The 144,179-nt window shown below is 34.5% G+C and overlaps 2 protein-coding genes across 2 annotated transcripts; one reads left to right on the top strand and one right to left on the bottom strand.

The window, feature by feature from the left end:
* Window positions 1–47,221: 47,221 nt before the first annotated feature.
* On the bottom strand, window positions 47,222–47,638 carry LOC139850320 (10 kDa chaperonin, mitochondrial-like). The gene is made up of 2 exons (XM_071839905.1): window positions 47,467–47,638; window positions 47,222–47,371 (listed from the first exon to the last, which is right to left on the bottom strand). The coding sequence occupies exons 1-2, from the start codon at window positions 47,569–47,571 to the stop codon at window positions 47,222–47,224; spliced, it is 255 nt and encodes an 84-aa protein (XP_071696006.1). The 5' UTR covers window positions 47,572–47,638.
* A 1,238-nt stretch (window positions 47,639–48,876) lies between these two features.
* Window positions 48,877–50,498, top strand: LOC139849694 (putative F-box protein At5g55150). Its single transcript, XM_071839326.1, has 3 exons — window positions 48,877–48,942; window positions 49,240–49,487; window positions 50,105–50,498. The coding sequence occupies exons 1-3, from the start codon at window positions 48,877–48,879 to the stop codon at window positions 50,496–50,498; spliced, it is 708 nt and encodes a 235-aa protein (XP_071695427.1).
* Window positions 50,499–144,179: the final 93,681 nt, after the last annotated feature.

Raw genomic sequence — 144,179 nt, 5'->3', positions numbered from 1 at the left:
TGGTTCGTTTTGCCAAGTTTCTAGGGATATATGATGTTCCCCTAATACGAGCCGTCATTTTCCACATTGGTTTAGAAAAACCTGGTGGTTTAGAGGTTCCCGGGTCATTGTTACAACTTAAGGACTTCGGGGGTTGACGATACATATAAAGTTCATCGGGGTTGGAATTAGATTTCTCTATTTTTATGCCCTTTCCCTTATTATTTTCTTTTGCCTTTTTAAATTCAGTTGGGGTAATTTCTATAACATCATCGGAATTATCGTCGGAATCCGATTCATCGGAGAATTGGTAATCCTCCCAATATTTGCTTCCTTGGCGGAAACACCATTGACCATAATTAACCTTGGTCGGTTGGTTGATGATTTTCTTTTACTTAACCGTTTTATTATTTCCCCCACCGGTTCTATTTCTTCATCCGGTTCCGATTCTTCTTCCGGTTCCGACTCTTCTTCCGGTTCCTCTTCGGGAACTTGTGAATCAGTCCACGAATCATTCCAATTTACATTTGACTCTTCATTATTATTAGGTGAGTCAATGGGACTTGTTCTAGAGGTAGACATCTATCATATAATATCAAACGCGTTAAGAGATTAATATATCACATAATATTCACATGTTAAAAATATATAGTTTCCAACAAAATTTGTTAAGCAATCATTTTTCAAGTAAACACGGTCGAAGTCCAGAATCACTAATGCATCCTAACAAACTCGATAAGACACACTAATGCAAAATTCTGGTTCTCTAAGACCAACGCTCGGATACCAACTGAAATGTCCCGTTCTTATTGATTAAAAACGTTCCATATTAATTGATTTCGTTGCGAGGTTTTGACCTCTATATGAGACGTTTTTCAAAGACTGCATTCATTTTAAAACAAACCATAACCTTTATTTCATAAATAAAGGTTTAAAAAGCTTTATGTAGATTATCAAATAATGATAATCTAAAATATCCTGTTTACACACGACCATTACATAATGGTTTACAATACAAATATGTTACATCGAAATCAGTTTCTTGAATGCAGTTTTTACACAATATCATACAAACATGGACTCCAAATCTTGTCCTTATTTTAGTATGCAACAGCGGAAGCTCTTAGTATTCACCTGAGAATAAACATGCTTTAAACGTTAACAAAAATGTTGGTGAGTTATAGGTTTAACCTATATATATCAAATCGTAACAATAGACCACAAGATTTCATATTTCAATACACATCCCATACATAGAGATAAAAATCATTCATATGGTGAACACCTGGTAACCGACATTAACAAGATGCATATATAAGAATATCCCCATCATTCCGGGACACCCTTCGGATATGATATAAATTTCGAAGTACTAAAGCATCCGGTACTTTGGATGGGGTTTGTTAGGCCCAATAGATCTATCTTTAGGATTCGCGTCAATTAGGGTGTCTGTTCCCTAATTCTTAGATTACCAGACTTAATAAAAAGGGGCATATTCGATTTCGATAATTCAACCATAGAATGTAGTTTCACATACTTGTGTCTATTTTGTAAATCATTTATAAAACCTGCATGTATTCTCATCCCAAAAATATTAAATTTTAAAAGTGGGACTATAACTCACTTTCACAGATTTTTACTTCGTCGGGAAGTAAGACTTGGCCACTGGTTGATTCACGAACCTATAACAATATATACATATATATCAAAGTATGTTCAAAATATATTTACAACACTTTTAATATATTTTGATGTTTTAAGTTTATTAAGTCAGCTGTCCTCGTTAGTAACCTACAACTAGTTGTCCACAGTTAGATGTACAGAAATAAATCGATAAATATTATCTTGAATCAATCCACGACCCAGTGTATACGTATCTCAGTATTGATCACAACTCAAACTATATATATTTTGGAATCAACCTCAACCCTGTATAGCTAACTCCAACATTCACATATAGAGTGTCTATGGTTGTTCCGAAATATATATAGATGTGTCGACATGATAGGTCGAAACACTGTATACGTGTCTATGGTATCTCAAGATTACATAATATACAATACAAGTTGATTAAGTTATGGTTGGAATAGATTTGTTACCAATTTTCACGTAACTAAAATGAGAAAAATTATCCAATCTTGTTTTACCCATAACTTCTTCATTTTAAATCCGTTTTGAGTGAATCAAATTGCTATGGTTTCATATTGAACTCTATTTTATGAATCTAAAAAGAAAAAGTATAGGTTTATAGTCGGAAAAATAAGTTACAAGTCGTTTTTGTAAAGGTAGTCATTTCAGTTGAAAGAACGATGTCTAGATGACCATTTTAGAAAACATACTTCCACTTTGAGTTTAACCATAATTTTTGGATATAGTTTCATGTTCATAATAAAAATCATTTTCTCAGAATAACAACTTTTAAATCAAAGTTTATCATAGTTTTTAATTAACTAACCCAAAACAGCCCGCGGTGTTACTACGACGGCGTAAATCCAGTTTTACGGTGTTTTTCGTATTTCCGGGTTTTAAATCATTAAGTTAGCATATAATATAGATATAGAACATGTGTTTAGTTGATTTTAAAAGTCAAGTTAGAAGGATTAACTTTTGTTTGCGAACAAGTTTAGAATTAACTAAACTATGTTCTAGTGATTACAAGTTTAAACCTTCGAATAAGATAGCTTTATATGTATGAATCGAATGATGTTATGAACATCATTACTACCTTAAGTTCCTTGGATAAATCTACTGGAAAAGAGAAAAATGGATCTAGCTTCAACGGATCCTTGGATGGCTCGAAGTTCTTGAAGCAGAATCATGACACGAAAACAAGTTCAAGTAAGATCATCACTTGAAATAAGATTGTTATAGTTATAGAAATTGAACCAAAGTTTGAATATGATTATTACCTTGTATTAGAATGATAACCTACTGTAAGAAACAAAGATTTCTTGAGGTTGGATGATCACCTTACAAGATTGGAAGTGAGCTAGCAAACTTGAAAGTATTCTTGATTTTATGTAACTAGAACTTGTAGAATTTATGAAGAACACTTAGAACTTGAAGATAGAACTTGAGAGAGATCAATTAGATGAATAAAATTGAAGAATGAAAGTGTTTGTAGGTGTTTTTGGTCGTTGGTGTATGGATTAGATATAAAGGATATGTAATTTTGTTTTCATGTAAATAAGTCATGAATGATTACTCATATTTTTGTAATTTTATGAGATATTTCATGCTAGTTGCCAAATGATGGTTCCCACATGTGTTAGGTGACTCACATGGGCTGCTAAGAGCTGATCATTGGAGTGTATATACCAATAGTACATACATCTAAAAGCTGTATATTGTACGAGTACGAATACGGGTGCATACGAGTAGAATTGTTGATGAAACTGAAAGAGGATGTAATTGTAAGCATTTTTGTTAAGTAGAAGTATTTTGATAAGTGTATTGAAGTCTTTAAAAAGTGTATAAATACATATTAAAACACTACATGTATATACATTTTAACTGAGTCGTTAAGTCATCGTTAGTCGTTACATGTAAGTGTTGTTTTGAAACCTTTAGGTAAACGATCTTGTTAAATGTTGTTAACCCAATATTTATAATATCAAATGAGATTTTAAATTATTATATTATCATGATATTATCATGTATGAATATCTCTTAATATGATATATATACATTAAATGTCTTTACAACGATAATCGTTACATATATGTCTCGTTTAAAAATCATTAAGTTAGTAGTCTTGTTTTTACATATGTAGTTCATTGTTAATATACTTAATGATATGTTTACTTATCATAGTATCATGTTAACTATATATATATCCATATATATGTCATCATATAGTTTTTACAAGTTTTAATGTTCGTGAATCACCGGTCAACTTGGGTGGTCAATTGTCTATATGAAACATATTTCAATTAATCAAGTCTTAACAAGTTTGATTGCTTAACATGTTGGAAACATTTAATCATGTAAATATCAATCTCAATTAATATATATAAACATGGAAAAGTTCGAGTCACTACATCATGAGCCCACGCTGTAACTTAAGGCCTAACTATAAAAGAATTCGACTCAAGGTGTGACAGCCCAACGATAGAAACCCCTCGGCTTCATTTAATAAACGTTTATGGTTTCAGTTTGTAACAGAGATACTGAGTATAGCAGCAACTCAACAGAAAACAAAAGGTATCACGGCCCAATCATGGAAAACGGCCCAATAACCATTACTAGAGGGTTACGGCCCAAGTGGTTTTGCAGTTAAAAAAAATATAGCACTATCATCTAACACCTCATCATTTTTTCATCATCCATTACTTCAATCATCATCATCATCATTTGATCATCATCCACTTTCACCAATTAATCATCATCCACTTTTCATCCTAATCGTCCCTCATGTTTTCATCGATTAACATCACTGAATTATTAACACCATCATTATCATAATAATTATCATTGTTATCGTATTTCGTACCCATAAGACTCAACTGACCCGGCCTGAACAATTTGGTTAATCACGATACTTTCTTAAAACAAACAAAAAGGTACATCACTAGTGGTGTATACTAGAACCCACGTGTATATCATCCATCAACTAAAGCTTCTCATCAAATTTGTTAACTAGTGCTATAGTGTGTACCACACTTGTGATATGGGTCCAAGTAAATAACAAGTATATCGGCAAAATGTAAACATGTGGTCCAAGAATTATCCAAATCGATCTCCTTTATTATTTTAAAACTTCACTTTTTGAACTACTAGCCTAAAGTGAGAATATATGTCTGCATCTATTTATACTTTGTCCCACTTGACTATAATAATACTCATGCCTTACAATCCTAATCATATTGATAAAAATGGTTCGATCATGGTGATAGGCTACAGCAACTAGCGACGGTTTGGTGTAGTTTATGACTGTTAAGCAGTAATATACAAAGGTGTTGAGGTGGTGGTGGGTTTCGAATAGTGGTGGAAGATGATCATGGTTCGGTGATGGTTGTAAAGATGGTGTTGTTTGTTCACGATGAAGTTTTAAACCGAACAAGAAAGTGGTCGTGAGGTGACCTGTGGTATTGGGTTTGAGTTGTGGTAGTTTAGGGTGGTGCTAGTGATGATGATCGTGTTCCGATTGAAGAAGAAACAAGAGAGAAACAACAGCAGTAAACAGGTTGATGGAAGCATGGTTGTAGTGATTCTCGTTTAACTGTAGCGGCGAACAAGGAAGGTTTAGAAGTTCAAATTGCAGCTGCAATTATGCATGCTTTTCTTGTGTTAATTCGAACAGAACAGAAGTATACAGAAACAGTAATAGTCGAGCAGTAAATAATGAATAAATGGGGTTGTAGTGAATGGTTTTAGGTGTTATAGTGTTCGACGATGGTCGTGATTATTCAGGAAGGTAAAAGCGTACCGTACATTAGTAGCAGTCCGAAGATAGTAGTGGCGGTCGTTAAGGTGGTTGGAAGGTTGATACATGAAAACAAAAACAGAAATTGATGTCGGGGGGGTTGTGAGGTGGTTTAATGGCGAAGAAAGGAAAGATGATGATGGGTTTTGGTGGTCCTTGATGGTGATCGAAAATAGAAATCAGTGGGGGTGATTCGATGGATATTGAAACAGAAGACTTAAGTTGTGAATTTTGTGATCTTAATAATTGAAATCGACTGATTTAAATTACCTGGGTGTCGACAGTTTTTGCTAATCAAACAAGGAAGAAAGAACAAAAAAATATATCACAGAATCAAAGATGATTTGTACTGCTAACAGAATTTGTCATTGTGCTGTGATGGGATTCAATTTAATAAACAAATTAAAGTCAGAAGTACAACTCCTTTACAGATCGATTAGAATATAAAGCTGAATATGAGTTATCTTTATTTATTTAGATATAATCGTATTTATATATATTTTTATTGTTTATATATATAATCTATATATATACTAAATATATATGTCCTGTATATGTATGTATCTGATTCTGAATAGGGCTTGTATTAATAAATAATATTAATACTAATAATAAGTTTATAATAATAAAATTAATAATAATGATAATAATATCATTACTTCTAATAACTAATAATTAAATAATTTACTAATAATACTAACACTACTACTAATAATAATAATAATAATAATAAAAATGATGAAACTAATATTAATATATAAATTATATTCAAACCTGTAATTTAATGTCATACCATTTATTAATTATGTAATATTATATTATGTGATGCCATTTACTGAATAGTTAATGTTTATATTTTTTATATGTTTATTTAATAAAAATCTTATATAGATTCATAATAATATATATATATATATATATATATATATATATATATATATATATATATATATATATATATATATATATATATATATATATTAACAGTAGCTTAATTATCCTAATCATTACATTCCAATTAATTAAAGTATTCTTTATTAAATCATAATATTATATATTCTTTTGTTTATATTTATATAATATATATATATATATATACATATTTATTTATAAATAGTTGTTCGTGAATCGTCGGGAATAGTTAAAGGGTAATTGATTACATGAATATAAATTTCAAAACTTTCGAGACTCAACATTACAGATTTTACTTATCGTGTCGGAACCATATAAAGATTAAAGTTTAAATTTGATTGGAAATTTCCGTGTCATCACATTTAAAACCTGGAAACAAGAAAAACACCGTAAAACCGGATATACGCCGTCGTAGTAACACCGCGGGCTGTTTTGGGTTAGTTAATTAAAAACTATGATAAACTTTGATTTAAAAATTGTTCTTCTGGGAAAATGATTTTTCTTATGAACATGAAACTATATCCAAAAATCATGGTTAAACTCAAAGTGAAAGTATGTTTTTCAAAATGGTCATCAAGACGTCGTTCGTTCGACTGAAATGACTACCTCTTACAAAAATGACTTGTAACTTATATTTCCGACTATAAAACTATACTTTTTCGGTTTAGAGTCATAAAATAGAGTTCAATATGAAACCATAGCAATTTGATTCACTCAAAACGGATTTAAAACGAAGAAGTTATGGGTAAAACAAGATTGGATATTTTTTTGATTGTTGTAGCTACGGGAAATATTGTAACAATTCTATACAAATCATATCCTAGCTAACTTATATTGTATTATATATGTATTCTAATATATTATGTAATCTTGGGATACCATAGACACGTATGCAAATGTTTTGACATATCATATCGACCCATGTATATATATTATTTGGAACAACCATAGACACTCTATATGCAGTAATGTTGGAGTTAGCTATACAGGGTTGAGGTTGATTCCAAAAATATATATACTTTGAGTTGTGTTCTAGCCTGAAACGTGTATACACTGGGTCGTGGATTGATTCAAGATAATATATATCAATTTATTTTCTGTACATCTAATTGTGGACAACTAGTTGTAGGTTACTAACGAGGACAGCTGACTTAATAAACTTAAAACATTAAAACGTATTAAAAATGTTGTAAATATATTTTGAACATACTTTGATATATATGTACATATTTGTTATAGGTTCGTGAATCGACCAGTGGCCAAGTCTTACTTCTCGACGAAGTAAAAATCTGTGAAAGTGAGTTATAGTCCCACTTTTAAAATCTAATATTTTGAGATGAGAATACATGCAGTTTTATAAATGTTTTACGAAATAGACAAAAGTAATTGAAACTACATTATATGGGTGAATGAACGAAGACGAATATGCCCCTTTTGCTTGGTAACCTAAGAATTAGTAAACCGATCTACTAATTGACGCGAATCCTAAAGATAGATCTATTGGGCCTAACGAACCCCATCCAAAGTACCGGATGCTTTAGTACTTCGAATTCGTTTTTATCATGTCCGAAGGATTTCCCAGAATGATAGGGGATATTCTTATATGCATCTTGTTAATGTCGGTTACCAGGTGTTCACCATATGAATGAATTTTATCTCTATGTATGGGATGTATATTGAAATATGAAATCATGTGGTCTATTATTATTATGATTTGATAATATATAGGTTAAACCTATAACTCACCAACATTTTTGTTGACGTTTTAAGCATGTTTATTCTCAGGTGATTATTAAGAGCTTCCGCTATTGCATACTAAAATAAGGACAAGATTTGGAGTCCATGCTTATATGATATTATGTAAAAACTGCATTCAAGAAACTTATTTTTGATGTAATATATTCTTATTGTAAACCATTATGTAATGGTCGTGTGTAAATGGTATATTTTAGATTATCATTATTTGATAATCTACGTAATGCTTTTTAAACCTTTATCGATAAAATAAAGGTTATGGTTGTTTTAAAAATTAATGCAGTCTTTGAAAAGAGTCTCATATAGAGGTCAAAACTTCGCGACGAAATCAATTAATATGGAACGTTTATAATCAATATGAAAGGGACATTTCAGTTGGTATCCGAGCGTTGGTCTTAGAGAACCAGAAAATTGCATTAGTGTGTCTTACCGAGTTTGTTAGGATGCATTAGTGAGTCTGGACTTCGACCGTGTTTTTCTTCAAAAACGATTGCTTAACATTTTTTTTGTTGGAAACTATATATTATTAACATGTAAATATTATGTGATATATTAATCTCTTAACGTGTTTGATATTGTGTGATAGATGTCTACCTCTAGTACAAATCCCATTGATTCACCTAATAATAATGAAGAGTCGAATATATTTTGGGAAGATTCACAAATTCCCGAAGAGGAACCGGAAGAGGAGGAACCGGAAGAAGAGGAACCAGAAGAGGAGGAACCAGAAGAGGAGGAACCAGAAGAAGAAGAGGTTCCGGAGGAAGAAATATTGATACCTATAGTAAATCTATTAAATAAAAGAAAATCCTCAACCAACGGACCAAAGTTAATAATGGTCAATGGTGTTTCCGCCGAGGAGGCAAAATATTGGAAAGATTACCAATTTTTCGATGAATCGGATCCCGATGAGGATTCCGATGATGTTATAGAAATTACCTCGACCCAATTTAATAAAGCGAAAGAAAATAATAAGGGAAAAGGTATAAAAATAGAGAAACCCGATTCCAACCCCGATGAACTTTATATGTATCGACAACATCCGTATTTTCTAAAATGTAATAATGACCCAGGAACCTCTAAACCACCAGGTTTTTCTAAACCATTATGGAAAACGACGGCTCGTATTAGAGGAACACCATATATTCCTAGAAAATTAGGAAAACGAACCAAGTCCGAAGAAGAAGAAACCAGTGATTCAGATTAAAGGGTGGTAATCATGTTGTATATTATATGTATTTTAGTGTGCTTGTACTTTTATGTTCTATGTAAAAATTGCTTGTATTGTTTGTTAATTATCTTTTATGAATCTAATCCTTGTCTATTTTATAGTATAAAAACAAAATGGATGTTAAGGGTAGATAACCGAATATTTTAGAAGACCTACTAGAGGATATGATTGAGGAAATCTTGTCTAGAGTCGGTCAGAATTCATCAGCACATTTAGTTATGGCGAAATTAACTTGTCAAACATTTGAAAGACTTTCCAGAAATGGCTTAGTTTATAAAAGGCTTTCCTTTGATAGGTGGGGTATATCACATTGGGGAGACCGTAAGTTACGCCGTGTTTTCTTTAAAGCATTAAATGCGGGGAACCCATGTGACGACCCGGGAATTTCCGACCAAATTTAAACTTAATCTTTATATGATTTCGATACGATAAGCAAAGTATGTAATGTTGAGTCTAGAAAAATTTTGAAACAATGTTCATATATTCAATTGACCTTCGACTGCTCCCTATGATTCACGAACCATTGCTGGTAAACGTGTGAATATATATAAATATGTGTATATATAAATATATTTATAATATATATATTAACATGAACATTAATAAACTATAATATACATTTATTGTTATAAATAAATATGTACAATAAAATACCTTGTAATAAAAACTATTATTTTATATGTATATTTCTTGTATATATATATTGTAATATTTAATTTAATTATTTAATATATATATATGTGCGTAGTAAATTTTGTTATTTAAAACTGTTTATATATATACATAGCGTATATTGAATATAATTATTTATGAGTTTAAATGGTAAATGTCTGTAGTTCTTCGGTTGACGTTTAATTATTTTTAAAATAGGTCTAATATATATATATAGGAAGTTTTAAAATAAAAGTTGTTCTAAAATCTGAATAAAAAGATAATAGTTTTGATAAATATTTTTTTTTACCTTTTCGAACTAAGTTTTTGTACTCCGTACATATAACTTGGAACAGAAAATAAATAATTTTCGAACCTTTTTGGTCGGGTTTCAAACAGGTAATGAGTGAAATAATTAAATATGTTTAATCTAAAAATTTGGGATATTTAGGAACACTTTTATACATTAACTGTTTAGCAATGGACACACCCCGTGAAAACTGTCGGTACAAAACTCCAACACACACGGCTGCTGTACTGTGTAATTTGAATTATGTAATTTGAGTGTTATATTATTGTTTTTGTTGTTGACTAAAATGATACATGCATTTGAATATCTATCTGATTATCTTTATATATATACAATCATACAATTTATGATTTACCACCTTCCATCTCATCATCATTCTTTAAACTCCACCCTCACACCCACTTCACCCGATCACCACCTCTACGACTATCTTCACCATTTTCCTTAAACCGTTATGATCACCACCACAAGAACCGTCACTAATCACCTTCTTTCTTTCTTCATATTTATGTCGAACCAATCTTCACCATCCTCAACCCTCTTCTTCGTCAAATACCACCTTCACTTGAACCATCACAAAACACTCCCTTAAACAAATTTTCGATTTCCTCTCAGTTTACAACTCCAACAATCACCACTCTCTTCATTAACCAAAAATCAATCATCACCTTCACACCACTACAAAACCCGTTTATATTTTTCCTGCAACTTTCTTCTCATTCGATTGTAACTCACAAACCAAAACTCACTTGTATATATTATTATCTTTTTCTGGCCGACTCCTACTGTTGTGGTTACAAACGAAACCCAAAACTGCCACCTCTACATCACCCATTTCACCACCTATTATCACTATTAAAAACCACGATCAACCATTCTGTTGTATACTTCTCTGTTCGAACCTCAATCACCAACCAACACTGTCGCTATTGTTTTACAGCCATGAATTATCTATCGATCAATCTATATATTTTTTTTCTTTCTTCTCGCATTATAAGCCGATTTATTTATATTAGGTTCTTCTCATAAATAAAAGCATAAACCCATTAAGACCACCTTTGTATATTTTGTCCATGCTAAACCGTCACCTTTGCAACTTGATTCACCATCACGACTTTCGTTTCTGTTTTCTGCGAAGTTCACGCATTGGAATGAGTTAGTATGCTCCCAGTTTAAAGGTATTGTCAACTTGTATATATTGTACTACTTTAGAGAATATTATCAAATGGTTGCATGTGGAAAAGTAGGTTTCATGGCCTACCAAAAAAAATGGGTCACCTAAAGTGACGTTTGGTATATATTTTTTGTTATTTAAATAATTATGATGATGAAGGATAGTGGGGTTAGATAATATAAATGATAACGATTGATAACCGATGGTATGTAGATGATGAAATAATAAATATTGGTGAGGCTAGAAGATCACGATGATGATATAATTGATGATGATGTTTAAAGAAGGTGATTAGTGATTAGATGAGAGTTGTTGGCCTACTAGACGAATTCTGTAAAACGCAGACATTCCACCATTGTGATTTGGGCCGAATATTGTATTTATTGTTGGGCTTGGGAAACTAGATTGGGCCGTTTGTTTTGGTTGGCCCAAGACCCACTTGTGAGACTTGCTAAACGAGATGAATAATGATGATGAATTGGTGTTTTGATGGTTGATGACTAAGATGAAACATTAGATAAACGAGTTATATAGTTGTAAGTTCGGGTTTAAATCACAAAAGCATAGCAGATCAGATGGTTTAGAGGTGATGTTAGGGAACGAGAGGTCTCGGGTTCAAACCTAGGCAAGGACATTTTTATATTTTTGGAGCTTTTTCTTGAAGAGGTAGTTATTATTATTATCATTAAAAAGTAATTACTTTTGGTAAACTATTATTTTTACTTTATCATTATTAGTAAAAATATTATTTTTATTAAAATTACTATTATTACTATCATTATTATTATTATCCTTAATCTAGTAATACTACAATTATTTATTTCACAAAACAACATATGTATATGTATAAAAAATATATTTTTTTTTTACATAAGGTATACAAATATTACATAAATTTTGTTTTAACTAATATTATTAATATAACAATAACTAAATATCACGTAAGTATTATAATGTATTGTAAGTATTAATAAAATTAAATATAAGAACATTAATCTTGATACATAAAAAAATATATAAACTTAATTGATTTATATTATAATGTGTTAATATATATATACATGATATAGGTTCGTGAATCCGAGACCAATCCTATACTTATTCATTGACGTCATATGTATTTTTACTACAAAATACAGTATGGTGAGTTTCATTTACCTTTTTACCCTTTATATTTTTGGGCTGAGAATACATGCGCAACTTTTATAACTGTTTTACGAAATAGACACAAGTAATCAAAATTACGTTCTATGGTTGAATGATCGAAACTGAATATGCCCCTTTTTATTAAGTCTGGTAATCTAAGAATTAGGGAACAGACACCCTAATTGACGCGAACTCTAAAGATAGATCTATCGGGCCCAACAAGCCCCATCCAAAGTACCGGATGCTTTAGTACTTCGAAATTTATATCATGTCCGAAGGAGGATCCCGGAATGATGGAGATATTCTTATATGCATATTGTGAATGTCGGTTACCAGGTGTTCAATCCATATGAATGATATTTTTGTCTCTATGCATGGGACGTAGGATTATGAGAAATGGAAGTATGAAATCTTGTGGTCTATTAAAATTATGAAATGATTCTTTATGATAAACTAATGAACTCACCAACCTTTTAGTTGACACTTTAAAGCATGTTTATTCTCAGGTACGAAAGAAATCTTCCGCTGTGCATTTGCTCATATTAGAGATATTACTTGAGTCATTCATGACATATTTCAAAAGATGTTGGATTCGAGTCGTTGAGTTCATCAAGATTATTATTAAGTCAATTATATTTGGATATATTATGAAATGCTTTACATGCCTGTCAACTGTCGATGTAACGAAAGTTTGTCTTTTAAAAACGAATGCAATGTTTGTAAAATTTATCATATAGAGGTCAATTACCTCGTGATGTAATCAACTATTGTAAATCGTTTGTAATCGATATGGACTTCGTCCGGATGGATTAGGACGGGTCTCTACAGTTGGTATCAGAGCGCTGGTCTTAGCGAACCAGGTCTTGCATTAGCGTGCCTAACTGATAGTCGTTAGGATGCATTAGTGAGTCTGGACTTCGACCGTGTCTGCATGTCAAAAGTTTTGCTTATCATTTTTATCAGAAAACATCTGCTTATCATCCTTAGGAAATTACCTACTCATTATTCTTAGTCTAGACACATTTTACTGCATTGACTGCATGAATAGTGTATAGAAAAAAATTCATATCTTAGCATATCTGATAATTCATATCTTAGTGTATCTGTTACTGTAGACCTTGCCTGATATCTCGTAAATTTCTCCTTAATTTAAGGGATCCTGGTACTATATATATCTATGCAAATTATGCATTGAGAATACATCCAACTATCAATTGTTGTCACTAAACTCTTCATACCAAAAATCTTTTCTGTGATCGCGTAAGATGGCCTCTACAAATCGACCACGTTCCTCTGACTTTGAAGACAGCGTGATAGGAGCACACCAACCAACTAACTACCGTGATTACTGGATAAAATGGGGGTGGGTTCGTGACATACTCACCCTATGGAGAAGGGAAGAAGGTACTCCATATCATGAACCGAATCTACCACCTAACCTTGGAGTACTTGACCCGCTCACCGGTGAACCCGTTCGCAACACCGTTTATACCCTATTTGCAAGAATTTTTCGTCTTGAAACTACCATTAATGGAACTAGAGAAGATATCCGACCTCTACCTCACATTGATAAATAACTCGGGTTAGTAGAAGAAGTTAGAGAACTCCGAGCTCGAGTATTAACTTTAGAGAGCACGGTATACAATTTGCAATCATCAACAGTATCACCAACACCAGTAACATCACCAGCCTTAGCACCAATGGCACCAGTACCACCAACAACCAAAGTTTCAACAATCCATGCCTCAACATCTCATTCTGTACCTCGAGTATAATTATCGTTCCACAAATCATTCTACATCATTTATATTCGTTCGACATCACGATTATATAAACTCTAATGTTTTAGAGATTATGTATCATAGTTCTAATCGTAAATCTGATGAGTTTAATATCACATTGACTCATTAAATCCATAATTACATCTGAAGAAAATATATATGTAAATATATTTTCATAAAGATTGTGATTAAAAATTCTTTCGTACAAACTGTTAATGGTAAAAATATTTTAACGGGTAGGTAATACCCGAGAAATATTTAAGATTTCACATTAATAAGTTACATTGTACAGTCTTCGAATCTGATTCAACGGTCGATTACCATCCTACCTACATCTATCGATATACGAATCCGTTCACCACAGAATAACCATTTTCATTCAAATTCAATTTCATATTTGGATTTTTACTTACCAGAATCCAACAAGTGGCATAATGAAGAAATAATGGACACAATAAAAATTGATTAGAAACAGACTAATTAACAATATGGAATTTTGTTAAGAAACCATGCTAACTGTTCCAGCTAACTGTTCCTAGCTAACTGATTACATTCTATTTATCGCATTTTATTTATTGCAATTTAATTATCGCAATTTACATTCCCGCAATTTTATTTATTGTCATCTAATTTTTGTTATTTACTTTACGCACTTTAGTTATTGTTATTTAATTCCTGTTATTTATTTTACGCACTTTAAATATCGGGACACGTATACAAGGTTTTGACATATCATATCGATGCATCTATATATATTATTTGGAATCACCATAGACACTCTATATGCAGTAATGATCGAGTTCTCTATACAGGGTTGAGGTTGATTCTATAATAATATATATACTTTGAGTTGTGATCGAGTCTGAGACATGTACACGGGTCCCGATACGTATTAATTAATTCGGATATTATATATTAAGCTATATATGTATTATCGGACTGTTAATTGTGGACTATCAAATATGGACTGTAGACATTGGATAATTAAAATGAATTAAAATATTGATTATAACATATGAAACTAAACATATCTTCAAGTTTGCCACTTGATCTCATCTTAAACCTCATCTGTATCTTGACGATTACAATCTGCGTTCAAACCTTTCATGATTCTTGAAAACACCTCAATCGATAGGATGAATCAACCGCACTTCATCTACGGAAGAAAAGATTGATGCATATAGTTATGCACCTGAAAACACTCAGAAACTGAGTAAACATTTAACACATATCTGTGCTAGCTCCTTTGGCGTTATTATTACCGAAAATAACTTTACAATCCCTCTTCAAAGTAGCCAATTTTGAAACAGCTCCAGCAAGACAACTTCGACTTTTCATTCGAAACAACCTTATTATAACCTTGATTTATATGCGTGTTCATTTATTGTTGCCAGAGAACCTTTTATATTTCACCATACTACCATCAGCGTTTAATCATCTAAAAATACAATTCTCCTAAAACCACCTCGGATTAATAACCGATGATTCAGATATCATAGCATTAAATGCAGAGGAAACAGAAAAATGGTAGATGGTCTAAACGGCCAAAAGTTTGATGATAAAGAAAGGAGTGTTATGAACGCTCGATAGAAAATTTGGTATTGAAAAACAGATTGAACTAATCATGAAGGAGACCAAGGTCGAATACAAGGACCAAACCCTATATTCAAAGAATCCAGGTAATTCTGGATCTGCCAAAATCTTTAGAGAATATCTTGTTCCGAAGTCAAGTTAAAATCTTGCGGAAAAATTTTTCTTCATCAACTTTCGAACTTAGAAATTTCAAAATATCATCATAAATATCTTCGATATTTCTGAGGATATTTTCATAAATATTCTTGTCCGAAATCATCTACCTCTTTGTGTTTTCTGTATTCCATTATATTGGAAACTTCAGTAAAATTTAAGTAAAAATTATGAATGAAGGGTGGAGAAGTGTTGGGAATTGAAGCATGAGTTAGTATAATATAATGGCGCTTGGCCAATGTGATTATATTACAGTAAGTCATGCTGAGTTTCTAATGGAACGTGATAAAGGATCACAGATCATACCTTTATCATGAACCATGTTACATAACTCTTTCATTCTACTTAACTTCTGAACATATCAAGAAAATGTATTCTTGATAGTTCTATTTTCTGAAATTTTGATAAATTTGAAAATCAAATCGTGCTATCACGTTCCACCCTGCTTAGAACATTATAATCATTCGAAACTTCATACCTACGAATTCTGGACCATCATTTGCTTGACTTGAAGTCGGGAAGAGAAAACCAAAGCATGGAACCTCTAAATAGAAGAGAGAATATAAAGCCCGATAACAACACATAAATTACAAACCGCGTATATCAATGTTTATCGCAATATAAAGACACGGGAGAATTAAAAACACTATAACCCCAAGGGCGAAATAGAAGAAAGCAGATTTTTCTGGTGGAAGTTGGAAAAGGAGAATGATTGTTGCAATAGTAAAGATGAGGACAAGGATCAGAACTGGATTAAGCATTTTCACAATCGTTTGGATGTATGAACTAAGAAATAAAGTATAGGAATGATGAGAATAATGAAACGGAAGAACTTAATTTATACTGGAAATATCCGACAGAGCAATCGAGGCAGATGACCACATTTAATTAAAGAGATCTTAATTTCCATAAATCCCGAAGAATCAGATCTGATAGATTTCTAAGATTTTCTTTTAAATCTCTTAAATTCCAGAATTCAATCATGACTAGTCAATTCCGGAATTCAATCATGACTAGTCAAAAGTTATGATGAAATTTGTCTTTCTCATTTCACTCTTTTGTGATGGCTTCCCTCGTACGTTTCACTTAATCGAATCATTTTATCTATATTAATCAATAATGATAAAACTCTATTTATCAACTCATATTCGTCATGAAAACATTTTTAGTGTTAGCTATGACGACCTCACTCAAATTTCGGGACGAAATTTCTTTAACGGGTAGGTACTGTGACGACCCGGGAATTTCCGACCAAATTTAAACTTAATCTTTATATGATTTCGATACGATAAGCAAAGTATGTAATGTTGAGTCTAGAAAAATTTTGAAACAATGTTCATATATTCAATTGACCTTCGACTGCTCCCTATGATTCACGAACCATTGCTGGTAAACGTGTGAATATATATAAATATGTGTATATATAAATATATTTATAATATATATGTTAACATGAACATTAATAAACTATAATATACATTTATTGTTATAAATAAATATGTACAATAAAATACCTTGTAATAAAAACTATTATTTTATATGTATATTTCTTGTATATATATATTGTAATATTTAATTTAATTATTTAATATATATATATATATATATATATGTGCGTAGTAAATTTTGTTATTTAAAACTGTTTATATATATACATAGCGTATATTGAATATAATTATTTATGAGTTTAAATGGTAAATGTCTATAGTTTTTCGGTTGACGTTTAATTATTTTTAAAATAGGTCTAATATATATATATATATATATATATATAGGAAGTTTTAAAATAAAAGTTGTTCTAAAATTTGAATAAAAAGATAATAGTTTTGATAAATATTTTTTTTTACCTTTTCGAACTAAGTTTTTGTACTCCGTACATATAAATTGGAACAGAAAATAAATAATTTTCGAACCTTTTTGGTCGGGTTTCAAACAGGTAATGAGTGAAATAATTAAATATGTTTAATCTAAAAATTTGGGATATTTAGGAACACTTTTATACGTTAACTATTTAGCAATGGACACACCCCGTGAAAACTGTCGGTACAAAACTCCAACACACCCGGCTGCTGTACTGTGTAATTTGAATTATATAATTTGAGTGTTATATTATTGTTTTTGTTGTTGACTAAAATGATACATGCATTTGAATATCTATCTGATTATCTTTATATATATACAATCATACAATTTATGATTTACCACCTTCCATCTCATCATCATTCTTTAAACTCCACCCTCACACCCACTTCACCCGATCACCACCTCTACGACTATCTTCACCATTTTCCTTAAACCGTTATGATCACCACCATAAGAACCGTCACTAATCACCTTCTTTCTTTCTTCATATTTATGTCGAACCAATCTTCACCATCCTCAACCCTCTTCTTCGTCAAATACCACCTTCACTTGAACCATCACAAAACACTCCCTTAAACAAATTTTCGATTTCCTCTCGGTTTACAACTCCAACAATCACCACTCTCTTCATTAACCAAAAATCAATCATCACCTTCACACCGCTACAAAACCCGTTTATATTTTTCCTGCAACTTTCTTCTCATTCGATTGTATCTCACAAACTAAAACTCACTTGTATATATTATTATCTTTTTCTGGCCGACTCCTACTGTTGTGGTTACAAACGAAACCCAAAACTGCCACCTCTACATCACCCATTTCACCACCTATTATCACTATTAAAAACCACGATCAACCATTCTGTTGTATACTTCTCTGTTCGAACCTCAATCACCAACCAACACTGTCACTATTGTTTTACAGCCATGAATTATCTATCGATCAATCTATATATTTTTTTTTCTTTCTTCTCGCATTATAAGCCGATTTATTTATATTAGGTTCTTCTCATAAATAAAAGCATAAACCCATTAAGACCACCTTTGTATATTTTTGTCCATGCTAAACCGTCACCTTTGCAACTTGATTCACCATCACGACTTTCGTTTCTGTTTTCTGCGAAGTTCACGCATTGGAATGAGTTAGTATGCTCACAGTTTAAAGGTATTGTCAACTTGTATATATTGTACTACTTTAGAGAATATTATCAAATGGTTGCATGTGGAAAAGTAGGTTTCATGGCCTACCAAAAAAAAATGGGTCACCTAATGTGACGTTTGGTATATATTTTTTGTTATTTAAATAATTATGATGATGAAGGATAGTGGGGTTAGATAATATAAATGATAACGATTGATAACCGATGGTATGTAGATGATGAAATAATAAATATTGGTGAGGCTAGAAGATCACGATGATGATATAATTGATGATGATGTTTAAAGAAGGTGATTAGTGATTAGATGAGAGTTGTTGGCCTACTAGACGAATTCTGTAAAACGCAGACATTCCACCATTGTGATTTGGGCCGAATATTTTATTTATTGTTGGGCTTGGGAAACTAGATTGGGCCGTTTGTTTTGGTTGGCCCAAGACCCACTTGTGAGACCTGCTAAACGAGATGAATAATGATGATGAATTGGTGTTTTGATGGTTGATGACTAAGATGAAACATTAGATAAATGAGTTATATAGTTGTAAGTTCGGGTTTAAATCACAAAAGCATAGCAGATCAGATGGTTTAGAGGTGATGTTAGGGAACGAGAGGTCGCGGGTTCAAACCTAGGCAAGGGCATTTTTATATTTTTGGAGCTTTTTCTTGAAGAGGTAGTTATTATTATTATCATTAAAAAGTAATTACTTTTGGTAAACTATTATTTTTACTTTATCATTATTAGTAAAAATATTATTTTTATTAAAATTACTATTATTACTATCATTATTATTATTATCCTTAATCTAGTAATACTACAATTATTTATTTTACAAAACAACATATGTATATGTATAAAAAATATTTTTTTTTTTTTTTTTACATAAGGTATACAAATATTACATAAATTTTGTTTTAACTAATATTATTAATATAACAATAACTAAATATCACGTAAGTATTATAATGTATTGTAAGTATTAATAAAATTAAATATAAGAACATTAATCTTGATACATAACAAAATATATAAACTTAATTGATTTATATTATAATATGTTAATATATATACATGATATAGGTTCGTGAATTCGAGACCAATCCTACACTTATTCATTGACGTCATATATATTTTTACTACAAAATACAGTATGGTGAGTTTCATTTACCTTTTTACCCTTTATATTTTTGGGCAAAGTATACATGCGCAACTTTTATAACTGTTTTACGAAATAGACACAAGTAATCGAATTTACGTTCTATGGTTGAATGATCGAAACTGAATATGCCCCATTTTATTAAGTCTGGTAATCTAAGAATTAGGGAACAGACACCCTAATTGACGCGAACTCTAAAGATAGATCTATCGGGCCCAACAAGCCCCATCCAAAGTACGGGATGCTTTAGTACTTCGAAATTTATATCATGTCCGAAGGAGGATCCCGGAATGATGGGGATATTCTTATATGCATATTGTGAATGTCGGTTACCAGGTGTTCAATCCATATGAATGATATTTTTGTCTCTATGCATGGGACGTATGATTATGAGAAATGGAAGTATGAAATCTTGTGGTCTATTAAAATTATGAAATGATTCTTTATGATAAACTAATGAACTCACCAACCTTTTGGTTGACACTTTAAAGCATGTTTATTCTCAAGTACGAAAGAAATCTTCCGCTGTGCATTTGCTCATATTAGAGATATTACTTGGAGTCATTCATGACATATTTCAAAAGATGTTGCATTCGAGTCGTTGAGTTCATCAAGATTATTATTAAGTCAATTATATTTGGATATATTATGAAATGCTTTACATGCCTGTCAACTGTCGATGTAACGAAAGTTTGTCTTTTAAAAACGAATGCAATGTTTGTAAAATTTATCATATAGAGGTCAATTACCTCGCGATGTAATCAACTGTTGTGAATCGTTTGTAATCGATATGAACTTCATCCTTATGGATTAGGACGGGTCTCTACAACCCAAATGCAATTTTACGCTATGGGTTAAGAACCTATTTTGACTCAACATATCCCAACATAGGATTTCGTGAATTAGAAAGAACTTCTAACATACAACATAAAGAAGCATGTTATGCTTACGGGTTAGTGATGTTCGCTTCTTACCAAAGTGAGAAAAAGAACATCGGATTGCAACTTTTAAATAAAACCTTCCCAGAAGTGACGGATTCAGTAGTTGGGGTGAGAAACAAGGTTTTTAGATTATTACGGGGCTGTTGGACATTACGAAACCCTCATCCTTTTGACGACATTACAACATGCTGCCTAGCCAATGGTCATAACGGTTATTTTCCACAAGACCAAGGATGGGAAGTCGTCTTAGTAAAACCAGAATGCATGACTTGTTTCTGGACTTATGAATTACGTGTATTTATTTCCTTTGCTGAACAACTTGCGTATTAACTAGATTCATCTTCAAAACTGTCATGTATCATAGTGTACTATATTTCATGTTATATGTAATATAGCGAAGTTGTAAGTTTGAAGAATATTTGTATGTGATATATTATTATAATCAGTTTTTCATATGGAATTGTAGTAGTTGAATTGTATATTAGCTACTAAGTATGAACTTAACGGGTAGGTAGTACCCGAATTTAAACTTATAAAACGCTAATATGAAGAAAAAGCTTTTATAAATGAGTTCATATTATGCTACGAAATACTATTGACTACTCTTAATATTCTGTATGATTAACTCGATTCAGTTGACTATTTTGAAGGAAATGGCACCGACTACTCAACACACCATGAATATGAGCGAAGAGGAATTTCGTACCTTTCTTGCTGCAAACATAGCCGCAGTACAGGCTGCGCTACATACCAACAATAACGATGAATCTAGCAATGCAGCTAACGGCGCAAGAAATCGTGTAGGATGCTCCTACAAAGAATTCACTGCCAGCAAACCTTTGGAATTTGATGGAACCGAAGGACCAATTTGATTGAAACGGTGGACCGAGAAAGTCAAATCGGTGTTTGCCATAAGTAAGTGTACTGAAGAGGACAAAGTTAAGTATGCTACGCATACCTTCCTATGTACTGCATTAACGTGGTGGAACACCTATCTTGAACAGGTAGGACAAAATGCTGCTTACGCACTACCGTGGTCGGCATTCAAGCAATTGATGAACGAGCAGTACCGTCCTAGAAAGGAAGTCAATAAACTCAAGGCAGAACTTAGAGAGTTACGAACACAAGGGTTCGACGTTACCACATATGAACGACAATTCACAGAGTTGTGCCTATTGTGTCCGGGAGCATTCGAAGATGAAGAAGAGAAGATCGACGCATTTGTAAAAGGGTTACCAGTAAGGATTCAAGAAGATGTGAGTTCACACGAGCCCGCTTCTATACAGAAGGCAAGTCGAATGGCTCATAAACTCATAAATCAGATTAAGGGAAGAATTAAAGAGCAGGCGGCCGAAGAAGCCAACACAAAACAACTCAAGAGGAAGTGGGAGGAAAACGGTGACAAGAGTCACCAGTACAACAACAACAACAATTACAACCACAATCGCAATAACTATCCCAACAACCGCAACAACAATTACAAGAATAACCGCAATCCTAACAATAACTATAACAAACATCCCAACAACAACAACTACAATAACCGTTTCAACAACAATAACAATCCCAACAACAACGGCAACAAAAACCAAAAACAGCCATGTCATAGGTGTGAAGAAAATCATCAGGGGTTTTGCACGATATTTTGCAACAGGTGTAAAAGAAATGGTCATAGCATGACAAAGTGTGAGGTCTACGGACCAAAGTTTAACAGAACTAAAGGAACAAATAATGTCGGAACAAGTAATGCCGAAATGAATAGTGTCAGAGCAAGTAATACCAACCCTGTTTGTTATAAATGTGGAAAACTGGGCCACATTATTAGAAATTGCCCGAATCGGGGGAATACTAATGGGTAGGGCCGTGGAAGAGTTTTCAATATTAATGCGGCAGAAGCACAGGAAGACCCGGAGCTTGTTACGGGTACGTTTCTTATTGACGATAAATCTGCTTATGTTTTATTTGATTCGGGTGCAGATAGAAGCTATATGAGTAGAGAATATTGTGCTAAATTAAGTTGCCCATTGACACCTTTGGATAATAAATTTTTACTCGAATTAGCAAATGGTAAATTAATTTCAGCAGATAATATATGTCGGGATAGAGAAATTAAACTGGGTGATGAAACGTTTAAGATTGATTTAATACCAGTCGAGTTAGGGAGTTTTGATGTAATAATTGGCATGGACTGGTTGAAGAAGGTGAGAGCAGAGGTCGTTTGTTATAAAAATGCGATTCGCATTATGCGTGAAAAAGGAAAACCTTTAATGGTGTACGGAGAAAAGAACAACGCGAAGTTAAATCTTATTAGTAGTTTGAAGGTGCAAAAACTAATAAGAAAAGGTTGTTACGTCATTCTAGCACACATCGAGGAAGTTAAACCTGAAGAAAAGAACATCAGTGATGTTCCCGTCGCAAAAGAATTTCCCGATGTATTTCCGAAAGAATTACCGGGATTACCCCCACATCGATCCGTTGAATTTCAAATAGACCTTGTACCAAGAGCTGCACCAATAGCTCGTGCTCCATACAGACTCGCACCCAGCAAAATGACAGAATTACAAAGTCAGTTACAGGAACTTTTAGAGCGTGGTTTCATTCGACCAAGCACATCACCATGGGGAGCTCCTGTTTTGTTTGTCAAGAAGAAAGATGGTACATTCAGGTTGTGTATCGACTACTGAGAGTTGAACAAACTTACCATCAAGAACCGCTACCCACTACCGAGAATCGACGACTTATTTGATCAATTACAAGGCTCGTCTGTTTATTCGAAGATCGATTTACGTTCTGGATATCATCAAATGCGGGTGAAGGAGGATGATATTCCAAAGACTGCTTTTAGGACGCGTTACGGTCATTACGAGTTTATGGTTATGCCGTTTGGATTAACTAACGCACCAGCTGTGTTCATGGACCTCATGAACCGAGTGTGCGGGCCATATCTTGACAAGTTTGTCATTGTTTTCATCGATGACATACTTATTTACTCGAAGAATGATCAAAAGCACGAAGAACATTTGAGAAAAGTGCTAGAGTTGCTGAGAAAAGAAAAACGGTACGCTAAGTTTTCAAAGTGTGCATTTTGGTTGGAAGAAGTTCAATTCCTCGGTCACATAGTGAACAAAGAAGGTATTCAGGTGGATCCAGCAAAGATTGAAACCGTTGAAAAGTGGGAAACCCCAAAAACTCCGAAACACATACGCCAATTTTTAGGACTAGCTGGTTACTACAGAAGGTTCATCTAAGACTTTTCCAGAATAGCAAAACCCTTGACTGCATTATGTAGTGATCCGAACTTTTCCATGTTTATATATATATTAAATGAAATTGTTATATACATGATTAAGTGTTTCTAACATGTTAAGCAATCAAACTTGTTAAGACTTGATTAATTGAAATAGGTTTCATATAGACAATTGACCATCCAAGTTGACCGGCGATTCACGAACGTTAAAACTTGTAAAAACTATATGATGACATATATATGGATATATATATATAGTTAACATGATATTATGATAAGTAAACATATCATTAAGTATATTAGCAATGAACTACATATGTAAAAACAATACTACTAACTTAATGATTTTGAAACGAGACATATATGTAACGATTATCGTTGTAACGGCATTTAATGTATATATATCATATTAAGATATATTAATAAAACATGATATCATGATAATGTAATAATTTAACATCTCATTTGATTTAATAAACAATGGGTTAACAACATTTAACAAGATCGTTAACCTAAAGGTTTCAAAACAACACTTACATGTAACGACTAACTATGACTTAACGACTCAGTTAAAATGTATATACATGTAGTGTTTTAATATGTATTCATACACTTTTGAAAGACTTCAAGACACTTATCAAAATACTTCTACTTAACAAAAATGCTTACAATTACATCCTCGTTTAGTTTCATCAACAATTCTACTCGTATGCACCCGTATTCGTACTCGTACAATACACAGCTTTTAGATGTATGTACTATTGGTATATACACTCCAATGATCAGCTCTTAGCAGCCCATGTGAGTCACCGAACACATGTGGGAACCATCATTTGGAAACTAGCATGAAATATCTCATAAAATTACAAAAATATGAGTAATCATTCATGACTTATTTACATGAAAACATAATTACATATCCTTTATATCTAATCCATACACCAACGACCAAAAACACCTACAAACACTTTCATTCTTCAATTTTATTCATCTAATTGATCTCTCTCAAGTTCTATCTTCATGTTTTAAGTGTTCTTCATAAATTCTACAAGTTCTAGTTTCATAAAATCAAGAATACTTCCAAGTTTGCTAGCTTACTTCCAATCTTGTAGAGTGATCATCCAACCTCAAGAAATCTTTCTTATTTATAGTAATATATGTTTCTAATACAAGGTAATACTCATATTCAAACTTTGATTCAATTTCTATAACTATAACAATCTTATTTCAAGTGGAAATCTTACTTGAACTTGTTTTCGTGTCATGATTCTGCTTCAAGAACTTTCAAGCTATCCAAGGATCCTTTGAAGCTAGATCCATTTTTCTCATTTCCAGTAGCTTTATCCAGAAAAATTGAGGTAGTAATGATGTTCATAACATCATTCGATTCATACATATAAAGCTATCTTATTCAAAGGTTTAAACTTGTAATCACTAGAACATAATTTAGTTAATTCTAAACTTGTTCGCAAACAAAAGTTAATCCTTCTAACTTAACTTTTAAAATCAACTAAAAACATGTTCTATATCTATATGATATGCTAACTTAATGATTTAAAACCTGAAAACACGAAGAACACTGTAAAACCGGACATACGCCGTCGTAGTAACACCGCGGGCTGTTTTGGGTTAGTTAATTAAAAACTATGATAAACTTTGATTTAAAAGTTGCTCTTCTGGGAAAATGATTTTTCTTATGAACATGAAACTATATCCAAAAATCATGATTAAACTCAAAGTGGAAGTATGTTTTCTAAAATGGTCATCTAGACGTCGTTCTTTCGACTGAAATGACTACCTTTACAAAAATGACTTGTAACTTATATTTCCAACTATAAACCTATACTTTTTCTATTTAGATTCATAAAATAGAGTTCAATATGAAACCATAGCAATTTGATTCACTCAAAACGGATTTAAAATGAAGAAGTTATGGGTAAAACAAGATTGGATAATTTTTCTTGTTGCAGCAACGTGAAAATTGGTAACAAATCTATATTAATCATATCCTAGCTAACTTATATTGTATTATACATATATTATAATATATTATGTAATCTTGGGATACCATAGACACGTATGCAAATGTTTTGACATATCATATCGACCCATGTGTATATATTATTTGGAACAACCATAGACACTCTATATGCAGTAATGTGGGAGTTAGCTATACAGGGTTGAGGTTGATTCCAAAAATATATATACTTTGAGTTGTGATCTAGCCTGAGACGTGTATACATCAAGATAATATATATCAAATTTTTTTTTTGTACATCTAACGTTGGACAACTAGTTGTAGGTTACTAACGAGGACAGCTGACTTAATAAACTTAAAACATCAAAATGTATTAAAAGTGTTGTAAATATATTTTGAATATACTTTGATATATATGTACATATTTGTTATAGGTTCGTGAATCGACCAGTGGCCAAGTCTTACTTCCCGACGAAGTAAAAATCTGTGAAAGTGAGTTATAGTCCCACTTTTAAAATCTAATATTTTTGGGATGAGAATACATGCAGGTTTTATAAATGATTTACAAAATAGACACAAGTACGTGAAACTACATTCTATGGTTGAATTATCGAAATCGAATATGCCCCTTTTTTTAAGTCTGGTAATCTAGGAATTAGGGAATAGACACCCTAATTGACGCGAATCCTAAAGATAGATCTATTGGGCCTAATAAACCCCATCCAAAGTACTGGATGCTTTAGTACTTCAAAATTTATATCATATCCGAAGGGTGTCCCGGAATGATGGGGATATTCTTATATATGCATCTTGTTAATGTCGGTTACCAGGTGTTCACCATATGAATGATTTTTATCTCTATGTATGGGATGTATATTGAAATATGAAATCTTGTGGTCTATTGTTACGATTTGATATATATAGGTTAAACCTATAACTCACTAACATTTTTGTTGACCTTTAAAGCATGTTTATTCTCAGGTGAATATTAAGAGCTTCCGCTATTGCATACTAAAATAAGGACAAGATTTGGAGTCCATGTTTGTATGATATTATGTAAAAACTGCATTCAAGAAACATATGTCGATGTAATATATTTCTATTGTAAACCATTATGTAATGATCGTGTGTAAACAGTATATTTTAGATTATTATTATTTGATAATCTACGTAATGCTTTTGAAACCTTTATTGATAAAATAAAGGTTATGGTTGTTTTAAAAATGAATGCAGTCTTTGAAAAACGTCTCATATAGAGGTCAAAACCTCGCAACGAAATCAATTAATATGGAACGTTTATAATCAATATGAACGGGACATTTCACATTAACGCATAAAGGAAGGAAATTTGAATGGAAGGATGAACAAGAAAAAGCGTTTCAGTTGTTGAAGAAAAAGTTAACTACGGTACCTATATTGTCATTACCTGAAGGGAATGATGATTTTGTGATATATTGTGACGCCTCAAAGCAAGGTCTCGGTTGTGTATTAATGCAATGAACGAAAGTAATTGCTTATGCGGCTAGACAATTGAAGATTCACAAGCAGAATTATACGACGCACGATTTTGAATTAGGCGCGGTTGTTTTTACATTAAAGACTTGGAGGTACTACTTATATGGGGTCAAAAGTATTATATATACCGACCACAAAAGTCTTCAACACATATTTAATCAGAAACAACTGAATATGAGGCAGCGTAGGTGGATTGAATTGTTGAATGATTACGACTTTGAGATTCGTTACCACCCGGGAAAGGCAAATGTGGTAGCCGATGCCTTGAGTAGAAAGGACAGAGAACCCATTCGAGTAAAAGCTATGAATATAATGATTCACACTAACCTTACTACTCAAATAAAGGAGGCGCAACAAGGAGTTTTAAAAGAGGGAAATTTAAAGGATGAAATACCCAAAGGATCAGAGAAGCATCTTAATATTCGGGAAGATGGAACCCGGTATAGGGCTGAAAGAATTTGGGTACCAAAATTTGGAGATATGAGAGAAATGGTACTTAGAGAAGCTCATAAAATCAGATACTCAATACATCCTGGAACGAGGAAGATGTACAACGATCTCAAGAAACATTTTTGGTGGCCAGGTATGAAAGCTGATATTGCTAAATACGTAGAGGAATGTTTGACGTGTTCTAAGGTCAAAGCGGAGCATCAGAAACCATCAGGTCTACTTCAACAACCCGAAATCCTGGAATGGAAATGGGAAAACATTACCATGGATTTCATCACTAAATTGCCAAGGACTGCAAGTGGTTTTGATACTATTTGGGTAATAGTTGATCGTCTCACCAAATCAGCACACTTCCTGCCAATAAGAGAAGATGACAAGATGGAGAAGTTAGCACGACTGTATTTGAAGGAAGTCATCTCCAGACATGAAATACCAATCTCTATTATCTCTGATAGGGATGGCAGATTTATTTCAAGATTCTGGCAGACATTACAGCAAGCATTAGGAACTCGTCTAGACATGAGTACTACCTATCATCTACAAACTGATGGGCAGAGCGAAAGAACGATACAAACGCTTGAAGACATGCTACGAGCATGTGTTATTGATTTCGGAAACAGTTGGGATCGACATCTACCGTTAGCAGAATTTTCCTACAACAACAGCTACCATTCAAGCATTGAGATGGCGCCGTTTGAAGCACTTTATGGTAGAAAGTGCAGGTCTCCGATTTGTTGGAGTGAAGTGGGGGATAGACAGATTACGGGTTCGGAGATAATATAAGAAACTACCGAGAAGATCATCCAAATTCAACAATGGTTGAAAACCGCCCAAAGTCGACAAAAGAGCTACGCCGACATTAAAAGAAAAGATATAGAGTTTGAAATTGGAGAGATGGTCATGCTTAAGGTTGCACCTTGGAAAGGCGTTGTTCGATTTGGTAAACGAGGGAAATTAAATCCAAGGTATATTGGACCATTCAAGATTATTGATCGTGTCGGACCAGTAGCTTACCGACTTGAGTTACCTCAACAACTCGCGGCTGTACATAACACTTTCCACGTCTCGAATTTGAAGAAAAGTTTTGATAAAGAAGATCTCACTATTTCGTTAGACGAAATCCAAATCAACGAAAAACTTCAATTCATCGAAGAACCCGTCAAAATAATGGATCGTGAGGTTAAAAGACTTAAGTAAAACAAGATACCAATTGTTAAGGTTCGATGGAATGCTCGTAGAGTACCCGAGTTCACCTGGGAACGAGAAGATCAGATGAAGAAGAAATACCCGCACTTATTTCCAGAAGATACGTCAACACCTCCAACTGCTTAAAATTTCGGGACGAAATTTATTTAACGGGTAGGTACTGTAGTGACCCGAACTTTTCCATGTTTGTATATATTAAATGAAATTGTTATTTACATGATTAAGTGTTTCCAACATGTTAAGCAATCAAACTTGTTAAGACTTGATTAATTGAAATAGGTTTCATATAGACAATTGACCACCCAAGTTGACCGGTGATTCACGAACGTTAAAACTTGTAAAAACTATATGATGACATATATATGATTATATATATAGTTAACATGATATTATGATAAGTAAGTATCTCATTAGGTATTTTAACAATGATTTATATACATAAAATTGTGTTTATTGAATTAAGAAACTCGAAACGATATATCTAACGATTATCGTTATAACAACGTCTTACTAATTACATATGAATCATATTAAGATATTGTTACACTATTTTTAATCATGATAAATGATAAGTAAACATGTCATTATGTATATTAACATTGAACTACATATGTAAAAACAAGACTACTAACTTAAGGATTTCGAAACGAGACATATGTGTAACGATTATCGTTGTAATGACATTTAAATGTATATATATCATATTAAGATATATTAATATATCATAATATAATGATAATATAATAATTTAACATCTCATTAGATATAATAAACATTGGATTAACAACATTTAACAAGATCATTAACTTAAAGATTTCAAATCAACATTTAAATGTAACGACTAACGGTGACTTAACGACTCAGTTAAAATGTATATACATGTAGTGTTTTAATATGTATTCATACACTTTTTAAAGACTTCAAGACACTTATCAAAATACTTCTACTTAACAAAAATACTTACAATTACATCCTCGTTCAGTTTCATCAACAATTCTACTCGTATGCACCCGCATTTGTACTCGTACAATACACAGCTTTTAGATGTATGTACTATTGGTATATACACTCCAATGATCAGCTCTTAGCAGCCTATGTGAGTCACCAAACACATGTGGGAACCATCATTTGGCAACTAGCATGAAATATCTCATAAAATTATAAAAATATTAGTAATCATTCATGACTTATTTACATGTAAACAAAATTACACATCCTTTATATCTAATCCATATACCAAAGACCAAAAATACCTATAAACACTTTCATTCTTCAATTTTATTCATCTAATTGATCTCTCTCAAGTTCTATCTTCAAGTTCTAAGTGTTCTTCATAAATTCTATAAGTTCTAGTTTCATAAAATCAAGAATACTTCCAAGTTTGCTAGCTTACTTCCAATCTTGTAAATTGATCATCCAACCTTGAGAAATCTTTCTTATTTATAGTAAGATATCTTTCTAATACAAGGTAATACTCATATTCAAACTTTGATTCAATTTCTATAACTATAACAATCTTATTTCGAGTGGAAATCTTACTTGAACTTGTTTTCGTGTCATGATTCTGCTTCAAGAACTTTCAAGCCATCCAAGGATCCTTTAAAGCTAGATCCATTTTTCCCATTTCTAGTAGTTTTATCTACAAAACCTGAGGTAGTAATGATGTTCATAACATCATTCGATTCATATATATAAAACTACCTTATTCGAAGGTTTAAACTTGAAATCACTAAAACATAGTTTAGTTAATTCTAACCTTGTTCGCAAACAAAAGTTAATCCTTCTAACTTGACTTTTAAAATCAACTAAACACATGTTCTATATCTATATGATATGCTAACTTAATGATTTAAAACCTGGAAACACGAAAAACACCGTAAAACCGGATATACGCCGTCGTAGTAACACCGCGGGCTGTTTTGCGTTAGTTAATTAAAAACTATGATAAACTTTGATTTAAAAGTTGTTCTTTTGGGAAAATGATTTTTCTTATGAACATGAAACTATATCCAAAAATCATGGTTAAACTCAAAGTGAAAGTATGTTTTTCAAAATGGTCATCAAGACGTCGTTCTTTCGACTGAAATGACTACCTCTTACAAAAATGACTTGTAACTTATATTTCCGAATATAAACCTATACTTTTTATATTTAGATTCATAAAATAGAGTTCAATATGAAATCATTGCAATTTTATTCACTCAAAACGGATTTAAAACGAAGAAGTTATGGGTAAAACAAGATTGGATATTTTTTTGATTGTTGTAGCTACGGAAAATATTGTAACAATTCTATACAAATCATATAATAGCTAAATTATATTGTATTATACATGTATTCTAATATATTATGTAATCTTGGGATACCATAGACACGTATGCAAATGTTTTGACATATCATATCGACCCATGTATATATATTATTTGGAACAACCATAGACACTCTATATGCAGTAATGTTGGAGTTAGCTATACAGGGTTGAGGTTGATTCCAAAAATATATATACTTTGAGTTGTGATCTAGCCTGAGACGTGTATACACTGGGTCGTGGATTGATTCAAGATAATATATATCAATTTATTTTATGTACATCTAATTGTGGACAACTAGTTGTAGGTTACTAACGAGGACAGCTGACTTAATAAACTTAAAACATTAAAACGTATTAAAAATTTTGTAAATATATTTTAAACATACTTTGATATATATGTACATATTTGTTATAGGTTCGTGAATCGACCAGTGGCCAAGTCTTACTTCCCGACGAAGTAAAAAACTGTGAAAGTGAGTTATAGTCCCACTTTTAAAATCTAATATTTTGGGATGAGAATACATGCAGTTTTATAAATATTTTAAGAAATAGACACAAGTAATTGAAACTACATTATATGGGTGAATGATCGAAGCCGAATATGCCCCTTTTACTTGGTAACCTAAGAATTAGTAAACCGATCTACTAATTGACGCGAATCCTAAAGATAGATCTATTGGGCCTAACGAACCCCATCCAAAGTACCGGATGCTTTAGTACTTCGAATTCATTTTTATCATGTTCGAAGGATTTCCCGGAATGATAGGGGATATTCTTATATGCATCTTATTAATGTCAGTTACCTGGTGTTCACCATATGAATGAATTTTATCTCTATGTATGGGATGTATATTGAAATATGAAATCTTATGGTCTATTATTATTATGATTTGATAATATATAGGTTAAACCTATAACTCACCAACATTTTTGTTGACGTTTTAAGCATGTTTATTCTCAGGTGATTATTAAGAGCTTCCGCTGTTGCATACTAAAATAAGGACAAGATTTGGAGTCCATGCTTGTATGATATTATGTAAAAACTGCATTCAAGAAACTTATTTTTGATGTAATATATTCTTATTGTAAACCATTATGTAATGGTCGTGTGTAAACGGTATATTTTAGATTATCATTATTTGATAATCTACGTAATGCTTTTTAAACCTTTATCGATAAAATAAAGGTTATGGTTGTTTTAAAAATGAATGCAGTCTTTGAAAAACGTCTCATATAGAGGTCAAAACCTCGCGACGAAATCAATTAATATGGAACGTTTATAATCAATATGAACGGGACATTTCAGTTTATGTATGGATTTATGAACTAGATTGAGCTAGATTTTGTTGAAGATAATGAAGAACAGTTAGAACAAAGGAAGAACACTTGAGAGAGAGTAATTTGATTCAAGAAAATTGAAATGAAAATGTGTTTGTGAGTACCTAAGTTCACGTGAATTTGGATGGCATTATAGTCTCCATTAGTTTGTAATTTTGTGAGATATTTCATGCTAGATGTTAAATGATGGTTCCCACATGGTCAGGTGACTCACAAGGGCTACTAAGAGCTGATCATTGGAGTGTATATACCAATAGTAAATACATTTAGAAGCTAGGTATTGTACGAATACGGGTACATATGAGTAGAATTGTTGAAGAAAATGAACGAGGATGTAATTGTAAGCATTTTTGTTAAGTAGAAGTACTTTGATAAGTGTCTTGAAGTCTTTTAAAAGTGTATGAATACATATTAAAACATTACAAGTATATGCATTTTAACTGAGTCGTTAAGTCATCGTTAGTCGTTACATCTAAGTGTTGTTTTGAAACCTTTAAGTTAACGATCTTGTTAAATGTTGTTAACCCAATGTTTATTATATCTAATGAGATGTTAAATTATTACATTATCATGATATTATGATGTATTAATATATCTTAATATGATATATATATATATATATATATATATATATATATATATATATATACAATTAAATGTCGTTACAACGATAATCGTTACATATATGTCTCGTTTCGAAATCCTTAAGTTAGTAGTCTTGTTTTTACATATGTAGTTCATTGTTAATATACTTAATGATATGTTTACTTATCATTTATCATGTTTATATAATGTATCAATATCTTAAAAGGATTCATATGTAATTAGTAAGACGTTGTTATAACGATAATCGTTATATATATCGTTTTCGAGTTTCTTAATTCAATAAACTCATTTTTATTTATATCACTCATTGTTGATATACTTATTGAGATACTTACTTATCATAATATCATGTTAACTATATATATATATATATATATATATATATATATATCATATAGTTTTTACAAGTTTTAACGTTCGTGAATCACCGGTCAACTTGGGTGGTCAATTGTCTATACGAAACCTATTTTAATTAATCAAGTCTTAACAAGTTTGATTGCTTAACATGTTGGAAACACTTAATCATGTAAATATCAATTTCATTTAATATATATATATATATATATATATATATATATATATATATATATATATATATATATATATATATATATATATATATATATACAAATATGGAAAAGTTCGGGTTACTACAGTACCTACCCGTTAAATAAATTTCGTCCTGAAATTTTATGCAGTTGGAGGTGTTGACGTATCTTCTGGAAATAAGTGCGGGTATTTCTTCTTCATCTAATCTTCTCGTTCCCAGGTGAACTCAGGTCCTCTACGAGCATTCCATCGAACCTTAACAATTGGTATCTTGTTTTGCTTAAGTCTTTTAACCTCACGATCCATTATTTCGACGGGTTCTTCGATGAATTGAAGTTTTTCATTGATTTGGATTTCGTCTAACGAAATAGTGAGATCTTCTTTATCAAAACTTTTCTTCAAATTCGAGACGTGGAAAGTGTTATGTACAGCCGCGAGTTGTTGAGGTAACTCAAGTCGGTAAGCTACTGGTCCGACACGATCAATAATCTTGAATGGTCCAATATACCTTGGATTTAATTTCCCTCATTTACCAAATCGAACAACGCCTTTCCAAGGTGTAACTTTAAGCATGACCATTTCTCCAATTTCAAATTCTATATCTTTTCTTTTAATGTCAGCGTAGCTCTTTTGTCGACTTTGGGCGGTTTTCAACCATTGTTGAATTTGGATGATCTTCTCGGTAGTTTCTTGTATTATCTCCGGAACCGTAATCTGTCTATCCCCCACTTCACTCCAACAAATCAGAGACCTGCACTTTCTACCATATAGTGCTTCAAATGGTGTCATCTCAATGCTTGAATGGTAGCTGTTGTTGTAGGAAAATTCTGCTAACGGTAGATGTCGATCCCAACTGTTTACGAAATCAATAACACATGCTCGTAGCATGTCTTCAAGCGTTTGAATCGTCCTTTCGCTCTGCCCATCAGTTTGTGGATGATAGGTAGTACTCATGTGTAGACGAGTTCCTAATGCTTGCTGTAATGTCTGCCAGAATCTTGAAATAAATCTGCCATCTCTATCAGAGATAATAGAGATTGGTATTCCATGTCTGGAGACGATTTCCTTCAAATACAGTCGTGCTAACTTCTCCATCTTGTCATCTTCTCTTATTGGCAGGAAGTGTGATGATTTGGTGAGAATATCAACTATTACCCAAATAGTATCAAAACCACTTGCAGTCCTTGGCAATTTAGTGATGAAATCCATGGTAATGTTTTCCCATTTCCATTACGGGATTTCGGGTTGTTGTAGTAGACCTGATGGTTTCTGATGCTTAGCTTTGACCTTAAAACACGTCAAACATTCTCCTACATATTTAGCAACATCGGCTTTCATACCCGGCCACCAAAAATGTTTCTTGAGATCCTTGTACATCTTCCCCGTTCCAGGATGTATTGAGTATCTGGTTTTATGAGCTTCTCTAAGTACCATTTCTCTCATATCTCCAAATTTTGGTACCCAAATTCTTTCAGCCCTATACCGGGTTCCGTCTTCCCGAATATTAAGATGCTTCTCCGATCCTTTGGGTATTTCATCCTTTAAATTTTCTCCTTTTAAAACTCCTTGTTGCGCCTCCTTTATTTGAGTAGTAAAGTTATTGTGAATCATTATATTCATAGCTTTTACTCGAATGGGTTCTCTGTCCTTTCTGCTTAAGGTGTCGGCTACCACATTTGCCTTCCCCGGGTGGTAACGAATCTCAAAATCGTAATCATTCAATAATTCAATCCACCTGCGCTGCCTCATGTTCAGTTGTTTCTGATTAAATATGTGTTGAAGACTTTTGTGGTCGGTATATATAATACTTTTGACCCCATATAAGTAGTGCCTCCAAGTCTTTAATGCAAAAACAACCGTGCCTAATTCCAAATCATGCGTGGTATAATTCTGCTCGTGAATCTTCAATTGTCTAGACGCATAAGCAATTACTTTCATTCATTGCATTAATACACAACCGAGACCTTGCTTTGAGGCGTCACAATATATCACAAAATCATCATTCCCTTCAGGTAATGAAAATATAGGTGTCGTAGTTAACTTTTTCTTTAAAAATTGAAACACTTTCTCTTGTTCATCTTTCCATTCAAATTTCTTCCCTTTATGCGTTAATGCAGTCAAGGGTTTTGCTATTCTGGAAAAGTCTTGGATGAACCTTCTGTGGTAACCAGCTAGTCCTAAAAATTGGCGTATATGCTTCGGAGTTTTCGGGGTTTCCCACTTTTCAACAGTTTCAATCTTTGCTGGATCCACCTGAATACCTTCTTTGTTCACTATGTGACCAAGGAATTGAACTTCTTCCAACCAAAATGCACACTTTGAAAATTTAGCATACAGTTTTTCTTTCCTTAACAACTCCAGCACTTTTCTCAAATGTTCTTCGTGCTCTTGGTCATTCTTTGAGTAAATAAGTATGTCATCGATGAAAATAATGACAAACTTGTCAAGGTATGGTCCACACACTCGGTTCATGAGGTCCATGAACATAGCTGGTGCGTTAGTCAACCCAAACGGTATAACCATAAACGCATAATGACCGTAACGCGTCCTAAAAGCAGTCTTTGGAATATCATCCTCCTTCACCCGTATTTGAAGATACCCAGAACATAAATCAATCTTCGAATAAACCGATGAGCCTTGTAGTTGATCAAATAAGTCGTCGATTCTCGGTAGTAGGTAGCGGTTCTTGATGGTAAGTTTGTTCAACACTCGATAGTCGATACACAATCTAAATGTACCATCCTTCTTCTTGACAAACAAAACAGGAGCTCCCCATGGTGATGTGCTTGGTCGAATGAAACCAAGCTCTAAAAGTTCTTGTAACTGACTTTGTAATTCTTTCATTTCGCTGGGTACGAGTCTGTATGGAGCACGAGCTATTGGTGCAACTCCTGGTACAAGGTCTATGTGAAATTCAACGGATCGATGTGGGGGTAATCCCGGTAATTCTTTCGGAAATACATCGGAAAATTCTTTTGCGACGGGAACATCACTGATGTTCTTTTCTTCAAGTTTAACTTCCTTGATGTGTGCTAGAATGACGTAACAACCTTTTCTTATTAGTTTTTACGCCATCAAACTACTAATAAGATTTAGCTTCACGTTGCTCTTTTCTCCGTACACCATTAAAGGTTTTCCTTTTTATCGCATTTTTGTAACAAACGACCTCTGCTCTCACCTTTTTCAACCAGTCCATGCCAATTATTACCTCAAAACTCCCTTACTCGACTGGTATTAAATCAATTTTAAACGTTTCATCCCCCAGTTTAATTTCTCTATCCCGACATATATTATCTGCTGAAATTAATTTACCGTTTGCTAATTCGAGTAAAAATTTACTATCCAAAGGCATCAATGGGCAACTTAATTTAGCACAAAAATCTCTACTCATATAGCTTATATCCGCACCCGAATCAAATAAAACATAAGCAGATGCATTGTCAATAAGAAACGTACCTGTAACAAGCTCCGGGTCTTCCTGCGCTTCTGCCGCATTAATATTGAAAACTCTTCCGCAGCCTTGCCCATTAGTATTCCCTTGGTTTGGGCAATTTCTAATAATGTGGCCCGGTTTTCCACATTTATAACAAACTACGTCGGCATTATTTGTTCCGACCTTATTTGTTTCTTTATTTTTGTTGTTCTTTGGTCCGTAAACCTCACATTTTGCCGTACCATGACCACTTCTCTTACACTTGGTGCAAACTATTGTGCAAAACACATTCGGATGGTACTCTGCACACCTGAAGCATGGTTGTTTCTGTTGTTTGTTGTTATTAAGGTTGTTGTTTAGATTGTTATTGTTGTTGAAACGGTTGTTGTAGTTGTTGTTTTTGTTGTTGTTGTTGGGACGTTTGTTGTAGTTATTGTTAGGATTGCGGTTATTGTTGCGATTGTTGTTGCGGTTGTGGTTGTAATTGTTATTGTTGTTGTACTGGTGACTCTTGTCACCGTTTTCCTCCCACTTCCTCTTGAGTTGTTTCGTGTTAGCTTCTTCGGCTGCCTGTTCTTTAATTCTCCCCTCAATCTGATTTATGAGTTTATGAGCCATTTGACTTGCCTTCTGTATGGAAGCGGGCTAGTGTGAACTCGCATCTTCTTGAATCCTTACTGGTAACCCTTTTACAAAAGCGTCGATCTTCTCTTCTTCATCTTCGAACGCTCCCGGACACAATAGGTACAACTCTATGAATCGTCGTTCATACGTGGTAATGTCGAACCCTTGTGTTCGTAACTCTCTAAGCTCTACCTTGAGCTTATTGACTTCGTTTCTAGGACGGTACTATTCGTTCATCAATTGCTTGAATGCCGACCATGGTAGTACGTAAGCAGCATTTTGTCCTACCTGTTCAAGATAGGTGTTCCACAATGTTAACGCAGTACCTGTGAAGGTATGCGTAGCGTACTTAACTTTGTCCTCTTCAGTACACTTACTTATGGAAAACACCGATTTGACTTTCTCGGTCCACCGTTTCAATCCAATTGGTCCTTCGGTTCCATCAAATTCCAAAGGTTTGCAAGCAGTGAATTCTTTGTAGGAGCATCTTACACGATTTCTTATGGAATTAGTTCCACTGCTAGATCCAGAGTTATTGTTATTTTGCATCGCAGCCTGTACTGCGGCTATGTTTGCTGCAAGGAAAACACGGAAGTCTTCCTCGCTCATGTTCAAATTCTGACGAGTCGTCGGTGCCATTTCCTTCAAAAATAGCCCAAAAGAATTAAGTTAATCATATAGAATTTTAAGAGTAGTCAATAGTATTTCGTAGCATAATATGAACTTATTTATAAAAGTTTTTTCTTCATATTAGCATTTTATAGTTTTAATTCAGGTAGTACCTACCCGTTAAGTTCATACTTAGTAGCTATTATACAATTCAACTACTACGATTCTATATGAAAAACCTATTACAATAAAATTTCGCGTTCAAATTTTATACAAAATTTTACAAACTTACAATACCACTATTATACATATAGGATGAAATATAGCACATAATAACTTGCTACACAGTAGCTATAAAGGTAATTCTAATTAATACGCAAGTTGTTCAGCAAAAGGCAATAAAGACACGTAATTTATAAGTCCAGAAACAGGTCATGCATTCTGGTTTTACTAAAACGACTTCCCATCCTTGGTGTTGTGGAAAGTAACCGTTATGACCATTGGCTAGGCAGCATGTTATAATGTCGTCAAAAGGATGAGGGTTTCGTAATGCCCAACAGCCTCGTAGCAATCTAAAAACCTTGTTTCTTACCCCAACTACTGAGTCCGTCACTTGTGGGAATGTTTCATTTAATAGTTGTAATCCGATGTTCTTTTTCTCACTTTGGTGAGAAGCGAACATCACTAACTCGTAAGCATAACATGCTTCTTTATGTTGCATGTTAGAAGCTCTTTCTAATTCACGAAATCCTATGTTAGGATATGTTGAATCAAAATAGGTTATTAACCCGTAGCGAAAAATTGCATTTGGGTTCCCCGCATTTAACGCTTTAAAGAAAACACGGCGTAACTTACAGTCTCCCCAATGTGATATACCCCACCTATCAAAGGAAAACCTTTTATAAATTAAGGCATTTCTGGAAAGTCTTTCAAATGTTTGACAAGTTAATTTCGCCATAACTAAATGTGCTGATGAATTCTGACCAACTCTAGACAAGATTTCCTCAATCATATCCTCTGGTAGGTCTTCTAAAATATTCGGTTGTCTACCCTTAACGTCCATTTTGTTTTTATACTGTAAAATAGACAAGGATTAGATTCGTAAAAGATGATTAACAAACAATACAAGCAATTTTTACATAGAACATAAAAGTACAAGCACACTACAATACATATAATACACAACATGATTACAACCCTCTAATCTGAATCACTGGTTTCTTCTTCTTCGGACTTGGTTCGTTTTCCTAATTTTCTTGGGATATATGGTGTTCCTCTAATATGAGCCGTCGTTTTCCACAATGGTTTAGAAAAACCTGGTGGTTTAGAGGTTCTCGGGTTATTGTTACATTTTAGGAAATACGGACGTTGCCGATACATATAAAGTTCATCGGGGTTGGAATCAGGTTTCTCTATTTTTATACCTTTTCCCTTATTATTTTCTTTTGCTTTATTAAATTGGGTTGAGGTAATTTCTATAACATCATCGGAATCCTCAACGAGATCCGATTCATTCGAAAATTGGTAATCTTCCCAATATTTTGCTTCCTTGGCGGAAACACCATTGACCATTATTGACATTGTCCGTAGGTTGAGGATTTTCTTTTATTAAACCGATTTACTGTAGGTATCAATATTTCTTCCTCCGGAACCTCTTCTTCTTCCGGTTCTTCCTCTTCCGGTTCCTCCTCTTCCGATTCCTCTTCTTCCGGTTCCTCCTCTTCCGGTTCCTCCTCTTCCGGTTCCTCTTCTTCGGGAATTTGTGAATCTTCCCAAAGTATATTCGACTCTTCATTATTATTACGTGAGTCGATGGGATTTGTACTAGAGGTAGACATCTATCACACAATATCAAACACGTTAAGAGATTAATATATCACATAATATTTACATGTTAATAATATATAGTTTCCAACAAAAAATGTTAAGCAATCGTTTTTGAAGAAAAACACGGTCGAAGTCCAGACTCACTAATGTATCCTAACAAACTCGGTAAGACACACTAATGCAAAAATTCTGGTTCTCTAAGACCAATGCTCGGATACCAACTGAAATGTCCCGTTCATATTGATTATAAACGTTCCATATTAATTGATTTCGTCGCGAGGTTTTGACCTCTATATGAGACGTTTTTCAAAGTCTGCATTCGTTTTTTTAAAACAAACCATAACCTTTATTTTATCGACAAGGTTAAAAAGACACCACTTAGACTATCCAGAAATAATAATCTAACAAATATCACACTTACACACTACCAATACATATTGGTTTACAAATATTAATATGTTACAACAAAATAAATCTCGAATGCAGTTTTAAACAATATAATACAAGCATGCTGACACCAAATCTTGTCCATATAATAGCATGCAACAGCGGAAGCTCTTAATAATCACCTGAGAATAAACATGCTTTAAACGTCAACAAAAAATGTTGGTGAGTTATAGGTTTAACCTATATATTTATCAAATCGTAATAATAGACCACAAGATTTCATATTTCAATATACATCCCATACATAGAGATAAAAATCATTCATATGGTGAACACCTGGTAACCGACCTTAACAAGATGCATATAGAATATCCCCTATCATTCTGGGACTCCCTTCGAACATGATGAATTCGAAGTACTAAAGCATCCGGTACTTTGGATGGGGCTCGTTGGGCCCAATAGATCTATCTTTAGGATTCGCGTCAATTAGGGTGTATGTTCCCTAATTCTTATATTACCAGACAAAAAAGGGGCATATTCGGTTAAATAATCCAGCCATAGAATGTAGTTTCATTTACTTGTGTCTATTTTGTAAAATATTTATAAAACTGCATGTATTCTCATCCCAAAATATTAGATTTTAAAAGTGGGACTATAACTCACTTTCACAGATTTTTACTTCGTCGGGAAGTAAGACTTGGCCACTGGTCGATTCACGAACCTAGAACAAATATGTACATATATATCAAAGTATGTTCAAAATATATTTACAACATTTTTAATACGTTTTAATGTTTTAAGTTTATTAAGTCAGTTGTCCTCGTTAGTAACCTACAACTAGTTGTCCATAGTTAGATGTACAGAAATAAATTGATATATATTATCTTGACCCAATACACAACCCAGTGTATACACATCTCAGGCTAGATCACAACTCAAAGTATATATATTTTCACGTAGCTACAACAAGTAAAAATATCCATTCTTGTTTTACCCATAACTTCTTCGTTTTAAATCCGTTTTGAGTGATTCAAGTTGCTATGGTTTCATATTAAACTTGAGTTTATGAATCTAAATAGAAAAAGTATAAGTTTATAATTAGAAATACAGATTATAAGTCGTTTTTGTAAAGGTAGTCATTTCAGTCGAAAGAATGACGTCTAGATGACCATTTTGGAAAACATACTTCCACTTTGAGTTTAACTATGATTTTTGGATATAGTTTCATGTTCATAAGAAAAATCATTTTCCCAGAAGAACAACTTTTAAATCAAAGTTTATCATAGTTTTTAATTAACTAACCCAAAACAGCCCGCGGTGTTACTACGACGGCGTATATCCGGTTTTTCAGTGTTTTTCGTGTTTTCAGGTTTTAAATCATTAAGTTAGCATATCATATAGATATAGAACATGTGTTTAGTTGATTGTAAGAGTCAAGTTAGAAGGATTAACTTTTTTTTACGAACAAGTTTAGAATTAACTAAACTATGTTCTAGTGATGACAAGTTTAAACCTTCGAATAAGGTAGTTTTATATATATGAATCGAATGATGTTATGAACATCATTACTACCTCAGGTTTTGTGGATAAACCTACTGGAAATGAAAAAAATAGATCTAGCTTCAAAGGATCCTTGGATGGCTTGAAAGTTCTTGAAGCAAAATCATGACACGAAAACAAGTTCAAGTAAGATTTCCACTCGAAATAAGATTGTTAAAGTTATAGAAATTGAATCAAAGTTTGAATATGAGTATTACCTTGTATTAGAAAGATATATTACTGTAAATAAGAAAGATTTCTTGAGGTTGGATGATCACTCAAAGTGGATTTGCAAGATTGGAAGTAAGCTAGCAAACTTGGAAGTGTTGTTGGTGTGTTCTTGAGTAGTTGTTTTATAACTTGATTTATGTATGGATTTATGAACTAGATTGAGCTAGATTTTGTTGAAGATGATGAAGAACACTTAGAACAAAGGAAGAACACTTGAGAGAGAGTAATTTGATTCAAGAAAATTGAAATGAAAATGTGTTTGTGAGTACCTAAGTTCACGTGAATTAGGATGGCATTATAGTCTCCATTAGTTTGTAATTTTGTGAGATATTTCATGCTAGATGTTAAATGATGGTTCCCACATGGTTAGTGACTCACATGGGCTGCTAAGAACTGATCATTGAAGTGTATATACCAAGAGTAAATACATTTAGAAGCTAGGTATTGTACGAGTACGAATACGGGTGCATACGAGTAGAATTGTTGAAGAAAATGAACGAGGATGTAATTGTAAGCATTTTTGTTAAGTAGAAGTACTTTAATAAGTGTATTGAAGTCTTTTAAAAGTGTATGAATACATATTAAAACATTACAAGTATATGCATTTTAACTGAGTCGTTAAGTCATCGTTAGTCGTTACATGTAAGTGTTGTTTTGAAACCTTTAAGTTAACGATCTTGTTAAATGTTGTTAACCCAATGTTTATTATATCTAATGAGATGTTAAATTATTACATTATCATGATATTATGATGTATTAATATATCTTAATATGATATATATAAAATTAAATTTCGTTACAACGATAATCGTTACATATATGTCTCGTTTCGAAATCCTTAAGTTAGTAGTCTTGTTTTTACATATGTAGTTCATTGTTAATATACTTAATGATATATTTACTTATCATTTATCATGTTTATATAATGTATCAATATCTTAAAATGATTCATATGTAATTAGTAAGACGTTGTTATAACGATAATCGTTATATATATCGTTTTCGAGTTTCTTATTTCAATAAACTCATTTTTATGTATATCACTCATTGTTGATATACTTATTGAGATATTTACTTATCATAATATCATGTTAACTATATATATATATATATATATATATATATATATATATATATATATATATATATATATATATGTGTGTGTGTGTGTGTGTGTGTGTGTGTGTATATATATATATGTGTATATATATATATATATATATATATATATATATATGTCATCATATAGTTTTTACAAGTTTTAACGTTTGTGAATCACCGGTCAACTTGGGTGGTCAATTGTCTATACGAAACATATTTCAATTAATCAAGTCTTAACAAGTTTGATTGCTTAACATGTTGGAAACACTTAATCATGTAAATATCAATTTCATTTAATATATATAAACATGGAAAAGTTCGGGTCACTACAGTAATCACAATCTCAAAATCTACTAACTTTTCAACTTTCTGCTTTCTCGCTGGTTCACTGACCTCCTCATAGCTATGAATTTCACAAACCCATCTTCTCATCACAAGCACGCTCCCACTGTACGAGTAAGAAATAAAACCGCGGCTACTCGAGAAGAAACTTGGTTCGTACCACCAGTCAGTCACAAATTTCTTTGCCATCGGAGAGTAAAACAAGTAATCGAAGCCCTAGTGTTACCCTGAATCATCACACTAATCTTGAGAACATTGGAGACAACGTCGCATAATCATCTCCACCACTCTACTAGTTGACTAACTCCCACTAGCTCGATAACTTCTATCGGTTACCAAACTCATACCAAGTTCCCGACACCCTCAACGATCCTAGAAAGCCAAGTTCCGGGACTTACAAGATAATCCGCCCCTCTTCCATCACCTAAAGACTCCTAATTGATCACCCTCGAAGAAAACCGCTCCTTTTGTTGAAACATCAACCAAACCCGAGCAACCGTCGAACACGTTCTATCCGACACCCTTCGACAACCAATTTCCTTAGTGACAAGGAACTCTACTCCGCCCGGATATTCCATAGATCATGGAATATTGACCAAACACCATTGGTCATCCCGTTTCCAAACCACATGCATCAAACTTCCCCAATACTCCCACTATCGACTTTCAACTAGATGCATCTTGTTCATTATTCAACCGCTCTAAACCGAGAGAAAAACACCCTCCTGAGCTTCCATAACAAACCCACATCTTCGAAAACATAGATCGTATCGCTCGAAGTTTCCGAGACAAAAGCATCTCAGGCTCGCGCCATCAAACCCGAAAAAACTTCATCCCGAAAACTGCCCAGATTCGAAAAATCATATCTCAATATCCAACGGTCCGATCAGCCTCAAATTTTTACCACTTGTAGATCAGTAAGTCTACTAACTACACACAAAAATCAAGTCGATCCAATGGTTAATGAACCCGCTACGAATTTTCTACTACAGCAGCTCCTGGAACTCCGAATTTGATAGTTCAATCATTCTTTCGCACGGGATCGCGAAGAACGAGAACTCAGATCCGACACCCAGATCTCCTGAAAAATCTCTCCGCAACGAACCCATCGAACCGACCTCTGACTCTGTAACCCTTCGCGAAAAAATCACCATCATGATGCAATTAGCGTCCCGATTACAAAATAACTTCCAAGAAACGATACCCGAATCTTGTGTGATCAACTCTCCCGGATACATAGACATATCCATGAGTTCATCGCGACCAACTGAGTCATCTAGTTTCGATACATGTTGCAAGACAAATCCTTAAGCCCGTCGTTTTAATAACCCTGATGAAAGAATCGATTCATCAACCATATCAAAAACACTTGCTTTCAATTCGCCATCGTGCCCGAACTCGTAACCTTGAAGCTCTTGATACCACTTGTTAGGATTTAGGACCCAAACAAGAACATGTGATTGTGATATCGTCAATCACAAACAACCTACGAACGACAAACGAATAATTAAAGCATAAGAACGATAAATAAAAACATAAAACGACATAAGGATTTAACGTGGTTATATCCCAACTCCAAACACGGAGAAGGGTTTAGTCCACGGGCGCAAACCAGAGATTTTTCACTATTAATTTCGTGCACACATTGTATGGGTTACATAGGGTGTTTATATAGGCAATTCTAAACAAGGAAACTGCTTAACAAGCAAGAAAACTCAATTATAGAATTTTCTCCCGTCAGCACCATTTTCGCTACCGCAATGAATTTCTGGTGGTCGCGAGTTTTGTTTTCTCAGCTTCTTGCGACCATAACTCAAAACTCGTGGTCACCAAATTCACAGATTCAGCAAACCTTGTTTAATTCGAACTTCGCACTCCAACACGTAGCGCTAGGGGTGTGCATGGTACAGAAAAACCAAAAGAACCCGAGGATCGTACCGAACCGAGCATTCCCAAAGAGTTTCCGTACGGTCCATGGTTCTTAATTTATATATGTTTTGGCCTTCGGTACGGGAAGAACTGAAACCTGAAAAAAGTGAAAATGTGCCGAACCATATTTATAGTCTCTATTTTTTTTTTCACTTTATGATTTTATTTTCCGATGTGTACAGTCTCTAATTGAAATAGCGATCCATTTTTTTTTCACTTTATCGTTTTCTTTTTCATTTTATTTACAGTCTCTAATTTTATTCATATAAGACAAAATTTCATTCCACTTCCTGAACTTTACATCAAATTTGACTCCATGTCTTTTTTTTTGTGCATTCCACATCCCTAATGTATCATAATTCTACATCCCTCGTCTTCCCGTCTAGATTTTGTCACTCTCAGCCGTTTGTTCAGTCATGTGCAAAGCATGTTAGGGTAATTTGATCTTTTTATTTTATTTCTTTTCTTTATTATTAAAGTTATCTTTTCACCATTATCCTCATCATCTCATCTTCATCATTCCCAAATTAAAAAGGCTAGTTTATACTTTTATAAAATCAACAAATCAAATTATAAATGTAAATAAAAAAATTCCACCTTCACAAATTCTAGCAAATGGGTACTACCAAGTAAATTAATACTAAATGAAAATGTTCTAATATGTCCTATAAATCAAACAATTCAATTACAAGTAGTATTAATCTTAAATAAATACAGTTTCATATACAGCTAGTAGAAACGAGTAAATTAAACTTTAAGATAATTGTAATTGTAATTATAAGTACTGTTTTTCACCAAGTTTAACTTCAGTACCACCATATTCCGGCAACAAAACGGTATCACCTTCCTTAACACCAACCGGAATCGTATTACCAGATTTATCACGAGTTCCTGGTCCCACAGCAACAACTTTACCAGAATTCAACTGCATATCCATAAAATCAATCAATCAATCGATGGACATGACTAACCAATTACAGATCCACACAAATTGAATTAAATAAAAATTAAAGAAATTGCCTTAGATGATTTCTCAGGTAGAAGAATACCGGCGGTGGTTTTAGACGGAGGAACAATTTTCTCAACCAATACTCTGTTGAGACATGGAATTAAACGTTTCGCCATTAATTTACTTGAAGATATATCAACTGATTGGTTGATGAAATGTGAAGGTGGAACTTTTCTTTTTTTATACATTTATAATTTGATTTGTTGATTTTGTAAAAAAGTATAAAATTAGGGTTTTTAATTTGGTAATGATGAAGATGGAATGACGAGGATGAGGGTGTAAAGATAAATTTTTAATAATAAAGAAAAGAAATAAAATAAAAAGATCAAATTACCCTCACATGCTTTGCACATGACTGAACAAATGGCTGAAATTGACAGAATCTAGACTGGAGGATGAAAGATGTAGAATTGTGATACATTAGGGACGCGGAATGCACAAAAAAAAGTAAAAGGACATGAAGTCAAATTTGATGTAAAGTTCAGAGACGAGGAATGAAATTTTGTCTTCATATAACCACAAAAGTACGTGTACAATAGAGATCCATGGCTTTTGTCACTTTTGTCATGCAACAAAGTGAAATAGCGGGTGTTGCAGTGAGTCCCCTCATATTATGTCTGACAAAATAAACTCAAACTCTTAAAATTAGGTTTAATAGGTTTCTCCAAAACCCATATTGGTCTTAGACAAATAAAACGAAAGAGTCCGTTGGGTTTAAATGCAAAACGTCCAATAAATAGTAAACCAACGAGTCTTGTATATGGGTCCAACGGGTCTTGTGTTTCAGTTTCAATTTAGAGTTTTCGTTTCAGTTTTCTGTTTCACGTTACAGTTTTGGTTTCCAGTATCACGTTTCAGCTTCACTTTCGAGTTCAGTTTTTGTTTTTTAGTTTCGGGTTTCAATTTCAGTTACACGTTTCAGTTTTAGTTTTGCGTTTCAGTTTCCAGTTTCGCGTTTCAGTTTTCACTTTTCACTTTTAAGTTTCAGTTTTAGTTTTTTTTAGTTTCGCGTTTTCGTTTAAGTTTTGCATTTTCGTTTCAATTTTAAGTTTCGCGGTTCAGATTTAGTTTTGCATTTAGGCTCGCGTTACATTTTAGTTTTGCGTTTCAACTTCCAGTTTCGCATTTCAGTTTTAGTTTTGCGTTTCATTTTCCAGCTTCAATTTCGTGTTTCAGCTTCCAACCCGTTTGGACCCGATCTGTTCGACCCGTTTGAAAATTGAGACCCGTTCGACCAATGACCCGTTTTGACCGAAACCCGTTTGAGTCTCGCCCCACCCGACCTGACTTAACCCGACCTGTTTGCCACACATACCTCGTACACACAATATATATTAGATTAGATAGATAATTATATTATACTTATAATTATAATTATATTATATCATAATAATCATACACATAATAATATGCAATATGGAATGGCGCAACAGGTAGCCCAGCAACTGTGCAGAAAGGTTGCAAAGCTACACAACATCAAGTTCCAAGTAATTTTAAAGCAATTACTTTTATTTATTTTGGTGAACTTGTCCAACTAAAAATATAATGGCTCATTTTTCTATTAAAAAAGCCCAATTAGAGAAAAAATAAAATGAACCCAATAAAAAATATAGGGTTTTTTTTTTTTCTTCCCGTAAACTATATTCGGAACCTATATACTATATAGGTACAAGTGGATGATATTTCATGATTTCAGAACATCCAACTCGTAGGGTTTTAAGTCGATAGTAGTTGTAAGAGTTTATCATAAAATTCCTGTATTGTATTAACTTATGAAATTGAAGAAGAAAGCTATGCGTGCCCTTTTCAATTCGATTGATTGGTCTGAGATGCTACCAGAAATACTTGATATGATAGCCAAGAAGCATAAGATATTGTATCATGAAGATTACATGTCTTTCGCTGGAGTATGTAAATCGTGGTGTTCAGCTGCCGTCAGGGCTGCTAACAAGGACCGCTACCCCAATGGTCTTCCTTCCCGTTTTCCGTGTCTATTGCTTTTAGACAAAAAACAGGGCTATGATCGTAAAAGGTACTACTAGACGGTCTCTAAGTCATGATAGAGAGAAAAAAGAGGATGATCATCTACAATTGTTTTGTCCCTTAAACAAGAACATCCGTAAGATAAGGCTACCTGAAGGATGTGGTAGGTTATACATATCTTCGGGTGGGCGGCTCTTAACTATCGGACACGATTATGTTCTAAAACTCATTAATCCTTTTTCACGTGAAATCATTTATCTTCCAAAAATATGCACCTTTCCAGAATTCAGATGGACTTCAAATATGAGTATAGGTTTCAAGAAGGTAGTCCTTGTTGAATCATCATCGTTGGTGGTGGTATTGTTTTCCAGAGGATGTTTGATGAAATTAAAGTTTTGTCGGATTAAAGATGGAAAGTGGAGAGATATCGATGATGATGATGATGATGATGATGATGATGATGATGATGATGATGAAGATGATTATGATGATGATGAGGAGTTACTAGATATCACTTATCACAAGGGTCGTATTTATAGTTTTGGTTCTAACCACAAGATCAAAGCTTGTGATGTTTCTGAAGGGAATAATCCTACAACTATGGAGACTGTTTCGAAGTTGTTCGAAGATCTTTATAGCAAATGTTTGCAAAAATAATATTTGCAGAGCATATATTGTGGGATTGGAAGACAATAATGTGTTGTTGGTGGTTATTAGGGAAGGAGCGCTTGATACGACTGACTATAACTGGCCTTACAAGACATCGAATTTCAAGGTATTCAAGTTTAATTTGGATAGTGAAGAGTGGACCGAAGTAATGGATTTAGGTACGAAAGCTTTGTTTGTTGGATATGGTCAGTCGTTTTTGATGGAGGAGGATAGTAGAGGGGTGATAAAGGAGAATTGCATATATTTTTCTGATGATGTTTCTGATTTATGCGGTGAGGGCGGAGGTAGAGATATGGGGGTGTACCATATGTATAGTGAAAGCGTTGAACAACGCTTTCACGGAAAGTCATATAGTCACTTTACCATACCAATCTGGATTCAACCTGTCTAAATTTTATTTACAGCGTTAAAACAAGCTTCATTAAAATTATCTAAATCTTAATTCGATTATTCAAAATAAAGTTACTCAATGAAGATTTCTTCAGTATAATGGTTGCAATCATAACTGATTCTTAATACTAGTATGCAGTGGTGAAACTTGAACTCAGATACAGACGGGGCGGTCTAAAAATTTAATAAATTTTTCATTGTCAGCAAGGGGTAAACACTAAAAAAAACCTTATTTTTTTGTAAAAAAAACTATTTTAGTGTAAAATTTTTTGTTCCGTAAAATCCAAGTGGGGCGGATACCCCTTTGGGTTCCATTAAGTACCGCACTGCTAGTATGATATGTTCTTCAAGCCATCAGTATCTTCGAATTGTCTTTGACATGAGTACCTCAGCAATTAATCAAGATGGATCTATGTTTCTGTCTATATTATGTGTTCATATTCGTATTCCATCATTCGGAATTTAATTAGTGGTTTTGAATGTACCTTGACATCTCTTGCTCTTGTTCTTATCTATGAGTTCCACCTAAAAGAATATCTTAAAGAACCAATATATTGACCTGCATTTCCCCAACCCTGATAGAAATTTTAGTAATAATTTTTTCCAACATTTACAACAATAAAAATAACATAATTTCTTACGTATTCGAAAATTGAAAACGAGACTCAGATCTGTTAACATCAAAGCAAAATAGATAGATTCGCCATGGTTGCAAATTTCTCTGGAAAATTGCCACGCAAAGCTACTTGCTGACTTACTCATATAACAAAATATTGTCATCGTCATCTATAAATACATGAGGGTAATTGAATCGTTGAATACCGAATTCAACCCTAGTAATCAAAATCGAAGATTTTGAGGAACACTCTGTTATAATTACTCAAATATATGTTGTTAGTGAAATTACAACGAAACTGAATATAAATCTATACATGATACAAATCAGAACAATCGCAACATATAATCATATTAACAAAATAATTATGAACTGAAACGTAAAACAATCAAACCGAATTTAAGGTTGGAACGGGCTTGTGTTTGACACAATTCCCTTAAACAGATTCGTCGTCTGTTCTCAGGGTACAACGTTCGGAGCAGCGTACTGCCGGACTTAACACTTGCCTGAAAAGAAGTTCGGAAGCAGAGAAGCTGAGATGGAAAACGGAATGCTTTGTTAGTTGTGTGTTATTTCTACAGACTGAGCCACTATTTTGTTCACATAAAGTTGCACTTAAATAAATTATTTATGCCATGATCATTCCACAAGTGAGTGGGTATCTAATCAATTACTCCAACAAGTGAGTGGGTCACTAACAGCTCATCACCAAGTTGTACAATCATGATCCAACATATAAATCGTATTGCAAAAACAGGCCTCGCACGGGCCCGAATTTTCGGAGCTGCATTCGTGTCCGCATGTCGTGCGGGCACGCCCATTGGATCACAGGAAATCCCAAGTTTTTGCACCCCCCCCCTGCGCGAGAGTAGGTGCTAGAGTAAAATATGGCATAAGGTCTTGACATAGGTTTGGAGATAAGAACTTATATACCTCTCATAAGTCTATCTCCACTCCTATGTGGGACAAGATGCATTCCACTAGATTTCCATATTCTTGCATCAAACACACAACATTGAGACTCGATATCTCATTCACATTTTATCCGTTTTGGACATACTTTAGCTCGTTTTAAAGTCCTCGTCAAGGACTACAAAATCCACTAAATAGCTACTAATATGTATTACGTTATCATATATTAATATGTGTCCAAAGTTTGGTAAACCCCATTTGTTTTATCCAAAATTTCCAACAATCCCCCACATGAATGGAGATCGCTCTCAGAAACAACAATCTTCCGATTAAATTTCAGCAGTTGAATCTTGCATACGATAGGTAGGTGTTACCCTTTGAACCTTCGCTTATGAAACGCACTTAGTCTACTGGCTCTGAGTAGACGGCGATGTCTTTGAACTCGTCTGCCGTTTGTGTAGGCGACAATACGCTTCACACAAGACTCTCCCTGACAAAGTCAAGTCCTCATAGTTATGTTCGTTATGGTCATGAACATTCGCCTGGTTCTACGAGAGCTTATCAAATATTGTGCCCCAACAATACCCTTCGAATCGACCCCACTTCTCTCTCACATAGGTGATTCACCACAGCGTGGCTACTGATTAACCACACATGGTTATTTCAGTTGAATCATTAAAAGCCATATGCTTATCCTCTTACTTGTCACTTTTAGGAGTGGACTAGGAAGTCTACTCTTAATTAGTAAACTCCCTTTAAAAAGTGTAGGGGTTGCTAGTTTAGTAATTAACTCCCCCACAGTGACTTCGCCAGTTCATACAAGTAGGTTGTCCTATTGAACTCAGATCTTGGGATCTCCAATCAACTGAGTTAGGTTTTCCTTCATATAAACTTAGCCTTTCATGGGCTTTAGTCCCATTCCCACGCACGACTTACACACTAACTCTCTGCTTAAGCCTTTTGTCAGCGGATCCGCAATATTATCCTTTGACTTCACGTAGTCAATAGTGATAATTCCTGTAGAGATTAGTTGTCGTACTGTATTATGTCTACGTCATATATGTCTATTCTTACCATTATACATTGTGCTATGAGCTCTACCAATCGCCGATTGGCTATCACAATGTATACTTATGGCCGACACCGGCTTAGGCCATCTTGGTATATCTTCAACGAATTGACGTAGCCATTCTGCCTCTTCACCAGCTTTGTCTAAAGTGATGAATTTTGATTCCATCGTGGATCTAGCAATAACCGTTTGTTTAGACGATTTCCACGATATAGCAGCACCTCCAAGTGTGAATACATATCCACTTGTCGCTCTTGAATCATTTGTAACAGATATCCAGTTTGCACCACAATGACCTTCGATCACTGCAGGATATCTATTATAATGCAGCCCGTAATCCCGAGTGTATCTTAAGTACCGTAGTAACCTGGTCATACACTTCCAGTGAGACGTACTTGGATTACTCGTGTATCTACTTAGCTTGCTTACAGCATATGCTAAGTCGGGTCGAGTATAACTCATTAGATACATTAAGCTGCCAACAATTCTTGAGTATTCTAATTGGTTAAAAGGTTCTCCTCTGTTCTTAGCTAGATGTTGACTCGTGTCAATGGGAGTTCTAGCTACATTATAGTCATTTGCATTGAACTTCTCAAGAATTTTATCCACATAATGGGTTTGACTTAGAACAAGTCCACTTTGGGTTCGTGTGATTTTCACTCCCAATATCACATCTGCCAAGCCCATGTCTTTCATATCAAACTTCGATTTCAACATGTCTTTTGTAGATTTAATCATCTTCTCATTACTACCAGCAATGAGCATATCATCTACATATAGATAAAGGATAACATATCCATCTGGTGTGTCTTTCACATACACACACTTGTCACATTCATTGATCTTAAATCCTAAATCAAGCATGACATGATCAAACTTCTGGTGCCATTGTTTGGGAGCTTGTTTCAATCCATACAAGGATTTAACGAGTTTACAAACTTTCCTTTCTTGTCCAGGCGCTTTAAACCCTGCGGGTTGTTCCATATAAATCTATTCTTCGAGATTTCCGTTTAGGAAAGCGGTTTTCACATCCATTTGATGTACTTCCAAGTTTCTAATGGCAGCAATGGCAAGTACCAACCTGATTGAGGTTATTCGCGTTACCGGCGAATATGTATCAAAGTAATCTAGACCTTCTCGTTGTCTATAACCTTTGATCACCAACCTTGCCTTATACTTATCAATGGTACCATCTAACTTTAACTTCTTCTTGAATATCCATCGATAACCTAGTGGCTTGCATCCCGGAGGAAGATCCACTAATTCCCAAGTATGGTTTTGTAAAATAGAATCTATTTCACTTTTAATGGCCTCCTTCCATTGAGGTCCTTCAGAGGAAGACACCACTTCACGGTAAGTTGCAGGTTCATTTTCAACCATGTAAGCGTAAAAAATCAGGACCGAACGATTTTTCTGTCCTTGCTCTTTTGCTTCGTCTCAGCTCAAGCTCTTCTTCCTCAGATTCTACTAGTTCCTCATGAACTTGTTTATGAGGAGTCTCAACTTCAACACCTTCATCGTCTATTCTAGACGAACTTCCATGTTCATTTGTAATGCACGAAAATACATTTTCAAAGAATGAAGCATTTCTCGATTCCATGATCGAACCTTTATGTATATCCAAAATCTTGGATTCATGCACAATGAACCGATAAGCCGTATTGTGTTCAGCATATCCAATAAATATATAGTCAACAGTCTTTGACCCTATCTTTTGTGCCTTAGGTAGTGGAACAGCTACCTTTGCTAGGCACCCCCACACTTTGAGGTACTCATATGATGGTTTTCGTTTCCACCATAACTCGTATGGGGTTTCATCCCTTTTCTTTTGGGGTATCTTATTTAAAAGATAGTTTGTCGATAGGATGGCATCCCCCCACATTGACTGGCTTACACCCAAACTCACCAACATGACATTCACCATTTCTTTCAAGGTTCTATTCTTTCTTTCAGCAGTGCCATTTGATTGGGGTGAGTAAGGTGCAGTGAATTCATGTCTAATACCATTTTGCGCACAAAATTCAGAAAAAGGTGCAACATATTCGCCACCTCTATCACTGCGGACAACCTTGATTTTCCGTTCAAGTTGATTCTCAACTTCATTTTTATAAGCAATAAATTTCTCAATTGCTTCATCTTTACTTTTCAATAAGTAAACATAACAATACTTCGTGCTATCATCGATAAATGTAATGAAGTACTTGTTACCATTCCTCGTTGCGATGGATTTTAAATCACACACATCAGTGTGAATCATATCAAGGGGTTCGGTTATTCGTTCAACCGATTTGAAGGATGATCTTGTAAATTTGGCTTCAACACATGTTTTACATTTATAGTTTGAGTCAATGTGTAACGTTGGTATGCAATTCAATTTAATTAAGCGACGAATGGAATTAAAATTAACATGACCTAGTCTACCATGCCACACATTAGAAGACTCAAGCAAATAAACAGAAGTAGTACTTTTTTTATTAGCTTCAGTGTTAATAACCATTGCATTTAGCTTAAACATGCCATTAAGGGCATAACCCTTACCAACATAAACACCACTTTTGGTCAACACGACCTTATCAGACTCAAACACTAGTCTAAAGCCAAACTTATTCAATAACCACCCAGACACAAGATTCTTACGAATCTCAGGAACATACAACACATTAGTCAAAGTAAGTTCCTTTCCAGAGGTCATTTTCAGGATCACATTTCCTTCACCCTTGATATCAGCTGTAGCTGAGTTTCCCATAAACAGCTTATCTTCACTAGTAACCTCTTTGAAAGTGTTAAAGAGGCTCTTATCAGCACACACATGACGGGTAGCCCCAGTATCAACCCACCACTCTCTGGTATTAGAACCAACCAGATTAACCTCAGAAATCATAATACTGAGGTCAGAAATAGCAACCAGGTTATCAGCATCATCAGCCATGTTAGCTTGTTTAGAAGTATATTTCTTTGGCTTAGTGCACTGATCAGCATGATGACCTGGTTGGTCACAATTAAAGCATTTTCCGGAGAATTTTTTCTTCTTGGCAACAACCCCTTTAGGTCCAAACTTGAACCCTTTTCCCTTGTTACTTGTAGTGACCCGAACTTTTCCATGTTTATATATATTAATTGAGATTGATATTTACATGACTAAATGTTTCCAACGTGTTAAGCAATCAAACTTGTTAAGACTTGATTAATTGAAATAGGTTTCATATAGATAATTGACCACCCAAGTTGACCGGTGATTCACGAACATTAAAACTTGTAAAAAAAAAACTATACGATGACATATATATGGTTATATATATAGTTAACATGATTTTATTATAAGTAGGTATCTCATTAGGTATTTTAACAATGTGTTATATACATAAAAATGAGACTATTAAATTAAGAAACTCGAAAACGATATATATAACGATTATCGTTATAACAACGTCTTACTAGGTACATATGAATCATATTAAGATATTGATACACTTGGTTAATTATGTTAAATGATAAGTAAATATATCATTAAGTGTATTAACAATGAACTACATATGTAAAAATAAGACTACTAACTTAATGATTTCGAAACGAGACATATATGTAACGATTATCGTTGTAACGACATTTAACTGTATATATATCATACTAAGATATATTATATATCATAATATCATGATAATGTAACAATTTAACATCTCATTTGATATAATAAACAATGGGTTAACAACATTTAACAAGATCGTTAACCTAAAGGTTTCAAAACAACATTTACATGTAATGACTAACGATGACTTAACGACTCAGTTAAAATGTATATACATGTAGTGTTTTAATATGTATTCATACACTTTTGAAAGACTTCAAGACACTTATCAAAATACTTCTACTTAGCAAAAATGCTTACAATTACATCCTCGTTCAGTTTCATCAACAATTCTACTCGTATGCACCCGTATTCGTACTCGTACAATACACAGCTTTTAGATGTATGTACTATTGGTATATACACTCCAATGATCAGCTCTTAGCAGCCCATGTGAGTCACCTAACACATTTGGGAACCATCATTTAGCAACTAGCATGAAATATCTCATAAAATTATAAAAATATGAGTAATCATTCATGACTTATTTACATGAAAACAAAATTACATATCCTTTATATCTAATCCATATACCAACGACCAAAAACACCTACAAACACTTTCATTCTTCAATTTTCTTCATCTAATAGATCTCTCTCAAGTTCCATCTTCAAGTTCTAAGTGTTCTTCATAAATTCCATAAGTATAGTTTCATAAAATTCAAGAATACTTCCAAGTTTGCAAGTCTACTTCCAAGCTTTCTAATCCATTCCAAGTAATCATCTAAGATCAAGGAACCTTTGTTATTTACAGTAGGTTATCTTTCTAATTCAAGGTAATATTCATATTCAAACTTTGATTCAATTTCTACAACTATAACAATCTTATTTCGAGTGAAAATCTTACTTGAACTATTTTCGTGTCATGATTCTGCTTCAAGAACTTTCAAGCCATCCAAGGATCCTTTGAAGCTATGTAAGACCCGAGTATTCATAGTGTACATATGTGTATATGGGTTACTCAAGTTTGGGGTTTTTGTTGCACATAATTAAAAAGACAAAAGATGCTGAACTGGGAGGGTCGCGCGCCGCGCGGCTAGGTGGCACACCGCGCCATCTATCTGCGACAGATTCCTTTCTTCTTTTTAAAATAGATATCTTGAGGGCAATTGTGTAATTTCACTTTGGGGCCGAATTTAATACCCTAGATCAGTTTTGGGGAGCTCATTTACTACTCCCACAACAACCTCATCTTCTCCAATTAAACTCTAGAGAGAGAGTGCAATCCTTGAGAGAGAAAGCTCCATTAAAGGGTGAAAGAGGTTGAATCAGGTCTCGGTGCAAGTTTTAAAGTCGTTCATCTAGTCGATATCTACGTGGTGATTGTGTTGGTAAGGTATAAAACCCAATTTCTTACTTTAATTGCTTTAAGGGTTAGGGTTTGGGCTAGTGATGAACCAAAGACCCATTTTGTTAGTATTTTGGGTGAATATGGGTTATGATAGCTCATTGATGACTAACCTAGGATTTGAATGTGTTAATTGGACTTTTGAGTCTTAAATTTGGTTAGTTAGTTGCTAGAACACTTTAATAATATGTAAATGGGTGTTATTGGGTATGGATGACCCAAATGGGTGTGTTGACCTTGAAATGGGTTAAATGAGTCCTTTAATGACCTAAGTGGCCTAGCAAGTATGAAAACGAGTTAGCCTTGTGACCTAAATGTGTTTTAAACCCATCTTGATGAATGATTAGGGTTTTGGTGTGTGTTGACCCAAATTAGGGTTAAGGGTGCAAATGGGTTGAAATTGCACCTTGGGTCAAAATGGCTTAGAATGGTGAAAGGGTTTGGTTGACCGACTTGAGTTTGCGTTTAATGAGGTGTATAATATGATAGGTACGTTACTTTGAGGTCTTGCAAGCTCGGGTATCTTTTCACAAGACTTTGAGGTGAGTGGAATAATTATATGGGTATGTATATAATGTATCTATTTGTTGTAGCGTGAAATGTGTAGTGTCGGGGTGCTAAGACACCATGTTTCACGTGAAGAGTGTAGCATCGAGGTGTTAAGATGCCACTCTGGTGTAGCATCGAGGTGTTAAGATGCCACCTACTAGTGTAGTGTCGAGGTGTTAAGACACCACTCCATAAATTAATGAGTGATTCATCGAGGTGTTAAGATGCCACTCGGGGTGATGTGCCGAGGTGTTAAGGTGCCACCCTAGGGGTTAGTGGTGCGAGGTGTTAAGTGCCCTAACGGATGTTGTGAACACCGATGGCGTTTTCGCGAGCGTCGTTCCCTTGTACTATTGGTTAACCATGGTTATTTGTGTTGTAAGCATAGTATATTATTCGAGTTATATTCATATGCGGTTGTTATGCTAGCTTGTGGTATTGGAGATTTATAGCTTGTTATTGTGACGATAAGCTAAATGTGTATGCTAGCGTATTTGCGGTCTGGTGTGTAAGTGTATGCAAGTAGGTATAATTATATATGTATTCGTATAATTATTGCATTCACTAAGCTTTGCTTACCCTCTCGTTGTTTACCATTTTATAGGTTCGGTTTTGGACAAGGGTAAGGGCATCGTTTTGGACTAGAGATCCCGCTTGATGCTAGGGGACGCTTTTGGCTTTAGTAGCTCTTGGAGTTTGACCGATAGTTGGGTAGTTTAATCCCAAACGCCATGCTCATTGTGTAGTTTGGAACTTAAACTTTTTGGTGGTCGAAACTCTTAACTTGTATTAAACTTGTAATTTGGGTCGCGTGGGCCCCGCTTGTAAAACATTGATTTTATGTTTGAAACAGGTTAGTGTTACATATTTGGATGTATGGTAAAAAGCGTTTCGTCTAAAAGTGTCGGGAACTAGTCGATCTTTTTCGCAATTAAAGACTTTTGGGACAGACCACTTCGGCGCGCCGCGCGGCCTTCCTGGCGCGCCGCGCCAGTTGCTGGACAGTTAATTTTTTTTTATTTTGCATTTCACGCGGTTTAGTCGTGGGTTGGTTTGGGTTGTTACAAGTGGTATCAGAGCCTGGTTTAAGGGATTTAGGTGACTTGAGATAGGCGCCTAGACTTAGACTTTTTGTGTGTGCGTTATGCGGGACTTGTAGGACTTTGGGTCGGATCAGGATTGGTTTGTGCATAGGTTTATGTAAACTAATCATGCGCTATTTGTTATGTATGTTTAGCGAGCATCGAGCGAGATGGACGTTGTACTAGCAAGTTAATGTGACGTGCTCGCATAACAATGATTAGCTACCATTATTACGGGCACAAATCGTGTCGAACAAGCAATGTACGACGATTGTTGAGCAAGATGGGGTAGTGTGGTGTATATGTATATACATACGTGTTATGTCCTTTTGTTTCGCCGCTTAACCTACTTCGTTTTATAGAATGAAGACGAGAAACGGACCCGATCATGATAACGGAAGTACAAGTGAGGACGCTGAGTTTTCGGCCAAGGTTGAGGCCGTCTTTAAAAAGTTAAAAGTGGATTTTCTTACGGACGTCCGAAAAGTCTTCCAAGATTCGGTCGATGGGCAAGTGACCGATTTGATAAATGAACGAATGAAGGCCACTATCGAAGAGGCCCTTGATGCTAGAAACATTTATCCTCGCGGTGAAGGAGGTGAGGGAAGGCGGGACTTCCATTATAAGAATTTCAAGGACACTCAACCCCCGATGTTTAATGGGGTGCGAGATCCTTTGAAGAGTACATGTTGGGTCTCCGATATCGAGGGAGCTTTTCGTACCGCGGAATGCCCTCCTGAGAAGAAAACAAGGTTTGGTTCAAGCATGTTGCGGGAGGAAGCTAAGTTGTGGTGGGACGATAAGATCAACTTATATGGGGAAGAACAATGTATGGGCTTGACTTGGGAAGAGTTCAAGAAAGAATTTTTCAAAGAATACCGAACTTCTTCCGACCTCAATAGAATTCGGGACGAGTTGCACCATTTGCAACAAGGTTCCATGGATTTGGTTACCCTCAAGTCCACATTCTTGGCAAAGACCCGTTTTTGCCCGGAATATGTTGGTGATGATCATAAGCTCATGAAGGATTTCTACCGTACTTTGAATGATGAGTACAAGGGGAAGATTAGTCAGGGTATGGCTAAGTCTTTTGATGAATTGTTCGAGTTGGCTCGGGGTTTTGAGCCGGAGGTTCCAAGAAAGAGTGATTTCATGTTTTCCAAAAGAAAGTTTGAAGGTTTTAGTTACTCTAACGCCTCAAGCAAAAAGAGCAAGAGCAAGAGGGGGGCCGAAAGTGTCAATAGTGCAAAGAAGGGCACTACCGGTGGGTTTTCTTATACGTGCTACAATTGTGGGCAACCGGGTCATATGGCTCGTGAGTGTCCGAAACCATCTTCCGGAAACAAAGTCACTTGTTTTAATTGCGGCAAAGAGGGGCATAAGAAGCCGGAGTGTCCCGACTTGCGAAACGATAATGTGAAGCGGTTAGAGAAGGCGGCGGGTACGGCTAGGGGTTGCAACTATTTGATGACCAATGATGAAGCCAAACAATCGCACGAAGTTGTCTCAGGTACTTACATGGTTAATTCTAATCCGGCAAGGATTCTTTTCGATAGCGATGCAAATTTGTCGTTTGTGTCTCCTAAATTTGTGCCTAAACTTAATAGACCGTTAGCTAAGTTAAGTCGTCCGATAGAAGTCGAAATAGCGGACAGCAAGACGGTGCTAGTGGTTGATGTGTGTGAAAATTGTGATGTTGTTTTTGGTGCCGAAACCTTTAAAATTGATCTTATTCCAATGACCTTGGGCGACTTTGATATTGTCGTTGGTATGGACTGGCTCGATCGTTATAGAGCCGATATTGCATGCCATGATAAGTTTATTCGTGTGAAGACCCTAAGTGGGGGAGAGTTAATTATTCATGGTGATAAGCGAAGGAGACCGGTGCCGATATGCACTTTTGCACGGGCACGTCGTTTTGTTGTTAGTGGTGGCATGGCTTTCCTTGCTCATGTTGTTGATACTCATAATGAGCCACCACCTATTTGTGAAATTCCGGTTGTTAGTGAATTCGAAGACGTTTTTCCGGACGAATTACTGGGTGTTCCGGCGGAAAGACAAGTTGAGTTTCGTATTGAGTTGGTTCCGGGAGCTACTCCCATTGCTAAAACTCCTTATCGTTTAGCACCAAAGGAAATGCAAGATTTGTTAAATCAAACCCAAGAGTTGCTCGAGAAGGGTTTTATTCGACCGAGTGCTTCGCCATGGGGTGCTCCGGTGTTATTTGTGAAGAAGAAAGATGGTAGTATGCGTATGTGCATTGATTACCGTGAGTTGAATAAAGTGACGATCAAGAATCGTTATCCATTACCTAGGATTGACGATTTATTTGATCAACTTCAAGGTGCAACGTATTTCTCTAAGATCGACCTACGGCCCGGCTATCACCAAATGCGGGTCCGTGTGGAAGACATTGAGAAAACGGCTTTTAGAACGCGGTATGGGTATTTTGAGTTTGTGGTGATGCCTTTTGGTCTTACGAATGCACCGGTGGCATTCATGGATCTTATGAACCGGGTGTGCCAACCTATGTTGGAAAAGTAGGTGATTGTGTTCATTGATGACATACTAGTCTACTCGAAAAGTATTAACGAACATGAACGTCAATTGCGTGAAGTATTGAAGACTTTACAAAAGGAGAAGTTGTATGCTAAGTTCTCCAAATGTGAATTTTGGCTAAGGGAAGTCCAATTCCTTGGTCATATTGTGAACAGAGATGGTATTCAAGTAGATCTGGGGAAGATCGAGACGGTGAAGAGTTGGGGACGACCGACTACGCCTACGGAAATCCGAAGTTTTCTCGGATTAGCCGGTTATTATCGTCGGTTTATCCAAGACTTTTCTAAGATTGCTTCTCCATTAACGAAGTTGACGAGAAAGAATGCTAATTTTAATTGGGAGAACGAGCAAGAAATTTCTTTTCAATTGTTAAAAGAGAAGTTGTGTCAAGCTCCGGTGCTAGTATTACCGGAAGGTGTGGAAGATATGACGGTTTATTGTGATGCTTTGCTAAATAGGCTCGGGTGTGTTCTGATGCAAAGAGGTAAGGTCATCGCTTATGCCTCTCGACAATTAAAGGAACACGAAACGAGATATCCGACTCATGATCTTGAGTTGGCGGCGGTTGTGCATGCGTTGAAAATTTGGCGCCATTACTTGTATGGTGTCAAGTGTGCGATTTATTCGGATCATAAGAGTTTGAAACATCTCTTTAATCAACGAGATTTGAATCATCGCCAACGTAGGTGGATGGATGTGGTGAAAGACTACGATTGTGAAATACTTTATCATCCGGGTAAGGCGAATGTTGTCGCGGAAGCGTTGAGTCGAAAGAGTCAACATCCGGCGATAAAAGTGGGGTCGTTACGTTTGATTATTTCCAACGATTTTCTTGAGAAGCTTGGCGAGATTTAAATAGAGGCTTACGTTCACAATAAGCATGTGGAATGAATCGTGGGCCAATCGGAGTACATTACTATGGGCCCGCGTGGTTTGCTGTCTTTTCAAGGAAGGGTGTAGGTGAAATGTCCCGTTCTTATTGATTAAAAACGTTCCATATTAATTGATTTCGTTGCGAGGTTTTGACCTCTATATGAGACGTTTTTCAAAGACTGCATTCATTTTTAAACAAACCATAACCTTTATTTCATCAATAAAGGTTTAAAAAGCTTTACGTAGATTATCAAATAATGATAATCTAATATATCCTGTTTACACACGACCATTACATAATGGTTTACAATACAAATATGTTACAACAAAATAAGTTTCTTGAATGCAGTTTTTACACAATATCATACAAGCATGGACTCCAAATCTTGTCCTTATTTAAGTATGCGACAGCGGAAGCTCTTAATAATCACCTGAGAATAAACATGCTTAAAACGTCAACAAAAATGTTGGTGAGTTATAGGTTTAACCTATATATATCAAATCGTAACAATAGACCACAAGATTTCATATTTCAATACACATCCCATACATAGAGATAAAAATCATTCATATGGTGAACACCTGGTAACCGACAATAACAAGATGCATATATAAGAATATCCCCATCATTCCGGGACACCCTTCGGATATGATATAAATTTCGAAGTACTAAAGCATCCGGTACTTTGGATGGGGTTTGTTAGGCCCAATAGATCTATCTTTAGGATTCGCGTCAATTAGGGTGTCTGTTCCCTAATTCTTAGATTACCAGACTTAATAAAAAGGGGCATATTCGATTTCGATAATTCAACCATAGAATGTAGTTTCACGTACTTGTGTCTATTTTGTAAATCATTTATAAAACCTGCATGTATTCTCATCCCAAAAATATTAGATTTTAAAAGTGGGACTATAACTCACTTTCACAGATTTTTACTTCGTCGGGAAGTAAGACTTGGCCACTGGTTGATTCACGAACCTATAACAATATATACATATATATCAAAGTATGTTCAAAATATATTTACAACACTTTTAATATATTTTGATGTTTTAAGTTTATTAAGTCAGCTGTCCTCGTTAGTAACCTACAACTAGTTGTCCACAGTTAGATGTACAGAAATAAATCGATAAATATTATCTTGAATCAATCCACGACCCAGTGTATACGTATCTCAGTATTGATCACAACTCAAACTATATATATTTTGGAATCAACCTCAACCCTGTATAGCTAACTCCAACATTCACATATAGAGTGTCTATGGTTGTTCCGAAATATATATAGATGTGTCGACATGATAGGTCGAAACATTGTATACGTGTCTATGGTATCTCAAGATTACATAATATATAATACAAGTTGATTAAGTTATGGTTGGAATAGATTTGTTACCAATTTTCACGTAGCTAAAATGAGAAAAATTATCCAATCTTGTTTTACCCATAACTTCTTCATTTTAAATCCGTTTTGAGTGAATCAAATTGCTATGGTTTCATATTGAACTCTATTTTATGAATCTAAACAAAAAAAGTATAGGTTTCTAGTCGGAAAAGTAAGTTACAAGTCGTTTTTGTAAAGGTAGTCATTTCAGTCGAAAGAACGACGTCTAGATGACCATTTTAGAAAACATACTTCCACTTTGAGTTTAACCATAATTTTTGGATATAGTTTCATGTTCATAATAAAAATCATTTTCTCAGAATAACAACTTTTAAATCAAAGTTTATCATAGTTTTTAATTAACTAACCCAAAACAGCCCGCGGTGTTACTACGACGGCGTAAATCCGGTTTTACGGTGTTTTTCGTGTTTCCAGGTTTTAAATCATTAAGTTAGCATATCATATAGATATAGAACATGTGTTTAGTTGATTTTAAAAGTCAAGTTAGAAGGATTAACTTTTGTTTGCGAACAAGTTTAGAATTAACTAAACTATGTTCTAGTGATTACAAGTTTAAACCTTCGAATAAGATAGCTTTATATGTATGAATCGAATGATGTTATGAACATCATTACTACCTTAAGTTCCTTGGATGAACCTACTGGAAAAGAGAAAAATGGATCTAGCTTCAATGGATCCTTGGATGGCTCAAAGTTCTTGAAGCAAAATCATGACACGAAAACAAGTTCAAGTAAGATCATCACTTGAAATAAGATTGTTATAGTTATAGAAATTGAACCAAAGTTTGAATATGATTATTACCTTGTATTAGAATGATAACCTACTGTAAGAAACAAAGATTTCTTGAGGTTGGATGATCACCTTACAAGATTGGAAGTGAGCTAGCAAACTTGAAAGTATTCTTGATTTTATGAAACTAGAACTTTTGGAATTTATGAAGAACACTTAGAACTTGAAGATAGAACTTGAGAGAGTTTAATTAGATGAAGAAAATTGAAGAATGAAAGTGTTTGTAGGTGTTTTTGGTCGTTGGTGTATGGATTAGATATAAAGGATATGTAATTTTGTTTTCATGTAAATAAGTCATGAATGATTACTCATATTTTTGTAATCTTATGAGATATTTCATGCTAGTTGCCAAATGATGGTTCCCACATGTGTTAGGTGACTCACATGGGCTGCTAAGAGCTGATCATTGGAGTGTATATACCAATAGTACATACATCTAAAAGCTGTGTATTGTACGAGTACGAATACGGGTGCATACGAGTAGAATTGTTGATGAAACTGAACGAGAATGTAATTGTAAGCATTTTTGTTAAGTAGAAGTATTTTGATAAGTGTATTGAAGTCTTTCAAAAGTGTATAAATACATATTAAAACACTACATGTATATACATTTTAACTGAGTCGTTAAGTCATCGTTAGTCGTTACATGTAAGTGTTGTTTTGAAACCTTTAGGTTAACGATCTTGTTAAATGTTGTTAACCCAATGTTTATAATAACAAAAGAGATTTTAAATTATTATATTATCATGATATTATGATGTACGAATATCTCTTAATATGATATATATACATTAAATGTCGTTACAACGATAAACGTTACATATATGTCTCGTTTCAAAATCATTAAGTTAGTAGTCTTGTTTTTACATATGTAGTTCATTGTTAATATAATTAATGATATGTTTACTTATCATAATATCATGTTAACTATATATATAACCATATATATGTCATCATATAGTTTTTTTACAAGTTTTAACGTTCGTGAATCACCGGTCAACTTGGGTGGTCAATTGTCTATATGAAACCTATTTCAATTAATCAAGTCTTAACAAGTTTGATTGCTTAACATGTTGGAAACATTTAATCATGTAAACATCAATCTCAATTAATGTATATAAACATGGAAAATTTCGGGTCACTACAGTACCTACCCGTTAAATAAATTTCGTCCCGAAATTTTAAGCTGTTGAAGGTGTTGACGAATCTTCTGGAAATAGATGCGGGTATTTCTTCTTCATCTGATCTTCACGCTCCCAGGTGAACTCGGGTCCTCTACGAGCATTCCATCGAACCTTAACAATTGGTATCTTGTTTTGCTTAAGTCTTTTAACCTCACGATCCATTATTTCGACGGGTTCTTCGATGAATTGGAGTTTTTCGTTGATTTGGATTTCATCTAACGGAATAGTGAGATCTTCTTTAGCAAAACATTTCTTCAAATTCGAGACGTGGAAAGTGTTATGTACAGCCGCGAGTTGTTGAGGTAACTCAAGTCGGTAAGCTACTGGTCCGACACGATCAATAATCTTGAATGGTCCAATATACCTTGGATTTAATTTCCCTCGTTTACCAAATCGAACAACGCCTTTCCAAGGTGAAACTTTAAGCATGACCATCTCTCCAATTTCAAATTCTATATCTTTTCTTTTAATGTCAGCGTAGCTCTTTTGTCGACTTTGGGCGGTTTTCAACCGTTGTTGAATTTGGATGATCTTCTCGGTAGTTTCTTGTATAATCTCCGGACCCGTAATCTGTCTATCCCCCACCTCACTCCAACAAATCGGAGACCTGCACTTTCTACCATAAAGTGCTTCAAACGGCGCCATCTCAATGCTTGAATGGTAGCTGTTGTTGTAGGAAAATTCTGCTAACGGTAGATGTCGATCCCAACTGTTTCCGAAATCAATAACACATGCTCGTAGCATGTCTTCAAGCGTTTGTATCGTCCTTTCGCTCTGCCCATCAGTTTGTGGATGATAGGCAGTACTCATGTCTAGACGAGTTCCTAATGCTTGCTGTAATGTCTGCCAGAATCTTGAAATAAATCTGCCATCCCTATCAGAGATAATAGAGATTGGTATTCCATGTCTGGAGACGACTTCCTTCAAATACAGTCGTGCTAACTTCTCCATCTTGTCATCTTCTCTTATTGGTAGGAAGTGTGCTGATTTGGTGAGACGATCAACTATTACCCAAATAGTATCAAAACCACTTGCAGTCCTTGGCAATTTAGTGATGAAATCCATGGTAATGTTTTCCCATTTCCATTCCGGGATTTCGGGTTGTTGAAGTAGACCTGATGGTTTCTGATGCTCAGCTTTGACCTTAGAACACGTCAAACATTCTCCTACGTATTTAGCAACATCGGCTTTCATACCCGGCCACCAAAAATGTTTCTTGAGATCCTTGTACATCTTCCCCGTTCCAGGATGTATTGAGTATCTGGTTTTATGAGCTTCTCTAAGTACCATTTCTCTCATATCTCCAAATTTTGGTACCCAAATCCTTTCAGCCCTATACCGGGTTCCGTCTTCCCGAATATTAAGATGCTTCTCCGATCCTTTGGGTATTTCATCCTTTAAATTTCCCTCTTTTAAAACTCCTTGTTGCGCCTCCTTTATTTGAGTAGTAAGGTTATTATGAATCATTATATTCATAGATTTTACTCGAATGGGTTCTCTGTCCTTCCTGCTCAAGGCATCGGCTACCACATTTGCCTTCCCCGGGTGGTAACGAATCTCAAAGTCGTAATCATTCAATAATTCAATCCACCTACGCTGCCTCATATTCAGTTGTTTCTGATTAAATATGTGTTGAAGACTTTTGTGGTCGGTATATATAATACTTTTGACCCCATATAAGTAGTGCCTCCAAGTCTTTAATGCAAAAACAACCGCGCCTAATTCCAAATCATGCGTCGTATAATTTTGTTCGTGAATCTTCAATTGTCTAGACGCATAAGCAATCACCTTCGTTCGTTGCATTAATACACAACCGAGACCTTGCTTTGATGCATCACAATAAATCACAAAATCATCATTCCCTTCAGGCAATGACAATATAGGTGCCGTAGTTAGCTTTTTCTTCAATAACTGAAACGCTTTCTCTTGTTCATCATTCCATTCAAATTTCTTCCCTTTATGCGTTAATGCAGTCAAGGGTTTTGCTATTCTGGAAAAGTCTTGGATGAACCTTCTGTAGTAACCAGCTAGTCCTAAAAACTGGCGTATGTGTTTCGGAGTTTTCGGGGTTTCCCACTTTTCAACAGTTTCTATCTTTGCCGGATCCACCTTAATACCTTCTTTGTTCACTATGTGACCGAGGAATTGAACTTCTTCTAACCAAAATGCACACTTTGAAAACTTAGCGTACAGTTTTTCCTTCCTCAATACTTCTAACACCTTTCTCAAATGTTCACCGTGTTCTTGGTCATTCTTTGAGTAAATAAGTATGTCATCAATGAAAACAATGACAAACTTGTCAAGGTATGGTCCACACACTCGGTTCATAAGGTCCATGAACACAGCTGGTGCATTAGTTAAACCAAATGGCATGACCATAAACTCGTAATGACCGTAACGTGTTCTGAAAGCAGTCTTTGGAATATCATCTTCTTTCACCCGCATTTGATGATACCCGGAACGTAAGTCAATCTTTGAATAAACAGACGAGCCTTGTAGTTGATCAAATAAGTCGTCGATTCTCGGTAGTGGGTAGCGGTTCTTGATGGTAAGTTTGTTCAACTCTCGGTAGTCGATACACAACCTGAATGTACCATCTTTCTTCTTGACAAACAAAACAGGAGCTCCCCACGGTGATGTGCTTGGTCGAATGAAACCACGCTCTAAAAGTTCTTGTAATTGGCTTTGCAGTTCTTTCATCTCGCTGGGTGCGAGTCTGTAAGGAGCACGAGCTATTGGTGCAGCTCCTGGTACAAGATCTATTTGAAATTCAACGGATCGATGTGGGGGTAATCCCGGTAATTCTTTCGGAAATACATCGGGAAATTCTTTTGCAATGGGAACATCATTGATGCTCTTTTCTTCAGTTTGTACTTTCTCGACGTGTGCTAGAACAGCATAGCAACCTTTTCTTATTAGTTTTTGTGCCTTCAAATTACTAATAAGATGTAGCTTCGTGTTGCCCTTTTCTCCGTACACCATTAAGGGTTTTCCTTTTTCTCGTATGATGCGAATTGCATTTTTGTAACAAACGATCTCCGCTTTCACTTCTTTCAACCAGTCCATACCGATTATCACATCAAAACTCCCTAACTCTACTGGTATCAAATCAATCTTAAATGTTTCGCTAACCAGTTTAATTTCTCGATTCCGACATATATTATCTGCTGAAATTAATTTACCATTTGCTAATTCGAGTAAAAATTTACTATCCAAAGGCGTCAATGGACAACTTAATTTAGCACAAAAATCTCTACTCATATAGCTTCTATCCGCACCCGAATCAAATAAAACGTAAGCAGATTTATTGTCAATAAGAAACGTACCCGTAACAAGCTCCGGGTCTTCCTGTGCCTCTACCGCATTAATATTGAAAACTCTTCCACGGCCTTGTCCATTCGTGTTCTCCTGGTTCGGGCAATTTCTAATAATGTGGCCTGGTTTTCCACATTTATAACAAACTACATTGGCATAACTTGCTCCGACACTACTTGCTCCGCCATTACTCGTTCCGACACCATTTGTTCCTTTCGTTCTATTAACCCCTGGTCCGTAGACCTCACACTTCGCCGCGCTATGACCATTTCTTTTACACTTGTTGCAAAATTTGGTGCAGAACCCCGAGTGATTCTTTTCACACCTTTGGCATAGCTGCTTCTGATTGTTGTTGTTGTTGCGGTTATTATTGTTGTTGGGATGATTGTTGTAGTTGCTGTTGTTGTTGTTGTTGTTGTTGTTGTTGTTGTTGGGCCGTTTGTTGTAGTTGCGATTGATGTTGCGATTGTTGGGATAATTGTTGCGATTATTGTTGTAATTGCTGTTGTTGTTGTATTGGTGATTCTTATCACCGTTTTCCTCCCACTTTCTTTTGACTTGCTTCACATTGGCCTCTTCAGCAGTCTGTTCTTTAATTCTTTCTTCAATCTGGTTCACTAGTTTGTGAGCCATTCTACATGCCTGTTGTATGGAGGCGGGCTCGTGTGAACTTATATCTTCTTGGATTCTTTCCGGTAATCCTTTCACAAACGCGTCGATCTTCTCTTCCTCATCTTCGAATGCTCCCGGACACAATAGGCACAATTCTGTGAATCGTCTTTCGTACGTGGTAATATCAAATCCTTGGGTTCGTAACCCTCTAAGTTCTGTCTTGAGCTTATTGACCTCGGTTCTCGGACGGTACTTCTCGTTCATCAAGTGCTTGAATGCTGACCACGGTAGTGCGTACGCATCATCTTGTCCCACTTGCTCTAGATAGGTATTCCACCATGTTAACGCAGAACCTGTGAAGGTATGCGTAGCGTACTTCACTTTGTCCTCTTCAGTACACTTACTTATGGCAAACACCGATTCAACCTTCTCGGTCCACCGTTTCAATCCGATCGGTCCTTCGGTTCCATCAAATTCCAAAGGTTTGCAGGCAGTGAATTCTTTGTAGGTGCATCCTACACGATTTCCTGTACTGCTAGATCCAAGGTTATTGTTGGTATGTAGCGCAGCCTGTACTGCGGCTATGTTTGAAGCTAGAAAAGTACGGAATTCCTCTTCATTCATATTCACGGTGTGTCGAGTAGTCGGTGCCATTTCCTTCAAAATAGTTAAATGGAACAAGTTAATCATACAGAATATTAAGAGTAGTTAATAGTATTTCGTAGCATAATATGAACTCATTTATAAAAGCTTTTTCTTCATATTAGCGTTTTATAAGTTTAAATTCGGGTAGTACCTACCCGTTAAGTTCATACTTAGTAGCTAATATACAATTCAACTACTACAATTCTATATGAAAAACTGATTGTAATAATATTTCGCGTTCAAACTTTTATACAATATTTTACAAACTTACAATACCGCTTATTTTACATAAAGCATGAAATATAGCACACAATAACTTTGATACAAGATAGTTGTGAAGACAATTCTAGCTAGTACACAAGTCGTTCGGCAAAGGCAATAAATACACGTAATTCATACGTCCAGAAACAAGTCATGCATTCTGGTTTTACTAGGACTACTTCCCATCCTTGGTCTTGTGCAACATAACCGTTATGGCCGTTGATAAGACAGCGTGTTGTAACGTCATCAAAGGGACGAGGGTTACGTAATGTCCAACAGTCCCGTAATAATCTAAAAACCTCATTTCTTACCCCAATTACCGACTCTGTCACTTGTGGAAACGTTTTGTTTAATAGTTGTAGCCCGATGTTCTTGTTCTCACTTTGGTGAGAAGCGAACATTACTAATCCGTAAGCATAACATGCTTCTTTATGTTGCATGTTAGCCGCTTTTTCTAAATCACGAAGTCCAATATTCGGATATATTGAGTCAAAATAATTTCTTAACCCGTTGCGTAAAATAGCATTTGGGTTCCCCGCAATATATGCGTCAAAGTAAACACATCGTAACTTATGGGTTTCCCAATGTGATATCCCCCATCTTTCAAACGAAAGTCTCTTATAAACCAAGACATTCTTGGAACGTTCTTCGAATGTCTTACAAACTGATCTCGCCTTAAATAGTTGTGCCGAAGAATTCTGGCCGACTCTAGACAAGATTTCATCAATCATGTCTCCGGGTAGGTCTCTTAAAATATTGGGTTGTCTATCCATTTTGTGTTTTTAAACTGTAAAATAGACAAGAGTTAGATTCATAAAAAAAAATACTTATTAATACAAGCAATTTTTACATATATCATAAAGCATAAGAACACTATATTCCATATATTACACCACACGAATACAACTATCTTATTCCGACTCGCTCGTTTCTTCTTCTTCGGTTTTGGTTCGTTTTGCCAAGTTTCTAGGGATATATGATGTTCCCCTAATACGAGCCGTCGTTGTCCACATTGGTTTAGAAAAACCTGGTGGTTTAGAGGTTCCCGGGTCATTGTTACAACTTAAGGACTTCGGGGGTTGACGATACATATAAAGTTCATCGGGGTTGGAATTAGATTTCTCTATTTTTATGCCCTTTCCCTTATTATTTTCTTTTGCCTTTTTAAATTCAGTTGGGGTAATTTCTATAACATCATCGGAATTCTCGTCGGAATCTGATTCATCGGAGAATTGGTAATCCTCCCAATATTTTGCTTCCTTGGCGGAAACACCATTGACCATAATTAACCTTGGTCGGTTGGTTAAGGATTTTCTTTTACTTAACCGTTTTATTATTTCCCCCACCGGTTCTATTTCTTCATCCGGTTCCGATTCTTCTTCCGGTTCCGATTCTTCTTCCGGTTCCGACTCTTCTTCCGGTTCCTCTTCGGGAACTTGTGAATCAGTCCACGAATCATTCCAATTTACATTTGACTCTTCATTATTATTAGGTGAGTCAATGGGACTTGTTCTAGAGGTAGACATCTATCACATAATATCAAACGCGTTAAGAGATTAATATATCACATAATATTCATATGTTAAAAATATATAGTTTCCAACAAAAATGTTAAGCAATCATTTTTAAAGAAAACACGGTCGAAGTCCAGACTCACTAATGCATCCTAACAAACTCGATAAGACACACTAATGCAAATTTTCTGGTTCTCTAAGACCAACGCTCGGATACCAACTGAAATGTCCCGTTCTTATTGATTAAAAACGTTCCATATTAATTGATTTCGTTGCGAGGTTTTGACCTCTATATGAGACGTTTTTCAAAGACTGCATTCATTTTTAAACAAACCATAACCTTTATTTCATCAATAAAGGTTTAAAAAGCTTTACGTAGATTATCAAATAATGATAATCTAATATATCCTGTTTACACACGACCATTACATAATGGTTTACAATACAAATATGTTACAACAAAATAAGTTTCTTGAATGCAGTTTTTACACAATATCATACAAGCATGGACTCCAAATCTTGTCCTTATTTAAGTATGCGACAGCGGAAGCTCTTAATAATCACCTGAGAATAAACATGCTTAAAACGTCAACAAAAATGTTGGTGAGTTATAGGTTTAACCTATATATATCAAATCGTAACAATAGACCACAAGATTTCATATTTCAATACACATCCCATACATAGAGATAAAAATCATTCATATGGTGAACACCTGGTAACCGACAATAACAAGATGCATATATAAGAATATCCCCATCATTCCGGGACACCCTTCGGATATGATATAAATTTCGAAGTACTAAAGCATCCGGTACTTTGGATGGGGTTTGTTAGGCCCAATAGATCTATCTTTAGGATTCGCGTCAATTAGGGTGTCTGTTCCCTAATTCTTAGATTACCAGACTTAATAAAAAGGGGCATATTCGATTTCGATAATTCAACCATAGAATGTAGTTTCACGTACTTGTGTCTATTTTGTAAATCATTTATAAAACCTGCATGTATTCTCATCCCAAAAATATTAGATTTTAAAAGTGGGACTATAACTCACTTTCACAGATTTTTACTTCGTCGGGAAGTAAGACTTGGCCACTGGTTGATTCACGAACCTATAACAATATATACATATATATCAAAGTATGTTCAAAATATATTTACAACACTTTTAATATATTTTGATGTTTTAAGTTTATTAAGTCAGCTGTCCTCGTTAGTAACCTACAACTAGTTGTCCACAGTTAGATGTACAGAAATAAATCGATAAATATTATCTTGAATCAATCCACGACCCAGTGTATACGTATCTCAGTATTGATCACAACTCAAACTATATATATTTTGGAATCAACCTCAACCCTGTATAGCTAACTCCAACATTCACATATAGAGTGTCTATGGTTGTTCCGAAATATATATAGATGTGTCGACATGATAGGTCGAAACATTGTATACGTGTCTATGGTATCTCAAGATTACATAATATATAATACAAGTTGATTAAGTTATGGTTGGAATAGATTTGTTACCAATTTTCACGTAGCTAAAATGAGAAAAATTATCCAATCTTGTTTTACCCATAACTTCTTCATTTTAAATCCGTTTTGAGTGAATCAAATTGCTATGGTTTCATATTGAACTCTATTTTATGAATCTAAACAAAAAAAGTATAGGTTTCTAGTCGGAAAAGTAAGTTACAAGTCGTTTTTGTAAAGGTAGTCATTTCAGTCGAAAGAACGACGTCTAGATGACCATTTTAGAAAACATACTTCCACTTTGAGTTTAACCATAATTTTTGGATATAGTTTCATGTTCATAATAAAAATCATTTTCTCAGAATAACAACTTTTAAATCAAAGTTTATCATAGTTTTTAATTAACTAACCCAAAACAGCCCGCGGTGTTACTACGACGGCGTAAATCCGGTTTTACGGTGTTTTTCGTGTTTCCAGGTTTTAAATCATTAAGTTAGCATATCATATAGATATAGAACATGTGTTTAGTTGATTTTAAAAGTCAAGTTAGAAGGATTAACTTTTGTTTGCGAACAAGTTTAGAATTAACTAAACTATGTTCTAGTGATTACAAGTTTAAACCTTCGAATAAGATAGCTTTATATGTATGAATCGAATGATGTTATGAACATCATTACTACCTTAAGTTCCTTGGATGAACCTACTGGAAAAGAGAAAAATGGATCTAGCTTCAATGGATCCTTGGATGGCTCAAAGTTCTTGAAGCAAAATCATGACACGAAAACAAGTTCAAGTAAGATCATCACTTGAAATAAGATTGTTATAGTTATAGAAATTGAACCAAAGTTTGAATATGATTATTACCTTGTATTAGAATGATAACCTACTGTAAGAAACAAAGATTTCTTGAGGTTGGATGATCACCTTACAAGATTGGAAGTGAGCTAGCAAACTTGAAAGTATTCTTGATTTTATGAAACTAGAACTTTTGGAATTTATGAAGAACACTTAGAACTTGAAGATAGAACTTGAGAGAGTTTAATTAGATGAAGAAAATTGAAGAATGAAAGTGTTTGTAGGTGTTTTTGGTCGTTGGTGTATGGATTAGATATAAAGGATATGTAATTTTGTTTTCATGTAAATAAGTCATGAATGATTACTCATATTTTTGTAATCTTATGAGATATTTCATGCTAGTTGCCAAATGATGGTTCCCACATGTGTTAGGTGACTCACATGGGCTGCTAAGAGCTGATCATTGGAGTGTATATACCAATAGTACATACATCTAAAAGCTGTGTATTGTACGAGTACGAATACGGGTGCATACGAGTAGAATTGTTGATGAAACTGAACGAGAATGTAATTGTAAGCATTTTTGTTAAGTAGAAGTATTTTGATAAGTGTATTGAAGTCTTTCAAAAGTGTATAAATACATATTAAAACACTACATGTATATACATTTTAACTGAGTCGTTAAGTCATCGTTAGTCGTTACATGTAAGTGTTGTTTTGAAACCTTTAGGTTAACGATCTTGTTAAATGTTGTTAACCCAATGTTTATAATAACAAAAGAGATTTTAAATTATTATATTATCATGATATTATGATGTACGAATATCTCTTAATATGATATATATACATTAAATGTCGTTACAACGATAAACGTTACATATATGTCTCGTTTCAAAATCATTAAGTTAGTAGTCTTGTTTTTACATATGTAGTTCATTGTTAATATAATTAATGATATGTTTACTTATCATAATATCATGTTAACTATATATATAACCATATATATGTCATCATATAGTTTTTTTACAAGTTTTAACGTTCGTGAATCACCGGTCAACTTGGGTGGTCAATTGTCTATATGAAACCTATTTCAATTAATCAAGTCTTAACAAGTTTGATTGCTTAACATGTTGGAAACATTTAATCATGTAAACATCAATCTCAATTAATGTATATAAACATGGAAAATTTCGGGTCACTACAGTAGGTGCCTAAGATGGGTGATTACCGACGGGTGCTACTTGATGAAGCACATAAGTCAAAATATTCCATTCATCCGGGCGCGACGAAAATGTATCATGACTTGAAGAAAGATTATTGGTGGTCGGGCATGAAACGTGATGTTGTGAAGTATGTTGAGCAATGTGTCACGTGTTTACAAGTAAAAGCCGAACACCAAAAGCCGTATGGTAAGTTGCAACTGTTAGAAATCCCGAAATGGAAATGGGAGAACATTACCATGGATTTCATTACAAAGTTACCTAAAACGGCGAGAACCCAATTAGATTCGATTTGGGTTATAGTCGACCGATTGACAAAAAGCGCTTTGTTTCTTCCCATTAAAGAAGCGATATCGTCGGAGGCCTTAGCTAAGTTGTTTATCAAGGAAGTGGTCTCGCGACATGGGGTTCCTATATCTATTATTTCGGATCGAGATACCCGTTTTACATCTCGGTTTTGGGAAAAGTTTCATGAAGATATGGGTACGCAATTGAAGTTGAGCACGGCATATCATCCTCAAACGGACGGTCAAACCGAACGTACAAATCAAACTTTGGAAGATATGCTACGGGCGTGCATCATTGACTTCGGTGATAGTTGGGATGAGCATTTGCCTTTGGTGGAATTCTCTTACAATAATAGTTATCATACTAGTATCGGGATGCCACCTTACGAAATGCTTTATGGGCGTAGGTGTCGAACTCCCGTTTGTTGGGGAGAAGTGGGTCAAAGAGAGATCGGGAGTACCGATTTGGTTTTAGAGACTAATAGCAAGATCGATTTGATTCGGGAATATTTGAAGAAGGCTCAAGATAGGCAAAAGTCGTATGCCGATAGACGTAGGCGATTGATTGAGTTCCAAGAAGGCGATATGGTAATGCTTAAGGTTTCGCCATGGAAGGGTATTATTCGATTTCGAAAACGGGGAAAGTTAGCTCCTCGGTTTATTGGGCCGTTCAAGGTTTTAGCTCGTGTTGGTGAAGTTGCATATCAATTAGAATTACCCAAAGAGCTTGCGGGGATCCATAATACATTTCATGTTTCCCACCTCCGTAAGTGTCTTGCGGATGATTCTTCATGGATGCCATTAGACGAAATCGAGCTAAACAACAAGTTAGAGTATGTCGAGGAACCGATTGCTATCCTTGACGAGAAGGTGAAAATGTTGAGGAATAGAGAGGTGAGAACTTTCAAGGTTCAATGGTGACGAAGTAAAGGTTCTGAAATGTCCCGTTCTTATTGATTAAAAACGTTCCATATTAATTGATTTCGTTGCGAGGTTTTGACCTCTATATGAGACGTTTTTCAAAGACTGCATTCATTTTTAAACAAACCATAACCTTTTTTTCATCAATAAAGGTTTAAAAAGCTTTACGTAGATTATCAAATAATGATAATCTAAAATATCCTGTTTACACACGACCATTACATAATGGTTTACAATACAAATATGTTACAACAAAATAAGTTTCTTGAATGCAGTTTTTACACAATATCATACAAGCATGGACTCCAAATCTTGTCCTTATTTAAGTATGCGACAGCGGAAGCTCTTAATAATCACCTGAGAATAAACATGCTTAAAACGTCAACAAAAATGTTGGTGAGTTATAGGTTTAACCTATATATATATCAAATCATAATAATAGACCACAAGATTTCATATTTCAATACACATCCCATACATAGAGATAAAAATCATTCATATGGTGAACACCTGGTAACCGACAATGACAAGATGCATATATAAGAATATCCCCATCATTCCGGGACACCCTTCGGATATGATATAAATTTCGAAGTACTAAAGCATCCGGTACTTTGGATGGGGTTTGTTAGGCCCAATAGATCTATCTTTAGGATTCGCGTCAATTAGGGTGTCTGTTCCCTAATTCTTAGATTACCAGACTTAAACAAAAGGGGCATATTCGATTTCGATAATTCAACCATAGAATGTAGTTTCACGTACTTGTGTCTATTTTGTAAATCATTTATAAAACCTGCATGTATTCTCATCCCAAAAATATTAGATTTTAAAAGTGGGACTATAACTCACTTTCACATATTTTTACTTCGTCGGGAAGTAAGACTTGGCCACTGGTTGATTCACGAACCTATAACAATATATACATATATATCAAAGTATGTTCAAAATATTTTTACAACACTTTTAATATATTTTGATGTTTTAAGTTTATTAAGTCAGCTGTCCTCGTTAGTAACCTACAACTAGTTGTCCACAGTTAGATGTACAGAAATAAATTGATAAATATTATCTTGAATCAATCCACGACCCAGTGTATACGTATCTCAGTATTGATCACAACTCAAACTATATATATTTTGGAATCAACCTCAACCCTGTATAGCTAACTCCAACATTCACATATAGAGTGTCTATGGTTGTTCCGAAATATATATAGATGTGTCAACATGATAGGTCGAAACATTGTATACGTGTCTATGGTATCTCAAGATTACATAACATACAATACAAGTTGATTAAGTTATGGTTGGAATAGATTTGTTACCAATTTTCACGTAGCTAAAATGAGAAAAATTATCCAATCTTGTTTTACCCATAACTTCTTCATTTTAAATCCGTTTTGAGTGAATCAAATTGCTATGGTTTCATATTGAACTCTATTTTATGAATCTAAACAGAAAAAGTATAGGTTTATAGTCAGAAAAATAAGTTACAAGTCGTTTTTGTAAAGGTAGTCATTTTAGTCGAAAGAACGACGTCTAGATGACCATTTTAGAAAACATACTTCCACTTTGAGTTTAACCATAATTTTTGGATATAGTTTCATGTTCATAATAAAAATCATTTTCTCAGAATAACAACTTTTAAATCAAAGTTTATCATAGTTTTTAATTAACTAACCCAAAACAGCCCGCGGTGTTACTACGACGGCGTAAATCCGGTTTTACGGTGTTTTTCGTGTTTCCAGGTTTTAAATCATTAAGTTAGCATATCATATAGATATAGAACATGTGTTTAGTTGATTTTAAAAGTCAAGTTAGAAGGATTAACTTTTGTTTGCGAACAAGTTTAGAATTAACTAAACTATGTTCTAGTGATTACAAGTTTAAACCTTCGAATAAGATAGCTTTATATGTATGAATCGAATGATGTTATGAACATCATTACTACCTTAAGTTCCTTGGATAAACCTACTGGAAAAGAGAAAAATGGATCTAGCTTCAATGGATCCTTGGATGGCTCGAAGTTCTTGAAGCAGAATCATGACACGAAAACAAGTTCAAGTAAGATCATCACTTGAAATAAGATTGTTATAGTTATAGAAATTGAACCAAAGTTTGAATATGATTATTACCTTGTATTAGAATGATAACCTACTGTAAGAAACAAAGATTTCTTGAGGTTGGATGATCACCTTACAAGATTGGAAGTGAGCTAGCAAACTTGAAAGTATTCTTGATTTTATGAAACTAGAACTTTTGGAATTTATGAAGAACACTTAGAACTTGAAGATAGAACTTGAGAGAGATCAATTAGATGAAGAAAATTGAAGAATGAAAGTGTTTGTAGGTGTTTTTGGTCGTTGGTGTATGGATTAGATATAAAGGATATGTAATTTTGTTTTCATGTAAATAAGTCATGAATGATTACTCATATTTTTGTAATTTTATGAGATATTTCATGCTAGTTGCCAAATGATGGTTCCCACATGCGTTAGGTGACTCACATGGGCTGCTAAGAGCTGATCATTGGAGTGTATATACCAATAGTACATACATCTAAAAGCTGTGTATTGTACGAGTACGAATACGGGTGCATACGAGTAGAATTGTTGATGAAACTGAACGAGGATGTAATTGTAAGAATTTTTGTTAAGTAGAAGTATTTTGATAAGTGTCTTGAAGTCTTTCAAAAGTGTATGAATACATATTAAAACACTACATGTATATACATTTTAACTGAGTCGTTAAGTCATCGTTAGTCGTTACATGTAAATGTTGTTTTGAAACCTTTAGGTTAACGATCTTGTTAAATGTTGTTAACCCAATGTTTATAATATCAAAAGAGATTTTAAATTATTATATTATCATGATATTATGATGTACGAATATCTCTTAATATGATATATATACATTAAATGTCGTTACAACGATAAACGTTACATATATGTCTCGTTTCAAAATCATTAAGTTAGTAGTCTTGTTTTTACATTTGTAGTTCATTGTTAATATAATTAATGATATGTTTACTTATCATAATATCATGTTAACTATATATATAACCATATATATGTCATCATATAGTTTTTTACAAGTTTTAACGTTCGTGAATCACCGGTCAACTTGGGTGGTCAATTGTCTATATGAAACCTATTTCAATTAATCAAGTCTTAACAAGTTTGATTGCTTAACATGTTGGAAACATTTAATCATGTAAATATCAATCTCAATTAATATATATAAACATGGAAAAGTTCGGGTCACTACAGTACCTACCCGTTAAATAAATTTCGTCCCGAAATTTTAAGATGTTGAAGGTGTTGACGAATCTTCTGGAAATAGATGCGGGTATTTCTTCTTCATCTGATCTTCACGCTCCCAGGTGAACTCGGGTCCTCTACGAGCATTCCATCGAACCTTAACAATTGGTATCTTGTTTTGCTTAAGTCTTTTAACCTCACGATCCATTATTTCGACGGGTTCTTCGATGAATTGGAGTTTTTCGTTGATTTGGATTTCATCTAATGGAATAGTGAGATCTTCTTTAGCAAAACATTTCTTCAAATTCGAGACGTGGAAAGTGTTATGTACAGCCGCGAGTTGTTGAGGTAACTCAAGTCGGTAAGCTACTGGTCCGACACGATCAATAATCTTGAATGGTCCAATATACCTTGGATTTAATTTCCCTCGTTTACCAAATCGAACAACGCCTTTCCAAGGTGCAACTTTAAGCATGACCATCTCTCCAATTTCAAATTCTATATCTTTTCTTTTAATGTCAGCGTAGCTCTTTTGTCGACTTTGGGCGGTTTTCAACCGTTGTTGAATTTGGATGATCTTCTCGGTAGTTTCTTGTATAATCTCCGGACCCGTAATCTGTCTATCCCCCACCTCACTCCAACAAATCGGAGACCTGCACTTTCTACCATAAAGTGCTTCAAACGGCGCCATCTCAATGCTTGAATGTTAGCTGTTGTTGTAGGAAAATTCTGCTAACGGTAGATGTCGATCCCAACTGTTTCCGAAATCAATAACACATGCTCGTAGCATGTCTTCAAGCATTTGTATCGTCCTTTCGCTCTGCCCATCAGTTTGTGGATGATAGGCAGTACTCATGTCTAGACGAGTTCCTAATGCTTGCTGTAATGTCTGCCAGAATCTTGAAATAAATCTGCCATCCCTATCAGAGATAATAGAGATTGGTATTCCATGTCTGGAGACGACTTCCTTCAAATACGGTCGTGCTAACTTCTCCATCTTGTCATCTTCTCTTATTGGCAGGAAGTGTGCTGATTTGGTGAGACGATCAACTATTACCCAAATAGTATCAAAACCACTTGCAGTCCTTGGCAATTTAGTGATGAAATCCATGGTAATGTTTTCCCATTTCCATTCTGGGATTTCGGGTTGTTGAAGTAGACCTGATGGTTTCTGATGCTCAGCTTTGACCTTAGAATACGTCAAACATTCTCCTACGTATTTAGCAACATCGGCTTTCATACCCGGCCACCAAAAATGTTTCTTGAGATCCTTGTACATCTTTCCCGTTCCAGGATGTATTGAGTATCTGGTTTTATGAGCTTCTCTAAGTAGCATTTCTCTCATATCTCCAAATTTTGGTACCCAAATCCTTTCAGCCCTATACCGGGTTCCGTCTTCCCGAATATTAAGATGCTTCTCCGATCCTTTGGGTATTTCATCCTTTAAATTTCCCTTTTTTAAAACTCCTTGTTGCGCCTCCTTTATTTGAGTAGTTGTAACGACCCGCACTTTTTTCGATCGTTCTATACTTATAAGATTGATATTTACATAAATTAAACCTTACCAACATGATAAGCAATCCAAATTGTAGAGATTTATATTTCCGAAAAGAGTTTTACACAACGTTTGACCGTCTAGTTTGACCGATGATATCACGAACTATACAATATATGATAATTATACGTTTGTGTATATAAATGTATATATACATATTTAACATGATTAATAAATGTTTTAATATCTCATTTTGTATTAATAACAACAAGTTATATGTGTATTTTGAAACTACTAACTTAAGTTTTCAAAACGATAACTATACGTAACGTTATTTGACATAAATACTTAAGACATATAATGTTTATACATATATTGTATAAGTAATGTATTTAATCACTTTTAAAGACTTAAATACATAAAACCATATAAGTATATTCACAAAAGATAGCTATATTTGAATCCTCATTCCATTTTTCACAAAATTTCTATACGTATACCTAGAGTATTTGTACTCGTATCATACCAAGCTCCTATACGTATTTACTAATAGTAAATACACATCAAAATCACCACCTAACCAGCCATTATTCATGCCATGAGGGCTAGGTAATTGAATTTGGAAGCAATTAGGACTAGATACATAAAATGATAGCTTGGAATTTTTGTCCATATACCTCATAAAACACGTTTTTAGGGTGTATATATACATGATCATTTTGCTTCATTTACTACTTCAATTTCCTAGCTAAAACACACACTCTTTCTTACTCTCTAAACTCCATAACAACCCAGCAAAATTCCATAAAGATCTAGCTTCAAAAACCATACTAAAACACCATAAGAAAACCATACAAAAACATTTCAAGAAAACCCTCCAAGAACACCAACTTACTTCCAATCTTTCATCCACTTCTATCACCCTTTTGATTCTAGCTTCTTACTCCTCTTTTACAGCAAACTTATCCAAGGAACTTGAGGTAGAATCTATGTTCATAACCTTATTCAATTCATATATATATAACTATCTTATTTTGTGGTACAAAAGTTTAACAACAAGAACATAGTTTGAATGTTTTCAAACTTGTTGCAAACTAAATAGATCCTTCTAACTTAACTTTTAAAATACTTCAAGACATGTAACATAACTTATTTATATGTTAATTTAACAAGGTAAAACTTGGTTTTTCAAAGTATAAGTATTTTTGGAAAAATGGTCATTAAATGATTTTGTTGTAACAAAAATGTTTAACTTCATATGTTTCACTAAACTTTCACTTATGCCGTATGATTTTGAATACAAACCAAGGTATTTACAGTTCATAGTCTTAAAGAAGAACTCGATCCAAGAAGATGGCAATTTGAATCAACGAAAACGGACTTGTAACGAAGAAACTATGACCGAAACAAAATTGGCTATCCTAGACATTTTCAACTTCGGGATTCATTGGAAAAATTTACATAAAATCACATACTTCTAAGATAACATGATATTTTATATATATGTACTCATAATTCAATTTCATATGGTTCAGGATCACCCGTAAGCAACACGAGAAGATTAATCATAAGATCCCATGATTGTACGCAACACGTCATTTGACAACACCGGTACTTTATGTACGCAACACGTCATTTGACAACACCGGTACCATGGGTCAAGATTAATCTCGACCAATACATATACGTTGGGGTTTTATTTATTTCGTTGGGGGTTTTATTTATTGCGGGTATATTAAACATCTAAAAAAAATGAACCATTAAAAATTGAATTGCTAACCTCGGACAGCTAACTTCGGACTAAGGAAATATTCAAAGTATTAAAAGTATAACAAGTATATATATATATAACGTTTGTTTTAAAATGAAAACATATTGATATATTATATATGGATAGGTTCGTGATATCAACCGGAAGACCGAGTCAAATTATATATATCATCAAGACAAGAGTGAGTATATAGTCCCACTTTTAAACTCTAAATATTTCGGGATGAGAATACATGTATTTTATGTTTTACGATATGGACACAAGTAACTGAAAAATATATTCTACGTTGAGTTGTACCACTGGCATACTTCCCTGTAGCTTGGTAACTAATATTTACAGCGGTATTGTAAACGCGAATCCTGTTGATAGATCTATCGGGCCTGACAACCCTAACCGGACTGGACGACCAGTATTCAACGGTTGCACAGTACTTCGTTTTGTGACTACACTTGGTACGGTGTAGTAAGATTTCATATTAAAGGGAATATGCGACGTGAAAATGTTAAGTATGGTTACCAAGTGCTCAACCACTTAGAATACTTTTATTAAACTGTTTATATACGAAATCTTGTGGTCTATATATATATTGCTGCCGGCATTAAACCTATATCTCACCAACTTTATGTTGACCTTTTTAAAACATGTCTATTCTCAGGTGATTTCTAAAGCTTCCGCTGCATCATGTTGGATCTAACCAGGATCTTGCGTACGCATGTTTGTGTCAAAAATAAAACTGCATATCCGAGATGTTGTATTGTAAAATATGCTAAAAACCGTGTTGTTGTCATCATTTGTAAAGTTTGTAAGTCGAAGATTATCGCTAAACGTTAATCTTCTTTTTATTGTCTTAAGCTTGTAACAAAAATAATGGTTGTGGTTTGTAATGTATAATATATGCAGTTTTTCTTTTAAAAATGTCTCATATAGAGGTCAATACCTCGCAATGAAATCATACGTTATCTAACGCGTTCTTATAGTTAAGGACGGGTTATGACATGTGGTATCAGAGCGTTGGTCTTAGCGAACCAGGTTTGCATTAGTGTGTCTAACCAAGAAGTCGTTAGGATACATTAGTAAAGTCTGGACTTTGACCGGGTCTGATTTTAAAAACCATTGCTTATCACTGTTGGTTAAAAATTTATATGTAAATATTATGTAAGTACTAATGGGTTAGTTATTATGTGATAGATGTCGGGCTCGAAACTTATTATCACATTCAGCGACTCCGAATCAGAACCTTCAGATTGTGTTTCAGTCATTAACATATCCGATGACGAAAGTGGTATTTTTGGGGAAGACTCACAATTTCCGGATGAACCAACTATAGAAAAATCGGAAAGTGAACCCGAGGAGGAAAGTGAACCCGAAGAAGAAAGTGAACCCGAGGAAGAAATACTAGAAATTACGAAAGAAAAATTCGATCAAGGAAAGAAACGAAAAGCGAATGAATTAGAAAATTCAAATCCCGAACTTAGTGAGAATGACGTGGCACCAATTCCACTCAACACTACCACCCCTATTCCCGCTATTCCTATTAGTGCTATCCCCGCATCTAGTTCTTCGGCTCCTCAGCCAAAACGTAGGCAGACAGCTAGGATAAGCGTTAGGCCATTCATTGGAACTAAACGCCCTAGAAAATAGACCGAACGATGCACTGCCGTATTAAGCCATGGAATCAAATAATGTTTTGTATAATATTATTAGTGTGGTTTGTTTAATGTTCGATGTAAGATAAGCATATGTAAAATAGCGAAGTATGAAATGCAATAATTCTCCATGGTTAAGTATTATTTAGATTGTAGTAATTGGTTCTGTACTAAGCTATTAAGTATGAACATTAACGGGTAGGTACTACCCTAGATATAATTATAAAACGCTAATAAGAAGAAAAGGCTTTTATAATAATACCTGGTTCATATTATTAACAAGCTATAAATGTACTATAAATACACACTACATCTATAATATTCCATGTGAATAATTATTTTCTTTCATTAGGAAATGGCGCGATTGAATCGAATGACGGAACAAGAACTCGAGGAACTCATCAACCAGCGAGTGAACGACAGAATGTTATGGGTTGAGGCTGCAAGAGCTGCTGCAGTTAACCCAAATCCTCGTGTAGGATGTACTTACAAGACTTTCCAAGCTTGCAAACCTTCATCATTCAGTGGAACGGAAGGACCGATCGGTTTAACCCGATGGATAGAAAAGATGGAGACGGTGTTTAAAATCAGTGGTTGTGATGAAAAAGACATGACCAAGTTTGCATCGTGCACTTTACAAGATAGTGCACTCACATGGTGGAAGAATTATGTGAAGACGGTAGGAGGAGATGTAGCTTATGATACTCCATGGGAAGAATTCAAAGCAATGATAATCACCGAGTATTGTCCAAGGAATGAGGTTATTAAGTTAGAAGATGAGTTACGAAGTTTGAAGGTGGTTGGTACTGAAATCACCAACTACAATCAGCGATTCATGGAATTGGTTTTACTATGTCCTGAATTGGTTCCAACCGAAGCACGGAAGATTGAAATGTACAAAGGTGGTTTGCCCAGAAAGGTCAAGGCAAACGTTACGGCGTCGAAGCCTAAGACAATTCATGAAGCTATAACCATGGCGAACGAGCTAATGGATCAAGTCATCTTGGATAAGAAAGCATTCACTGCTGATGTGAAGGTATCGAGCAACAAAAGAAAGTGGAACGGAAATTATGATCGAGGTTACCAACAACAATCTTTTAAGAAATCAGAAACCCCGAAAGGTGCGGGTAGCGGTTCAGGCTTTGGTTACAAAGGACAAAGTCCTTTATGCAACCGTTGTCACAAACATCACTTTGGTTACTGTAGTGTGTTGTGCACCAAATGCAATCGACAGGGACATCTTGCTGAAGATTGTAAGGCTCTCGTTACAAATGCAAATGGTAACAAGACTCCTGCCACCAACGCAAAATAGAACTGCTTTGGCTAACATTACTTGTTTTGGGTGTGGAAAACAAGGTCACTATAAGAGCCAGTGCCCGAATCAGAATGGCGAACCTGCACGTGGAAGAGCGTTTGTTATTAATGCTAGAGACGCACGTGAAGACCCGGAACTTGTTACGGGTACGTTTACCATTAATAACTTATCAGCATCTATTTTATTTGATACTGGCGCCGATAGAAGTTACGTGTGTAGAAATTTTTACACTAAATTGAATTGTTCATCATTACCTCTAGATGCTAAGTACTTGATTGAGTTAGCTAATGGTAAACTAATTAAAGCCGATAAAATTTGTCGTGATTGTGAAATAAATCTAGCCGGAGAAACGTTTAAAATCGACTTAATACCCGTAGAATTAGGAGGTTTTGATGTAATAGTCGGCATGGACTGGATGTCCAAAATAGGAGCGGAAGTTGTTTGTGCTAAGAAGGCAATTCGTATTCCTGGTAAGGATAAAATACCGGTGATGATTTATGGAGAGAAGGGTAATTCAAAACTAAAACTCATTAGCTGTTTGAAAGCCAAGAAGTGTTTAGAAAAGGGATGTTACGCTATTTTAGCACATGTTAATAAGGTCGAAAAGAAAGAAAAGTGTATCAACGACGTGCCTGTGGCAAGAGATTTTCCTGAAGTTTTTCCGGAAGAATTGCCGGGATTACCTCCATTTAGATCGGTAGAATTTCAAATAGATTTAGTACCAGGAGCTGCACCAGTGGCTCGTGCTCCATATAGACTTGCACCGTCCGAGTTAAAAGAACTTCAAAGTCAGTTAAAAGAATTACTGGATCGTGGATTTATACGACCAAGTACTTCACCGTGGGGAGCTCCAATTTTGTTTGTTAAGAAGAAAGATGGATCTTTTAGGATGTGTATAGATTATCGTGAATTAAATAAGTTAACTATCAAGAATCGGTATCCACTACCGAGAATTGATGACTTATTTGATCAATTGCAAGGATCATGTGTTTATTCGAAAATCGATCTAAGATCGGGTTATCATCAACTTCGCGTCAAAGAAGAGGACATTCCGAAAACTGCTTTTCGGACACGTTATGGTCATTACGAATTTTTGGTTATGCCGTTTGGATTGACGAATGCGCCAGCTGTATTCATGGACCTCATGAATCGAGTTTGTAGTCCGTATTTGGATAAGTTTGTTATCGTTTTCATTGATGATATTCTTATCTATTCCAAGAGTGAGCAAGAGCATGAAGAGCATTTAAGGTTGATATTAGAATTGTTGAGAAAAGAACAACTTTATGCTAAATTTTCTAAGTGTGCTTTCTGGTTGAAAGAAGTGCAATTTCTTGGTCACGTTGTTAATAGCGAAGGAATTCAGGTTGATCCAGCAAAAACTGAAGCTATTGAAAAATGGGAGACTCCTAAGACACCAACGCAGATACGCCAATTTTTGGGTTTAGCCGGTTATTATAGAAGGTTTATTCAAGATTTTTCCCGAATAGCTAAGCCGTTGACAGCATTAACGCAAAAAGGGAAGAAATATGAATGGACCTCGGAGCAGGAGAACGCATTTCAAATACTGAAGAAGAAGTTAACTACGGCGCCTATATTATCGTTACCAGAAGGGAACGATGATTTTGAAATATATTGTGACGCTTCGCGACAAGGTTTTGGTTGTGTTCTTATGCAACGGAAGAAAGTTATTGCATTCGCATCCCGACAATTGAAGATTCACGAGCGAAATTATACGACGCATGATCTAGAATTGGGAGCAGTCGTGTTTGCATTGAAGATGTGGAGACACTACTTGTATGGGGTTAAATTCACTGTGTTTACTGATCATAAAAGCCTTCAACATATTTTTGATCAGAAACAATTGAACATGAGGCAACGTAGGTGGGTCGAGTTAATAAACGACTATGATTGTGAAATTCGTTATCATCCCGGGAAAGCGAATGTGGTGGCTGACGCACTAAGCAGAAAGGAACGAGAACCAATTCGAGTACGAGCGATGAACATAAAAATTCGCATGAATCTCAACTCACAAATCAAAGAAGTTCAACGAGAAGCACTTACTAAAGAAAATATAGGAAATGAAATAATGAAAAAGTATGAGAAGCAACTCGTTATACGGGAAGATGGAATTCGATATTTTGCAAACCGTATTTGGGTACCGAAGTTGGGTGGATTAAGGAAGTTGATATTGAACGAGGCACATAAGACAAGATACTCGATACATCCTGGAGTTGGAAAGATGTATCAAGATCTTAAGACACGTTATTGGTGGCCTAACTTAAAGACCGACGTTGCAACATATGTTGGGGAATGTTTGACTCGTTCCAAAGTCAAAGCAGAACATCAAAAGCCGTCAGGGTTACTTCAACAACCAGAAATCCCAGAATGGAAATGGGATGGTATTACCATGGATTTCATCACGAAGTTACCAAAGACTGCCTGGGGATACGACACCATTTGGGTGATTGTTGATCGTCTCACCAAGTCTGCACATTTCTTGCCTATAAAGGAAACAGATAGAATGGAGAAACTATTACGATTGTATATAAAGGAAGTTGTTTCAAGGCATGGAATACCTATTTCCATTATATCCGATCGTGATAGTAGATTTACCTCAAAGTTTTGGCAATCACTACAGGAGGCACTAGGAACTCGTTTGGATATGAGTACCGCATATCATCCGCAGACCGACGGGCAGAGTGAAAGAACAATTCAGACTCTTGAAGACATGCTCAGGGCATGTGTGATCGATTTTGGAAACGGATGGGATAAATATCTACCGTTAGCAGAATTCTCGTATAATAATAGTTATCATGCGAGCATTGGAGCTGCGCCATTCGAAGCATTGTATGGAAGGAAGTGTAGATCTCCTATCTGTTGGAATGAAGTAGGAGATCGACAATTAACTGGTCCCGAGATCATACATGAAACGACTGAGAAGATAGTGCAAATCAAGGAGAGATTAAAAACAGCCCGCAGTCGCCAAAAGAGCTACGCCGATGTCCGAAGGAAACCATTAGAGTTTCAGGTCGGGGACATGGTTATGCTAAAGGTGTCACCTTGGAAAGGTGTGATACATTTTGGAAAAAGGGGTAAACTGAACCCAAGGTACGTAGGCCCGTTTAAGATCATCGAACGCATTGGACCGGTAGCTTATCGACTCGAGTTACCGCAACAACTCGCCGGAGTACATAATACCTTTCACGTCTCGAACCTTAAGAAGTGTCTTGCAAAGGAAGACCTCACCATTCCTCTTGAAGAAATCCATGTCGACGAGAAACTACAATTCGTCGAAGAACCAATTGAAATCATGGACCGTGAAGTTAAACAGCTCAAACAGAGCAATATACCGATTGTTAAGGTTCGTTGGAATGCTAGAAGAGGTCCCGAGTTTACGTGGGAACGAGAGGATCAAATGAAACAAAAGTATCCACACTTGTTTCTCGATAACGCAAAATAGGTACAATTTTAAAATTTCGGGACGAAATTTATTTAACGGGGAGGTAATGTAACGACCCACACTTTTTTCGATCGTTCTATACTTATAAGATTGATATTTACATAAATTAAACCTTACCAACATGATAAGCAATCCAAATTGTCGAGATTTATATTTCCGAAAAGAGTTTTACACAACGTTTGACCGTCTAGTTTGACCGATGATATCACGAACTATACAATATATGATAATTATACGTTTGTGTATATAAATGTATATATACATATTTAACATGATTAATAAATGTTTTAATATCTCATTTTGTATTAATAACAACAAGTTATATGTGTATTTTGAAACTACTAACTTAAGTTTTCAAAACGATAACTATACGTAACGTTATTTGACATAAATACTTAAGACATATAATGTTTATACATATATTGTATAAGTAATGTATTTAATCACTTTTAAAGACTTAAATACATAAAACCATATAAGTATATTCACAAAAGATAGCTATATTTGAATCCTCATTCCATTTTTCACAAAATTTCTATACGTATACCTAGAGTATTTGTACTCGTATCATACCAAGCTCCTATACGTATTTACTAATAGTAAATACACATCAAAATCACCACCTAACCAGCCATTATTCATGCCATGAGGGCTAGGTAATTGAATTTGGAAGCAATTAGGACTAGATACATAAAATGATAGCTTGGAATTTTTGTCCATATACCTCATAAAACACGTTTTTAGGGTGTATATATACATGATCATTTTGCTTCATTTACTACTTCAATTTCCTAGCTAAAACACACACTCTTTCTTACTCTCTAAACTCCATAACAACCCAGCAAAATTCCATAAAGATCTAGCTTCAAAAACCATACTAAAACACCATAAGAAAACCATACAAAAACATTTCAAGAAAACCCTCCAAGAACACCAACTTACTTCCAATCTTTCATCCACTTCTATCACCCTTTTGATTCTAGCTTCTTACTCCTCTTTTACAGCAAACTTATCCAAGGAACTTGAGGTAGAATCTATGTTCATAACCTTATTCAATTCATATATATATAACTATCTTATTTTGTGGTACAAAAGTTTAACAACAAGAACATAGTTTGAATGTTTTCAAACTTGTTGCAAACTAAATAGATCCTTCTAACTTAACTTTTAAAATACTTCAAGACATGTAACATAACTTATTTATATGTTAATTTAACAAGGTAAAACTTGGTTTTTCAAAGTATAAGTATTTTTGGAAAAATGGTCATTAAATGATTTTGTTGTAACAAAAATGTTTAACTTCATATGTTTCACTAAACTTTCACTTATGCCGTATGATTTTGAATACAAACCAAGGTATTTACAGATCATAGTCTTAAAGAAGAACTCGATCCAAGAAGATGGCAATTTGAATCAACGAAAACGGACTTGTAACGAAGAAACTATGACCGAAACAAAATTGGCTATCCTAGACATTTTCAACTTCGGGATTCATTGGAAAAATTTACATAAAATCACATACTTCTAAGATAACATGATATTTTATATATATGTACTCATAATTCAATTTCATATGGTTCAGGATCACCCGTAAGCAACACGAGAAGATTAATCATAAGATCCCATGATTGTACGCAACACGTCATTTGACAACACCGGTACTTTATGTACGCAACACGTCATTTGACAACACCGGTACCATGGGTCAAGATTAATCTCGACCAATACATATACGTTGGGGTTTTATTTATTTCGTTGGGGGTTTTATTTATTGCGGGTATATTAAACATCTAAAAAAAATGAACCATTAAAAATTGAATTGCTAACCTCGGACAGCTAACTTCGGACTAAGGAAATATTCAAAGTATTAAAAGTATAACAAGTATATATATATATAACGTTTGTTTTAAAATGAAAACATATTGATATATTATATATGGATAGGTTCGTGATATCAACCGGAAGACCGAGTCAAATTATATATATCATCAAGACAAGAGTGAGTATATAGTCCCACTTTTAAACTCTAAATATTTCGGGATGAGAATACATGTATTTTATGTTTTACGATATGGACACAAGTAACTGAAAAATATATTCTACGTTGAGTTGTACCACTGGCATACTTCCCTGTAGCTTGGTAACTAATATTTACAGCGGTATTGTAAACGCGAATCCTGTTGATAGATCTATCGGGCCTGACAACCCTAACCGGACTGGACGACCAGTATTCAACGGTTGCACAGTACTTCGTTTTGTGACTACACTTGGTACGGTGTAGTAAGATTTCATATTAAAGGGAATATGCGACGTGAAAATGTTAAGTATGGTTACCAAGTGCTCAACCACTTAGAATACTTTTATTAAACTGTTTATATACGAAATCTTGTGGTCTATATATATATTGCTGCCGGCATTAAACCTATATCTCACCAACTTTATGTTGACCTTTTTAAAACATGTCTATTCTCAGGTGATTTCTAAAGCTTCCGCTGCATCATGTTGGATCTAACCAGGATCTTGCGTACGCATGTTTGTGTCAAAAATAAAACTGCATATCCGAGATGTTGTATTGTAAAATATGCTAAAAACCGTGTTGTTGTCATCATTTGTAAAGTTTGTAAGTCGAAGATTATCGCTAAACGTTAATCTTCTTTTTATTGTCTTAAGCTTGTAACAAAAATAATGGTTGTGGTTTGTAATGTATAATATATGCAGTTTTTCTTTTAAAAATGTCTCATATAGAGGTCAATACCTCGCAATGAAATCATACGTTATCTAACGCGTTCTTATAGTTAAGGACGGGTTATGACAGTAGTAAGGTTATTATGAATCATTATATTCATAGATTTTACTCGAATGGGTTCTCTGTCCTTCCTGCTCAAGGCATCGGCTACCACATTTGCCTTCCCCGGGTGGTAACGAATCTCAAAGTCATAATCATTCAATAATTCAATCCACCTACGTTGCCTCATATTCAGTTGTTTCTGATTAAATATGTGTTGAAGACTTTTGTGGTCGGTATATATAATACTTTTGACCCCATATAAGTAGTGCCTCCAAGTCTTTAATGCAAAAACAACCGCGCCTAATTCCAAATCATGCGTCGTATAATTTTGTTCGTGAATCTTCAATTGTCTAGACGCATAAGCAATCACCTTCGTTCGTTGCATTAATACACAACCGAGACCTTGCTTTGATGCGTCACAATAAATCACAAAATCATCATTCCCTTCAGGCAATGACAATATAGGTGCCGTAGTTAGCTTTTTCTTCAATAACTGAAACGCTTTCTCTTGTTCATCATTCCATTCAAATTTCTTCCCTTTATGCGTTAATGCAGTCAAGGGTTTTGCTATTCTGGAAAAGTCTTGGATGAACCTTCTGTAGTAACCAGCTAGTCCTAAAAACTGGCGTATGTGTTTCGGAGTTTTCGGGGTTTCCCACTTTTCAACAGTTTCTATCTTTGCCGGATCCACCTTAATACCTTCTTTGTTCACTATGTGACCGAGGAATTGAACTTCTTCCAACCAAAATGCACACTTTGAAAACTTAGCGTACAATTCTTCCTTCCTCAATACTTCTAACACTTTTCTCAAATGTTCACCGTGTTCTTGGTCATTCTTTGAGTAAATAAGTATGTCATCAATGAAAACAATGACAAACTTATCAAGGTATGGTCCACACACTCGGTTCATAAGGTCCATGAACACAGCTGGTGCATTAGTTAAACCAAACGGCATGACCATAAACTCGTAATGACCGTAACGTGTTCTGAAAGCAGTCTTTGGAATATCATCTTCTTTCACCCGCATTAGATGATACCCGGAACGTAAGTCAATCTTTGAATAAACAGACGAGCCTTGTAGTTGATCAAATAAGTCATCGATTCTCGGTAGTGGGTAGCGGTTCTTGATGGTAAGTTTGTTCAACTCTCGGTAGTCGATACACAACCTGAATGTACCATCTTTCTTCTTGACAAACAAAACAGGAGCTCCCCACGGTGATGTGCTTGGTCGAATGAAACCACGCTCTAAAAGTTCTTGTAATTGGCTTTGCAGTTCTTTCATCTCGCTGGGTGCGAATCTGTAAGGAGCACGAGCTATTGGTACAGCTCCTGGTACAAGATCTATTTGAAATTCAACGGATCGATGTGGGGGTAATCCCGGTAATTCTTTCGGAAATACATCGGGAAATTCTTTTGCAATGGGAACATCATTGATGCTCTTTTCTTCAGTTTGTACTTTCTCGACGTGTGCTAGAACAGCATAGCAACCTTTTCTTATTAGTTTTTGTGCCTTCAAATTACTAATAAGATGTAGCTTCGTGTTGCCCTTTTCTCCGTACACCATTAAGGGTTTTCCTTTTTCTCGTATAATGCGAATTGCATTTTTGTAACAAACGATCTCTGCTTTCACTTCTTTCAACCAGTCCATACCGATTATCACATCAAAACTCCCTAACTCTACTGGTATTAAATCAATCTTAAATGTTTCGCTAACCAGTTTAATTTCTCGATTCCGACATATATTATCTGCTGAAATTAATTTACCATTTGCTAATTCGAGTAAAAATTTACTATCCAAAGGCGTCAATGGGCAACTTAATTTAGCACAAAAATCTCTACTCATATAGCTTCTATCCGCACCCGAATCAAATAAAACGTAAGCAGATTTATTGTCAATAAGAAACGTACCCGTAACAAGCTCCGGGTCTTCCTGTGCCTCTGCCGCATTAATATTGAAAACTCTTCCGCGGCCTTGTCCATTCGTGTTCTCCTGGTTCGGGCAATTTCTAATAATGTGGCCCGGTTTTCCACATTTATAACAAACTACATTGGCATAGCTTGCTCCGACACTACTTGCTCCGCCATTACTCGTTCCGACACCATTTGTTCCTTTCGTTCTATTAACCCCTGGTCCGTAGACCTCACACTTCGCCGCGCTATGACCATTTCTTTTACACTTGTTGCAAAATTTGGTGCAGAACCCCGAGTGATTCTTTTCACACCTTTGGCATAGCTGCTTCTGATTGTTGTTGTTGTTGCGGTTATTATTGTTGTTGGGATGATTGTTGTAGTTGCTGTTGTTGTTGTTGTTGTTGTTGTTGTTGTTGTTGTTGGGCCGTTTGTTGTAGTTGCGATTGATGTTGCGATTGTTGGGATAATTGTTGCGATTATTGTTGTAATTGCTGTTGTTGTTGTATTGGTGATTCTTATCACCATTTTCCTCCCACTTTCTTTTGACTTGCTTCACATTGGCCTCTTCACCAGTCTGTTCTTTAATTCTTTCTTCAATCTGGTTCACGAGTTTGTGAGCCATTCTACATGCCTGTTGTATGGAGGCGGGCTCGTGTGAACTTATATCTTCTTGGATTCTTTCCGGTAATCCTTTCACAAACGCGTCGATCTTCTCTTCCTCATCTTCGAATGCTCCCGGACACAATAGGCACAATTCTGTGAATCGTCTTTCGTACGTGGTAATATCAAATCCTTGGGTTTGTAACCCTCTAAGTTCTGTCTTGAGCTTATTGACCTCGGTTCTGGGACGGTACTTCTCGTTCATCAAGTGCTTGAATGCTGACCACGGTAGTGCGTACGCATCATCTTGTCCCACTTGCTCTAGATAGGTATTCCACCATGTTAACGCAGAACCTGTGAAGGTATGCGTAGCGTACTTCACTTTGTCCTCTTCAGTACACTTACTTATGGCAAACACCGATTCAACCTTCTCGGTCCACCGTTTCAATCCGATCGGTCCTTCGGTTCCATCAAATTCCAAAGGTTTGCAGGCAGTGAATTCTTTGTAGGTGCATCCTACACGATTTCCTGTACTGCTAGATCCAAGGTTATTGTTGGTATGTAGCGCAGCCTGTACTGCGGCTATGTTTGAAGCTAGAAAAGTACGGAATTCCACTTCATTCATATTCACGGTGTGTCGAGTAGTCGGTGCCATTTCCTTCAAAATTATCAAATGGAATAAGTTAATCATACAGAATATTAAGAGTAGTTAATAGTATTTCGTAGCATAATATGAACTCATTTATAAAAGCTTTTTCTTCATATTAGCGTTTTATAAGTTTAAATTCGGGTAGTACCTACCCGTTAAGTTCATACTTAGTAGCTAATATACAATTCAACTACTACAATTCTATATGAAAAACTGATTATAATAATATTTCGCGTTCAAACTTTTATACAATATTTTACAAACTTACAATACCGCTTATTTTACATAAAGCATGAAATATAGCACACAATAACTTTGATACAAGATAGTTGTGAAGATAATTCTAGCTAGTACACAAGTCGTTCAGCAAAGGCAATAAAGACACGTAATTCATACGTCCAGAAACAAGTCATGCATTCTGGTTTTACTAGGACTACTTCCCATCCTTGGTCTTGTGCAACATAACCGTTATGGCCATTGATAAGACAGCGTGTTGTAACGTCATCAAAGGGATGAGGGTTACGTAATGTCCAACAGTCCCGTAATAATCTAAAAACCTCATTTCTTACCCCAATTACCGACTCCGTCACTTGTGGAAACGTTTTGTTTAATAGTTGTAGCCCGATGTTCTTGTTCTCACTTTGGTGAGAAGCGAACATTACTAATCCGTAAGCATAACATGCTTCTTTATGTTGCATGTTAGCCGCTTTTTCTAAATCACGAAGTCCAATATTCGGATATATTGAGTCAAAATAATTTCTTAACCCGTTGCGTAAAATAGCATTTGGGTTCCCCGCAATATATGCGTCAAAGTAAACACATCGTAACTTATGGGTTTCCCAATGTGATATCCCCCATCTTTCAAACGAAAGTCTCTTATAAACCAAGACATTTTTGGAACGTTCTTCGAATGTCTTACAAACTGATCTCGCCTTAAATAGTTGTGCCGAAGAATTCTGGCCGACTCTAGACAAGATTTCATCAATCATGTCTCCGGGTAGGTCTCTTAAAATATTGGGTTGTCTATCCATTTTGTGTTTTTAAACTGTAAAATAGACAAGAGTTAGATTCATAAAAAAATACTTATTAATACAAGCAATTTTTACATATATCATAAAGCATAAGCACACTATATTACATATATTACACCACACGAATACAACTATCTTATTCCGACTCGCTTGTTTCTTCTTCTTCGGTTTTGGTTCGTTTTGCCAAGTTTCTAGGGATATATGATGTTCTCCTAATACGAGCCATCGTGATCCACATTGGTTTAGAAAAACCTGGTGGTTTAGAGGTTCCCGGGTCATTGTTACAACTTAAGGACTTCGGGGGTTGACGATACATATAAAGTTCATCGGGGTTGGAATTAGATTTCTCTATTTTTATGCCCTTTCCCTTATTATTTTCTTTTGCCTTTTTAAATTCAGTTGGGGTAATTTCTATAACATCATCGGAATTCTCGTCGGAATCCGATTCTTCGGAGAATTGGTAATCCTCCCAATATTTTGCTTCCTTGGCGGAAACACCATTGACCATAATTAACTTTGGTCGGTTGGTTGAGGATTTTATTTTACTTAACCGTTTTATTATTTCCCCCACCGGTTCTATTTCTTCATCCGGTTCCGATTCTTCTTCCGGTTCCGATTCTTCTTCCGGTTCCGATTCTTCTTCCGGTTCCTCTTCGGGAACTTGTGAATCAGTCCACGAATCATTCCAATTTACATTTGACTCTTCATTATTATTAGGTGAGTCAATGGGACTTGTTCTAGAGATAGACATCTATCACATAATATCAAACGCGTTAAGAGATTAATATATCACATAATATTCACATGTTAAAAATATATAGTTTCCAACAAAATTTGTTAAGAAATCATTTTTCAAGTAAACACGGTCGAAGTCCAGACTCACTAATGCATCCTAACAAACTCGATAAGACACACTAATGCAAAATTCTGGTTCCCTAAGACCAACGCTCGGATACCAACTGAAATGTCCCGTTCTTATTGATTAAAAACGTTCCATATTAATTGATTTCGTTGCGAGGTTTTGACCTCTATATGAGACGTTTTTCAAAGACTGCATTCATTTTTAAACAAACCATAACCTTTTTTTCATCAATAAAGGTTTAAAAAGCTTTACGTAGATTATCAAATAATGATAATCTAAAATATCCTGTTTACACACGACCATTACATAATGGTTTACAATACAAATATGTTACAACAAAATAAGTTTCTTGAATGCAGTTTTTACACAATATCATACAAGCATGGACTCCAAATCTTGTCCTTATTTAAGTATGCGACAGCGGAAGCTCTTAATAATCACCTGAGAATAAACATGCTTAAAACGTCAACAAAAATGTTGGTGAGTTATAGGTTTAACCTATATATATATCAAATCATAATAATAGACCACAAGATTTCATATTTCAATACACATCCCATACATAGAGATAAAAATCATTCATATGGTGAACACCTGGTAACCGACAATGACAAGATGCATATATAAGAATATCCCCATCATTCCGGGACACCCTTCGGATATGATATAAATTTCGAAGTACTAAAGCATCCGGTACTTTGGATGGGGTTTGTTAGGCCCAATAGATCTATCTTTAGGATTCGCGTCAATTAGGGTGTCTGTTCCCTAATTCTTAGATTACCAGACTTAAACAAAAGGGGCATATTCGATTTCGATAATTCAACCATAGAATGTAGTTTCACGTACTTGTGTCTATTTTGTAAATCATTTATAAAACCTGCATGTATTCTCATCCCAAAAATATTAGATTTTAAAAGTGGGACTATAACTCACTTTCACAGATTTTTACTTCGTCGGGAAGTAAGACTTGGCCACTGGTTGATTCACGAACCTATAACAATATATACATATATATCAAAGTATGTTCAAAATATTTTTACAACACTTTTAATATATTTTGATGTTTTAAGTTTATTAAGTCAGCTGTCCTCGTTAGTAACCTACAACTAGTTGTCCACAGTTAGATGTACAGAAATAAATTGATAAATATTATCTTGAATCAATCCACGACCCAGTGTATACGTATCTCAGTATTGATCACAACTCAAACTATATATATTTTGGAATCAACCTCAACCCTGTATAGCTAACTCCAACATTCACATATAGAGTGTCTATGGTTGTTCCGAAATATATATAGATGTGTCGACATGATAGGTCGAAACATTGTATACGTGTCTATGGTATCTCAAGATTACATAACATACAATACAAGTTGATTAAGTTATGGTTGGAATAGATTTGTTACCAATTTTCACGTAGCTAAAATGAGAAAAATTATCCAATCTTGTTTTACCCATAACTTCTTCATTTTAAATCCGTTTTGAGTGAATCAAATTGCTATGGTTTCATATTGAACTCTATTTTATGAATCTAAACAGAAAAAGTATAGGTTTATAGTCAGAAAAATAAGTTACAAGTCGTTTTTGTAAAGGTAGTCATTTTAGTCGAAAGAACGACATCTAGATGACCATTTTAGAAAACATACTTCCACTTTGAGTTTAACCATAATTTTTGGATATAGTTTCATGTTCATAATAAAAATCATTTTCTCAGAATAACAACTTTTAAATCAAAGTTTATCATAGTTTTTAATTAACTAACCCAAAACAGCCCGCGGTGTTACTACGACGGCGTAAATCCGGTTTTACGGTGTTTTTCGTGTTTCCAGGTTTTAAATCATTAAGTTAGCATATCATATAGATATAGAACATGTGTTTAGTTGATTTTAAAAGTCAAGTTAGAAGGATTAACTTTTGTTTGCGAACAAGTTTAGAATTAACTAAACTATGTTCTAGTGATTACAAGTTTAAACCTTCGAATAAGATAGCTTTATATGTATGAATCGAATGATGTTATGAACATCATTACTACCTTAAGTTCCTTGGATAAACCTACTGGAAAAGAGAAAAATGGATCTAGCTTCAATGGATCCTTGGATGGCTCGAAGTTCTTGAAGCAGAATCATGACACGAAAACAAGTTCAAGTAAGATCATCACTTGAAATAAGATTGTTATAGTTATAGAAATTGAACCAAAGTTTTAATATGATTATTACCTTGTATTAGAATGATAACCTACTGTAAGAAACAAAGATTTCTTGAGGTTGGATGATCACCTTACAAGATTGGAAGTGAGCTAGCAAACTTGAAAGTATTCTTGATTTTATGAAACTAGAACTTTTGGAATTTATGAAGAACACTTAGAACTTGAAGATAGAACTTGAGAGAGATCAATTAGATGAAGAAAATTGAAGAATGAAAGTGTTTGTAGGTGTTTTTGGTCGTTGGTGTATGGATTAGATATAAAGGATATGTTATTTTGTTTTCATGTAAATAAGTCATGAATGATTACTCATATTTTTGTAATTTTATGAGATATTTCATGCTAGTTGCCAAATGATGGTTCCCACATGTGTTAGGTGACTCACATGGGCTGCTAAGAGCTGATCATTGGAGTGTATATACTAATAGTACATACATCTAAAAGCTGTGTATTGTACGAGTACGAATACGGGTGCATACGAGTAGAATTGTTGATGAAACTGAACGAGGATGTAATTGTAAGCATTTTTGTTAAGTAGAAGTATTTTGATAAGTGTCTTGAAGTCTTTCAAAAGTGTATGAATACATATTAAAACACTACATGTATATACATTTTAACTGAGTCGTTAAGTCATCGTTAGTCGTTACATGTAAATGTTGTTTTGAAACCTTTAGGTTAACGATCTTGTTAAATGTTGTTAACCCAATGTTTATAATATCAAAAGAGATTTTAAATTATTATATTATCATGATATTATGATGTACGAATATCTCTTAATATGATATATATACATTAAATGTCGTTACAACGATAAACGTTACATATATGTCTCGTTTCAAAATCATTAAGTTAGTAGTCTTGTTTTTACATATGTAGTTCATTGTTAATATAATTAATGATATGTTTACTTATCATAATATCATGTTAACTATATATATAACCATATATATGTCATCATATAGTTTTTTACAAGTTTTAACGTTCGTGAATCACCGGTCAACTTGGGTGGTCAATTGTCTATATGAAACCTATTTCAATTAATCAAGTCTTAACAAGTTTGATTGCTTAACATGTTGGAAATATTTAATCATGTAAATATCAATCTCAATTAATATATATAAACATGGAAAAGTTCGGGTCACTACAGGTTCCGAGTTCACTTGGGAGCCCGAAGTATTCGTAGTGTACATATGTGTATATGGGTTACTCAAGTTTGGGGTTTTTGTTGCACATAATTAAAAAGACAAAAGATGCTGAACTAGGAGGGTCGCGCGCCGCGCAGCTAGGTGGCGCGCCGCGCCATCTGTCTGCGACAGATTCCTTTCTTCTTTTTAAAATAGTTATTTTGAGGGCAATTGTGTAATTTCACTTTGGGGCCGAATTTAATACCCTAGATCAGTTTTGGGGAGCTCATTTACTACTCCCACAACAACCTCATCTTCTCCAATTAAACTCTAGAGAGAGAGTGCAATCCTTGAGAGAGAAAGCTCCATTAAAGGGTGAAAGAGGTTGAATCGGGTCTCGGTGCAAGTTTTAAAGTCGTTCATCTAGTCGATAGCTACGTGGTGATTGTGTTGGTAAGGTATAAAACCCAATTTCTTACTTTAATTGCTTTAAGGGTTAGGGTTTGGGCTAGTGATGAACCAAAGACCCATTTTGTTAGTATTTTGGGGATTTTGGGTGAATATGGGTTATGAAGGCTCATTGATGACTAACCTAGGATTTGAATGTGTTAATTGGACTTTTGAGTCTTAAATTTGGTTAGTTAGTTGCTAGAACACTTTAATAATATGTAAATGGGTGTTATTGGGTATGGATGACCCAAATGGGTGTGTTGACCTTGAAATGGGTCAAATGAGTCCTTTAATGACCTAAGTGGCCTAGCAAGTATGAAAACGAGTTAGCCTTGTGACCTAAATGTGTTTTAAACCCATCTTGACGAATGATTAGGGTTTTGGTGTGTGTTGACCCAAATTAGGGTTAAGGGTGCAAATGGGTTGAAATTGCACCTTGGGTCAAAATGGCTTAGAATGGTGAAAGGGTTTGGTTGACCGACTTGAGTTTGCGTTTAATGAGGTGTATAATATGATAGGTACGTTACTTTGAGGTCTTGCAAGCTCGGGTATCTTTTCACAAGACTTTGAGGTGAGTGGAATAATTATATGCGTATGTATATAATGTATCTATTTGTTGTAGCGTGAAATGTGTAGTGTCGAGGTGCTAAGACACCATGTTTCACGTGAAGAGTGTAGCATCGAGGTGTTAAGATGCCACTCGGGTGTAGCATCGAGGTGTTAAGATGCCACCTAGGAGTGTAGTGTCGAGGTGTTAAGACACCACTCCGTAAATTAATGAGTGATGCATCGAGGTGTTAAGATGCCACTCGGGGTGATGTACCGAGGTGTTAAGGTGCCACCCTAGGGGTTAGTGGTGCGAGGTGTTAAGTGCCCTAACGGATGTTGTGAACACCGATGGCGTTTTCGCGAGCGTCGTTCCCTTGTATTATTGGTTAACCATGGTTATTTGTGTTGTAAGCATAGTATATTATTCGAGTTATATTCATATGCGGTTGTTATGCTAGCTTGTGGTATTGGAGATTTATAGCTTGTTATTGTGACGATAAGCTAAATGTGTATGCTAGCGTATTTGCGGTCTAGTGTGTAAGTGTATGCAAGTAGGTATAATTATATATGTATTCGTATAATTATTGCATTCACTAAGCTTTGCTTACCCTCTCGTTGTTTACCATTTTATATGTTCAGTTTTGGACAAGGGTAAGGGCATCGTTTTGGACTAGAGATCCCGCTTGATGCTAGGGGACGCTTTTGGCTTTAGTAGCTCTTGGAGTTTGACCGATAGTTGGGTAGTTTAATCCCAAACGCCATGCTCATTGTGTAGTTTGGAACTTAAACTTTTTGGTGATTGAAACTCTTAACTTGTATTAAACTTGTAATTTGGGTTGCGTGGGCCCCGCTTGTAAAACATTGATTTTATGTTTGAAACAGGTTAGTGTTACATATTTGGATGTATGGTAAAAAGCGTTTCGTCTAAAAGTGTCGGGAACTAGTCGATCTTTTTCGCAATTAAAGACTTTTGGGACAGACCACTTCGGCGCGCCGCGCCAGTTGCTGGACAGTTAATTTTTTTTTTATTTTGCATTTCACGCGGTTTAGTCATGGGTTGGTTTGGGTTGTTACAAGCTAGATCCATTTTTCTCATTTCCAGTAGTTTTATCCTGAAAAATTGAGGTAGTAATGATGTTCATAACATCATTCGATTCATACATATAAAGCTATCTTATTCGAAGGTTTAAACTTGTAATCACTAGAACATAGTTAAGTTAATTTTAAACTTGTTCGCAAACAAAAGTTAATCCTTCTAACTTGACTTTTAAAATCAACTAACCACATGTTCTATATCTATATGATATGCTAACTTAATGATTTAAAACCTGGAAACACGATGAACACCATAAAATCGAATATACGCCGTCCTAGTGAAACCGGGGGCTGTTTTGGTCTGGATAATTAAAAACTATGATAAACTTTGATTTAAAAGTTGTTCTTCTGGGAAAATGATTTTTCATATGAACATAAAACAATATCTAAAAATCAAGGTTAAACTCAAAGTGAAAGTATGTTTTCTAAAATGGTCATCTAGACGTCGTTCTTTCGACTGAAATGACTACCTTTATAAAAATGACTTGTAACTTATATTTCTGACTATAAACCTATATTTTTTCTGTTTAGATTCATAAAATAGAGTTCAATATGAAACCATAGCAATTTTATTCACTCAAAACGGATTTAAAATGAAGAAGTTATGGGTAAAACAAGATTGGATATTTTTGAACTTTTTAGCTACGGGAAATGTTTAACAAATCTATACAAATTATATCCTAGCTAAATTATATTGTATTATACATGTATTCTAATATATTATGTAATCTTGGGATACCATAGACACGTATGCAAATGTTTTGACATATCATATCGACTCATGTATATATAATATTTGGAACAACCATAGACACTCTATATGCAGTAATGTTGGAATTAGCTATACAGGGTTGAGGTTGATTCCAAAAATATATATACTTTAAATTGTGATCTAGCCTGAGACTTGTATACACTGGGTCGTGGATTGATTCAAGATAATATATATCGATTTATTTCTGTACATCTAACTGTGGACAACTAGTTGTAGGTTACTAACGAGGACAGCTGACTTAATACACTCAAATCTTTAAAACATAATAAAAATGGTTGTAATTATATTTTGATCATACTTTGATATATATGTACATAATTGTATAGGTTCGTGAATTGATCCGTGGCCAAGTCTTATTTCCGAGGAAGGAAATATCTGTGAAAGTGAGTTATAGTCCCACTTTTAAAATCTAATATTTTTGGGATGAGAATACATGCAGATTTTATAAATGATTTACAAAATAGACACAAGTACGTGAAACTACATTCTATGGTTGAATTATCGAAATCGAATATGCCCCTTTTTTATTAAGTCTGGTAATCTAAGAATTAGGGAACAGACACCCTAATTGACGTGAATCCTAAAGATAGATCTATTGGGCCTAACAAACCCCATCCAAAGTACCGGATGCTTTAGTACTTCGAAATTTATATCATATCCGAAGGGTGTCCCGGAATGATGGGGATATTCTTATATATGCATCTTGTTAATGTCGGTTACCAGGTGTTCACCATATGAATGCTTTTTATCTCTATGTATGGGATGTGTATTGAAATATGAAATCTTGTGGTCTATTGTTACGATTTGATATATATAGGTTAAACCTATAACTCACCAACATTTTTGTTGACGTTTAAAGCATGTTTATTCTCAGGTGAATACTAAGAGCTTCCACTGTTGCATACTAAAGGACAAGATTTGGAGTCCATGTTTGTATGATATTGTGTAAAAACTGCATTCAAGAAACATATGTCGATGTAATATATTTCTATTGTAAACCATTATGTAATGGTCGTGTGTAAACAGTATATTTTAGATTATCATTATTTGATAATCTACGTAACGTTTTTAAAACCTTTATTGATAAAATAAAGGTTATGGTTGTTTTAAAAATGAATGCAGTCTTTGAAAAATGTCTCATATAGAGGTCAAAACCTCGCAACGAAATCAATTAATATGGAATGTTTATAATCAATATGAACGGGACATTTCAGTTGGTATCAGAGCGTTGGTCTTAGAGAACCAGAAAATTTGTATTAGTGTGTCTTATCGAGTTTGTTAGGATGCATTAGTGAGTCTGGACTTCGACCGTGTTTTTCTTTAAAAATGATTGCTTAACATTTTTGTTGGAAACTATATATTATTAGCATGTAAATATTATGTGATATATTAATCTCTTAACATGTTTGATATTGTGTGATAGATGTCTACCACTAGCTCAAATCCCATTGACTCACCTAATAATAATGAAGAGTCGAATATATATTGGTAAGATTCACAAGTTCCCGAAGAACCGGAAGAAGAGGTCAAAACCTCGCAACGAAATCAATTAATATGGAACGTTTATAATCAATATGAACGGGACATTTTATTACTCTTCTCAGTCTTCCATTTGCTGTTGCTACCTTTTGAGGATTGATCGTGTTCAACAATATTAACCTTTGCTGAAACAGGGGTAATGCTCCTTTTAAGAGCAACTTTGTTGTCTTCCTCAATACGAAGACGGACCACAAGGTCTTCAACGGTCATTTCCTTTCGCTTATGTTTCAAATAATTTTTGAAATCAACCCAGCTTGGTGGCAGTTTCTCAATCATAGCTGCAACTTGGAAACTTTCACTGATTACCATTTTTTCCGCATGTATGTCATGAATAATGACTTGTAATTCTTGGATTTGACTCATAACAGTCTTTGAGTCAACCATCTTAAAGTCCAAGAATTTAACTATTACCCATTTCTTGGTACCAGCATCTTCAGTCTTGTACTTTCGCTCTAAAGACTCCCATAATTCTTTGGCAGTCTCTATTGTGCAGTACACGTTATAGAGAGAATTCTCCAAACTATTCAAGACATAGTTCCGGCATAGGTAATCCAAATGTTTCCATGCCTCAACCGCACTCACAGTTTGAACATCCCCAGCAACAAGTTGGGGAGCGGTTTCAGTTAAGACCCTCGCAAGGTTCAATGTTGTCAGATAAAAGAGCATCTTTTGCTGCCAACGTTTAAAGTCCACACCAGTGAACTTTTCAGGTTTCTCAGCATGAGAAACTACCGCATTCGGTAGTGGTGCAACTGTCGCAACAGTAGCATTAACAGTGGAGGAGCTTGGGATTGATACCGTCGCACCAGTATTAGTAGCAGCAACAGTAGTGGAATCCGGGTTCGACTGAGTATTCATTCTGAAAAGAAACACGAAGATTCAAAATAGAATTAATAACAAGGCAAAACTAAAAATTAATTAATAGTGACATTGATTAAAATGAAAATTCATATCATGAATTTAATTAAATTACATGTATACAACATTACAACCAACACGTTTCAAAAGCGTAATATACATACAAATAGTTAAATCACTATATATATGTGATGCATATGAACGTACTATATATTAATAGGCACAATAAATAACATAAAGAGATCAAAAGTTAATCACGAAGCATGATCAAAGGCATTTATGTATATTAAGACTGTTAAGCCTATTTAAATATAAAAGTTTGGAACATATCATGCAATTTATGTTAATTCATGACCACATGCAATACTGAGAAACAATATTATTCTGTGATCAGTGTAGATTGCATGAACTATATAAAGTTAATACGATTTTATTTTTAGTTTGTTTTCAAATCCGATTATTATCTCAAAGGTAATTTACCAAACAAAATAAATATGACGCAATTATCATGTTTACCAGCATATACTGATCTAAAGCAGTTATCTAAATCTAAATATCATGTAAACGCAAGACATATAAAGATCCATTTAATCAGTTCCGCACGTTGGAACATAGCGTATCTGTTTAAGACTGTTAGTGAAATTACAATGAAACTGTATATAAATCTATAAATGATACAAATCAGAACAATCGCAACATATAATCATATTAACAAAATAATTATGAACTGAAACGTAAAATGATCAAACCGAATTTAAGGTTGGAACGGGCTTGTGTTTGACACAATTCCCTTAAATAGATTCGCCGTCTGTTCCCAGGGTACACCGTTCGGAGCAGCGTACTGCCCGACTTAACACTTGCCTGAAAAGAAGTTTGGAAGCAGAGAAGCTGAGATGGAAACGGAATGCTTTGTTAGTTGTGTGTTATTTCTACAGACTGAGCCACTATTTATTCACATAAAGTTGCAGCTTAAAGAAATTATTTATGCCATGATCATTCCACTCAATCATTCCACAAGTGAGTGGGTATCTAATCAATTACTCCAACAAATGAGTGGGTCACTAACAGCTCATCACCAAGTTATACAATCATGATCCAACAACTCCAACAAGTGAGTGGGTCTCCAAGGAGTCCACAACTGCATGGACAAAAAATAAATCGTATTGCAAAAATAGTCCTCGCACGGGCCCGAATTTTCGGAGCTGCATTCGTGTCCGCAGGTCGTGCGGGCACGCCCATTGGATCACAGGAAATCCCAAGTTTTTGCACCCCTCCCCCTGCGCGAGAGTAGGTGCTAGAGTAAAATATGACATAAGGTCTTGACATAGGTTTGGAGATAAGAACTTATATACCTCTCATAAGTCTATCTCCACTCCTATGTGGGACAAGATGCATTCCACTAGATTTCCATATTCTTGCATCAAACACACAACATTGAGACTCGATATCTCATTCACATTTTATCCGTTTTGGACACACTTTAGCTCGTTTTAAAGTCCTCGTCAAGGACTACAAAATCCACTAAATAGCTACTAATATGTATTACGTTATCATATATTAATATGTGTCCAAAGTTTGGTAAAACCCATTTGTTTTATCCAAAATTTCCAACAATCCCCCACATGAAAGGAGATCGCTCTCAGAAACAACAATCTTCGGATTAAATTTTAGCAGTTAATGAAATGTCCCGTTCTTATTGATTAAAAACGTTCCATATTAATTGATTTCGTTGCGAGGTTTTGACCTCTATATGAGACGTTTTTCAAAGACTGCATTCATTTTTAAAACAAACCATAACCTTTATTTCATAAATAAAGGTTTAAAAAGCTTTACGTAGATTATCAAATAATGATAATCTAAAATATCCTGTTTACACACGACCATTACATAATGGTTTACAATACAAATATGTTACATCGAAATCAGTTTCTTGAATGCAGTTTTTACACAATATCATACAAACATGGACTCCAAATCTTGTCCTTATTTTAGTGTGCAACAGCGGAAGCTCTTAATATTCACCTGAGAATAAACATGCTTTAAACGTCAACAAAAATGTTGGTGAGTTATACGTTTAACCTATATATATCAAATCGTAACAATAGACCACAAGATTTCATATTTCAATACACATCCCATACATAGAGATAAAAATCATTCATATGGTGAACACCTGGTAACCGACATTAACAAAATGCATATATGAGAATATCCCCATCATTCTGGGACACCCTTCGAATATGATATAAATTTCGAAGTACTAAAGCATCCGGTACTTTGGATGGGGTTTGTTAGGCCCAATAGATCTATCTTTAGGATTCGCGTCAATTAGGGTGTCTGTTCCCTAATTCTTAGATGACCAGACTTAATAAAAAGGGGCATATTCGATTTCGATAATTCAACCATAGAATGTAGTTTCACGTACTTGTGTCTATTTTGTAAATCATTTATAAAACCTGCATGTATTCTCATCCCAAAATATTAGATTTTAAAAGTGGGACTATAACTCACTTTCACAGATTTTTACTTCGTCGTGAAGTAAGACTTGGCCACTGGTTGATTCACGAACCTATAACAATATATACATATATATCAAAGTATGTTTAAAATATATTTACAACATTTTTAATATATTTTGATGTTTTAAGTTTATTAAGTCAGCTGTCCTCGTTAGTAACCTACAACTAGTTGTCCACAGTTAGATGTACAGAAATAAATCGATAAATATTATCTTGAATCAATCCACGACCCAGTGTATACGTATCTCAGTATTGATCACAACTCAAACTATATATATTTTGGAATCAACCTCAACCCTGTATAGCTAACTCCAACATTCACATATAGAGTGTCTATGGTTGTTCCGAAATATATATAGATGTGTCGACATGATAGGTCGAAACATTGTATACGTGTCTATGGTATCTCAAGATTACATAATATACAATACAAGTTGATTAAGTTATGGTTGGAATAGATTTGTTACCAATTTTCACGTAGCTAAAATGAGAAAAATTATCCAATCTTGTTTTACCCATAACTTCTTCATTTTAAATCCGTTTTGAGTGAATCAAATTGCTATGGTTTCATATTGAACTCTATTTTATGAATCTAAATAGAAAAAGTATAGGTTTATACTCGTAAAAATAAGTTACAAGTCGTTTTTGTAAAGGTAGTCATTTCAGTCGAAAGAACGACGTCAAGATGACCATTTTAGAAAACATACTTCCACTTTGAGTTTAACCATAATTTTTGGATATAGTTTCATGTTCATAATAAAAATCATTTTCTCAGAATAAAAACTTTTAAATCAAATTTTATCATAGTTTTTAATTAACTAACCCAAAACAGCCCGCGGTGTTACTACGACGGCGTAAATCCGGTTTTACGGTGTTTTTCGTGTTTCCAGGTTTTAAATCATTAAGTTAGCATATCATATAGATATAGAACATGTGTGTAGTTAATTTTAAAAGTCAAGTTAGAAATATTAACTTTTGTTTGCGAACAAGTTTAGAATTAACTAAACTATGTTCTAGTGATTACGAGTTTAAACCTTCGAATAAGATAGTTTTATATATATGAATCGAATGATGTTATGAACATCATTACTACCTCAAGTTTAGTAGGTAATATCAAATCCTTGGGTTCGTAACCCTCTAAGTTCTGTCTTGAGCTTATTAACCTCGGTTCTGGGACGGTACTTCTCGTTCATCAAGTGCTTGAATACTGACCACGGTAGTGCGTACGCTTCGTCTTGTCCCACTTGCTCTAGATAGGTATTCCACCATGTTAACGCAGAACCTGTGAAGGTATGCGTAGCGTACTTCACTTTGTCCTCTTCAGTACACTTACTTATGGCAAACACCAATTCGACCTTCTCGGTCCACCGTTTCAATCCGATCGGTCCTTCGGTTCCATCAAATTCCAAAGGTTTGCAGGCAGTGAATTCTTTGTAGGTGCATCCTACACGATTTCCTGTACTGCTAGATCCAAGGTTATTGTTGGTATGTAGCACAGCCTGTACTGCGGCTATGTTTGAAGCTAGAAAAGTACGGAATTCCTCTTCATTCATATTCATGGTGTGTCGAGTAGTCGGTGCCATTTCCTTCAAAATAGTCAAATGGAACAAGTTAATCATACAGAATATTAAGAGTAGTTAATAGTATTTCGTAGCATAATATGAACTCATTTATAAAAGCTTTTTCTTCATATTAGCGTTTTATAAGTTTAAATTCGGGTAGTACCTACCCGTTAAGTTCATACTTAGTAGCTAATATACAATTCAACTACTACAATTCTATATGAAAAACTGATTATAATAATATTTCGCGTTCAAACTTTTATACAATATTTTACAAACTTACAATACCGCTTATTTTACATAAAGCATGAAATATAGCACACAATAACTTTGATACAAGATAGTTGTGAAGATAATTCTAGCTAGTACACAAGTCGTTCAGCAAAGGCAATAAAGACGTGTAATTCATACGTCCAGAAACAAGTCATGCATTCTGGTTTTACTAGGACTACTTCCCATCCTTGGTCTTATGGAACATAACCGTTATGGCGGTTGATAAGACAGCGTGTTGTAACGTTGTCAAAGGGACGAGGGTTACGTAATGTCCAACAGTCCCGTAACAATCTAAAAACCTCATTTCTTACCCCAATTACCGACTCCGTCACTTGTGGGAACGTTTTGTTTAATAGTTGTAGGCCGATGTTCTTGTTCTCACTTTGGTGAGAAGCGAACATTACTAATCCGTAAGCATAACATGCTTCTTTATGTTGCATGTTAGCCGCTTTTTCTAAATCACGAAGTCCAATATTTGGATATATTGAGTCAAAATAATTTCTTAACCCATTGCGTAAAATAGCATTTGGGTTCCCCGCAATATATGCGTCAAAGTAAACACATCGTAACTTATGGATTTCCCAATGTGATATCCCCCATCTTTCAAACGAAAGCCTTTTATAAACCAAGGCATTCTTGGAACGTTCTTCGAATGTCTTACAAACTGATCTCGCCTTAAATAGTTGTGCCGAAGAATTCTGACCGACTCTAGACAAGATTTCATCAATCGTGTCTCCGGGTAGGTCTCTTAAAATATTGGGTCGTCTATCCATTTTGTGTTTTTATACTGTAAAATAGACAAGAGTTAGATTCATAAAAAAATACTTATTAATACAAGCAATTTTTACATATATCATAACGCATAAGCACACTATATTACATATATTACACCACACGAATACAACTATCTTATTCCGACTGGCTTGTTTCTTCTTCTTCGGTTTTGGTTCGTTTTGCCAAGTTTCTAGGGATATATGATGTTCCCCTAATACGAGCCGTCGTTTTCCACATTGGTTTAGAAAAACCTGGTGGTTTAGAGGTTCCCGGGTCATTGTTACAACTTAAGGACTTCGGGGGTTGACGATACATATAAAGTTCATCGGGGTTGGAATTAGATTTCTCTATTTTTATGCCCTTTCCCTTATTATTTTCTTTTGCCTTTTTAAATTCAGTTGGGGTAATTTCTATAACATCATCGGAATTCAAATCCGATTCATCGGAGAATTGGTAATCCTCCCAATATTTTGCTTCCTTAGCGGAAACACCATTGACCATAATTAACCTTGGTCGGTTGGTTGAGGATTTTCTTTTACTTAACTGTTTTATTATTTCCCCCACCGGTTCTATTTCTTCATCCGGTTCCGATTCTTCTTCCGGTTCCGATTCTTCTTCTGGTTCCGACTCTTCTTCCGGTTCCTCTTCGGGAACTTGTGAATCAGTCCACGAATCATTCCAATTTACATTTGACTCTTCATTATTATTAGGTGAGTCAATGGGACTTGTTCTAGAGGTAGACATCTATCACATAATATCAAACACGTTAAGAGATTAATATATCACATAATATTCACATGTTAAAAATATATAGTTTCCAACAAAATTTGTTAAGCAATCATTTTTCAAGTAAACACGGTCGAAGTCCAGACTCACTAATGCATCCTAACAAACTCGATAAGACACACTAATGCAAAATTCTGGTTCTCTAAGACCAACGCTCTGATACCAACTGAAATGTCCCGTTCTTATTGATTAAAAACGTTCCATATTAATTGATTTCGTTGCGAGGTTTTGACCTCTATATGAGACGTTTTTCAAAGACTGCATTCATTTTTAAAACAAACCATAACCTTTATTTCATAAATAAAGGTTTAAAAAGCTTTACGTAGATTATCAAATAATGATAATCTAAAATATCCTGTTTACACACGACCATTACATAATGGTTTACAATACAAATATGTTACATCGAAATCAGTTTCTTGAATGCAGTTTTTACACAATATCATACAAACATGGACTCCAAATCTTGTCCTTATTTTAGTATGCAACAGCGGAAGCTCTTAATATTCACCTGAGAATAAACATGCTTTAAACGTCAACAAAAATGTTGGTGAGTTATAGGTTTAACCTATATATATCAAATCGTAACAATAGACCACAAGATTTCATATTTCAATACACATCCCATACATAGAGATAAAAATCATTCATATGGTGAACACCTGGTAACCGACATTAACAAGATGCATATATGAGAATATCCCCATCATTCCGGGACACCCTTCGGATATGATATAAATTTCAAAGTACTAAAGCATCCGGTACTTTGGATGGGGTTTGTTAGGCCCAATAGATCTATCTTTAGGATTCGCGTCAATTAGGGTGTCTATTCCCTAATTCTTAGATTACCAGACTTAATAAAAAGGGGCATATTCGATTTCGATAATTCAACCATAGAATGTAGTTTCACGTACTTGTGTCTATTTTGTAAATCATTTATAAAACCTGCATGTATTCTCATCCCAAAAGTATTAGATTTTAAAAGTGGGACTATAACTCACTTTCACAGATTTTTACTTCGTCGTGAAGTAAGACTTGGCCACTGGTTGATTCACGAACCTATAACAATATATACATATATATCAAAGTATGTTTAAAATATATTTACAACATTTTTAATATATTTTGATGTTTTAAGTTTATTAAGTCAGCTGTCCTCGTTAGTAACCTACAACTAGTTGTCCACAGTTAGATGTACAGAAATAAATCGATAAATATTATCTTGAATCAATCCACGACCCAGTGTATACGTATCTCAGTATTGATCACAACTCAAACTATATATATTTTGGAATCAACCTCAACCCTGTATAGCTAACTCCAACATTCACATATAGAGTGTCTATGGTTGTTCCGAAATATATATAGATGTGTCGACATGATAGGTCGAAACATTGTATACGTGTCTATGGTATCTCAAGATTACATAATATACAATACAAGTTGATTAAGTTATGGTTGGAATAGATTTGTTACCAATTTTCACGTAGCTAAAATGAGAAAAATTATCCAATCTTGTTTTACCCATAACTTCTTCATTTTAAATCTGTTTTGAGTGAATCAAATTGCTATGGTTTCATATTGAACTCTATTTTATGAATCTAAACAGAAAAAGTATAGGTTTATAGTCGGAAAAATAAGTTACAAGTGTTTTTGTAAAGGTAGTCATTTCAGTCGAAAGAACGACGTCTAGATGACCATTTTAGAAAACATACTTCCACTTTGAGTTTAACCATAATTTTTGGATATAGTTTCATGTTCATAATAAAAATCATTTTCTCAGAATAACAACTTTAAATCAAAGTTTATCATAGTTTTTAATTAACTAACCCAAAACAGCCTGCGGTGTTACTACGACGGCGTAAATCCGGTTTTACGGTGTTTTTCGTGTTTCCAGGTTTTAAATCATTAAGTTAGCATATCATATAGATATAGAACATGTGTGTAGTTAATTTTAAAAGTCAAGTTAGAAGGATTAACTTTTGTTTGCGAACAAGTTTAGAATTAACTAAACTATGTTCTAGTGATTACGAGTTTAAACCTTCGAATAAGATAGTTTTATATATATGAATCGAATGATGTTATGAACATCATTACTACCTCAAGTTTAGTAGGTAAACCTACTGGAAGTGACAAGAAATGATCTAGCTTCAAAGGATCTTGGATGGCTTGAAAGTTCTTGAAGTAGGATCATGACACAAAAACAAGTTCAAGTAAGATTTTTACTCGAATTAAGATAGTTTATAGTTATAGAAATTGAATCAAAGTTTGAATATGAATATTACCTTGAATAAGAAAGATAACCTACTGTATATAACAAAGGTTTCTTGATCTTAGATGATTACTTGGAATGGATTAGAAAGCTTGGAAGTAAATTAGTAAACTTGAAGGGATTTTTGAAGTGTTCTTGAAGTGTTCTTCCTATGATGATTATAGCTTGATTCTTGAAGTGATTTTTGATGAAGATGATGATTAACTACTGGAAAAATACGTTCATAATAGTGTGTGTGTGTGTGTTGAGAGAGAATTAGAAAGAGAATTGGAAGTGAAATGGAGTGAATGATGAGTGATAATTGGTGAGTGGTGAGTGGGGTTAAAAGGAGTTCTAGTTAGTTGACTAGCTCATGGTAGAAGTTAAAATTGATTAGTCATACATGACATAATCAAGAGTGGAATCCCATGCTAGTTCCTATTGGTATATACCCATAGTAATTACGTTTTGAAGCTGTGTATAATACGGGTAAGAATACGACTAGAATTCTTGATGAAAGAAAAGAATGGGAAAGTAACTGTAACCATTTTCGTTAAGTATGAGTGTTTTGATATATGTCTTGAAGTCTTCCAAAAGTATTTTAATACATCTAAATACACTACATGTATATACATTTTAACTGAGTCGTTAAGTCATCGTTAGTCGTTACATGTAAGTGTTGTTTTGAAACCTTTAGGTTAACGATCTTGTTAAATGTTGTTAACCCAATGTTTATAATATCAAAAGAGATTTTAAATTATTATATTATCATGATATTATGATGTACGAATATCTCTTAATATGATATATATACATTAAATGTCGTTACAACGATAATCGTTACATATATGTCTCGTTTCAAAATCATTAAGTTAGTAGTCTTGTTTTTACATATGTAGTTCATTGTTAATATACTTAATGATATGTTTACTTATCATAATATCATGTTAACTATATATATAACCATATATATGTCATCATGTAGTTTTTACAAGTTTTAACGTTCGTGAATCACCGGTCAACTTGGGTGGTCAATTGTCTATATGAAACCTATTTCAATTAATCAAGTCTTAACAAGTTTGATTGCTTAACATGTTGGAAACACTTAATCATGTAAATAACAATTTCATTTAATATATATAAACATGGAAAAGTTCGGGTCACTGAAGTTAAATCTTGCATACGATAGGTAGGTGTTACCCTTTGAACCTTTGCTTATGAAACACACTTAGTCTACTGGCTCTGAGTAGACGGCGATGTCTTTGAACTCGTCTGCCATTTGTGTAGACGACAATACGCTTCACACAAGACTCTCCCTGACAAAGTCAAGTCCTCATAGTTATGTTCGTTATGGTCATGAACATTCGCCTAGTTCTACGAGAGCTTATCAAATATTGTGCCCCAACAATACCCTTCGAAGTGACCCCACTTCTCTCTCACATAGGTGATTCACCACAGCGTGGCTATTGATTAACCACGTATGGTTATTTCAGTTGAATCATTAAAAGTCATATGTTTATCCTCTTACTTGTCACTTTTAGGAATGGACTAGGAAGTCTACTCTTAATTAGTAAACTCCCTTTAAAAAGTGTAGGGGTTGCTAGTTTAGTAATTAACTCCCCCACAGTGACTTCTCCAGTTCATACAAGTAGGTTGTCCTATTGAACTCAGATCTTGGGATCTCCAATCAACTGAGTTAGGTTTTCCTTCATATAAACTTAGCCTTTCATGGGCTTTAGTCCCATTCCCACGCACGACTTACACACTAACTCTCTGTGTAACACCCCGTTTTTCTTCGTACATGATTTATAGGTGTATTGTGTATGTACGATAGGCGTATGAAGGGTTCGGGACATATTCGGGTGTTAAGGTCTTGTATGCAAGGAAATGAGTCAGACCACGTTAAACATCGCGGCGCGACAAAGGAGGCCGTGGCGCGGCATTTAACTGGAATCCAGATCAGAAGCTTGATAAAAAATTATCCCAGAACTAGGCAAATGTCGCGGCACGACATTTAAGGCTGTGGCGCGGCATTCTGGGCAAACTGCTGCCAGATTTTTGTAATATTACATGAGAAGCAAGGGCATTTTGGTCTTTTCACGTTTGAGCCAGATTTGAGGCTTTAACCTCATCCACTCCTTTCATTTCCTAATTTCTTTTCCCTTTTCATTTCATTTTCCTCTCAAAAACTCAAACACCCATTGGATTCAAAGGGATTTTTGGAAAGGAAGAAGCGGGATTTGATCTTTGGCGTAGTTGACTAGGTTGTTCTCCTCGTTCTTGGCTACACGTTGATACTAGTGGTAAGCTCTAACTCCGAATTTCATTTTCGTGTTCATCATTCAAATTTGGGGCTTTTGATTGTATGATTCATAGGTGAAACCCATTTAGTTGTTAATTGGAGATTAACACCAAGATTCGGGTTATAAGTGTAAAAGGCGAGTTTTGGGTTGGTTAATGATTTAACCATGTTTAAGACTTGTAAATGGTGTACAATCACTAGCATTAGTGATTATTGGCGTTTTGGAGACTTTTAGGGTTTTCGTGATTGACTAATTTTGACTAGAGTCAAAATTAGGGTATGTTGATGATTATGACCCGAATGTCGATTCAATGAGGTTTGTAAACTTAAAATGGATTAAGTTGAAGTATAAAACTGAGTTAAACTTGTTTTGGTGTCAAAACTTGTAAATGGTGAGATTTTAACCTTATGGGTCAAAATTAGGGTTTATGGGCAATTTTGAGAACGATAAGTGTTTAACACTTGTGTTCGAGTTTAATTGGCATATTAGGACCATTATCACTTGTGTTAGTGATTATTGGTTAGTTTGGGCGCGGTTTGTCCTTGGAAGTGCATTTGGGTCGAAATTGCACTAAGTGTCGAATTAGGTTGGTTTGTAGATCCAATCTAAGTATGTTGTTGAATTTGTGATAATGGATTAGGTACTTTCCATTGACGAGTTACGGATTACTTGGAAGCATTTCTTCAAGGCGACAAGGTGAGTGTTAATATCCTATGTGCATATGTATGTGTAGGATGGGTGCGGGTCGAGTGAAGTGATTCTCGACTATTAGAGCTCACTTCACATATAGGTGGATTTGGTGGACTTTGGTATGAGTCCAATTGGCACGGTTGTGCGTTTTGGTTGACCACCTTTGGCGAGGTACATGTTTGTATGTACGTTATCACACGTGGTTGTGATTTGGATGTTATAACCCCAATGGCGAAGGGTTGATTTGTCGTGATGTGGATAACCCCGACGTGGTGGATTTTATAATCCTGTGACCGTGGGTTTGAATTGGAGAAGTGGATCTCGTGTAGTTCGGATTCACGATGACGCGTGTAGTTCGGTCATCTTATTGGAAATGAATCTCGTGTAGTTCGGATTCATGGTGAATCGTGTAGTTCGGTCATCTTATTGAGGTAGTAATCTCGTGTGGTTTCGGATTACTAAGGCTCGTGTAGTTCGGCCAACCTCGATGTTGTGAAGATAGTAATCTCGTGTGGGTTCGGATTACTAAGGCTCGTGTGGCTCGTCCAATCTTCATTGTGGCGTTTGGTATTCGGTAATGGGTTAAGGGGTTAACCTTATTCATTTTATATTGTTGTATATATTAATGTAATGTTATGTTGTGTTGTAGCTAACCCTCCGGGTGTAGCTTATTGGCGTTGTTCACATCGTCGTTGGTGAACTTATACTTTGTTGATATCTTTAGCTTGTTGCTTAGAGATCGTACGGTATGCTTAGTGTAGTTGCCTTATACTTGGATGCTTCGGTATGCGGTATTTGATATTGTGTGGCGTGTCCATTTTATACATATATATGTATGTAGTATATTATCATTCACTAAGCGTTAGCTTACCCTCTCGTTGTTGATATTTTTATAGGTTCGCATGCTTGGCGGCTCGGGTAAGCTTGGGGATTAGAGATCTTTGCTAGGTTGCTTAGAAGATCTTACTTTTGTACTCGATTAGGATTTGGGTAGCGTAGTCCCAAATCACCATGCTCGGTTTTTGTTGGAAACTAAACTAGTCGGGTCGTGTATGTCCGTTTGAACAATTAACTAATGTATTAAATGTTTTAAGGTTATTAAACCTTCTATTGTATTAAAGATGTTTATGGAAACACAATTGGGACCTAAAGTATTATTTAACGCGTATTAAAAGGAAAAAATTTTATGGGTCGGTTTTAATACGGGTTGGGTCGTTACAAGTGGTATCAGAGCATGGTCTAAGGGATTTAGGCGACTTGAGATAGGTGCCTAGACTTAGACTTTTGTGTAGGTTAACGGGTCGGAACGGGTTATAGTTAGTGCCTTGTTTGTAGGTGGACTAACTAGGATTTTTGGCTTGCGTTGTGATGTAATTCTTGCGTGTGTTTATATCGCGTGGAATCGTCGTTGTGTTGGTTATATCATCGAGCGAGCCGGTCATTGTACTAACGAGTTGAGATGACGTGTGTGCGTAATAAGGACTTGCAAACCTTATTACGGGTGCAAATCGTGTCTAACAAGTGATGTACGATGAGTGTTGAGCAAGATGGGGCGGTGTTATGTGTGTCGTTTTATACGTTCGTGGACTAATCGTTTTGCATTCTTTAGAATGACGACGCGAAACGAGATCGAGATGAATGACGAGGAGTTTAACTCTAGAGTTGCGGCCGCCGTTGTGGAGCAAATGAGGGCGTTTCGAGAAGAAATGGATTGGAAGTATTCCGAATTTCGGGGTAGTAGTGAAATGGAGCGTTGTCTTAAGAGCTTCATGAGGACTAAACCCCCGATGTATGACGGGAAACCGGATCCTTTGGTAAGCACAACTTGGATCTCGGATGTCGAAGGGTGTTTTCGTACTATTGAATGCCCTCCTGAGAAGAAGACGAGACTCGCTACTAGTTTGTTGCGGGGTAGGGCAAAGGATTGGTTGGATGGTAAGATTGATCTTGTCGGTGGTGAACCGTTTATGGCGTTAGCGTGGGACGGGTTTAAGAAGGAATTCTTTGAGGAGTTCCGGACTTCAGCCGATTTGTCGGAAATGCGTAATGAGTTGCGAAATTTGCAACAGGGTTCTATGGATTTGAATACTCTCAAGACGACCATTATGGCGCAGGCTCGTTTTTGCCCGGAGTATTTGGGGAATGATAATTTGTTGATGCAATATTTCTATCGAACCTTGAATGATGACTTGAAGAATAAGATTAGCCGGGGTCATGTGACGACCCGGAAAATTCCGACCAAATTTAAACTTAATCTTTACATGATTTCGATACGATAAGCACAGTCTGTAATATTGAGTCTCAAAATTTTTGAACTGTATCATGAATTCATTTAACCTTCGACTATTCTCGACGATTCACGAACAACCAATTGTAAACAGATACTTTTATAAATATAAATATATAATTATATATACCAATTTGAAATATAAAATGATATATGATTTAATTGTAAAATAGTAAACAATATAATAAAATTGTTATTTAAAAATGAATCTATATATCATTATTATTATAGCTTGTAGTAAAACTTTAATTTTTGTTATTATGATTATGATTAGTATTATTATCAGTATCAACAATATTACTATTATCATTTTCTTTTATTTCTTATTATTATTAGTATCAATTTTGATAAAATTATTATTAATATTATCAATATTATATTTCTATTATAATTATTATTATTACTTTTATTAAAAATTGTAATAGATTTATATCATTAATTAATATTACAAAGTATAATAAAATAGATATATACATAAATGCAAATATATAACTACAATTATATAAATAGATATATAAACAGAATCCAGCTATTGATATATAAAAAGGTATGTATATATATATATATATATATATATATAAATACATTATATTATATACATAAGTAATACAGAAAAGAACCTAACTTGTTTCCAATCGTTATCAGACTAAAAAGAAGTTTGTTTTCTGTCTATTAACAGTACAAATCAGGGATTTGATTACATGATTGAATCCAAAGTTGTTAGCAGTCTTTTTCACTTTCTATTTTTTTTTATTTTTTTTTGTACCCGATGGATTACTTTTGCCAACTCTTCCTCTACTTTTCTGTCTTAAAAAGCCATTTAATCATCATCTTAAATGCTGTTTTTCAACCACCTGCACCCACCTTGAAAACAAACATTTACATATGGAATATGAATTCAAGAAGAATCACCACCATCTTCATCTATCTCTCTCTTATTCTTCCTTCTTACTTTTCTTTTTCGTGAACCATCATCAACAACCACAACCACCACTCTCTTCAACCGTGAGACCACCATAAACAATCACTCCTCAATCGTGAAAACCACCTCAAGACAAACCCTATCATCAATCATCACAAATCAAATTTGTTTCTTGTTGAAATCACAAATGAACACCATGATGAAATCTACAAATTGTTGCTATGTTTTTCTGTTCTGTTAAGATCAAGCAAAACCAACATCACCCAAACCATAATCGACAACCATTGGTTATATTATTTGTTTTCTTTTCTTTCTGTCCAAGACCCAAACCCACCACCACGCCAACTATCACCAACTAGTCATCATCTACTGCTATTTTCTGTTTTAGTTTGATCACCACCGGACACACCTGTAAACTGCCTGTTACTCTTTTCTTTCTGTTTGGACGAGTAAACAACAATCAAGAAATCACCATAACTCAACAAAAAGCTCAACCATTCAAACCATTTGACCGCAAATAGTCTATACGAGTACACAACATTTGAAAACTAACAAGAACACCATCATGTTAGTTATTATTATTTACTGTCATTTTTTTTTCTTTCTTCTGTTGTTCTGGTTCGACAGGCCCAAGAATTCATTTAATTACCACCTTCATCACTATCACTTTATCACATCTATAAACCCATCAATCTGCAACCCTTTGAAGAATTGCTACAGCTCGATTCCACTGTTTCTGTTACCATCGAGTACCGAACACTGCCATTAAACTATCATCAAAGGTTGTTATCTGTTTTGTGTTCGACAACCCACACGATCAGTTGCTATTCAAAAAGACCAATAACCATTAAAACCTACCATTCGATCACCAACACCTACTGTTTATTCTCTGTTTCGAACAAACACCCCAAACCCGAAAACTAGAAACCCTCGTATTGCCATTCGAGAACCTGCAACTATTCTGTTATTGTGAGATGATAATGATGATGAATTTACGATGAATTGTTGATAATGATAACACGAGAATGATACGCTGAAGATTGATGATGATTACCTTTTTTTTTATTTCTCGTGATGATTGGTGCTCGAACAATGATGATGATGAACCCGAAGATTGATTGCTTAATCAATTGATCGATTAATTGAATCAAAGATTCCAGGAACCATCGCGACAATTTTTTTTTCTTCCCCTTTCCTGCGTTTTGATTCTGACTAATCTCGATCTGTTTTGGATTCAACAAACAAACGTGTATTGGCTTTTATTATTATTATTATTATTATTATTATTATTATTATTATTATTATTATTATTATTATTATTATTATTATTATTATTATTATTATGAATATAACTATTATTATTATTAAAAATTATTATCATTATTTTTATTACTAGTATTATCATTATTATCATTTTTACAACAAATAAATATTATGCATATAAAATTTTACTTATAATAATATTACATATAATAAACATATTTTTTTTATAAACATTCATATATAACAAATGATGTATTTTTAATATAATAATAATCACATGTAAATATTAATATAACTATATAAATATTAGTCATTTTTAAAGATACATACAAAATAAATATATATAATATATATTATATAATTTAAGATATAATAAATTTGTTCGATTACAAATATATGTGTTAATATACATTAATGATATAGGTTCGTGAATCCGAGGTCAACCTTACACTTGTTAAATGACGTCATATGTATTTTTACTACGAAATACAGTATGGTGAGTTTCATTTACTCCCTTTTACTCTTTACATTTTTGGGACTGAGAATACATGCGCTGTTTTTATAAATGTTTTACGAAATAGACACAAGTAATCGAAACTACATTCTATGGTTGAATTATCGAAATAGAATATGCCCCTTTTTATTAAGTCTGGTAATCTAAGAATTAGGGAACAGACACCCTAATTGATGCGAATCCTAAAGATAGATCTATCGGGCCCAACAAGCCCCATCCAAAGTACCGGATGCTTTAGTACTTCGACATTTATATCATGTCCGAAGGAGGATCCCGGAATGATGGGGATATTCTTATATGCATATTGTGAATGTCGGTTACCAGGTGTTCAATCCATATGAATGATATTTTTGTCTCTATGCATGGGACGTATGTTTATGAGAAATGGAAATATGAAATCTTGTGGTCTATTAAAATTATGAAATGATTCTTTATGATAAACTAATGAACTCACCAACCTTTTGGTTGACACTTTTAAGCATGTTTATTCTCAGGTACGAAAGAAATCTTCCGCTGTGCATTTGTTCATTTTAGAGATATTACTTGAAGTCATTCATGACATATTTCAGAAGACGTTGCATTCGAGTCATTGAGTTCATCAAGATTATTATTAAGTCAATTATAATTAGATATATTATGAAATGGTATGCATGCCGTCAACTTGCGATGTAATGAAATATTGTCTTTTCAAAAACGAATGCAATGTTTGTAAAATGTATCATATAGAGGTCAAGTACCTCGCGATGTAATCAACTATTGTGAATCGTTTATAATCGATACGGACTTCATCCGGATGGATTAGGACGGGTCCTTTCAGTTGGTATCAGAGCGGTGGTCTTAGCGAACCGGGTCTCGCATTAGTGTGTCTAACTGATAGTCGTTAGGATGCATTAGTGAGTCTGGACTCTGACCGTGTCTGCATGTCAAAAGTTTTGCTTATCATTTCGTGTCGAAAATTACTTGCTTATCATTCTTAGAGAATCACTTGCTTACCATCCTTAGTCTAGACACATCTTATTGCATTGAGTGCATGATTAGTGTATAGACGAAATTCGTATCTTATCATATCTACTGATTCATATCTTAGCGTATCTATTACCGTAAACTTTGCCTGACAGTTCCATAGATTCCTCTGTAACTTATCGGATTTTAGTATTATATATGCATATGTAAATTATTTATTGCAGGGTACTAATCTACATCCTATAATCTATTCTTATCGAAAATCCTTCATCTGATCGTACGAGACGAATCCCTCAACCAGTTCGAGTCCCTCGGATTCCGACATCTATTCTGATAGTTATCTCGACAGTTATTCCGAATGGATAGTCATCTAAGCTCCGGAAGCAGCGTCATCGGCATGAATCAACCAATCAACCATTATCAATTCATCTGATGGGTTATGTCAACTTAATTAATGGAAACGCGCAGAAGGTAATCCCTTCCACCAACCGAATTCACCTCTTGACAATGAACCTGAAGCGTTTACTGGCGAACCTGTTCGAGACACCATTTTCAGTCTCATTTCCAGGGTAACTCGACAAGACTATATTTTATCCGCAATTCTGAACCTTATTCATCCGCTCGTCCGAACCGACAATTATCCAGAATAATAGAAGAAGTCAACGAACTTCGCGCTCGTGTAATTAATTTGGAAAATATGGTGCAAAACGTAACAGCTTCAGCAACATCACCGACACCAACAGTACCAACAATAATAGCACCAACACCATCAACAATCCATGCCTCAACATCTCATTCTGTACCTCGAGTATAATCATCGTTCTACATGACGTTCTACATCATTTATCTTCGTTCGACATGATGGTTATGTAACCTCTAATGTTTTAGAGATTATGTACTCTAGTTCTAAATGTAACCCAAATGAGTTTAATATCATATTGACTCATTAAATCTATGATTACATCTGAAGAAAATATATATGTATATATGTTTTCAAAAAGATTGTAATTAAAAATTCTTTTGTACAAACTGTTAATGGTGAAAATATTTTAACGGGTAGGTAATACCCGAGGAATATTTAAATTTCACATTAATAAGTTACACTGTATATTCTTCGAATCTGATTCAGCAGTTATTCACTATTCTATTTACAACCATCGAGAAACGTATCCGTTCACCAAAGAATAACTATTTTCATTCAAATTCAATTTCATATTTGGATTTTGACCCATCAGAATCCAACAAGTGGCATAATGAAGAAATAATGGACACAATAAAAATTGATTAGAAACAGATTAATTAACAATATGAAATTCTATTAAGAATCCACGCTAAAAAAATCCTAGCTAACTGTTCCTAGCTAACTGTTAATTCCGTATTACCATTTAATTATCGCAATTTATTTATCGCAGTTTATTTATCGCAATTTATATTCTCGCAATTTTATTTATCGTCATTTAATTTCTGTTACTTACTTTACGCACTTTATTATTCGTCATTTAAATTTCTGTTATTTATTTGTACGCACTTTAAATATCGGGACACGTATACAAAGTTGTGACATATCATATCGACGCATCTATATATATTATTTGGAATCACCATAGACACTCTATATGCAGTAATGATCGAGTTCTCTATACAGGGTTGAGGTTGATTCTACAATAATATTTATAGTTTGAGTTGTGATCAAGTCTGAGACATGTACACGAGTCACGATACGTATTAATCAATTCGAATATTATATATTAAACTATATATAAATTATTAGACTGTCAATTGTGGACTATCGACTGTGGACTAATAAGATTGAACAATTAAAATGAATTAAAATATTGGTTATAACATATGAAACTAAAAATTTCTTCAAGTTTGCCACTTGATTTCGTCTTAAACCTCATTTGTATCTTCACGATTACATTCTGCGTTCAAACCTTTCATGATTCTCGAAAACACCTCAATCGATAGGATGAACCAACCGCACCTCATCTACGGAAGGAAAGATTTATGTATATAGTATTGCACCTGAGAAACTCTCGGTAACTGAGTAAAAGTTTAACACGTAGCCGCGTCAGATCCTTTGGCATATATTAGCAAAAATAACTTTGCGATCCCTTTTCAAGGTAGGCAATTTTGTCACAGCTTCAGCAAGTCAACTTCGACTTTTCATTCGAAGTAGCCATACTATAATCCTGATATATACGATTACCCTTGTGATACCGGAGAATTCTTTTATATTCCACCATATTATCAGCAGACATACCAGCAACCTCGTTACTTCTTGGCTTAATTCTCTCTGACAAATCATGATATTTATTCATTGAAACCCTATCATATACTCATCCGCATCTTGTGATGAGAACTGCCATACCAATTACCGGGAATCAACAATCAGTACTTTGAAAACTCACAGCATATCTACATCAACAGTTATATGTATGACATTTATCTCTTAGAATTATGATCTCTCCTTCTGGAATTCTGAAAAGCACTCAGTCACAAATCAATACTCTGAACGTTGAAAAAGCTGAATGAAGCAGCAGAAACCATAGACAACCGTAAACGACCATAATCATCGAAAGTTTGATGATAAAGAATAGTATGTTGGGAAAGCTCAGAAAAGTTAGAACTGGAAAACGGATTGAGCTAACCACGAAGGAGATCAAGGACAAATACAAGGACTATACCATATATTCAAAGAATCCAGGTAATTCTGGATCTGATGAAACCTTCAACGAATATCTTGCTCTGTACTCATGTTAAAATCTTGCGGAAAATCTTCCTCATCAACCATAGAACTTAGAAATTCCAAAATATCATCATCAATATCTTCGATATTTCTGAGGATATTTTCATAAATATTCTCGTCCGAAATTATATACCTCTTCGTGCTTCCTGTGTATCATTATGTTGGAAACATTTAATAGAAAATTTAGTACCGAAAAGCGGATTATGCGAAACTATGAAGGAAGCCGTGGACAAATCACAAAGAATAAGTTTGACTTCAAAGAATCCAAATGATTCTGTTCCTGATGAAATCTTTAGTGAATACCTTGCTTCCGAATCTAAACCCTTACGGATAAATCTTCTTCAACACCCATCGATATTAGAAATTCCAAGATATCATCGTATCTTTCATTATAAATATCCTCCATGTTTCTGGAGATATTTTTATTACTATTCTTATCTGAAATCATTAATCTCTTCGTGCTATCAGTATTACATTATATAGAAACTGTTAGTTTCTATATTCTGTAAACTTTCGAGCTTAAAATATGAATGTTATTAAAGTAATGTTGGGAATTGATGCATGAGTTAGTATAATATAATGACACTTGATCAACGTGATTATATTACAGTAAGTCATGCTGAGTTTCTAATGGGACGTGATGATTCACAGATCATAACGTCATCACGTGCCATGTTACATAACTCTTTCATTCTACTTAACTTCTGAACAAATCAAGAAAATGTATTCTTGATGGTTCTATCTTCCGTGATGTTGATAAATTTGAAAATCAAATCGTGCTATCACGTTCCTTCCTATTTATAACATTATAATCATTCGAAACTCTATATCTACGAATTTTGGACCATTATTCGCTTGACTTGAAGTCGGGAAGAGAAAACAAAAGCATAAAGATTTGAAATATAAGGGAGAATATAAAGCTCAATGACAACACCGAAATTACAAACCGTGGATATCAGTATGTATAGCAATATAAAGACACGGAAGGATTATAAATACAATAATCCCTAGGGCATAATAGAAATAAACAGATTCTTCAGGTGGGAGTTGGAAAAGAAGAACGATCATTGCGATAGTTAGAATAAGAACAAGGATCAGAACAGGGTTAAGCATTTTCATAAATTTTTTGAATTTGGGAATTGAGTATAGAAGTGGTGAAAACAAATGGAACGGAAAAGGTAAATTTATAATGGAAATATCAGACAGAGTAATCGAGGCAGATCACCGTATTTAATTATAGAAATCTTAATTTCCTTACTCGCCGAAGAATCAAATCTTTTAGATTTCGAAGATTTTCTTTAAATCCCCTGAATTCCGGAATTCAATCAAGACAACGTCAAAAGCTAAGACGTACCTTATTTTCTAATTCAACCGTAACCACGTCAAAAGTTAGGACGAATCTTGATTGCTAAATTTCACTCTTTGGCGATAGCTTCATTCGTACTCTTCGAATAATCGAATTATTTTATCTATATTACTCAATGATGATAAAACTCTATTTATCAACTCATACTCGTCATGAAAACATTTTTATTTTTAGTCATGACCACCTCACTCAAATTTCGGGACGAAATTTATTTAACGGGTAGGTACTGTGACGACCCGGAAACTTCCGACCAAATTTAAACTTAATCTTTACATGATTTCGATACGATAAGCACAGTCTGTAATATTGAGTCTCAAAATTTTTGAACTGTATCATGAATTCATTTGACCTTCGACTATTCTCGACGATTCACGAACAACCAATTGTAAACAGATACTTTTATAAATATAAATATATAATTATATATACCAATTTGAAATATAAAATGATATATGATTTAATTGTAAAATAGTAAACAATATAATAAAATTGTTATTTAAAAATGAATCTATATATCATTATTATTATAGCTTGTAGTAAAACTTTAATTTTTGTTATTATGATTATGATTAGTATTATTATCAGTATCAACAATATTACTATTATCATTTTCTTTTATTTCTTATTATTATTAGTATCAATTTTGATAAAATTATTATTAATATTATCAATATTATATTTCTATTATAATTATTATTATTACTTTTATTAAAAATTGTAATAGATTTATATCATTAATTAATATTACAAAGTATAATAAAATAGATATATACATAAATGCAAATATATAACTACAATTATATAAATAGATATATAAACAGAATCCAGCTATTGATATATAAAAAGGTATGTATATATATATATATATATATAAATACATTATATTATATACATAAGTAATACAGAAAAGAACCTAACTTGTTTCCAATCGTTATCAGACTAAAAAGAAGTTTGTTTTCTGTCTATTAACAGTACAAATCAGGGATTTGATTACATGATTGAATCCAAAGTTGTTAGCAGTCTTTTTCACTTTCTATTTTTTTATTTTATTTTGTACCCGATGGATTACTTTTGCCAACTCTTCCTCTACTTTTCTGTCTTAAAAAGCCATTTAATCATCATCTTAAATGCTGTTTTTCAACCACCTGCACCCACCTTGAAAACAAACATTTACATATGGAATATGAATTCAAGAAGAATCACCACCATCTTCATCTATCTCTCTCTTATTCTTCCTTCTTACTTTTCTTTTTCGTGAACCATCATCAACAACCACAACCACCACTCTCTTCGACCGTGAGACCACCATAAACAATCACTCCTCAATCGTGAAAACCACCTCAAGACAAACCCTATCATCAATCATCACAAATCAAATTTGTTTCTTGTTGAAATCACAAATGAACACCATGATGAAATCTACAAATTGTTGCTATGTTTTTCTGTTATGTTAAGATCAAGCAAAACCAACATCACCCAAACCATAATCGACAACCATTGGTTATATTATTTGTTTTCTTTTCTTTCTGTCCAAGACCCAAACCCACCACCACGCCAACTATCACCAACTAGTCATCATCTACTGCTATTTTCTGTTTTAGTTTGATCACCACCGGACACACCTGTAAACTGCCTGTTACTCTTTTCTTTCTGTTTGGACGAGTAAACAACAATCAAGAAATCACCACAACTCAACAAAAAGCTCAACCATTCAAACCATTTGACCGCAAATAGTCTATACGAGTACACAACATTTGAAAACTAACAAGAACACCATCATGTTAGTTATTATTATTTACTGTCATTTTTTTTTATTTCTTCTGTTGTTCTGGTTCGACAGGCCCAAGCATCCATTTAATTACCACCTTCATCACTATCACTTTATCACATCTATAAACCCATCAATCTGCAACCCTTTGAAGAATTGCTACAGCTCGATTCCACTGTTTCTGTTACCATCGAGTACCGAACACTGCCATTAAACTATCATCAAAGGTTGTTATCTGTTTTGTGTTTGACAACCCACACGATCAGTTGCTATTCAAAAAGACCAATAACCATTAAAACCTACCATTTGATCACCAACACCTACTGTTTATTCTCTGTTTCGAACAAACACCCCAAACCCGAAAACTAGAAACCCTCGTATTGCCATTCGAGAACCTGCAACTATTCTGTTATTGTGAGACGATAATGATGATGAATTTACGATGAATTGTTGATAATGATAACACGAGAATGATACGCTGAAGATTGATGATGATTACCTTTTTTTTTTTATTTCTCGTGATGATTGGTGCTCGAACAATGATGATGATGAACCCGAAGATTGATTGCTTAATCAATTGATCGATTAATTGAATCAAAGATTCCAGGAACCATCGCGACAATTTTTTTTCTTCCCCTTTCCTGCGTTTTGATTCTGACTAATCTCGATCTGTTTTGGATTCAACAAACAAACGTGTATTGGCTTTTATTATTATTATTATTATTATTATTATTATTATTATTATTATTATTATTATTATTATTATTATTATTATTATGAATATAACTATTATTATTATTAAAAATTATTATCATTATTTTTATTACTAGTATTATCATTATTATCATTTTTACAACAAATAAATATTATGCATATAAAATTTTACTTATAATAATATTACATATAATAAACATATTTTTTTTTATAAACATTCATATATAACAAATGATGTATTTTTAATATAATAATAATCACATGTAAATATTAATATAACTATATAAATATTAGTCATTTTTAAAGATACATACAAAATAAATATATATAATATATATTATATAATTTAAGATATAATAAATTTGTTCGATTACAAATATATGTGTTAATATACATTAATGATATAGGTTCGTGAATCCGAGGTCAACCTTACACTTGTTAAATGACGTCATATGTATTTTTACTACGAAATACAGTATGGTGAGTTTCATTTACTCCCTTTTACTCTTTACATTTTTGGGACTGAGAATACATGCGCTGTTTTTATAAATGTTTTACGAAATAGACACAAGTAATCGAAACTACATTCTATGGTTGAATTATCGAAATAGAATATGCCCCTTTTTATTAAGTCTGGTAATCTAAGAATTAGGGAACAGACACCCTAATTGACGCGAATCCTAAAGATAGATCTATCGGGCCCAACAAGCCCCATCCAAAGTACCGGATGCTTTAGTACTTCGACATTTATATCATGTCCGAAGGAGGATCCCGGAATGATGGGGATATTCTTATATGCATATTGTGAATGTCGGTTACCAGGTGTTCAATCCATATGAATGATATTTTTGTCTCTATGCATGGGACATATGTTTATGAGAAATGGAAATATGAAATCTTGTGGTCTATTAAAATTATGAAATGATTCTTTATGATAAACTAATGAACTCACCAACCTTTTGGTTGACACTTTTAAGCATGTTTATTCTCAGGTACGAAAGAAATCTTCCGCTGTGCATTTGTTCATTTTAGAGATATTACTTGAAGTCATTCATGACATATTTCAGAAGACGTTGCATTCGAGTCATTGAGTTCATCAAGATTATTATTAAGTCAATTATAATTAGATATATTATGAAATGGTATGCATGCCGTCAACTTGCGATGTAATGAAATATTGTCTTTTCAAAAACGAATGCAATGTTTGTAAAATGTATCATATAGAGGTCAAGTACCTCGCGATGTAATCAACTATTGTGAATCGTTTATAATCGATACGGACTTCATCCGGATGGATTAGGACGGGTCCTTTCAGGTCACGCGAAATAGTTTGCGGAATTATTCACCGCGGCTAGAGGTTTCGAGTCGTATACGCGATCAAAGATTGGTGAACCTTCAAGTGAGAGAAGGGTTGTTTCGTATGGTGCTCCGAGTAAGAGGACTAAGGGTCCGAGTGTGAGCACGGATGGTACGCGGACGGGTATACCGGATTCTAGTGCATCTTGATGTTACAATTGTGGCATGAGGGGTCACAAGTCTTGGGAATGTTCGATACCAAAGGGTGATGGTATGGTGTGTTTCAATTGCCAAGAAGAAAGACATCGTAAGTCGGAATGTCCCAAGTTAGCGGGGACAGGTGCAGCAAGGAGACGTTAAGGTACGTTTCGTTTTAATAAATATGTCCGTTGATTATTTATTAAGTGCCGTTTGTGTTTGAGTTGTAAAATGCCTTGTGTTGTGCATATTGTTGTTATGGGTGACGTTCCTAATGGAAGTACCCTATGGCGACATTTGATTATCGGGCGAAGGGCGTAAGACTTGGTGCAACCAAGCATTCCTTAGTATCTGGGAAATGTTTCTACCAAGCCATGGAAATGGATTTTGGTGTTCGATTGTTAAGCGCGTGTTCGCTTTTGTGTGGAGGTCGATGAACCATGAGGTTCGACGGGTGGATTGGAACCCTTAAGATCGAGTGTTTTGAATCTCGATGTATGTTGGTAATGGAGTATATAAGACGAGACATTAGGTGCCTCTTTTATACCTACTAGCGTGGTGTTCGACTCCGATTGTGTTGTGGTTACATTGTACTTAGGGTACCGGAGTGAAACCCTTAGGTACATGAGTGACTAGGTGGAAATTGACAAACTAGAGCAATTGGATGATTGCAAGGGTGTGGTTTGTGTAATCGTGGTACACTTTTTGTTCGAAGTGTTTAAGGATTGATTGAAATCCTTCGTGTGCTCAAGGCTGGAGCAAGATATGGTGATGGGTCGTGTGAGCCCAATCGTTTGTAAAGTCTACCTTTGGTAGCATTGTACGGTTGTACGAGTTGTGGATAAGGGATGTAGTTCCAAGTGGGGGAGTTACACTCTCGCACGAGGAAGTTTTAGTGTGAGATTTCGGATGATGCTTTTGGTAGATCCGGAAAATGTTGTCGAGACCTGGTTTTGGTCGATTTGTGGTAGATTACAATTTCGGATAAATTGTAATTATGGTTTGGATTTGAATTATCACCGAGGTGGTAATGTGGTAAATCTCGTTGAGAGATAATGGACGTGTTTGGTGAGCAAGGTGAAATCCTTCGGTTAAGGGAGGTGTGTGTCGGATTCTCTTCTAGAGAATTATTGTTTTGTGCCTATGTTTGATATAGGTGGTTCTTGCTCGAGTGTGTGAATGATATAGGTGGTTCTTGATTGATGAAGCATGACTTTCGGAGTCCGCTGACTTCATCATGGGAGTATGCGATTGGTGGAGCATGACCTTCGGGGTCCGCTGACTTCATCATGAGCGAGGTGTTATATCGGTGAAGCATGACCGTTGACGGGGTCCGCTGACTTCATCTGGTGTTGATATTGGTGAAGCATGATCTTCGGGTCCGCTGACTTCATCATGGTAGTGGATCGCGTGTGGTTTCGGATTCACGATGACGCGTGTGGTTTCGGTCATCTTATTGCGGAAGTGAGTCGCGTGTAGTTCAAATTCACAAATGACTCGTGTGGTTTCGGTCATTGTATTGAGGAGTGAGTCTCGTGTAGTTCGGATTCACAAATGACTCGTGTAGTTCGGTCATTCCTCAGGGATAGTGACTCTCGTGTAGTTCGGATTCACTAAGGCGCGTGTAGTTCGGCCAATCCTGATTGTTGTTGTGGTGAAGGTAGTGAGTCGCGTGTAGTTCGGATTCACTAAGGCGCATGTGTTTTAAGCCAGCCTTCGGGTTGTGTGATCTGTCGGTTGTTTTATACACCGACGGTGGGGTCGTAAGGACCATGATGTGTGATCTATTGGTTGTTTGATACACCAATGGTGGGGTCGTAAGGACCATGTTGTATGATTAGTGATGCGATAGCCGTGTTTCGCTCACATGTTGCTATGGGTGTGACGATAGTCGATTTTGTACACCTTGGGATTAACGTTACCATAGTCGTTTTGGGCGTTATCGGTCTTAACCGTTTGTTATGATGTTACGGTAGTTGCGTATTGGTCGTATTGCGTACTACAAGGGATGTATAGTGATTGGTGTTATCCGTAAGGATTCGTTTGGTTCGGTCTTCATCGTTTTGGGTTGTTGACCTTAGGTTTAGACTGGTTGCTTTTAGCGTTGTACTCGGTAAGGGTCCGCTAAGGGATTGATATCTTGGTACGAGATTGGTTGAATTTCCCGATGTGGGGGATTGAGCAAGTTTTAGTGCTCGGATTGTGGAATTGATAAATCGCGGGTGACGATTTAGTTGGTAAAGGCAATTCATTGGGAAGAATTGCTTAGGAAAGTACGTTGGGACTTATGTTTGAGGACCGTGAAGTGTGGTCCGTTTAGTTAAGTGACGAGGATCACGAGGACGTGATCGAGTCTAAGTGGGGGAGAGTTGTAACACCCCGTTTTTCTCCGTACATGATTTATAGGTGTATTGTGTATGTACGATAGGCGTATGAAGGGTTCGGGATATATTCGGGTGTTAAGGTCTTGTATGCAAGGAAATGAGTCAGACCACGTTGAACGTCGCGGTGCGACAAAGGAGGCCGCGGCGCGGCATTTAACTGGAATGCAGATCAGAAGCTTGATAAAAAATGATCCCAGAACTAGGCAAATGTCGCGACGCGACATTTAAGGCCGCGGCGCGGCATTCTGGGCAAACTGGTGCCGGATTTTTGTAATATTACATGAGAAGCAAGGGCATTTTGGTCTTTTCACGTTTGAGCCAGATTTGAGGCTTTAACCTCATCCACTCCTTTCATTTCCTAATTTCTTTTCCCTTTTCATTTCATTTTCCTCTCAAAAACTCAAACACCCATTGGATTCAAAGGGATTTTTGGAAAGGAAGAAGATGGATTTGATCTTTGGTGTAGTTGACTAGGTTGTTCTCCTCGTTCTTGGCTACACGGTGATACTAGTGGTAAGCTCTAACTCCGAATTTCATTTTCGTGTTCATCATTCAAATTTTGGGCTTTTGATTGTATGATTCATAGGTGAAACCCATTTAGTTGTTAATTGGAGATTAACACCAAGATTCGGGTTATAAGTGTAAAAGGCGGGTTTTGGGTTGGTTAATGATTTAACCATGTTTAAGACTTGTAAATGGTGTACAATCACTAGCATTAGTGATTATTGGCGTTTTGGAGACTTTTAGGGTTTTCGTGGTTGACTAATTTTAACTAGAGTCAAAATTAGGGTTTGTTGATGATTATGACCCGAATGTCGATTCAATGAGGTTTGTAAACTTAAAATGGATTAAGTTGAAGTATAAAATCGAGTTAAACATGTTTTGGTGTCAAAACTTGTAAATGGTGAGATTTTGACCTTATGGGTCAAAATTAGGGTTTATGGGCGATTTTGAGAACGATAAGTGTTTAACACTTGTGTTCGGGTTTAATTGGCATATTAGGACCATTATCACTTGTGTTAGTGATTATTGGTTAGTTTGGGCGCGGTTTGTAGATCCAATCTAAGTGTGTTGTTGAATTTGTGATAATGGATTAGGTACTTTCCATTGACGAGTTGCGGATTACTTGGAAGCATTTCTTCAAGGCGACAAGGTGAGTGTTAATATCCTATGTGCATATGTATGTGTAGGATGGGTGCGGGTCGGGTGAAGTGATTCTCGACTATTAGAGCTCACTTCACATATAGGTGGATTTGGTGGACTTTGGTATGAGTCCAATTGGCACGGTTGTGCGTTTTGGTTGACCACCTTTGGCGAGGTACATGTTTGTGTGTACGTTATCACACGTGGTTGTGATTTGGATGTTATAACCCCAATGGCGAAGGGTTGATTTGTCGTGATGTGGATAACCCCGACGTGGTGGATTTTATAATCCCGTGACCGTGGGTTTGAATTGGAGAAGTGGATCTCGTGTAGTTCGGATTCACGATGACGCGTGTAGTTCGGTCATCTTATTGGAAATGAATCTCGTGTAGTTCGGATTCATGGTGACTCGTGTAGTTAGGTCATCTTATTGAGGTAGTAATCTCGTGTGGTTTCGGATTACTAAGGCTCGTGTAGTTCGGCCAACCTCGATGTTGTGAAGATAGTAATCTCGTGTGGGTTCAGATTACTAAGGCTCGTGTGGCTCAACCAATCTTCATTGTGGCGTTTGGTATTCGGTAATAGGTTAAGAGGTTAACCTTATTCGTTTTATATTGTTTTATATATTAATGTAATGTTGTGTTGTAGCTAACCCGGAGGGTGTAGCTTATTGGCGTTGTTCACATCGTCGTTGGTGAACTTATACTTTGTTGATATCTTTAGCTTGTTGCTTAGAGATCGTACGGTATGCTTAGTGTAGTTGCCTTATACTTGGATGCTTCGGTATGCGGTATTTGATATTGTGTGGCGTGTCCATTTTATACATATATATGTATGTAGTATATTATCATTCACTAAGCGTTAGCTTACCCTTTCGTTGTTGATATTTTTATAGGTTCGCATGCTTGGCGGCTCGGGTAAGCTTGGGGATTAGAGATCTTGGCTAGGTTGCTTAGAAGATCTTGCTTTTGTACTCGATTAGGATTTGGGTAGCGTAGTCCCAAATCACCATGCTCGGTTTTTGTTGGAAACTAAACTAGTCGGGTCGTGTATGTCCTTTTGGACAATTAACTAATGTATTAAATGTTTTAAGGTTATTAAACCTTCTATTGTATTAAAGATGTTTATGGAAACACAATTGGGACCTAAAGTATTATTTAACGCGTATTAAAAGGAAAAAATTTTATGGGCCGGTTTTAATACGGGTTGGGTCGTTACACTCTTCTTAAACGTTTTGTCAGCGGATCCGCAATATTATCCTTTGACTTTACATAGTCAATAGTGAAAATTTCTATAGAGATTAGTTGTCGTACTGTATTATGTCTACGTCGTATATGTCTATTCTTACCATTATACATTGTGCTATGAGCTCTACCAATCGCCGATTGGCTATCACAATGTATACTTATGGCCGACACCGGCTTAGGCCATCTTGGTATATCTTTAACGAATTGACGTAGCCATTCTGCCTCTTCACCAGCTTTGTCTAAAGCGATGAATTCTGATTCCATCGTGGATCTAGCAATAACCGTTTGTTTAGACGATTTCCACGATATAGCAGCACCTCCAAGTGTGAATACATATCCACTTGTCGCTCTTGAATCATTTGTATCAGATATCCAGTTTGCATCACAATGACCTTCGATCACTGCAGGATATATGTTATAATGCAGCCCGTAATCCCTAGTGTATCTTAAGTACCGTAGTAACCTGGTCATACACTTCCAGTGAGACGTACTTGGATTACTCGTGTATCTACTTAGCTTGCTTACAGCATATGCTAAGTCGGGTCGTGTACAACTCATTAGATACATTAAGCTGCCAACAATTCTTGAGTATTCTAATTGGTTAACAGGTTCTCCTCTGTTCTTAGCAAGATGTTGACTCGTGTCAATGGGAGTTCTAGCTACATTATAGTCATTTGCATTGAACTTCTCAAGAATTTTATCCACATAATGGGTTTGACGATTTTTCTGTCCTTATAGCTACATCTGTTTTGGACACACTTTAGCTCGTTTTAAAGTCCTCGTCAAGGACTACAAAATCCACTAAATAGCTACTAATATGTATTACGTTATCATATATTAATATGTGTCCAAAGTTTGGTAAAACCCATTTGTTTTATCCAAAATTTCCAACGTATGTTGTATTCATACGATTCTGAGTCAAATTGTCATTTTCAGATTTGTTCTGCTCTGTGTTCTTTTGTCCGTCGACCCGTTAAATATACCAGTTGGACCTAAAAACATGCTACTGAATTTTTATTCATATTGGGCCTGCACCCACTTTTGGATTACGTATTTTTAATTTTATATAAAAAATAAAAGGGACACACCGTTATTCATACATACCCACGGACCTTTTAAAAAGAAATTGGGTCTCAATTTACAGGCCTTAATCTTGATTTTTGAATATTTAGGGTTTTTTTCCCGTAAAACTTGTAGAACAAGCTAGAAAATGGATATTCAAAAATTATATGAGCACATGTGCACAATATCAAATTAAGTTTTCAGGAAGCTAAGTTTCCGTCTTAATTTCTTGGTAAATTATCTAGGCCAAGAAAAGTTTGTGTCCGAAAAAAATGTGGGTACTTATGCTTTGAATCGTGACCGTCAACTTTTTTTTTACTGTTCAGTTTTCACTTTCTTTTTTTAACTTCTTTTTATTCCTTTATTATTTAAACCTTAGTTAACCAATCATTAACCGTTTTTTTTAACGTTCACAATTAAGCGACCGTTAAACAATCAAAATCACCCTAAAGTGAAAACGAGTTTTTGATCCTCCCATAAAGGACGATGACATTAATAATCATCAACTCAAGAGAAACTGATCAAGGTTGCACCAACTAACGGCAACATAACAATACAAAACGCTGTGGCATGGCACATATATATGATCGAATACACGTACGGATCTTTCCTTCCATGTACCTCGAGAGAAAACTAAGACCCGCAAATGACCCTACATGTTAGAGGATAAACTATTTTACATAAGAATAGGTCAGAAGAAACCCAAATAAAAATACGATCAAATATAAAAGCTTGTTTTTTTTTTCTGTAAATAAAAAAAAGCCCAAGTACAAAAAAAAAAAAAAAAATGAACCCAATAAATATTTAGGGGTTTTACTCTAAACCTTCTACAGGTGCACGATGAGTTGTAATCACTTGCATCCATAAATTTGCTTGAAAACAAAGAGACCAATGAGAACGCGACATGTGGCGCGAAAATCACATGTGATTGGAAAAAAAAAATTCGAAAATTTTTTTTTTTGAAACTTTTTTTTTCGAATGTTTTTTTTAAAATTTTTTTTTTCAAAATTTTTTTTTTAATTTTTTTTGAAATCATACGTGATTATGCATGTCAATCACATGTGATTGTAAACCCAATCACATGTGATTATGCATGGCAAATCCAATCACATGTGATTGTACAATTCAATCACATGTGATTGTGCAGGTAAATCACATGTGATTGTAAAAAAAAAATTTTAAAAAAAATTTAAAAAAAAAATTTGGAAATAAAATTTAAAAATTTTTTTTTCGAAAAAAAATTTTTGAATTTTTTTTCCAATCACATGTGATTTTCACGACACATGTCGCGCTCTCATTGGTCCCTTGAATCTCAACTTAATTTATGGACTCAAATGAATATTCCTCGGTGCACGATATCTATTTAAGTTTCACTATTTCATAAACATTCAATTCGTAGGGTTTTGAGTCGATCGTACTCGTAAGAGTTAATCATAATACTCCATTATTTTGTATACAGTTATTAACTTGAAGAAGATGAATAAGAAGAAGAAAGCAATTTTTGATTCAAGGGACTGGTCGGAGATGCTCCCTGAAATACTTGATATCATAGCCGGAGTATGTAAATCATGGTGTTCAGCCGCCATCCGAGCTGCTAACAAGGACCGCTACCCCAATAATGGTCTTCCTTCTCGTTTTCCGTGTCTATTGCTTCTAGATAGAAAACAGGGTTATGATCGGAAAAGGTACCACATGCACCTGCTGTCTCAATCTCTATTTCATCAGTATTTATTTGATACTGAGAAAAACGAGGATGATGATGATCTAAAATTGTTTTGTCCCTTAAACAAGATCATCCGTAAGATATGTCTACCCGAAGGAAGTGGTAAGTTATACATATCTTCGGGTGGGTGACTCTTAACTGCCGGAGATGATTTTGTTCTAAAACTAATTAATTATCCTTTTTCACGTGAAATCATCTATCTTCCAAACATCTGCACCTTTCCAGAATCTATAGTTAGTGATCGTATAAGTTTTAGGAAGCTAGTCCTTGTTGAATCATCTTTGGTGGTGGTACTTTTACGGGGATGTTGGTTGGGCTTAAATTTTTGTCGATTTGAAGATGAAAAGTGGACATCCATCAGTGATAGTCAGGATGTGGTGTTACTAGATATCACGTATCACAAGGGTCGTATTTATAGTTTTGGTCGTATGTATAGTTTTGGTAGTAACTACTTGATCAAAGCTTGTGATGTTTCTGAAGGGAATCCTACAACTATGGTGACTGTTTCAACATTGCCTGAAGATTTTTTTAGTAAATGTATGGAAAGGAATATTCACAGAGCATATATATTGGGATTGGAAGACAATGGGTTGTTGGTGGTTATCAGGGAAGGAGAAGATTATACGAATGGGTATGAGACAACGAGTTTCATGGTTTTCAAGTATGATTTACACACTGAAGAATGGTCGGAAGTAACGGATTTGGGTACCAAAGCTTTGTTTGTGGGATATGGCCAGTCATTTTGGATGGAGGAGGACACTAGAGTGGTGATAAAGGGTAATTGCATCTATTTTACTGATGATGTTTGGGATTTAAGCGGTGTGGGCGGAGGTAGAGATATGGGGTGTACCATATGTCTAGTCAAACCATTGAACAACGCTTTGAAGGAGAGTCTAATAGTCACTTTACCCTACCAATCTGGATTCAACCAGTTTAAATTTTATTTTATTTAATGTGTTAAAACGAGCTTCATCAAAATTATCTCGAGAATACTAGTATGTATATGTTCCTCAGGCCATCAGTATCTTTGAATTGTTTTTGACATGACTAAATACCTCCACAGCAATCGAGATGGATCTATATATTTCTGTCTATATTCATGTGTTCATATTCATATTCATATGCATTCATTCTGAATATAATTGATGGTTCTTAATGTAGCTTGTCGTTGTCCAAATAATGAGATAGAGGTACCTCTGAGTTCCACCAAAAAGAATATCGTAAAGAACCAGCTACATTAGTGAAATTTTGTCATAAAAAACACTACTTTTCACTTCATTCCCCAACCCTCCTAGTTCTACACATTTTAGTTTTATTTTTTACGAGTTGATCACATCAAATGATCATAAGAAGAGTGACTTGATCCTCACCACTCTATAAACGTACATCTTTTTCCTTCATAACAAGGACTAATTACAGTCATATATTGATTTAACTTTTACAGCATTTACAACAAGAAAAAAAAAACATAATTTCTCTGACAATTTGCCACGCCAAGCTATGAAATCATCTCTGGTGTTTCTTATTTACTCATATAACAGGATTTTGGCATCATCGCCACTATATACTTGAGGATAATTGAATCGTTGAGAAAGAAATAAAGTACCTGACCAAATGAACCCCTAGTAGTCAAAATTGAAGAATTTGATGAAAACGCCGTTATAATTATTAAAATATGTGACGACCTAGAAAAAAAATTCGACCAAATTTAAACCTAATCTTAATATGATTTCGACACGATAAGCAAAGTCTATTAAACCGAGTCTTAAAATTTTTGTACAGTTTACGTGGATTCAGTTAACCTTTGACTACTCCCGACGATTCACGAACAAATGTGTGTAAGTAAATATGTATATATATATATAAAAATAAAAGTGTAAATATAATATTTTGAATTAATAAATACTCTCCAATCAATTGAAATTAAAAATGTAAAATAATATACAGAGTATTTAAGTTGCTATTAAAATAAATAAATAAATAAATAAATAAATAAATATATATATATATATATATATATATATATATATATATATATATATATATATATATATATATATATATATATATATATATATATATATATATATATATATATATATATATATATGTATACGACTTTTATACATACTTAATAATATATGTAATAGTTTGTAATAATAATATATGATTTAATTGCTTAAACTAAATCGGTAAAATAAATACAAGTTAATAATTTGAATAGAAAATGTAAAGTAATATACGAAATAATTAAGCTGTTATCAAAATGAATCTACATATATATGACTTCTATAAATAATCAATATTATATGTATATTGTAATATATATATATATATATATATATATATATATATATATATATATATATATATATATATATATATATATATATATATATATATATATATACAAATAGGTTATTATATAAAATAAGTAATACATAATTAATGAAATGTAAGATTAATATACTAAACCTTATTACAAGTTAAAATATAATTGCTATGTTAATAATATTATTATTACTTTTATTAGTATCAATATCTGTAATAATATAATATATAATACATAGCTATAGAAATTGAAACATATAACTTGTTATTACTAGTATTATCAATATTACTATATATTATATATAGATATGAACTTTATACATCTAATGGGTTGTAATTATTATCAATAATATTGTTATTATCATTAATATTATTAAAAAAACATTATAATTAGTAATGAAATTATCATTTTTAGTTATTATTATGATTAAGTATTATTCTTATTATAAAAAAAAAATTATCATTTTTTATTATTTTAATTAATTTTACTTTTATCTTTACAATTATTAGTATTATTTAATGTTATTAATTATTTTTAACATTAAGATAATTATTTTTAATATTTTTAATATAATTATTAATTATTAATATTAATTACAATATATATATATATATATATATATATATATATATATATATATATATATATATATATATATATATATATATATATATATATATATATATATATAAACTATTATATAACGCGTAATTCCTATTGCCTATCTGCATCATATTTTTTTCTGTCCTTGAGATTGTGTATGTCGAATTCTGTCCACGATTACAAACAAAATTCAGTTAGGGGTCAACATCTGAGTTTTTTTTATTTATTTATTTTCTATCTGCTTTATAATATTTTGTTCGATACTTCCTGGATCGAATAAGCTGTCGACTACGTTAAATTCTATATAATAAATGATTATTGTTGATAGAAACCAAATGACCTTTACTCCATTATATTCAACTATCAATTTTATCTACGAATTTATACAGAAAAGAACAACACCCATTTATCACCTCTGTTTTGAACTCAAATTGCAAAAACCATGAATTCAAATTCAATTTCAAAATGTATAAACGTAGTTTTGTCAGTAAAATCCCTCACTCAATCTATCTGTAAAGTTACAGCCTTCAATTTCAATTATCGAATCCGAATTTTCGAGTCAAAGATAATTTTCAAAAAGTCAACAAATTTGTTCATCGGAAAATTCGTGTTCGTTGGGATGTTTTAAGTCGAATTGACTATCCAGAAAGTTTATGGGTTTGATTTAGAATATTTTTCATGAAGAGATCGTAGTCTCAAAACATCTCTATATTAAAAATCGAATTGGTGTTCTTTAAAAAAAAAAATTTCTTTCAGCGACTGCAGCTGTTTTCTTTTATTTTTCTGTTATGAAACTCAATCCAATCACTTTCAATTATTTTCTATTTCATATAAACGCCTAAATAAAACACGATGTTATGAAATTTTTGTTGCTTTGGTTGTTTTTTGAATCTGTGAAGAAGAAAAAAACGAGACAGAATAATACGGGTTAATAATAAATGGAAAGGGTTTTAAATCAGAAACTGGGCAACAGCCCAACGGTTCAGAGTGTTTACGGGTGAGCGAGAGGTCGCGGGTTCGAGTCCTGCTCGGGACAAAAAAAATTTAGAAAGGCTTACACTATGAGGTAGTTATTATATTTTATTATTATTACTTCCTTATTATTATTATTGTTAATGTTAATTGTTATTGTTATGTTATTATTATTATTACTTTGATTATTATTATTAATTATTATTATTATTGTTATCATGTTAGATATTATTATTAACAAAATGATTAATAATATAATTTATGATATTATCATTATTATTACTAGTATTATTATTTATAAATTTATTAGTATTATCATTACTAATATAATTAATATTATTAGTATTATTATTATTGTATTATTATTGTTAGTATTATTATGATTTCAAGGATACTAAACATGTTAATAACATAAATATATAATCAAAGATGATGTGATAAAGATTATAGAAATTAATTATAATTATACGAATATAGGTAAAAATTATGATTATAGTTACAAATTAATGTTATAAGAAGCTATAATCATTAGTATAGAAATTTAACACGAAGATTATGATTATTATGATTAGGAATATGAAGGC

Source organism: Rutidosis leptorrhynchoides, chromosome 5 (genome assembly GCF_046630445.1).
Source record: "Rutidosis leptorrhynchoides isolate AG116_Rl617_1_P2 chromosome 5, CSIRO_AGI_Rlap_v1, whole genome shotgun sequence".
In the NCBI taxonomy this organism is placed as follows: domain Eukaryota; kingdom Viridiplantae; phylum Streptophyta; class Magnoliopsida; order Asterales; family Asteraceae; genus Rutidosis; species Rutidosis leptorrhynchoides.
The sequence above is the reverse complement of the archived record's forward strand: the minus strand, read 5'-3'. Positions and strand labels throughout refer to the sequence as shown.

Coding starts and splice junctions, on each gene's coding strand:
- LOC139849694 (XM_071839326.1), top strand. CDS start 48,877: ATGGCGCAACAGGTAGCCCAGCAACTGTGCAGAAAGGTTGCAAAGCTA. Junction 48,943..49,239: donor TACACAACATCAAGTTCCAA/GTAATTTTAAAG, acceptor ATGAAATTGAAG/AAGAAAGCTATGCGTGCCCT. Junction 49,488..50,104: donor CAGGGCTATGATCGTAAAAG/GTACTACTAGAC, acceptor TAATATTTGCAG/AGCATATATTGTGGGATTGG.
- LOC139850320 (XM_071839905.1), bottom strand. CDS start 47,571: ATGGCGAAACGTTTAATTCCATGTCTCAACAGAGTATTGGTTGAGAAA. Junction 47,372..47,466: donor TACCTGAGAAATCATCTAAG/GCAATTTCTTTA, acceptor ATGGATATGCAG/TTGAATTCTGGTAAAGTTGT.